This window comes from Sminthopsis crassicaudata, chromosome 6 (genome assembly GCF_048593235.1).
Source record: "Sminthopsis crassicaudata isolate SCR6 chromosome 6, ASM4859323v1, whole genome shotgun sequence".
Lineage (NCBI taxonomy): Eukaryota > Metazoa > Chordata > Mammalia > Dasyuromorphia > Dasyuridae > Sminthopsis > Sminthopsis crassicaudata.
The window spans coordinates 205,749,641-205,889,180 of NC_133622.1; the positions used below are offsets into that span (position 1 = coordinate 205,749,641).

The 139,540-nt window shown below is 38.0% G+C and overlaps 3 protein-coding genes and 1 non-coding gene across 15 annotated transcripts in view; 1 reads left to right on the forward strand and 3 right to left on the reverse strand.

Moving 5' to 3' along the window:
• IRAG1 (inositol 1,4,5-triphosphate receptor associated 1) overlaps window positions 1-353 on the reverse strand; it is a 138,867-nt gene extending 138,514 nt beyond the window's left edge. Inside the window, 1 exon segment of the mRNA XM_074273242.1 lies at window positions 226-353. The gene's annotated coding sequence lies outside the window, so the exon portion shown is untranslated.
• A 52,086-nt stretch (window positions 354-52,439) lies between these two features.
• CTR9 (CTR9 homolog, Paf1/RNA polymerase II complex component) lies at window positions 52,440-81,542 on the forward strand. Its single transcript, XM_074273241.1, has 24 exons — window positions 52,440-53,017; window positions 54,828-54,926; window positions 56,092-56,331; window positions 57,521-57,638; window positions 58,346-58,435; window positions 60,600-60,748; window positions 61,987-62,094; window positions 62,889-63,233; window positions 64,338-64,427; window positions 64,537-64,665; window positions 64,778-64,961; window positions 65,435-65,523; window positions 66,238-66,423; window positions 66,523-66,610; window positions 66,830-66,978; window positions 69,896-70,012; window positions 70,203-70,348; window positions 71,314-71,385; window positions 72,416-72,551; window positions 72,735-72,890; window positions 73,432-73,586; window positions 77,326-77,422; window positions 78,486-78,598; window positions 80,477-81,542. Exons 1-24 carry the CDS (start codon window positions 52,973-52,975, stop codon window positions 80,883-80,885), a joined length of 3,510 nt encoding a protein of 1,169 aa, XP_074129342.1. The 5' UTR covers window positions 52,440-52,972; the 3' UTR covers window positions 80,886-81,542.
• A 28,708-nt stretch (window positions 81,543-110,250) lies between these two features.
• EIF4G2 (eukaryotic translation initiation factor 4 gamma 2) lies at window positions 110,251-121,657 on the reverse strand. Of its 12 annotated transcripts, none has more exons than XR_012483170.1 (22): window positions 121,375-121,629; window positions 120,011-120,141; window positions 119,569-119,634; window positions 118,949-119,089; window positions 118,332-118,434; window positions 117,573-117,710; window positions 117,404-117,470; window positions 117,136-117,287; window positions 116,755-116,865; window positions 116,496-116,579; window positions 116,313-116,411; window positions 115,916-116,057; window positions 115,666-115,826; window positions 115,221-115,334; window positions 114,587-114,712; window positions 114,230-114,334; window positions 113,774-113,989; window positions 113,419-113,677; window positions 112,656-112,860; window positions 112,284-112,526; window positions 112,057-112,198; window positions 110,251-111,084 (listed from the first exon to the last, which is right to left on the reverse strand). XR_012483170.1 is itself a non-coding variant. In XM_074273245.1 (22 exons), the coding sequence occupies exons 8-22, from the start codon at window positions 117,217-117,219 to the stop codon at window positions 111,019-111,021; spliced, it is 2,106 nt and encodes a 701-aa protein (XP_074129346.1). In that variant the 5' UTR covers window positions 117,220-117,287; window positions 117,404-117,470; window positions 117,579-117,710; window positions 118,332-118,434; window positions 118,949-119,089; window positions 119,569-119,634; window positions 120,011-120,141; window positions 121,375-121,657; the 3' UTR covers window positions 110,251-111,018. The 12 variants fall into 12 exon arrangements, 11 of the variants coding, with proteins under 11 accessions (XP_074129346.1, XP_074129344.1, XP_074129347.1 ...); XM_074273245.1 differs by having other exon boundaries at window positions 112,057-112,178; window positions 112,315-112,526; window positions 117,579-117,710; window positions 121,375-121,657; XM_074273243.1 differs by having other exon boundaries at window positions 112,057-112,178; window positions 112,315-112,526; window positions 121,375-121,643.
• On the reverse strand, window positions 115,028-115,173 carry LOC141548113 (small nucleolar RNA SNORD97). The gene has a single exon (XR_012483813.1). It is a non-coding gene; the product is annotated as a small nucleolar RNA SNORD97 (small nucleolar RNA).
• Window positions 121,658-139,540: the final 17,883 nt, after the last annotated feature.

Here is a 139,540-nt window from a genome sequence, read left to right on the forward strand (position 1 = left end):
ACTGAGATTAAATGTCTCAAGATCATAGATTAGAAAGGACCAAAGGGACAGCATAGTCCAGCCCCCTCGTTTTACAGATAAGGAAACTGAGACACAGCTTAGGTGCCAAAGGCCACACAGTTGTGTGGAGAAGTGGGACTGGAATCCACGGCTCATCTGTTTCCATGTCCCTGGCTCTTCCCACCCTCTGTGTTACTGTGGAGTGCATTGCTAGCATATTGTTACCTGGTTTAAGATGCTATGTCAGGGTCAGGCAACCTGGTTCTGCTGATCCAGGAGGGCTGGTCTGGCTGGCTTTTTCACAGGAGCTATTTAGGCCACCGTGAGTGTCTTGCCTGCAGTCACTGTCTTCCCCTGGGCTTCTGTCCCATTCCCGGCCGGCCATGGGAGACGGGCAAGGTCACCTGCCCCCATGAGCCACCTTCAGCAGCCTCTCACAGAGCCAGAGCACACTGGACAGAGACTCCCTCACTGGGACAGAGGACAAGCAGAGGGGCCTGAGAGGGCCTGCGAGTCCCTGCCTCAGCCCAGGCAGAAGGGGAAGTCAGGCCTGGCCAGACCACACTATCAAGTCTGATCCAAACAGGGAACTCTACACCAAGCTGGCCCGAGAGATGGCCTCATCCTCCCCACAGAGGCACAGGCAATTCCTTTTTCTGTCCGCACCCCCTCCTCCTCTTCTCCCCCCCAGCCCCCCCCATCATCACTCCTACAAAGGAAATTAGTCAAGGAGCTGTGGTTTTAAGTTGCTTTAATAGACCAAAGGAACAAGGACAGAATTCAGAATCCATCCAGGGCCAAACCTTCACTTCTGATTACTTTCCCCTGCCCGGTGAGGGGGAATGTAGGCTTTACAAATGCTAATGTCATAACCAATCTACAATTGGGGGGCCCGAGCCCAGAACCCAGGCACAAACTTGGAGAGAGGAAGCAGAGACCTTATGGTCTCCCTCCCTCCAAGCAGAAGCACGCCATGCAGGAACTGCTGACATTTCTAAAGCACTTTATAACTTAATAATCATAGCAGGGCCTAGGAGGGTCACCTCACTTCAGGGGACAGAGAGAGACAGTTTCTGAGTCAGGAAGAACTGGGTGCAAGTCTCACTTATGACACATATTAGCTTTGTGACTCTAGTCATTTAACCTCTCAAAACTCACCGGAAACATTGCTGCAGAGACTTTACCTCCCTGAAATACCTCCAATAGGAGTCTGGTATAAAAAACAACCACCAAAAGACACTTGGAACTTGCTTCCCTTCTAATCTTGTCTGCATTAGTTTTGTTTGTACAATTTGTTTTAACTTAATACAATCAAAATTATCTATTTTGTGATCAATAATGATCTCCAGCTCTTCTTTGGGCACAAATTTCTTCCTTCTCCACAGATTTGAGAGGAAAACTATCCTTTGTTCTTCTAATTTGCTTATAACATCATCTTTATGTTTTATATTCCAAAGAGATCTTAAAGGAGGAAAAGGGATCCACCTGTGCAAAAATGTTTGCAGCAGCCCTTTTTGTAATGTCAAGGAACTGGAAACTGAGTGGATGCCCATCAGTTGAAGAATGGCTGAACAAGTTATGATATATGAATGTTATGGAATATTATTGCTCTGTAAGAAACAACCAGCAGGATGATTTTAGAGAAGCCTGGAGAGACTTACAGGAATCGATGCTGAGTGAAATGAGCAGAATCAGGAGATCACTGTATATAGCAACAACAAGATTATATGATGATCAATTCTGATGGACGTGGTTCTTTTCAATAATGAGGTGATTTAAGAAAGTTCTATTGGTCTTGTGATGAAGGGAGCCATCTACACCCAGAGAGAACTGTGGGAACTGAGTGTGGATCACAACATAGCATTCTCACCCTTTTTGTTGTTGTTTGCTTGCATTTTGTTTTCTTTCTCATTTTTTTCTCTTTTGATCTCATTTTTCTTGTGCAGCAAGATAATTGCATAAATATGTATGCATATATTGGATTAAACATATTTTTAACATGTTTAACATATATTGGACTGTTTGCCATCTTGGGGAAGGAGGAGGGAAATTTTGCAATGCAGGGTTTTGCAGGGGTCAATGTTGGGAAATTATCCATGCATATATTTTGAAAATAAAAAGCTTTAATAGAAAAAGAAAAAACAATATTCCCAATTTAAAGAGGAGGACATTGAGAATCATATAGACAGTAAATTTCTGAGGTAGGAGTAAAACCTGGGCCTATTTGAAGCCACATGAAGCTCACATCAGCTCTCAATCTGCAAAACGCTTTGATAGGCTATTGATCTAGAGCTGGAAGAGACCTTAGAGGCCCTTGAGCCCAATTCCCCCTCTTTTTATAGTTGAGGAAACTGAGGCACAGAGAACTCTGGTGATTTGTACCAGATAACTTGGTTAGTAAGTGCTTGAGGAAGGATTTCTCACCACAGCCTTGTAAGGCCAGGTAAGACAAGTTTTATTATATTGATTTTTCAGTTGCCAGAGGAAACATTTTTGTCCACAGCAATAAAAGTTATAATCTGGTCTTTTAATTCTGCATCATTACCCTTCCCATGACCATGGGCCTACCTATCCATTTAGTGATAAAGAATGATTGTTTATTTTGGATTATGGACCATAGTTTAAACCAGTGGTCCTCAAACTTTTTAAATAGGGGGCCAGTTTACTGTCCCTCAGACTGTGGGAGGGCCAGACTATTGTAAAAACAAGAGCTCACACTCTGTCTCCACCCTTCAGCCCATTTGCCATAACCCGGCTGCCTTGTAAACGTCCTCAGCGGAATGCAACTGGCCTGCGGGCCGTAGTTTGAGAAGCCCTGTTTTAAATCAAGGTTCAATCTGGGATTTGATTTTTTTTAAAAAGTTTGATCATTGTATTTCTATATGATGATTTCTTTTGCAATCTTAGATATCTGACGCATTTAAAAATACTATTCTTTAAAAAACAAAAACAAACAAACAAAAAAAAAACTAAAAACACTATTCTGAGAAGGGATCCACAGGTCTTACCAGATAGGAGCACAATGATTGCCTTGAGAAAAGCACAGAAGGAAGAATCTTCTCCTTAGAGTGGAGCCCAAGGAAGGGAAGTGCTTAATAGAATAAGAAACTGTTTCATTGTTGTCTGTACAGAAATCATTCCCAACTGAAATATAGACATTTATCAGGCACCAAAGTGAGGAAGAACAGCATCTCCTACTAGTGCAGAAAGAAAGGGGGATGCCCTCCTTGTTGCAGGTTCTGGGAGCTGGGCAACAGCAGGCTGAGACTGAGAGGGAAATGGGGAATAAGTCTATTAGAACCAGAAAGGGGTTTATGTTGGCTAATAGGCACTTCTAGGGAAGGAAGATGGTTTCCTTGTGGCATTGCTCCATCTCATTGAAAACCATTCCCAGTGAGTCTCTTCTGTTGTTGTACTGAGAGAGGTTCTAGGAAAAGGCCATAGGATTCAGAAGAGGAAGGGACTCAAAAGGTTTCAAAGTCTAACTATTCCATTCTACAGAGGAAAAAACTAAGGAAAACTTGAAAAGAGAAGGGATCAAGGCAGTTCTGACACATTCCCGCAACCTTTTATAGACTGAAAGTCCTACTTTATGGGAAATCCTCTCCCCAGACTCTGGCCAGTTTGAGAAACATTCTGAAAAATAAATGGATGGTAGAGTCAGAATTCATCTTAGTATTCCATAAGCACTTCTTCAAAGACAGCAAACACAGTAACCAACGAATCAGTGGTCCTACCTTTCCTATTGGAACCGCCTGCTGTTCTCTTCATCTACTTTGAGCCAAGAATGTGTTCAACAGCCTCCAAAAAGAGTCACACTATGAAGAATAAGCTCTCGGATCCCCAGCAGAGTCATTGTGGTTCCTGTGAAAATGTCAGAGGTATATTCTGGACAAAGAGGTTCAACCAGGAAGAAGAAAACTTTGAGGAAATCCTGTTATCTTTAAGCAGCTTATGCACTCATCTCCACATATTCCCCCAGCAAAGATACCTTGGTAACCACATCTCCACCCCATAAAAGCAGGAATCCACACATCAGCCTAATAACAGCTGTCTTCTCCTTTTCCCATACACAGAACCCAATGGAATCAGATTAGGGATTATGGGTGAATAGCCACCACAGAAAATGCCGGCTTCTGCACACCAAGCAAGCCCCTTTTCTCCTCCCCTTCACCATTAGCTTCTTCATTGGCACATAAAGAAATAAAGTTTACCATTATGAAGGCTTTACTATGTACCAGATGGGTGTTAAGTGATGGAGACAGACAAAAGGGGCCTAACTTCTGCCCTAAAGAAACTCACATTCTTCTTGGAGCTGGAGAAGAGGGGTGGATAGAAGGAGATAGAAGCAAAAGATAAATACAAATGGATGTATTCCAAAGTAGGGTGTGAGGAAGGGACAAGGGAGAAGCTGACAAAATGGTAAGGAAAATGTGAGGAAAGGCCACTTGTATCTAGGATGTAAGATTGTTGAAGGAGTGAGCACTGGAAGTGAAACTTGGAGGAAGAAAGGGTTTATGAGAAGAAGATATGAGGAAGAAATATGTTCTGGGAATGGAGGGATTTGCCTATTCAAATGACCGAGACGGATTCCATGTTGAGGTGAGAGAGCAATCCAATTTGTTTGGAGTATTGAGTATGTGAAGAGAAATAATGTGAAAGAAGGCTAGAAGGCTGGAAGATAGATGGTGGAGGGTCAGGGTAAGGAGACTGTATTAGGTCCTACGAAGTACTGAAAGTTTTTAGGCAGTTGAGTGACATCATTAGATAGCCAAGCGATATAGTGGACAGAAGGTTGGACTTAAGTAGACATGGATTCATATACTACCTTGAAGGCTTAATAGCCATCTTTTATCCAAAAGATTTTGGATAAATCATTTAACCGAAGTTTCCCTATCGTTAAATGAGGATAATACTTACACCATCCCGGGTTGTGAGATCAATTGAGGTCATCAAATAAAAGGTCATTTTGCAAATTTTAATGGGCTAGACACTTTATTAGAACTATTAGTAAGAAAGATCATTTTCATAGTTATATTTAGACTTAAAAGGACAGGGTTTAGAGGCAGAAAAAACTATAAAGAAGTTATTACAATAGTCCAGCAAGAGGTGAAAAGGGCCCAAAGTCAAGTGATGGCTATTGAAAAAAAGAGTGGATGTGAATAAAAAGAAACGGTGAGGATAGAATCAATAGGACTTAGTAGAAGATTGAAGAAGTGAAGAAAAAGGACATTCAAAGATTATCCTGAGGTTTCAGTCCAAGATAGAAGGTGAAAAAAACATGAAACTTTGGAAGAAGAGCAAGGTTTTTTGTTTTGTTTTGAAGCAGTGAAGAAATGACATGTTTAGTTTTGAACACACTACATTTGAAGTATTTCTGAGATATGTGGCTAAGACTACCCAGCAGACAATTAGAGGTGTAGGCCTGAAATCCAAAGAAGAGATTAAACTTAGGATTTAAGTTCAGACCAAAAGCAAGGTTATAATAAACAGTTCACAGAAGAAGGAGATGTTCAATTTTTATTTTGCTTGATTTCTCTGCCCATTGGATGGGAAATGGAAAGAACAAAAAAGCGAGCCATAAATTAAAACCTACAATAATGAGGATAAGGAGACAGTAAGAAAGTACCCTGCAGTCCTTGGCGACTTGTCAGCAAGCTCAGATGAATTGTATTCTGGGGTACAGGAAAAACCTGCAGAAGTGACTTCTATTCAAGCCATTATCAATGAAGTTTCAGAGACTATAGAAAAGAAAGAGATTGATGGATTGAAGAGGAGGAATGCTCCCAGTTTTAGGAAGAAAAAAGATAGAGTCTGTAAATAGGCCAGTGAGCTTGATATCAATTCCTGGTCAATTTAGAGAATGAATTATCAAAGAGATGGTCAATGAGCTTCTTGGAAAAATTAGTTGTTAACATAAAGAACTATTACAGTTTCATCAAAAACATGAACAAAATAGAAAAAGAGAAGATTAATGAATTGGGCCTGCAACTTAAAAAGCTAGAAAAAGACCAAATTAAAAACCCCCAACCAAAAATTAAACTTGAAATACTAAAATTAAAAGGAGAAATCAATAATATTGAAAGTAAAAAAACTACTGAATTAATAAATAAAATCAAGAGTTGGTTTTATGAAAAAGCCAATAAAATAGATAAACCTTTGGTAAATTTGATCAGAAAAAGGAAAGAGGAAAATCAAATTGTTAGTCTTACAAATGAAAAGGGGGATCTTTCCACCAATGAAGAGGAAATTAAAGAAATAATGAATTACTTTGCCCAACTTTATGCCAATAAATTTGATAACTTAAGTGAAATGGATGACTACCTCCAAAATATAGGCTTCCTAGATTAACAGAGGAGGAGATAAATTGCTTAAATAGTCCCATTTCAGAAAAAGAAATAGAACAAGTTATTAATCAACTCCCCAGGAAAAAATCCCCAGGACCAGATGGATTTACATGTGAATTCTACCAAACATTTAAAGAACAATTAGCCCCAATGTTACATAAACTATTTGAAAAAATAGGGGATGAAGGAGTCCTACCAAACTCCTTTTATGACACAGACATGGTAATGATATCTAAACCAGGTAGATCGAAAACTGAGAAAGAAAACTATAGATCAATTTCCTTAATGAATATTGATGCTAAAATCTTAAATAAGATATTAGCAAAAAGACTTCAGAAAATCATCCCCAGGATAATACACTATGATCAAGTAGGATTTATACCAGGAATGCAGGGCTGGTTTAATATTAGGAAAACTATTAGTATAACTGACCATATTAATAATCAAATTAATAAAAACCATATGATCATCTCAATAGATGCAGAAAAAAGCATTTGATAAAATCCAATATCCATTCCTATTAAAACACTTGAAAGTATACGAATAAATGGACTATTCCTTAGAATAGTCAGGAGCATATATTTAAGACCGTCAGTAAGCATATGTATTGGAGATAAACTAAAACCTTTCCCAGTAAGATCAGGAGTGAAACAAGGTTGCCCACTATCACCATTACTATTCAATATTGTATTAGAAATGCTAGCCTCAGCAATAAGAGTCGAGAAAGAGATTAAAGGAATAAGAGTAGGTAATGAGGAAATCAAACTGTCACTCTTTGCAGAAGATACGATGGTATACTTAGAAAACCCCAGAGATTCTAATAAAAAGTTATTAGAAATAGTTCACAACTTTAGCAAAGTTGCTGGGTACAAAATAAATCCATATAAATCCTCAGCATTTCTATACATCACCAACAAAATGCAACAGCAAGAGATACAAAGAGAAATTCCATTCCAAACAAATGTCAAGAGCATAAAATATTTGGGAATCCATACACGAAAGAAAAGTCAGGAATTATATGAGCAAAATTACAAAACACTTGCCACAAAAATAAAGTCATATTTAAATAATTGGAAAGACATCCAGTGCTTGTGGATAGGCCAAGCAGATATAATAAAGATGACAATACTCCCCAAACTAATCTATTTATTTAGTGCTATGCCAATCAGACTCCCAAAAAACTATTTTAGTGACCTAGAAAAAATAACAACAAAATTCATATGGAACAACAAAAAGTCGAGAATTTCAAGGGAAGTAATGAAAAAAAAATTAAATGAAGGTGATCTATCTGTACCTGATCTAGAACTATATTATATAGCAGCAGTCACCAAAACCATTTTGTATTGGCTAAGAAATAGACCAGTTGATCTGTGGAACAGATTAGGTACAAAGGACAAAAAAGGGTACAACTATAACAATCTAGTGTTTGATAAACCCAAAGCTACCAATATTTGGGATAAAAATTCATTATTTGGAAAAAACTGTTGGGAAAACTGGAAATTAGTATGGCAGAAATTAGATATGGATCCACACATAACACCATATACCAAGATAAGATCAAAATGGGTCCATGATTTAGGCATAAAGAATGAGATCATAAATAGATTAGAGGAACAGAGAATAGTCTACTTCTCAGACCTGTGGAGGAGGAAGGAATTTATGACCAGAGGAGAACTAGAGATCATTATTGATCACAAAATAGAAGATATTGATTACATCAAACTAAAAAGTTTCTGTACAAACAAAACTAATGCAAACAAGATTAGAAAGAAAGTAACAAATTGGGAAAATATTTTTACAGTTAAAGGTTCTGATAAAGGTCTCATTTCCAAAATATGTAGAGAACTGACCCTAATTTATAAGAAATCAAACCATTCTCCAATTGACAAATGGTCAAAGGATATGAACAGACAATTCTCAGGTGATGAAATTGAAATTATATCCACTCATATGAAAGAGTGTTCCAAATCACTACTGATCAGAGAAATGCAAATTAAGACAACTCTGAGACACCACTACACACCTTGGCTAAGATGACAGGAACAAATAATGATGAATGTTGGAGGGGATGTGGGAAAACTGGGACACTGATACATTGTTGGTGGAGGTGTGAAAGAATCCAGCCATTCCAGAGAGCAATTTGGAACTATGCCCAAAAAGTTATCAAACTGTGCATACCCTTTGACCCAGCATTGCTGCTATTGGGATTATATCCCAAAGAAATACTAAATCGGGGAAAGGGACCTGTATGTGCCAAAATGTTTGTGGCAGCCCTTTTCGTAGTGGCTAGAAACTGGAAAATGAATGGATGCCCATCAATTGGAGAATGGTTGGGTAAATTATGGTATATGAAGGTTATGGAATATTATTGTTCTGTAAGAAATGACCAGCAGGATGAATTCAGAAAGGCTTGGAGAGACTTACATCAACTTATGCTATGAAATGAGTAAAATGAGCAGAACCAGGAGATCACTATACACTTCAACAACAATACTGTATGAGGATGTATTCTGATGGAAGTGGAAATCTTCAACATAGAGAAGATCCAACTCACTTCCAGTTGATCAATGATGGACAGAAACAACTACACCCAGAGAAGGAACACTGGGAAGTGAATGTAAATTGTTAGCACTACTGTCTATCTACCCAGGTTACTTATATCTTTGGAATCTAATACTTAACATGCAACAAGAAAATTGGATTTACACACATATATTGTATCTAGGTTATATTGTAACACATGTAAAATGTATGGGATTGCCTGTCATCAAGGGGAGGGAGTAGGGGGAGGGAGGGAAAATTTGGAAAAATGAATACAAGGGATAATGTTATAAAAAAATTACTCATGCATATATACTGTCAAAAAAATTATAATTATAAAAATTAATAAATAAATAAAAAAACAATCTCGCTAAACCAACCCCATTTCTTTTTCTGAGAATTCCAGAGTAAGTCAAGAATGTTGTAGATATGGTTCCTTCAATATTAACCAAACATTTAACACAGTTTGTAAAAATATTTTTGTTGAACAAGATGGAAGAAATATGGGCTAGACAATAGTGAAGTGAAGTTGAAACTTTACAAATGGCTGGCCTAAAGAATTGTCATTAATAATTGTCTGATATCAACCAGGAAGGAATGCTCCAGGAATCTGTCTATGATCTTATACTATTTAATATTTCCATCAACAACTTGGATAAATTCATAGATTATAAGCTTCTTGAATTTGCAAATGACACAAAGCTAGAAGGAATAAATAGAATGTTGCATTGCTGACTTAGGGTCTCCCCAAAACAGTCAATAAGTAATAAAATGAAGTTTAAGTAGAGATAAATGTAAATTGTTATATGTTACAACTTGGAACAGGTTGAGTACAAACTAGGTAGATGTCCTAGTTGACCCTTGAAGTCCTATTTAGCAAAGCCATCCACCCCCAGATCATATTCTGCTATCATAGAAAAGCAAGTTGCCACCTTCCTATTATTAATTAAGTAATGAAGGATACCTTATGTACCAACACAGAAGATCTCTTTAAACCTTCAGCAACCTGAGTTTAGTATTCATCTCTAAGAGTATCATGATACAAAATATCAAGATTATTAAAAGATGAAAATATCTAGAGCTCACCATACCCCAACCCTATACTTGGGATATTTTCAACTCTGTCAATTATTCACTATTATCTAAGGAAGGGAAAAAAGGAAGGAAGGAAAGAAGGAAGGAAGAATAGAATGAAAAAAGAAAGGAAGGGAGGGAGGAAAGAAGAAAAGGAGGGAGGGAGGAAATAAGGAAGGAAGGAAGGAAGGAAGGAAGGAAGGAAGGAAGGAAGGAAGGAAGGAAGGAAGGAAGGAAGGAAGGAAGGAAGGAAGGAAGGAAGGAAGGAAGGAAGGAAGGAAAGAAGGAAGGAAGGAAGGAAGGAAGAGAAGAAAAAAATGTCTAACCACTGTTAACAAAGCTTCTAATGGTGAACTATTCTCTTCATTAAAAGGGCTGTCTGGCCAGAGGAATAGTTTCTGTTTAGGGACAATTTGATCTCAAAAAGCCCTGGTGAAGGTAATTTTCCTCGGTATAAGAACAGGGCACAGAAGGCTTCTGCGTAGTTTTATCTGGAGCATTGATCAAAAACTCCCCCTTGTTTCCTCTTCTTGCTCCTCTCCTTTGGTGTTCTGGTCACAGTGATCCCCATCCTCTCTTTCATAAGGACTGAGTGTAACTTATAACTCACTCCTCCATTTCAGGCTCATTGTTTCTCACCCAGTGATCTGTCTCGTGCAAGTGCTCGTGACTATCTAGGTCAAGTCCTCGAGCTTCAGATGGGGTCTGCTCACCACCAGCCTTTCCAGACCCTGTGGCGCTCACCCAGAGAGAAACAAATTAATACTCCTAATCAGTCGGTATTAACATCATTCTCCTCCTGTGATTCCTTTCCAGGCTGAAATTGTCCTGGCTGTGCTTAGTGAACCAAGGATATCCAAAGAAAGACTTTGAGAGGGGCCTGTTTCCCAGTCCCCCCTCCTCCTGGTATCAGGAGAATGAAGTAATTCAAAGACCATTTCCAGGGAGAATTTGGATCTCTGTTTCCTCCCCTCCCACTGAGCTGCCCATGCTGCAGGACTTTCTGATTGTGGCAATGTTAAATAACTCCTTCCATGCAGATTTTTTTTTGTAGCTCTCCCTACCTGTGCAAGGGATCAACACACACACACACACACACACACACACACACACACACACGCAACTATTACACCCACACTCTGTCCACAAATAGTGAAGGGGCAAAAAGTGGTTAATATTTTTTAAAAAGCATGGGGGGTGCAGACAAGAGGATGAAAAGAGACATTTGGAGACAGAAGAGTTATTTGGAAGGCAGCAACTTTCTCAATGTATTGGATAGAGAACCAGACAGAGTAGGAGGAGATAGATTCAAATCTAACTTGGGTGACTGGGGAAATTACTTAGCTTACTTAACTCAGGAAAAAAAAAAAAAGATTTAAATTGCAGAGAAGGTATTTATCTGTGTTAGAAGATAGAATTTCATCATAGTTCTCTATACAAATAAAACTATGAGAATGAAGGAAGGAAGAAAAGGAGGAAGAAAGGAAGGGGTTAAAAAAAAGAAAAAAGGATAGAAAGAAGGGAGGGAGGAAAGAAGGAAGGAAGAGAGGAAGGGTGGAAGGATAGAGAAGGGAAGGAAGGAAGGAAGGAAGGAAGGAAGGAAGGAAGGAAGGAAGGAAGGAAGGAAGGAAGGAAGGAAGGAAGGAAGGAAGGAAGGAAGGAAAGAAGGAAGGAGAGAAGGAAGGAAGGAAAGAAGGAAGGAAGGAAGGAAGGAAGGAAGGAAGGAAGGAAGGAAGGAAGGAAGGAAGGAAGGAAGGAAGGAAAGAAGGAAAGAGAGAAGGAAGGAAGGAAAGAAGGAAGGAAGGAAGGAAGGAAGGAAGGAAGGAAGGAAGGAAGGAAGGAAGGAAGGAAGGAAGGAAGGAAAGAAGGAAGGAGAGAAGGAAGGAAGGAAAGAAGGAAGGAAGGAAAGAAGGAAAGAAGGAAGGAAGGAAGGAAGGAAGGAAGGAAGGAAGGAAGGAAGGAAGGAAGGAAGGAAGGAAGGAAGGAAGGAAGGAAGGAAGGAAGAAAGGAAGGAAGGAAGGAAGGAAGGAAGGAAGGAAGGAAGGAAGGAAGGAAGGAAGGAAGGAAGGAAGGAAGGAAGGAAGGAAGGAAGGAAGGAAGGAAGGAAGGAAGGAAGGAAGGAAGGAAGGAAGGAAGGAAGGAAGGAAGGAAAAGAGCCAAAAGAAAAATAAGGAGGGGAGGGAGAGAAACACTTTTCCAGTGGAATATACATAGTTGTATTCTTGGGATCTCTTTTTCTCAGTCTGTTAAACGGTCAGCACTCAGCATGCAAACTTTTCACCATATGAGAACACTCCTCCCTCCTTGCTCTGCTATCAAATACACAGCCAACATCCATGGGTCCATAGCATTAAGAGACCCTCTGGAAACGACATTTAGGAGTCAGTCTTCAGCTGTGTAATCTCATTGGATGTGATGGGATCCTGGCCAAGGTCTTAGTTTAACAACTGACTTTGCCAATTAATGTGATTAGCATGCTAAAATGCCAGCTCCCAGTTTGATAGAAATTTAAGAGCCACTGACCACATTTCTTTATAATGGCCCTAGGCAGCATGTTATTATCCCCATTTTCTAGATGAGGAAATAAATACCCAAAGAAGGGGAAATGAAGTATTGGAGACTCCAGATTTAGGCAAGATTAGATTAAGGATTTTAACTAACCCTGAGTCCAGAACTCCTTTCTGCCACATAAAGCAGGAAAGCTTATTATATAGAAACTTTTCTGTCTATAAAAGAGGGGGTTAGACTTCCAGAACTAATTGTGGATTCAGTGGTTGTCTTTGAGCTCCAGTGCTTGAAATAATACCTGGCATGCAGTAGGTGTTTAATACATGTTCACTGAATTAAACTTAATTATTAGCAACATAACCTTGGGCAGCATATCTCTCTGAATCTTTGTTTCCTCATCTGTAAAATAGAGATGTAATGAGACTCTGCACCTATTTTCTTAACCTATTCATCCCCCTCATAGAAAATAGTCCTGAGGTACTGTCCCTGTTCTTCGAAACCCATTAGGGGTTCTCCAATGCAAAAGTCAATGCCAATTAATATTTATCCGGTGTTATTGATAACCACTTAAAATCAATTAACTTTTACAAAAGGATACTTCTGGAAAAGATATAGTTAGAACCATATTCTAATAGAGGAGGGAGTAGGGAACAATATGCAAATAATTTTGTAAATACTCTATATATACATAGTGTCCTATAAGTTTTAAGGTATTTAAGCTTAAATAGTGTCCTGTGTGAGGAATAGCAAGGAGGTCAGTGAATTTCAGTATGTGGAGGAGAGTAAGGGGTAAAAAGACTAGTAGGAAATATGCCAGAAGGAAGAAAGAAGATGTCAGGTAATGAAGGGATTTAAATGCTAAACAGAGAACTTTACATTTTATTCTGAATAGGGTTCATTGAGTTTATTATATATATATATATACATATATATATATATATATATATATATATCATATTACATCATATAATATATAACATAACATAATATATAATACAGAAAATTATATAAGTTTATAAGAGTTTATAGAGTAGATGGATAACAGGGTGAGACTTAAACTTCAGGAAGATAGCAACTCAATGGAGGATGCCTTGTAGCAGAAAGAGACTTGAAGCAGAAAGACCATCCAGCAGGCTATTGTGATAGCATAGGTAAGAGGTGATGAGAGCCTAAATTACAGTTGGGCTGTATAACTGGAGAAAATAGAATGTGTACAAAAGATAGCAGGAAGGCAGAAAGGACAAGATTGGCAACAAGCTGGATTTGTGTGGTAAGAGTGAGTTGAGAATGACACTGAGGTATCCTCAACAATAGTAAGGAATTTGGGAAGAAGGGAGGGTTTGGAGGAAAAGTAATGAGTTCAGTCTTATATATACTGAGTTTGAAATGCTCATGGGACACTCAGTGTGAGATTTCCAAAAAGCAGTTAGCATGTGGGTCTGTGTCTAAGGAAAGAGACTAAAGCTGGATGTATAGATTTGGAAATCATCTACATAGAAATGATCATTGAATCCATGGGCGTTGACAAAATCACCAAGTGATAGAAAGCATAGAGGAGAGAAGAGATATAGAAATAGTTTTAGGTTATGGAAACATTAAGAGAGTGACCTTCTGAAGTGGAATAGAAGAGTGGGCTATAGGTAGGGAATAGATTGGGGAAGTGAGAAATAAGTGTAACGTGCTCTCCTGGCAGTTATAATTACTAGTCTGTCCTAGACCCACCAGAGTACCTTTGACCACTGTCCTTTGCAGTGTGAACTCTACCCGGCTCGCCTCCTCTGAGGCCTTCAAAGGTCTCTGGCCACAATCTCTTGAATCTATAGCTTAATGACCGGTAGCGCACTCAAGAACAGCCACGTGTAATCTTAAAAGCCTTTATTATACCTACTCACATAATGCCTTAACTGATGCCCTGACTTGTTGGTTCCCGAGTGAACACCTGGTCAGAAGACCCACGTGTTCACTACCAAAACCCTTACCTCTTTTGGCTATCCATCTTGGCTTGGCCACCCAGGCTGGGAAGCCAGGGTGAAGAACGCCAGGTTAAAGAGGGCGATTGCTGCCTGCAGTGGGCTTACATAGGGCCTGTGAGGTCACACACACAGCCAATCAGCGAGAGAGTCACCCATTACGAAGCTATCTCAATATGGCCAGGATCCCACCCGAGGGCAGTCCTAATATCCACAGAAATTACTTCCGGACCACTCAATCTCCCGATGCGCTGTGGCGCCCATTTAAAGGCCCCTTACAAATAAGAACATTTAAAGAAACGTGTGTGTGTGTGTGTGTGTGTGTGTGTGTGTGTTGTCTTTTAATATGAAGGAAGTTGAAGATGGGAAAGTGAAGAAAAAGACTGAACAGCAGGTATTGAACTCATCGAGGAAGAAAGAAAGGAATTGATAGTTAACAGTTACTCTGATTTTGTGGGACATAAATTTGGATAGTATGAACCTCAAAGGAAAAGTGAATGCTGAATGATGCTTCCAGAATAGAGTATGGAAGTGATATGGAGAGCCAAGGAGCATTCTACAACATAGAAGGCATTATAATAGGATGGGAAAAACATTAAATTTGGATTAAGAGGACTTGGATTAAAATCTGGGTCCTATCACTTACTACATGGTTAGCTATGGTTAACTGCTACATGCCTCAATTTCCCCATCTATAAAACAAAGAGGTTGAACTATAGATTACCTCTCAGATGTCTTCCATCTATAAGTATATAAATAATGATAATAGCATCCTTATAAGGTATATGATTTAGGCAAAAAGTATGATATGATAAACAAATTAGGAAAGCAAGGAATAATTTACCTATCAGATATTTGGAGAAAGGAGGAATTTATAAAAGCTAGAGAACATTATAAAAGGTAAAATGGGCAGCTTTGATTACATTAAATTAAAAAGATTTTGCCCAAAGCCAACAGAAACAAGATTAAAAGGGAAGTACAAAGCTGGGAAAAATCTTTATAACCAGTGTTTCTGATAAAGGTCTCATTTCTAAAATATATGAAGAACTGTGTCAGATTTATAAGAATACAAGTCATTCCTCAATTGATAAATGGTCAAAGGATATGAACAGTTTTCATATGACAAAATTAAAGCCATCTGTAATCATATGAAAAAATGCTCTAAATCATTATTGATCAGAGAAATCCAAATTAAAAGTTCTGAGATACCACTTCCCATCTCTCAAATTTGACTAAAACGACAGGAAAAGACAATGATAAATGTTGGAGGGCATGTGGGAAAACTGTGACACTAATGCACCGTTGGTGGAATGGAGAAATATCCAGTCATTCTGAAGAGCAATTTGGAAATATGTCCAGAGGGCTATAAAACTGGGCATATAAAAACAGTGCCATTACTGGGTCTGTATCCCAAAGAAATCATAAAGGAGGGAAAAGGACTCATATGTGCAAAAACTGTTTGTAGCAGCTCTTTTTGCGGTAGTAAATTATTAGAAAATGAGTAGATACACATCAATTGGGAACGGCTGAACAAGTTGTGGTATATGAAGATAATGGAATATTACTGTTCTATTAAAAAAAATGATGAACAAGCTCATTTTAGAAAGGCCTGGAAAGAGTTACATGAACTGATACTGAGCTAAACAAGCAGAACCAGGAGAACATTGTACACAATAACAGCAAGAATGTACAACGATTAACTATAAAAGACTTGGTTCTTCTCAGTGGTTCGGTGATGCAAAGCAATCCCAATAGACTTTAGACAGAAAACTCCATCTGCATCTAGAAAAAGAACTATGGAGACTGAATGTAAATCAACTATGTTATATTCACTTTTTTTCTGTTTTTTTTTCTCTCTTTCTCATGTGTTTTTTTTTCCATTTGTTCTTATTTTTCTCTCCCAACATGATTCATAAAGCAATGTGTATTAAAAATAAATAACTTTTTTAAAACTCCCTTATATGATTCAATTTGTGTAAGTAAAGTGTTTCATAACCTAAAAGTCCTGGGTAAAAATCCTTTTGCTATTTTTGTCTGGATTTGCGCTTTTATCAATGTAATACACCAGTGAGAAAGCTCCCTCCACCAATGCAGATCCATCCCAGACCTCTCCCTGCTTGTTCTGCACATATAATCTTAGAATGAAGCCTGAGGATACTGAGAGATATAGTGGCCAGAGGCCACCCAAGCATCCAAGCAGTAAAAGAAACCCTATCTTCTTGGGTCTGACATCAACTTGATCCTTACAGAAACCCCCTGAAATTAGGTAGCATGAGCCTTATACCCATTTTACAGCTAAGTAAACTGAAACTCAGAGACAGAGTTTGCTTAAGGTCAGTCTCAGACTTGGGATTCAAATTCAGGTGTCTTAGCCTAAGTCCATTACTCTCTCTGCTATGCCAGGCTTCCTTTTACAGGCATCAAGTCTCCAGAATAACATATATGGTCCTTATTAGTCATACTGTTTTCTGTCTGTTTCCCAGAGCTCCTGGGTCAGGCTGCCCCACTGTCAAAATTTTGGTTTTGGTCATCCAGATAGGTCATTATCTGTCTTACTCGACTCCAATTTTCTATTAAAATTCAAACACTTATACTTCAATATGTAGAAGGAGGGCAGCTTGCTTTATTAGACTCCAGCAAAACAAAGATAATAGAAATAGCTCACATTTAAAAAGATCTCCAAAGTGATTTCCTCAAAGCAGCCTGGGTGGAAAGGGGTGGAAGAGGAGCAATTAATTTTCTCCATTTAGAAACAGTCTCAACAAAGGGGGATGATCTGCTTGGGTCCCATAGCCCAGAAGGGTAGGTGCTTTCTTCATAGAAGGGGGCCACCCCTTGCTTTCTCCTAATATCTAGAAGGTCCCACTGGGGAGTTCTGGCTGTATGCCTGTAAATTCTTGCCCTTTCCAGGTAAATTGCCCATTTTTCTCCCCCCCCCTAGTTTATTTTCTTGAAAATATCTTACATATCTGTTATTTTTCAAAATTCCTCATTGTTTATATATTGAAGCCTGTTCATACCCACCATAATAGCTAATAGCTGGTATTTATATAGTTCTTTACGATTTGCAAAGCACTTTACAAATAACTCATTTTGTCATCCCAACAACCCTGTGGAATAGTTGCTACTAGTATTCCTATTTTACAGATGAGGCAGACAGAGATTAAATGACTTACTCATAGTTATTCAATTAGAAAAGCATCTGAACCACTACATAGAATTCCCAATCCCTCTAATTTTGTCCGCCTGCATTTTGGATTTCCTTCAGAGGTTAATTGTACACTATTTCAAAATCTGATTCTTTTTGTACAGCAAAATAACTGTATGGACATGGATACATATATTTTATTTAACTTATACTTTAACATATTTAACATGTATTGGTCAACCTGCCATCTGGGGGAAAGGGTGGGGGGAAGGAGGGGAAAAGTTGGAACAGAAGATTTTGCAATTGTCAATGCTGAAAATTTACCTATGCATAAAATTTTTGTAAAAATTAACTAACTAAATAAATAAAGAAAAAAGAAAGATGTCTGAGGCTGAAGTCATCTTCCTAATTATAAGAATGTTCTAATCCAGCACACTCCCTATTTACTTCCTATTACTTGCCTATTCATCCACATAAGAAAAACCAAGTGGATGAAGAAATCTAGTGCCCAGATTATGGGTTGTCCATACATTTGGATACCCGATTTATCGAGTTTGTCTACCAGCAGAAAACTGGGCCCTAGAATTGAACTGCAGAAGAGATAGTAAACTGGATTGCTTTGGGAAATTGTGAAACTATCATGGACTCCAAGATTCCCATGAAAGCCAATGTCCATTTTTTCAGTACTGACATTCCAATTATGCTGCCAGATGGCAACAAGATATGGAATATGATTGTCTCTGAAGAAATCTAAAAATGGATATCACATTCTACTCTAGCTCGCTACAATAATTTAGGGCTTATAAAGCAATAAACCTGTGAGGTAAGTAGAACCTCTAATAATAAAAAAGTTATTTACACTGGGAGAATAATATATTTGAGTTTATTTGCTGAGTATTTAATTTAATTGATGGCATAACTATTAATAGCTTTGCTTTTCTTTCTACTTTATCTCATAAATTGAAAACAATTTTTTCAGCACTGGTGGCATCTGAGTAGCTCTCTGGACAGCTTTTAAATCTTTATATGAGGCAGATTGAATAATAAAAGGTTGTGTAAGAACCTCCCAGCACATGGTACATGGAAAGAATTTTACTAGGAAAGAATACTGACTCTAGAGTCAGAGGATGTGGATTCAAATCCAATGTGTGATGAATCTTGTGTGACAGAACAAATTATCTCTGGGTGTTTTAGCTTCCTCATTTATAAAATAAGAGCAGTAGATTTTTCAATCTGGCTGTCTGCTAAAGTCCTATGTACATAAATGTAGTAAGATAAAAAATAGGATTATAAAGGAAACTAAGGACAGTGTTCCAGGGAGCTAGGTACAACAGCACTATGGATAAAGGGGCTGAATCTGGAATCAGGAAGTACAAATTTTACTTCAGATATTTACTACCTATGTGACCTTAGGCAAATCAGTTAGCCTCAGCTTCCTTAATTGTAAAATGGAGATTATAATAGCACTTTCCATTCAGGGAGGTTGTGAAGATTAAATGAGATTATATTTATAAAAACTTTAGCACACAGTCTGGCCCTTAGCACATGCTATAAAAAATGTTAGCTATTACTGTTAACTATAATTATGAAAATATTGGGAAAATAACAAGTTTGTGAGCCCAGACTAAGAACCTCTTGTCTATGATGTGATAATGTAGACTGGTTATGGGAATTGTAGCAATAGGATGAAGTGGTAGGCTAGAAAGAGCAATAGCCTATTGCTGAAGTGGGTCAGATCTCTACAATTTCTTATATCTTATGCTTTAAGACTGAAAACACAGCTTCCTTCTTAATACTAAGGCTCTTTGGATTATCCACAAAGCAAAGATGGAAAACATCACTCAACAGCAGACTTCCTCTTTGTCCTGAGTCAAGTGCAAGAGCCAGAAAGTAGACAAAGGCTTTTTCTAGGTTACTCAAGAGCTTAAACCCCAAAGTCCCACCTGTTTCCCAAGCTGTACAAAAGCCAAAAGCAGCGTGAAGTTCATTCAAAGAAAATCCCATCTCTCTCTCATTTTAATGAAAGACACTTGGTTGGGGACAATTCAGAAGGGGATAGTCAATAACCACTGGTAGGCTCTCAGAGTTGAGAGTGCAGAGAGTACCTGTGATGTCACCTAGTCTAATCCCCTCATTTTACAGATTAGGAAACTGAGGTCTTGAGAGGTTCAGTAATTCCTTCAAAATCACACAGATGCAGAGCCAGGATTTCGGATTCCATGGCCAGAATTTTTTCTTCTAGTGGAAACTGACTTCCAACTACTTCTCTTTTATAGATGAAGGAACTAGGGATGTCCAAGGCCATTGATTAACAGTGAAGCAAGGTTCAGAACCAAGATGAAACCTGGAGCTCCTTCTAACTCCACCACAGACAAGCTGGTGTGTTGGGAAAAGAACTCGATTTGGAGTAAAAGAAGGATTTTCACATCCCAGCTCTTCCATTTAACTTTGAGATCTTTGTCCTTCAGAAAGTGTCTTAATTCATCTATAAAATGGTGAGAATTCCCATCCTATGTCTCCCATAGACTTAGGTCAAACTGAGATGGAGGCTGAAATCATCATCAATCAACATTTATTAAGTCCTAACAGGTTCCATGGATTGTCATAGGAACACAAAAAAAGGATAGTACTTACCTTAAGCAGCTTACAATCTAATGGTGAAAACTTTGAGAAACACTATTTTAAGGAGAAGGATTCTACTTCTGAAGTCAGAGAAAATGAGTTCAAAATCTTCTGTCAATCTTACCACCTTTGTGATTTGGGCACCAGTTACCTACTCTGTAAAATGAGGGATGAATGACCTCTAAAGACCCTTCCAGCTTGTTGTCATAAGGAGCCATATATAAATGTGAGAGCATGGAAACAATAATGAGAATTATAGCAAGCAAAGCTACAGCCAGGGCTCTAATCACAGTATGCCAACTATATATGTGTGTATGTGTGTGTGTTTACAGATATCGGTGTATATGTATATATGTACATAATACATACATGTATTTTTTCTAGCTTTCTTTGGGAGGGGGAAGAAGAAATAAAGTAAAAAGTCCACAAGAGAGAACAAAAGAAAACCTATAAGGAAGCAAAGAAAAGATGAACAATTTTGAAATATGTAGTATTTATTATATAGACTTTCTTAAAATGGAAATGTATTACTTTATATTGAATTTTCTCATATGTTCTGCTGTATACATGACATTTTTCTTTTCTTATTTCATATTTAAGTTTATTTTTTTTTCCCTGAGGCTGGGGTTAAGTGACTTGCCCAGGGTCACACAGCTAGGAAGTGTTAAGTGTCTGAGACCAGATTTGCACTCTGGTCCTCCTGAATTCAAGGCTGGTGCTCTATTCACTGCACCACCTAGCTGCTCCCATATTTAAGTTTAAAATAAATTTTAAAACTTTAAAAAAAGACAACAAGAACAGCACACAGTAGGAGCATTCTTACCTAAGAGATTTTAAAATAGTGTTTGATAAGCTCACTGCACTACTGATGATTATCATTAAAAGTAACTAGGAATTTTTTACTCTGAAGTATGTGTCAGAAATAGGAGCAAATACCATGAGCCAAATGGGGGCCATTGGCAGGGGGTGTCAAACCCTGAGGATGGAATAGAGAAGTAGAATAATGGAGCAATGGATGGAAGAGAGACAGAGGTTTCAGCATAACAACATACCTACTGATCCTTTTTTTAGACATACACATATATGCATGTATATACTCATACTCACATATGTAAGACCAAACTAGGCATTTCTACTTGTCATTTGTTTCCCTGAAGGTAAAGAGCATCTTCCTTCATAAATCCAAGTCTTCCCATGTTTTTATAGATCAACCAGCTCATTATTTCCTACACCACTGTAATCTTCCAACCTAATCACACTGATCTGAGAGATTGTCTATGAAAGCTCCCCCTGCAATTTTCTGCATTCTTTCTATTCTTAGCTGCATGGGTTTTATTTATACAAGAAAATTTTAATTTAAAATAATCAGAATTATCCATTTTATATTTCAACTTTGTTTTCACCTTATAATGTGGTTTAAGATCTGATGCTAATGAATCTACTTCCTTCACATCTTTTCCCCCTGGTTTCTTTAAAGTTTCTGAAATCTATTCTTCCAAATGAACTTTGTTATTTTTTTCTAATTCAGCAAAATAATTTTAGTAATTTAATTGCTATGGCATTACTTTAAAAGATTAGATAAAACTGTCATATTTAACATTATATTAGTTTTATCTCCCCATGAACAATAAATTATTTAGATCTAACTTTATTTGTATAAAGTATTTGGTGTTTGTATCTATATAGTCCCTGTGTCTATTTTGGCATGTGTATTCTCAAGTTTTTTATACTAATTATTTTATTTTTTAAACAAAAAGAAAAACAAAGGTGGAAAACAAAACAAAACAAAACAGAACATAGTCATATGCCCAGAGAGGTATTCAACCATCAGAAAGGATTCAAAATATACAGCAATAAATAACCAGTTCAAGAAAGGATATATAATTTAGAAGAAAGTATATTCATGAGTGTCCATCTTTTTTCTTTGTTTCCTTGTAGGTTGTTCTTTTGTTCTCTGCTGCTCGTTTTTTTAATTTTATTCTTTTTTCCCCTTTTCATATCCCCCCCCCCTAATCCCTAGCAGGCTGTAGTTAAGCAGATATGTATATGTGTATATATATACATTCACACATACACACTAACCCCCCCATATGTATATATATATACATTCACACCCACAGAACCACATACATATACATATATCTACATACACATAGAGCACCATACAAGCATATCTACATATACTAAGAAACACACACATATATACACACACATACACATTTACCTGCATGTAAACATGCATCTAAAACAATATTAGTGTGACTGACACATAATGTGGATTTCTCTCTTGATTGAATCTTTAAGTTTGACTTTGTCTAAGATCAGTGATTACTAGCCTTCCTTTTTTTTCCTAATAAATTCTACTCCTGATCCTTGTTGTAGTGTTTGTGTATATCTCTTCTTTCCTATCCCTGTTAATGCTTCTGCTTTAATTCTGCTCCTTAACTTGCCTGGCCATTACTTAACCTCCCCCCACACCCGTGGATCCCTTCTTTGTTTTCTTCCCCCATCCTTTGCTTCTTCTTCCACCCATCCCTCCTTCCTTATGTCTTCATACATTTTGGGGGGTGCTATACCCTCCATGGTATATATGTAGTGTTGCCTAATGAACTCATTCCCAATGTGAGCAGGTTTTCAGAACTATGAGCCCTTCTCTCCCTCTAATTCTTCTGTGTCTATTCTTCCCCGTGCCTCATTTGTATAATATAATTTACTATTTTGACTTTTTTCTAGGTGATAGGCCGTTTTGATTTTTAGGGTCAGATAATATTCAACTCTACCCCAGTCTTTCTTTTGAGCTACCCAGCTGCTGATGTCAGTTTTAAAGGTATGGTATACATTTCCATGTAAAAAACACAATTTGTCCATTATAAGTTCCTTGAAATTGATCTTTGATTCTTGGTTTTTATATATTAAATTTTCTATTAAGTTTGGGTTTAGTTGAAAGTCCTGAAAACCTTCAAGTTCACTGAATGCCCATTTTTTTTCATTCAATATTAAGGATAATTTTGCTGGATATGATATTTTTGGCAACAGGTCTAGTCCAGTTATGATTCTAGGACCTGCGTGCAGTCTCTTATTGTGACTACTGACAAGCCTTTAAACTCTAATTGTAGCTCCAGTATATTTATATTCTTTTCTTGTTTCTTGCAAAAATTTTTTCTTTGATCTGGGTATTTTGAAACTTGGCAATAATACTCCTATTTGTTTTCCACAAACGATTTCTTTATGGTGATGATTGGTAGTTTTTTTTTTTTTCTTTCTACTTTCTCCTCATGTTCTATCACTGTAGGACAATTTTCTTGGATTATTTCTTGCATTATTGTGATAAGGGGTTTTGTTAGATTTTTTTTTTTTTGGTCACAGCTTTCAGGCAGTCCAATTCTTAATATTTTCTCTTCTTGGTCTGTTCTCCAGTTCTGTTGTTTTTCTTATGTTTCACATTCTGTCCTATTTTTTTCATTCTTTATATTGTTTTGTTATTTCTCAGTTTCTCATAGCTTCACTGGTTTCCCCTTACCCAATTCTAATTTTCAAAGAGTTATTTTCTTCTGTCAGACTCTGGATCTCCTTTTCTAATTGGTTAACTTTTTCACAATCTTCTTTTTCTTGGATGGTTTCAATTTTAATTTTAATTTTTTTTGTTTTTCCTCAATATCTTTCATTTGACTTTCAAATTATTTTTTGAGTTCTATAAATTCTCTTCAGGCAGGAATCCATTTAATGTTACTCTTTGGGATAGAACAAGCTTTTTTTTAACTTCGGTGTCCTCCTCTGAAGATGAATTCCAGTTTTCCCTATTCTCACTGAAAGTTTCTATGATGGGATTCTTCTTTGCCATTTCATTTTGTTTTTTTAATGAGAAGTATTAATGTAAGCATCTCTAATTGTGGAGAGGGAGAGGGAGATGGTGCCTCTATCTTCACTTCAGCTCTTCTCTATGACCAGAACGCCAAACCAAAAGATCCTCCCTCCTACAAGTGCAGGTATTCTCCAGCATCCCTGCCCCATTGCCCCTGCACTCACTGGGTGCTGGTTCCCTCTTGCCCAGGGCCGCAGCAGAACTGGACCCAGCACGCCCAATCAGCAGAACATCCCTCACTCTTCTTAGGCTTAGACTCCCAATTCCACATGCTGTCTGAGAGGTAAATGTTTCAATGGTTCCTGCTAAAGCTTCAGACAAACCCAGCTAGCCCCAGGGGTCTACACTTGCTTGATATTTCTGTGGAACTAGTCTAGAGGTGCTTGTACTTCACACAGCTTAATCTCTGGCTTTGGGTCTTTGGGTCTTCTTGTGTTATACCAGGAGGACCCCTGTTCTGCCCTAAATCTTCTTTGTTTTCACCAATCTATGTTCAACCTGAGCACAAACTTTTCTGTTTGTGGGGGAAATCTGGAGAGCTTGAAATTTACTGACCTACTTTTCTATCTTCTCACAATAGATTATTTTAGTTATTTTAAATGGTTAAAATAAAGATCAATAAAATGATTGACACATGGTATAGTTTTCTGATTTTTCTTTTTTGATTAAATCTATTTTAGCTTTAACTTTGAGATCATGATTACTAACCCTAATTTTTTGCATAATAAATTCTACTCCTAAACTTTATTTTATATTTCTGTGTATCTCTCATTTTTATAGCATTACATGAAAGCTACACATTGTTGAATTCAAATTTTTTATCTGCTATCAATTCCATTTTATGGGTAAATTCATTCTATTGACATTCTAAACTATAATTATTTGTTGTATTTTTTCTTTCCTATTTTTCCTCCCTAATATTCTCACTCTATCCCTATTCTTCCTCACTCCTTTGCTTTTTTTACCCCATATCTTGCCCTACTATTCCTTAACCTACCTTGTCCTCCAAGAATCTCTTCCTTATCCTTTCCCCTTACTCTATCCCCTCTCCCTCTGAATTTAGAAGACTTTATGCATATCTGTATCTATCTATAGATATATCTAAATATCTTGTTCCTCTTTAACTTTTTCCTATTAATCCACACACTTTTCTATACTTCTCCTTATCCTGTTCCCTTACTTTCTTAATACTTTAAAAATTTAGAAGACTATATTTTTTTAATGTTCTCTCTTCTACCCATATGTGATATGAGCAGGGTTCCCAAACTACTAACTCTCCTCCCTCATCTGATTCTTCTATATTAGTTCTTCCTCTTGTACCTCATTTGAATGAGATAATTACTCTTTTTACTTTTTCCTATCCCATTTTATACCTCCCCCCAGTCTTTCTTTTGAACTACCCAATTACTAATGAGAATCTTAGCCATACAGTTTACATTTCCACAAATAAAAAATAAACAATTTGTCCTTATTGAGTCCCTTGTAATTGGTCTTTGATGCCTTATATTTCTCCCGATTATTTTCTCTTAAGTTCTGGTCTTTTTGCAACAAAATTCTGAAAGTCCGTCACTTTATTGAATATCCATTTTTTTCATTCAGGATTATACTTACCTTTGCTGGGCATGATATTTCTGGCTGCAACCTCTGTTCATTTTCTCTTCAATATATATAGTCCAAGACCTGTAGCCACTATTAGTCCTTATGTAATTCTGATTGTGATACTGCAGCATTTAATTTTTTCCCTTATCATATTATTTTCTCCTTAATCTGGGGGTTTCAGAATTTGACTGTAAAATTCCTGTAGATTTTTAATGTTAAAATCTCTTTTATATAGTGATCAGTAGATTTTTTTTCTATTTCTACTTTCCCTCTTGTTCTAACTACAGAATATTTTTTTTTCCTTGAGGCAATTGGAGTTTAAGTGGCTTGCCCTGGGTCAGTTAGGAAGTGTTAAATGTCTGAGACTAGATTTGAACTCAGGTCCCTCCTGACTTCAGGGCTTCTATTCATTGCACCTCCTAACTGCCCAAAAAGATAATTTTTTAAAACTATTTTTTGACATTTTAAGATTATTTTTTTGTCCTAGCTTTCAGATAGTCCAATTGTTCTTATGTTTTCTTCTCTTGATTTGTTCTCTAAATCTGTTGTTTTCTTTTTATGAGATGTTTCACCTTTTCTTTTATTTTTTCATTCTTTTTATTTTCTTTTATTATTTAATGGTCTTCTATAATGTCATTGCTTTTCCCTTGCCCAATTCTAGTTTTCAAGGAGTTATCGTCTTCCTTAAGATTCTGGATTTCCAGTTCCAGTTGGTTGACTTTCTTTTCATAATCTTGGTTTTCCTTATTTTCTTTTTCCTCAACATCTCTTATTTTTTGAGGTCTTTTTTGAATTCTCTCACTGTCTTTTAAAATGTTTATTCTAAAAGAAAATCACTAAGACATCTGGAGACAACAAACCCACTTCCACAAGTTCTCTGTCTGGAAAACACGGTTACACGCCTTCCATTTCTAACTCAACACTGTCCTCTATAGGCCGTGAGGATCTGTCTGATGGACAGTTAATTCAATCTGGTTCTCAGTCCATCAACAAGAATGCTGGTACATTTTGTGGGCCCTGTGCTTGGCACAAAGACACAGACAAAAATCTGGTTCTTCCAGGAGCTTAGATTCTATTTCTCAGTGTCAGAGAACAGGCCTCTGAGTGAAGTTATAGAGAGACAGATGCAGATCTTGTGGAAAGAAAACCTTCCCTGGACTTGGTTGAACAAATACAAAATGTCCACATGAAGTCAATATAAAGTCAACTGAGATGCAGGTAGTTCTGCTGGGGCACAGCTAGCTGTCTTGCTAATACCAATAGCCCAAAGTAGCTCATTTCTATTCCTTCACATTATTTGCAGTCACTTATAATCTATTTAAAAACAACCTTCTCAGGGATTCCAGTTTCCTTTCTCATCCAACTCTTCATGACTATGGGCAATCCTCTCTAGGCCTTCTGATTTCCCAAAAGTGTTTTCTCTCAGGATATCCCAGGATCTCCCAGTTACTTCCACAGTTCTGATCAGGGCAGGGCTGATCTCTCCAGTAAATGTTTCCATGGCCCATTTGTAAAAATCCCAAACAACTATAGCACACTGCAACTACTTTCCTTGCAAAATATCTCGTATTTAACTTCTCTACACTTTCTCTTTATGTTCATTCTGTATATGCTTATATATGTGTATATATGCATGCATATGCATGTATGTATATATGTACATAGATATACAATATAAACATATACATACATCTGTGTATATATGTGTGAGTATGTGTGTGTATATGTGTGTGTGTGAACATACACACACATATTGTGCAGTTAAGTAGAAAGGATAAGGTTTAAGCACTGAATCTGATGGGCACACACTGACTGAGCAATGACCATGGACAAATCACTTTGTGTTCATCTTCTGGCCTTCAACCTGTCATATGTGGCTTAAGCAAAATTCCCAAAAAATTACATTTAATTTTTTATGTTGATCCACAATATATGGAAACTGGGATAGGAAAAGTCACGATGTGAAAGGGATAACTATATAAATTGATGATCTACTTCCTACTTAGAGGGAGTTTCCTCACTTGGGAGTTCTTTCTATGGATGAAATAATAGAACCAACCTAACTCTCCTCTCTTGGAGCAATAACCTGGATTAGAATGAAAATTAATGTACTTTACTGGGAAGGGCTCTGAATTCGGGATCAGGAAATCTAGTTTTGAGCCCAAGCTCTGACAATGATTGTGGATAACTGGAAAAGTCATATCCCTTCTCTGGGCCAGTTTTTTTTTAATCTATAAAAATGGGGATAATACTTACACTACCCATCTAATCAGATTGTTGCAAAGAATAAATGATATAATATATGGAATATCCTTTTTGCAAAATGAAAAGTATGATTATTTGTATCTACTATACTATATTACTATACTCAGTCCCCACTTTCAAGAAACTTAAGATCTAGTAAAGGTGATTAGATATGTGTCCAAAGGAAGACATATTTTTATTGTATATTAAGGGGAAAATATAAAAAATAGTGTAGAGACCTTTTTACCTTCTTCATCAGCCTTAAACTTAAAGGGAAGAGCTGGAAGAGACCTGAAGGATCCATTATAAGAGTAACTCACAAGACTTCTTAGCAGTTCTATTAAAAGACTGCAGGTCTTAGAACACTATATGGAAGAGCAAAAGAACTGGCATTGCAGCTGAAAATATCATTCCTACCAAAGTTAAGCATAATCCTGAACAGCAAAAAAACAAAGACAAAGAAATAATTGATGTTCAATGAATTGCCGAATTACAAGATTTTGCTTCAAAAAGACCATCTTAATAGAAAAATTGACATAAGATCCAAGAGAAACATAAGGTAAGCACTAAGAACACTAACCCCTCACTCTATTCCTGAGAATGCTCAATTTTCTCTACCAATTATCTGAATACCTATATCCTGCCAACAGAAACTATTAGCAAAATGGCCACAAATTTGTTAAAGGTCAATATCCTTTCCTCCCTATACATCTGTGCTAATGGTGGCCCTCCAAATGTTTGGTGGGCTGGACCCCACTAAATGAATGTACACTCAAGATAGATTTAATGGGAACTATGCAGACTATGGATTATCAGGGGACATTAGAAGCCTAGCATAAACACATAAATTCATCAAAATTAAGTTCTTCATGAAGAAAACAGAATTCTTAGCAATGATCCTTTAAAAAAGAAACAATATTTGGGTTGTTCTTTTTTGTACATTGCTGTCACTTTCCATTGACTACCTTCACTCAATACTTCACCCAATAGAATCTTCCCTTCTAACAATGAAATACAGGTAAGTAAAACAAAGCAGCATGTTGGTCAGATATATCTAACAACAAATACATCCATCCACACCTATAATCCACCACATTTCTGCCAAAAGACACACACAAGTTTTACCATCCATCCTTTGATGCCATGACAGACCACAGTTCTTGATTAAAGTTCTCATGCCTTCCAATATTTTTCTCCTTATGTTATTGTGGTCATTATATAAATTGGTTTTCCTAGTGCTGCTTATTTTATCCTGAATCTAGTGATTCTATGAGTGTCAGATGAAGGATATATGAGGACTTTTGAAGGAGAATAGAGAAGAGAGGAGGCCCATTTGCCTTTGGGGGTGTCTGTTTTTCTGATTGCTTTGGCAAGTGGCTAGATAATTTGCAACTCATGGGAAAATGACCTAAGACTCTACCTATAATACAGAGAGGGTGGTACAAATTTAAGGGACACATTAGAAGGAGCTAGAGTTGATTCTCAATCTCTTGGAAGCAGAGCAAATGCCAATCTATTTATGCAGCTGCCTGTGCCATCTGGCAGAATCAACAGTGTATCACATTTCTGTATCCCATCAACAATCTGGACACTGATCTTCCATGGAGATTTGCCATGAGTGGAAAAAGCCCTAAGCAAATACTCCTAGCTGGCTCCCTACTGATAACAACTGGGTAGATTTGAACTTCTAGTCTTTATCTGTGTCTTGGAGCTAGATGTGGGGATTGAAGGAGGCCTAGAAGAGATATGGAAAGTGTAATCATCAGGTCCCATGATGTTAGCTTGCTGATTTACTTTTATTCTGATTAAGGATTGAGTACAAGGATATGATGGGTGTATATAAAAATCTTGACAGAATACAACAGGATTTGGGCAAAATTCAGGAGAGTTTCCCTAAATGGAATGGGGACTATGGGTATTGATTTGATATATAAATTAGAATAGTGATATCAACTCTTGAAATAGGTGAATCCAAGGGGTAGGAGACAATTTACTCTCAGAGAGCCAAAAAAAGGTTCCAAGAATTTGATAGTCATACCAGAGTGTGTATATGTTTGTATGAGACTGGTTGGGCTGAGCATTTTGAGCAAATATACTCTGGCCAGTACATCCAGAAGAATACTTAACACTAGTTAGAGTGAATAAATAATGCATTTATTAAGTACTTATTGGATACAAGCATCTTGATAAACACTGGGGATACAAATTAGGAAGTAAGCCAGTCTCTGCTCTTAAGTAGCTCACAACTCTAATGGAGTGATCTCCTCATCCTCAAATAAACTTCTGTAGAACTGGCTGATGATCATCTTAGACATCATTCAAACTCAAATACATTTAGTAAAAAGGGAAATTTGTGCATAACAAGAAATTATTCCAGAAACAAATATTTTAGGTGGTTGTCTGGTTTTCATATCTTTCAAGCAATTGTTATATATTGTTTCATGGAATAATTGAATAGTTTCAGTACCAAAGCTGCAAAGCAAGTATAATTGTTCTCTGGGAGGGGGGCAGATTCTACTTTCTCCATAATGACTGTGTCATTTATAGTTTTAGATTATGACAGATTGGGGGCCCTCTGAGGTTCAAGAGAAAACTACAAATCCCAGAATTCTCATAGGGAAAGTAGACAATCCCTAAAACTGGAGTTGTGCAGAATCATATGATTGACTTAAAATCCATTCCTTAAATGTAGCCTTTCTAAGTCATATCTCATAGTTCTCTCTCACTCTACCCTTCAACAGAAGTAACTTTTGTTTAAAAATTAGAGTTAGTCTAATGAAGGCTAATTTAGTTCTGAAAATTGTCCATATTTGTTATTCCCTATAGCTAGTGAATTCAATATCTAGTTTTTTTAATCCTTGACAGTCATTCTTATGTCCCAGTGAGACAATCCCTTCTACACCCTTGTACTCAGCCAGCTCAGCCCTCACCTCTGCTTCTCTTCCTTCTCTTTCTAGTGTGTCCTTTGGAGTCCCTGTTAATTGCCTCTTTAATAATAAACTCTACAACTCTTCCAGGAATCAAAGCCAAGCTCTTTGTCTTTTTTTGGAAAATCAAGACATTTGCCCTCCTCAAGTATTGCACCTTCACCTCCCATTGTCCATAAACTTTCAACAGTCAATGAGGGTTAGCCACCAGTTACATCTGCCATTTGTTTCTCTATCCCAGGATACAGTTTGTCTGGGCCTGTTGATGTGAATTAAGCCATTTTTGTTCTGTCCTTTCTAAGCCAACAATCCTTAGAAGAAAAACAAGAAGTAAAATGAATATGTAGCTATGATTTCTCACCATTACCATTATAACAATTTTATCCATCTTGAACTTCACCTAAAACAAATTAGAAAGAATAAGACAAACTCTCAGATTTTGTCATTGTTGTTGTTTTCGGGTTTGGGTACAGCAGAATGATCAAGGGGATCCTTGGTTGATTTGATAGTATCTTATCTATTCAATGAGATGAAAAGATGCAGGCCTTTGATGGACTAGAATACTTTCCATGGAGCTGGACATGTGCATTGGACACTCTGAGGAACCTATATCTTGTAGAGAAGATAAAGTGGGCTTCTCTGAGTGATTCCAGGTGGCTGTAGCTCACTTTTGATGAATAGCTGAGTGATTCTCAGGAGGACTAATTATTGCATGAACCTTTCCCTCTGCCATGTAGAAGAGGTCCAAGGAGAAATTACTTCATGGATTTTTTTTGAATGCCTCTCAAATTCTTTGTGTTCCTTGTACTTTCAGATAGAGTATACTAAGGAAATGGTGAGGGGATTATTCCTCCCCAAAATACTAGAAAATGATGAGCTGTACTGGATGTACAAGCACATCTCCTGAGGCCATCAAATCACACCAGGAGATATGCTTGTACATAACTTAAGCCCAAAGTTCTGAGGCTTCCCTATCACTGGCTTCTTCGTCTGCCTCTCTGGTCCCTTCTCTTAGTTTAGCTCAGCATCTTTAATACTTGAGAAATAGATGTTTCCAGTGTTGAGGGATACCTCATGAGTCATTTTGAGTTCCAAAGCTCCTGAGATCCAGAGTAAGATACCATCACCCAGGAGATTTCCTTACTAGCATACTCCTTGGGCAAGAGAGGAGGATCCTGCCACTGAAGGACCACAGAAAGCCACATATGGTGAGATGGCAGATCTGGACCTGATCAACCCTCAAGGATACTTGTTGTGACTCATATAGTACAGCTCCAAAGTAAATGCAAAAAAGAAAAAGAAAAGCTTTTTTTTTTTTTTTTTTTTTTTTGAGGCTGGGGTTAAGTGACTTGCCCAGGGTCACACAGCTAGGAAGTGTTAAGTATCTGAGACCAGATTTAAACCTGGGTCCTCCTGAATTCAGGGCTGGTGCTCTATCCACTGCGCCACCTAGCTGCCCCAAAAAGCTTATTTCTTTCCTTCTATAGTCTTTAGTTAGCTTGTTGCTGCTTTGTGACTGTTGATGACTTTCACAGAGTGTGTCTGTTGAGCCTTAGGTTCAACATCACAGTCTGGAGAGGGGAATCAGGTTCATGATACACACACACACACACACACACACACACACACACACACACATATATATATAGTCAGCTAAGAGGGGCAGTAGATAGAGTTCTGGACCTGAAGTCAGGAGAACTGACCTCAGATACTTACTAGCTATATAATTCCAGGGAAGTCACATCACCCTGTTTGCCTCAGTTTCCTCATCTATAAAATGAGCTGGTGAAGGAAATGGCAAACCAATCTAGTATCTTTTGCCAAGAAAACCATAATTGGGTCACAGGAAGCTTTTTATGGATCCACTTGACTTCATTCTCAAATGCAGAAAGCACATGGCTCTCTGCGGTGTCTGGAGCACACTTACATATTTGTCCTCTACAGAAATATTCTTCTTAGAATGACTTCTCTTGCAAGTCATCTTGTAAATATTGTTAAGTTTCCCCCAAAGCAAATTGGACTGTGAAGCACAGCGTGCCAATCTCATCCACATTGACTTTAATAGGCAACACTCCCATAAGTGGAAGTTGTGGAGCCTGCCTCATGTCAGCATAGTTTATAAATCTCCTGAGGAGGAGACAGAGCAGTCTGTGGGCACTCACTAGCTACTTATCTCCCTGATTGATTCATTGAGAGGCAGAAGTTTCTCACAGGACCTTGCACATACTAGGTGCCTAATAAATGTTGTTGACTTGCCAAAAAAAAAAAAAAAAAGCATGCTCCATCAATGCTATTAAATGATTTTTGCATTCCCTCCCTCTAACAATAATTATGAAGATGATAATAATGCTTTAAAGTTTACAAAGTATTTTATAAATATTATTTCATTTTATGCTCAAAACAATTCTTACAGGTAGATGCTATTGTCATTCCTATTTTGTCTTTATTATTCAGTTGTTTCTGACTCTTCGTGACCCCATTTAGTGTTTTCTTGGCAGAGATATTGGAGTGGTTTGTTCTTTATCTCTCCAGCTCATTTTTTACAGATGAGGAAACTGAGGCAAACATAACTAAGTGATTTGCCCAGGGTCACACAGTTAGTAAATGTCTGAGACCACATTTGAATTCAGGAAGATGAATCTTCCAGATTTCAAGCCCAGAGCTCTAATCACCATGGTATCATCTAACTGCCTCATCCTTATTTTACAAATGAGAAAACTGAAGTAGACAGATTAAGTGATTTGCTCAGCATTACACAGTTTGGAAGTATTTGAGGTTGAATTTGAACTCAGATCTTTTTGACTCTATCCACTGCCCTAGGAGGACAGAATCTAACAAACATTAAGCAAATATTGTTCAGAAAGCTCTGACTCACTAATTTTAATTATTCATTTGAACCATTCCTGCCTTTCTGCAGGAAATTGTTTGGAAGATGGGGAAGGATTGTTGGAGATTCTGTAGATCCTTCTTTAAGGCAGAGCAAAGCCTGAAACATGTACTTCCATGAGGTCATGTTTGTTCAAATCTTTGAATCTTATTCCTGGATCTTTCCACTCTATGCTTTAGCCCCCTTCTTCTATTGCTGATTTTGAGATTGAAATGCAAACAAAACTAGGCCCAAAAGATAAGGGTATACAAATATTTAATTAAGACAGAGTCAATCCCATAGAACCTCTTATTTCCCAAAATATGAGGCTACATTGTTTTAGGACTTCCAAACAGAGGTGGGCTGCTGATTTGAATGGTAACTGAAATGATATATCATTATGTATAAGCCAGGAAAGTTTAAGAAGCAGGATTCTCCTCCAATAAAAACAGGAAGGTCTGCTTTGGGAAGGAAGAGGAGGGACCTAGACCCATCGCCTTTAACCCAAAGGGTAACAGGCTCTCTGGAAAAAAAAATGTACTACAAAACTACCTGTAGTTCCATATTTGACCAACCACAGAGGATGCTTTCTGCACAAATGGGCAAGGAGTGTATTCAAAAGCACCACAAAAATGCTGTATTCAACAAATAGTTTGTGAACACTTAGAAAAGAATGTCTTGACCACTTGAAGTTTGCTTCTGGGCACACTGCAAAAAGTTAGAGTAAACTGATTTTTCTTCCTTTTCTGATAGCTTTATTAGATTGATCCTGTTAGCATACTGAATTCTGACTTCAATAAAGCATCTGACAGACCTTTATGATTTATGATTTCTAATTAATGTGGAGAAAGGCAAATTGGAGAATATCTGAAAGCCCAGATCTGACCCTGTCACTCCCAGGCTCAAAAAGTTTCAGTAGTTCCTTCTTGCCTCTAGAATCAAATCACTCTTCTGTTTGGCATTTAACCCATTCATGATATGGTTCCAGGTTGGTTATCCAGATGGACATCACTGGCCCTTTTCAAGAATCAAAGACAATTAACAAAGGTTTTGCATGAGGTCTCAACACAGAGAAAAGAATTTCCAGAGGAGGTAGTGTGAGTTAAATCTCTGTCACACATATTCCTACACATGTGTCTACTAACATGGTCTAAGTTTAAGTTTACCCAGCCCATGAATGCTGTATTTGTGGGAAGGAGTAAAGCAGGTTGTTAGGAGAACATTTTGAATTAACTGTCTACCATGTTATCTGAGTGTAGTGGTAATTATCCTCTGGGGACTCAACCTGCCAATTTTAGCAGAAGTTAGGGAATGCTTTTTTCTTCTTTTCTTCTTCTTCATTTTTTCTTCTTCCTCTTCTTCCTTCTTTTTTCTTATTCCTTCTCCTTCTCCTCTTCCTTCTCCTCTTTCTTCTCCCTCTCCTCTTCTTCCTTCTTGAACAAGATAAGAGTGAGATTTCTCAGACACTTGTGAGAATCAAGTAAGGCTTCACCAATCTCAAGGTTGGTGTAGATCTAAACCAAACCTATTAGTACATACCTACCTCCCCCTTCTGCTATTCTTTCATGATATCATTTGCTTCCTACCTCAACCTAAACCAAATACAGGCAGCTATGCTCTTATTGGCTGAATTTCCTGGGATAGTCCCCGCATTTGGAATGTAAGATCTTTAGCCAATGAGGATGAGGGTCAGTGGTGAGAGTGATTTTTGCTTTAAGGACTATTTAATCTGCTGTTCTGTAGAGACAGAACCTTAAAGAAGGTACCCCTTCCCTTTGACTGCATGTTCAACTGGAGTGACGCCCACTTCTCTAGGGAACATATAATAAACCTTCATTTTTCTCTTAGATATATCTCCAGCTATTTTGTAATATAGTGGTCACTCACTTCTTTATCTGAGCCACAGAGTTTTGGGGGCTTGTCCAGGATCATGTGGCCTGGTGAGTAGGTGAGCTCTCAGGTGCTATCAGGATGGCACCCTGCCTTGTTTTAGGCAGCCCACAAGCATCCAGCATTCTTGCTCTCCAAGGTAAAGTGGCCCAAAGTGGAGATACTTGGAGCAAAGCAAAAGTAAGAAACTCCACAGAAAAATTATAATCTGTGTGAGGAAAAAACAGTCAAGCAAAACCCAAAAGATAAGAGCTATGAGACCCTTGAATAGAGGATTACAGACTATGAAGAAGTGCTCTGGACAGAATAGGCTTTTTTGGTCTGAGGGGGAGGGGGGCTCTGAGTTGGGAATGTCAAAAAGGACATATATTACAAGACTTGCCCCCAATGGAGAAGGGAACAGCAGATGCGTTCCCTTGTTGAGCTTGATGAAGAGTAGGGAAATCAGGGGTTCTTGAAAGACATCTACCCAGAACCCTCGATAAATTTAAGGGTGGGGCTCTACTAGAAAGCTGTTGTGTCCTTAATAGACACTGAGGCTTCAAGATCCTCAATGACCTGTTTGCCTGAGGAGGTTAGATTGTCTGAGACCCTGTAATTTCTGGGGTTAAAGAAGAAAATTTTCTTGTTACCTATATGCCCTGTAAAATTTTTACAGGAAAAGGGAAACATTTGGACAGATTTTTGCTCATCTCAGAAGCAGGAATAAACTTGCTGGGGAGAGATTTAATAACTAAACTAGAAATTGTGTTGATTCTACATGGACCCAGTATATACCCCAGTAGAATGGCACTAATGAATGAGGAAAAGCAGACTAGGATAAACCCTGAGATTGAGCGGGGCCTAATAATCCGAGCAGAGCAGACATAGTTCCAACAAAGATCACCTTGAAAGATCCTAGGGAGGTAAAGAAGGTTAGGCAAAATTTGATTTCCCTAGAATGAAGGAGAGGTTTGCAACCTATGACACAAGGCTTATTGAGAAATGGATTAATAAAACCCTGTATTCCACCCTTCAAATTTCCTATCAAGAAAAAAGGATGGAAAATACAGGTTAGTTCAGGATTTGAGGGAGATCAACAAGATTTTGTTACCATCCCACCCCGTGGTTCTGGATCCATATACCATCTAGGGCCAGATTCGCAGTTCTGCCAAATGGTTCAGTGTATTGGACCTCAAAGACGCATTCTGGAGCTCTTCTTTAGAGGAGAATAATAGAAAGCTCTTTGCCTTTGAATGGGAAGACCCAGAGACTGAAAAAAAGTGGCATTTGAGGTGGTGTGTTTTACCTTGAGGGTATACCAAGTCTCCGAATTTGTTTGGCCTAATCCTTGAAAATTGCATGGGACCATCCGGTAATGGGAACTTAGGTGTTGCAGTATGTAAATGATCTATTAGAAGTGGAGGATACAAAGGAACACATCAGTAGTTGTACCATCGATCTATTAAACTTCTTGGGAGAATTAGAGTGTAGAGTATCAAAAGAGAAATTGCAATTTGTGGAAAGGGAGGAGAAATATTTAGGGCATTTGATCAGTGAAGGCAGCAAGAAATTGGATCCTGCCAGAACTGTAGGAATATTACACACACCAAATCTAAGACAAAGCAAGAGCTACACAGATTCCTAGGGTTAGTAGGATATTGCTGGACATGGATAGATTCTTATGCTGCTACAAGTAAACTCTTGTATAAACATCTACTGGAGGAGACTCCAAATTCTATCATGTGGGATCAAGAAACTGATCAGAAGTTTGAGGACTTAAGACATTTGTTAATTTCACCACCTGTATTGGCTCTTCCCACCTTGGAAACCTTTCCACCTCTTTGTCAATGTTGAGAGAGGGGTGGCTCTGGGAGTTCTTGCTCAAATAAGGGGGGCAGAGAAGACCAGTGGCTTTCCTTTCCATAGTATTAGATCCTGTAGCCAAGGGATGGCCAACCTGTGTACAAGCAATAGCTGCTACCACTCTATTGGTAGAAAAGAGTAGGAAGCTCACCTTTAGAGGCAGTCCTATAGTAAGTGTCCATATTAAGTAAAGACAATACCAAATCAGAAGGCTGGAAGGTAGCTCACAGATTTCAGAATTTTAAAATATTAGAAAAGGATGATCTAGTAATCACTCAAGATCATACCCTTAACCCTACCTCCTTTTTGTCCTCTGGACCAGAACCATCACTGTAGAGGGCTGCAGACAATGGGATAGCTCTGGGTAAAGTATAAGACCCTTCAGCCCAGAGGGAACCTGCTGACAATGTCTGGTTTAGCTCTCCATCTCCCCTAAGGACTCTCAGCCTTCCTGAGAAGTCAGGGAGGATGTGACCACCTGTATTCTACTTGAAGCAAGGGATATTTATAGTAAAGAGAGGTATTTACATATCAATAGCAGGTTGCTTATAGATAGCACTTTCCAAGTGTGATATGGTGATATAATGGTCCTACAGTTGGCCCCTGCTCAGTGTGCTGTAGTGATGTAATGGTACTATAGTTAGCACTTGTGCAGTGTGATGTGATGATGTAATGGTTCTGCAGCTGGCACATGCTCAATGTGTTGTAGTGATGTAATCATACTAAGGAAGAGCTGAGAGGATTTGAAATAAATGGACTCCATCTTTGATTATCCTCATGAGTCTCCTGCTTTCATCACTCCTCCATTAAGACCAAGGACTCAGACTGGTCCCAAGGTCCTCCAGAGAGTTAGTCCGGATGGTACATTTTGTTATCCCTACTTGGGGGCTCTAGAAAGCAGGATATTTTAATCACCCCAGTGTAGGGGCTTTGGAAAGCAACAGTACGTTTTGTTACCCCAACTTGGGGGCTTTATAAAGCACATTACACATCACCCGGAGAGGAAACATTGCTATCTAGTTAGAATTGATTATTACATATAAGAGTATTTACAAGCATCCCCAATATCTGGGGGAGTAAATTAGGAGTAAATAGATGGCTCTTCCAGGGTAGTAGATGGAAAAAGGAAAAATGGATTTGCTATTGTTGATGAAGGTAAAACTTCCACTGTACCAAGGCAGTCAATCAATGGTGAGTTGCCAATTGTAGTTGGAAGGAGCAAGGATTATGGAAATAGTAATATGTCACCTATATGAGAAGAGATTCCCTAAGGATGAGAGACCAACAATATTACCATTTTTTATAAGAAATAGCTCAAGCGGAACAACCTGCTCTAAAAGGCCACTATTGGCTTAACTGCCTATACCCACCTACCTCTTAATTGGACAGGGGTCTGTTATATTGAATGAATAAGGCCAAAATTTTTCTTTCTTCTTGAACAGGCAGATAAATATTTAGGAATTCAACTTTATGATTATCTAGAAAACAAGAAACAGAGTCTAGATACCACCATTAACCAGGCTGAAGATGCAAACCAGGCATGAATCTTGGCCGAAACTTAATTTCCTGGGGTAGTTCCAGTGTTTAGGATGTAAGATCCTCATCCAATAAGTATGAGAGTCAGTCGTTAGAGGGATTTTTGTGTTAGGAACTATTTAATCTGCTGATCTGTCTGTAGATGCTTCCTCCCTTTGATTGCTTGCTCAGCTAGAATGACTCCGGCTTCTCTTGAGAACGTATAATACCTTTATTTTGCTCCTAGAGGTATCTCCAGCTTTTTTTTATTATTATTATATGTTAGTCACTCACTTCTCCATCTGAGTCACATATCCTCTTCCTCCTTCCCTTCTTCTCCTTCCCTTGGCAAATGTGGTGCTTCTTCTACCGTTTGTGATGATATTTACATGAGGTACATGTTCATAAGAGTGTAATTTTTGGTCACATATTTTGAAAGACATTTTAAGGCCTAGATTTTTTTAAAAATTATTTATTTTTGTTTCTTTTTTCAAAAAGCTAGAGAAATTTATTTTTTATCCTGTGCAGTTTTTATTTATGACTTCTTGAAATATATGAAATTTCTAGAATTAGATGATATCTGGAAAAACAAGTTTTTTTAAAAACTTATTTTATTCCAAGTGAAGCTACTTTATTTATTAAGCCTTCATTGAACCTTTTAGTAATAGCCATCAATTCGAGCCTCTATAATTCACTTGTTTAGGTTCTGATGGCTTTGAAGAATAGTAATTAATATAGTAAATAGCAATTGTTTCAGTTCTGACCAGAAACATTAAGTCTTCTCCTGATGGTTTTATGACTGTAAATTGGGTCATCTTTTGTCTAAATTCTTACCTAAATCTTAGTCACTGAATAGGCAAAAGACCTAATTTAGAAAGACCAAGGTCACCACTGCATCCTGGGCTACTGCCATCATCTTGAATTTTACCTTTCCACTGGACTTTGATGATCCTAAAGACTGAGGCTGATGAATTTGTACAGCTCTGCCTCATTTTATTTTTTTTAATTATAACTTTTTATTGACAGAACATATGCATGGGTAATTTTTTATATTATCCCTTGCATTCACTTTTGTTCCAACTTTTCCCTTCCCTCCTTCCATCCCCTCCCCTAGATGGCAACCATACATGTTATACATGTTAAATATGTTATAGTATATCCTAGATACAATATATTGTGCAGAACCATACAGTTCTCTTGTTGAACAAGAATTGGATTCAGAAGGTAAAAATAACCTGGGAAGAAAAACAAAAATGCAAGTAGTTCACATTCATTTCCCAGTGTTCCTTCTCTGGGTGTAGCTGATTGATAAATTGGAACTGAGTTAGATCTTCTCTTTGTTGAAGATATCCACTTCCATCAGAATACATCCTCATACAGTATTGTTGTTGAAGTGTATAATGACCTCCTGGTTCTGCTCATTTCACTCAGCATCAGTTCATTTAAGTTTTTCCAAGCCCCTCTGTATTCATCTTGCTGGTTATTTCTTACAGAACAATAATATTCCATAACATTCATATACCATAATTCTCCAATTGATGGGCATCCATTCATTTTCGTTTCTAGCCACTACAAAGAGGGCTGCCACAAACATTTTTGCATATACAGGTCCCTTTCCCTTCTTTAGTATTTCTTTAGGATAAAATCCCAGTAGTAGCACTGTTGGATCAAAGGATATGCACAGTTTGATGACTTTTGGGGCATAATTCCAGATTGCTCTCCAAAATGGTTGGATTCATTCACAACGCCACCAACAATGCATCAGTGTCCCATTTTTCCCGCATCCCCTCCAACATTCATCATTTTTTCCAATCTGACAGGTATGTAGTGGTATTTCAGGGTTGTCTTAATTTGCATTTCTCTGATCAATAGTGATTTGGAACACTCATATGAGTGGAAATAGTTTCAATTTCATCATCTGAAAATTGTCTGTTCATATCCTTTGACCATTTAACAATTGAAGAATGGCTTGATTTCTTATAAATTAGAGTCAATTCTCTATATATTTTGGAAATCAGGCCTTTATCAGAACCTATATCTGTAAAAATGTTTTCCCAGTTTGTTACTCGTTTCAGGCTATTCTCCAAGCCTTCTTATCTCTGGCATCACTGGCAGCTAGATGGTACAGTGGAGAGAATATTAGGCCTGAAAATCAGCACTGACCTAAGCTCAAATACAACCTCAGATACTTACTAGCCATGTGATCCTGAGAAATTCATTTAATCTCTGTCTGCCTCAACTTTCTCAAGTGTAAAATGGAGATCATACCTCCTAAGGCCATTGTGAGGACCAAATGAGACAATAATTGTAATGTGCCCAGTTGATAGTAGACACCATATAAATATTAGCCATTATTATTATCTCTGCTTCTTAGAATCTCTAGTTTCTCCTTAGTTACTATATCCCCTACAAGGTTTTTCCTGATTTTCTAAGTTGTTAATATCTTTTTCCCCTCCAAAAAAATTATGTTTACTTTACATATATCATTTGTTTTCTGTTAATCATCTCCTATTTGTTCTGAATATAACTTGCTTTGTTTGTTTGCAGAATATCTTTTCCATTGGATTGGAGAGAAGGGATTGGTGTTTTTTTTTTTTTTTTTTTTTTTTGTATCTCCAGTGCTAAGCACAGCACCTGCAACATAATAAACATTTATCAAATGGCAGAATAGAAAGCAACTATCAAATGGCAGAATAGCAAGTATCTATCAAATGGCAGAATAGTAAGCATTTATTGAATGACAGATTGATTGTAAAAATTGTTCCTTTTCTCCCTAACTGCCATAGAATGTAGGCTCCTTAAGCTTAGAAATTGTTTCAATTTTGCCTTTAAATTGATACTCAGTGACTTGCATAGATGACTAATGTGAATTCAGATAATATAAAATTTGATATAGTACAAATTTTTTAATGATACTAGATAACATCTAATGTGAGTGAAAATTCAATGAATGATATTTTGTGAACTAGTCAAGGGTTTTTAACATGCTGCTACTGATATCAGCCCTAACTTGCATATTGTCCAGTGTGGCTATAATGTATTGCTACATATCATATTACCAACAGTTATATTACTTTTTTTTTTTAACAAGCTCTTAACAAAATGGACAAAAGGAAGAATACTCTAAATGGAAACACTGCCATCACAGAAAGACAGACAAGACAGACAGAGACACAGACAGAGAGATGGAAGGAGGATGAAAGAGACAGACACAAATGATGGGGAGAGGGAGAGAGGGAAAGTATTGTTATTACATTAGAACAAAAATGTGATATAATTGAATTGCACAAAACATGAATAAAGTAACTCTTAGACAGGATAAGATACTGGCATTCTTGAATCTATAGTACCGAATATTCAGTATTAATTACTACAGGATGATACCAAATATTACAAAACAAAGAGGCAAAATAAAAGAAAGAAAAAGCAAAAGTTGCATTAGCTTTTTGTGATTTGCAAACCGCTATAAAGACAAGAAGTATTATAATGAAAGAAAGAGGTATCTTTTAGTGGTATGTGATGAGAGTGGTGGAGGCACCCCAAATGATGAGGTTTAGTAACAATTCACATGTGAAGAATTTATCTTTTGTTTGCTAAAAAATATTTTTATTTACAAGAAATTTTGGACAAAATGAAGAGGCAAAATGGATACCAGGAGTGGCACATATGAAATAGATTTGGGAGAACATATAGTTAGCAAGGAAAGGGGTTTAATAATTAAAAGACAGTTCTTTTGTCTCACAATTACCCAGGAGAAAGGGAATATACCATGAAGTGGGGATATGTCATTGATTGGCAGGCTAAATCCTAAAAGGGATTTAGCACCCAAAAAGAGATAGATATAAGAAGGAAAAAGACACCTTGAGGCAGAACCCCTAGGAGAGCGAACCCAAAGGAGATTCAGCAAAGATAGTGTGGGCCAAGGGCAGATTTATAGAGGAAATGTAATCTCCATGGTTTGGCTTCCTGGTTGGATACAATAAGATGAGGGTTACCAAAGCTTCCACGTGGGGTGGGAGTGAAAGGTTGAATTGATCCCCATCAGTGTCCTTCCCTCAGGGAGAAATCTTATCAGTACTTTAGGCTTTTTCTGTCAATGCTATCTAGTTAGATAGGACCTCATCAGTATGGACTAACAATACTATGCATTCCTCTTAGCAGAGCAGCCATTCAGACTGCTTCAAGTTTATTACAGCAGAGAAAGAAAACGGAAATGAAATAGATAGTGAAGAAACTTCAACTGAAAGCATGGATTCAAAATGAAGTTCAATTCAATAATGTTAAAATTATAGAAGAGGGGGTGAGAGCAAGTGCCAATACCCTATTATTTAAAAGAAAATCAAAGAAGGAAGATACACTGATCAAAAAATTTTAATGAAACAGAGGTATTTTGAAAAAGGATACTTTCTAGAATTTAAACTTCTATGAAATGAAAAACTCAACCTGGATTTAAATTGTCCAAAAACCATCTGCCACTTTTGTTGAAAGGCAATGCTGAACAGAATTTTAAATGAAAACTAATCTTAATCTGAAAGACTTACAACCATGGATTTCTTCTAGTTCTTTCGTGGTCAAATAAGAAATCTGGGGTTACTAAAGCTGTTTTTGAAGACTAATATTCAAGTTATTTTAGCTCAGTTTGTTGGAAAATATTGCAATGTCAAAAAATATACTTTAAAATTTTACTCATTTACACACTTGATTCACTGTGTGAGTATATAAGCACACAAATTTGCTAATATATAAATAAAGATCTCTGCACTTACCAGGGTATGTATAAAGATTTAAAGAGAAGACAGATCAGTTTAATTTGTTCAAATATTTTAAATGACAATAATGACATTTTGTCATATTATCAGTATATATTTTTCTTTAGGCATGCTATTTAGTAATTTTTTAATTTTTAAAAATTTGCTTTTGATCATTATTGTAATAAATTTGACAGACTTTTCTTATACTTTACTGTTATTTTAATAAAAGATTAAAAAAATTTTTTCATTCCATATTTTTATTATATTGGAATCAACTACCATATTTTGAATATAGTTATAACTTCAGATAGTGCAAATTCAAACAATAGGACTACTTAACAGGATTCATTATTTGTACTCATTGGAATCTAGCCATGGTTGCTATTTAATAAATGCTTTTGAATGAATAAATGAATGATCCACTCATGTGACTGTATAGTCATTAAAACAACCATATGCTTACTGTTGATGGATTGATGTACATCTAGAAAAAGGTTTTCTGGTTTCATATTTCAGGTCTGTTTCCTTGACCCCCTGCTTAGTATTTTTAGCAATGACTTGCATGAAGTCAGGGAAGCATACCAAAAAACTCATGAATAACACAAAGCTAAAATTCATCAATAGATAGGAATCCAAAATGATCTGGCAGGCTATAATGTGGAGTTGAATATAATAAGATAAAATTGAATATTGATTAATATACTTACATATCTTGGTTCAAAAAAATCAATTTTAGGAGCAAAAAATGGGGGAGTCATGGTAATTCACAGAAGCTCAAAGTTGAAATGGACCTAAAAGGCCTATGTATGTACAAAAATTCTCTTCTACAACATTTCACAATATCCTGCCAAATGGTCATTTTGCTTTTACTTGAAGGCCTCCAATGAGAAATCCCTCTATCTCCATTATACTTCTAAATATTTCTGATTAGGAGTTTTCCTTTTCCATTAAATTTAAATTTAATTAAAATTTAATTTAATTTAATTTAATTTCCATTAATTTTTTTCCATTGAACCAAAACTTGCCTCTTTATAATTTCTAACATTACTTTCATCCCCCTTTTCAACATATCAAAAAATCAGTTACATAAGCATGAGATGAAGGTATCAGTCATAGCAGTAGATGATCTACAGAGGAGCATAAGTTCTGAAAGAACACCCAGAGCAGCTTCATAAAAGATACTTACTTGCTGTTAGTCTGATGAGAAAAAATTATGCCAGTCTCAATCTTGATGCAGGAAGAACAAGTCCTATAATATTCTCTCTAAAATGTAATGTTTTCTGTTGAGGTTTTCTTAGGGTCTCTGGGAGCAGCCTTCATTTCAGTTTAGTAATCACCACAAGAGTAGCCTGGGGTTAAAGTCCAAATCCTTTATTGTCTCCTTCAAAGTCTTATCTCCTTCACTTGGGGCTCAGCTAGTTTTCTGGAGGCCTTCTGGATCTTGGTTTCAGTGGAGAAGTGGAGGAGAAGAGCCTGCCACCACTTCTCTGTCTTCCCTAGATCTGATTCTGTCTGAGTTTGTCTGAGCTTATATGCTCTCTTATCATAGTTGAGAATCTTGTGGAACTATATTAAGTACTAAGTACCTGTACTGAACTGGAGAACTGTTAAGCACCATGCTAAATAACCACTGTCTCTATCAATTCCACTGAGTTAGCATCTTGTAAGAATCCTTGTTTCAAATTCAGAGTTCTGGCCCATAACAAAGTCCTAGCAAAGAAAAGATAGCTCAAGAAAAAAAAAAAAAAAAAACATCAAAATTCATCTCAAAGAATAAAATAACAAGAATATTAAAAGAATGAATGAAAAAAAAATGTAAAGGAAAGGGGCCTAACAGTACCAGATCTCAAACCATACTTGATAATCATCAAAACAGTTTAGTACTGGCTAAAGTAGAATGGTGGATCACTAGAATAGATTAGGAACACAATACACAGTAGTCAATGACCACAATAACCTAGTATTTGATGAACCCAAAGATCAAACTTTTCGTTTAAGTACTCATCGTTTGACTAAAATTGCTGGGAAAACTGGAAAGTGAAGTTGGCAGACACTAAGCATATATCAACATATCACATTATATACCAAAATAAGAAAAAAATGGATAAGTGATTTAGATATAAAGGGAATAATAAGCCATTACTTAGGGGAGCATGAAAAAATGTACTTGTCAGATCTATGGATAAGAGAAGAGTTTATGACCAAATAAAAGATAGAGAGGATAAGAGGAACTAAAATAGATAATTTTGATTACATGAAATTAAAAAGCTTTTACACAAATGTAGCCAAAATTAGAAGGAAAACAGGAAACTGGGGGAAACTGGGGGGGGGGAGGTTACTGTAATTTTCTCTGATAAAAGTTCATTTCTGAACTGTGCCAAATTAATAAAAATAAGAGCCACTGGGCAATTATATGGTGCAATGGATAGAGTATTAGCCCTGAAGTCAGGAGAATCTGAGTTCAAATTCAACTTCAATCAGTTGCTTGCTAGCTGAATGATCCTGGGCAAGTCACTTAACCCTGATTGGCTTCCCCCAATACTCCCCAAAATAAGAACCGTTCCCATAATTGATAAATGGTCAAAAGATGTGAACAGGCAGTTTTTAGGAGAAGAAATCACAGTTACCAATAGTCACATAAAAAATGCTTTAAAAAATCATTAGAGAAATGTTAATTAAAACAACTCTACATCATACCAATCAGATTGGCTAAGATGACACAAAAGGAAAATGACAAATACTGGAGGGTATATAGAAAAATTAGTACACTAATATAATAACTGTTGGTGGTCTTGTGAACTATTCTAGACATTCTGGGGGGAAAATGCAACTAAATCCAAAGGGTTATAAAAGTGTGCCTACTCTTTAACCCTAGATCTGTATCCCAAAGAGATTATTTTTAAAATTTTTGTGGTGGCAAAAAATTGGAAATTGAGAGGATGCCCCATCAATAGGGGAATGACTAAACAAGTTGTGGTATATGGATTCAATGGAATCCTATCATGAATAAGAAAAAATGAGCAGGCAGATTTCAGAAAAAACCTGGAAAGACTGACATGAACTGATGCTGAATGATGTGAGCAGAACCAGGAAAACACTGTGCACAGTATCAGCAACATTGTGTAATGATCAACTTTGATAGACTTAGCTTTCCCTAGCAATGCAATGATAAAAGACAATTCCAAAAGACCCATGATGGAAAATGTTATCCATATCCAAAGAAAGAATTCTGAAATCTGGATGCAGATTGAAGCATATCAATTTCACTTTTTTTTCTTTCTCATGGCTTTTTCCTTTTGTTCTGATTCTTCTTTCACAACATGACTAATGTGGAAATATGCTTAATATAATTGTATATGTATAACTGATATCAGATTACTTACTGTCTTGGGAAGGGGAGAGAGGAAAGAGGGAAAATATGGAATTCAAAATCTTATAAAAATGAATATTGGAAACTATATTTACATGTAACTGGGAAATATTCTTTTCTCTCAGCAATTCAATTGACTTTTTTTTAAAGGGCCAACTGTAATCAAACTGTGCATACCCTTTGATCCAGCAGTGTTACTACTGGGCTTATATCCTAAAGAGGTTTTAAAGAAGGGCAAGGGACTTGTATGTGCAAGAATGTTTGTGGCAGCCCTCTTTGTGGTGGCCAGAAGCTGGAAAATAAATGGATGTCCATCAATTGGAGAATGGCTGAATAAATTGTGGTATGTGAATGTTATGGAATATTATTGTTCTGTAAGAAATGACCAGCAGGATGATTTCAGAAAGGCTTGGAGAGACTTACATGAACTGATGCTGAGTGAAATGAGCAGGACCAGGAGATTATTATATACTTCAACAACAATACTATATGATGATCAATTCTGATGGATGTGGCCCTCTTCAACAATGAGATGAACCAAATCAGTTACAATAGAGCAGTAATGCACTGAACCAAGCTACACTCAAGAGAAAGAACTCTGGGAAATAACTATGAACCACTACATAGAATTCCCAATCCTTCTATTTTTGTCCGCCTGCATTTTTTATTTCCTTCACAGGCTAATTTTACACTGTTTCAAAGTCCGGTTCTTTTTGTATGGCAAAATAACTGGACATGTAGACATATATTGTATTTAACTTATACTTTAACATATTTAACATGTATTGGTCAACCTGCCATCTGGAGAAAGGGGTGGGGGGAAGGAGGAGAAAAGTTGGAACAAAAGGTTTTGCAATTGTCAATGCTAAAAACTTACCTATGCATATATCTTGTAAATAAAAAATAAAAAAAATTTAAAAGGCCAACTGTGAAAGACTTAATTACTTTGTTCAAGATAATGATCCAAGACAATTCTAAAAGATCCATGATTAAATCCACTTCCTTCTTGGTGCTAGGAAATGAAGGCAACCCTCCTGAAGACACCATTAGGGGCCTTAGAATTGCTAGTGATGTTTTAGATCAACCATCCTGGCTTGGGGGAAGCCAGAGAAACCTCTAAAGGAGTATATTATTTACCCAGCAATGTAAGATAGGGTGGTGAAGCTAAGGAAACTGCTGAAAACCTGTGGAGTTTGTCCACAGGGCTATAATGTTGGGGAAGGAAGTTGTCAACTGAATTCCAGGGAAGAAAAATGTTCTAATGGAACCCTGTTTAAATTGTTGGTCTGTGAGCAGTGGGAATAAGTCAGGGACTTCTAATGTGACAGATTTAACTTGGGCTAAATGACATAGTAGAATGAAATAGGTCCCAACTGTCAGGAAGGGTTTGAATTCTGTCTGATACATAATGTCTGTGAGTTTAGGCAAGCCACTTAAGTCAGTTCCTTCTCTCACTTAACTCTCAGTTCCCCACTCCTCATCCCTCAACTCTCAAGAAAAAAGTGCTTCTGACCTTCTGGATTTCAACCCTAAGTGTACCATCCCCTTTCAGCAACTTTTTGTGTATTGTCTTTCCCCTTTAAAATGTAAGCTCTTTGAAGGCAGGAACATTTCCTTTCATTCTTTATACTCAGTATCTAGCCCCAGACCTGATTGGCATATAGCAAACATTGAGTGCAAGCATTTTGAATTAGGTTGATCTAGCAGATATGGTTGTGAACAAAGGTGGCCATTTCTGACAGGATGAGAAATGATTGCAAGGAAAAGAATTGAGGGATTTAGTATCAGCTCAAATGGAGTCAAAAGAATAATATGCCAACCAAAAATCCTGGATCTTAGGCTGTATATAAAGAAGTATTATGTACAGATTGGAAAAGCAACAGGTTTACTATAATCTGTGCTGGCTAAACTCTATCTGAAAAATTGTACTGAGCTCTGGACAACACGTTTTAGGAGGAACACGGACAAGCTGAAAGTATGTATGTGTATGAGGGAAGGTGACCAGAAATGTGAGGAGGAAATCATATCATAGGAGGAAAACATATCAGTTGAAAGAAATGGGGGAGGGCAGGGGGGTATTTAGTCTGTTGTGAAGATTTAAGGAAGACAAATATTTGAAGAGTAGTCAGCTAGTCAATAATTATTTACTTAACTTTGGGTAGTCATGTTAAAAAGGGATAAAGACTTATTCTATATTGCTCCAGAGAGCAGAACTTGGATCAATGGGTACAAGGTTGCAGGTTTTAAATCAATATTAAAGAATCATTTTCTAAAAAGCTAGACAAATTAGAGCTTTTCAGCTGCCTCACAAAGTAGTGAAATCTGTCATTGAAAGTGTTCCAGTGGAGGTTGAAGACCTCTTCTTCAATATCCCTAGAAGAAAATACTAACGTGATGGGAGATGGCATCCAAGTTCCCTACCAACCAATGAACAAGCATTTATTAAGCATCGATTACATACCACACATTGTGCTACATTATGGATACAAAGACAAAGAATAAAACAATCCCTGATCTCAAAGGGTTAACATTAACTGCAAAATGCCATTCTCTAAGTTTCTCTAAGTGATTTGTCACCAAAACACAGAAAAGAGAAGGCTTTCTCCAAAACTTCAAAAGTTGTCCCTTAATTCCACTGCAAAACAAAGTGAATTCGTTATAAGTAGGTTATTTGTATATAGAGAAATACCCCCCCTTACTCACAAAAATGGATGACTTAAAAATCAACATTAGTGCCTTGAACCCAGTGTCTTTTATTTACTATTGACCTTTGTAAGTATCTAAAGCTGGCCGGATGACTGCTCTATGATATATCTAAGTCAGTATGATGGAAATTTAACACTATTCAGAGATGTTCAGAAACTGGCTTGTTAGTAAATCAGTGGGAAGTTCAGTGAATTTTATACAGAATAGGAACCACTACACTGTTCACAAAGAAATTAAGCAGCCAACTTAGTTACTTATGCTAATGAGAACAGTCAACTTGTTATCTATGCTAATAAGCTGACAGGTTCTTAGGATAATATGGAAATAATTTACATAGTAATTATCATGCAATTGTCAAAATATATAAAGCTCCCATAAAATGATTTATAAAAGTTCCATGTGTGTTCATGCAGTCTCTTCTGTCCCAGCAATTCTCTGACCACAATGATATGTATGTGATGTAGACGGAGATGGAATAAGAATTTAAAAGATTTTCAAAATATTTTAATATCAATTTCATAAACCAAAATCTCTTAGTATGCCTACCTGGGGAGGCTCAGTCAGAACAAACTTTTTTTAGCTACTCATTGACCATGCAGTTTTTGATTTTTTGTTGCTTTTTTTTTTCAACAGAAAAAATTCTTATCCTGCTTTTTTGGATGAATGTATCAAATAGTAACCCAATCTGAAATTTTCAAGGCCTAGCCTGTCATATCTTCTAAATATCTTCATAAACACTGAACTCCTTATCTGTATAAAACGTGTGAAATATATTTTTCAGTTTACCTCAGGAAGAAATATACTGTTGTTCAAACTTTGCTATCATTACTAAAAGAAATGTCTGTATATTGTGAGGCATTCTACACTTTACAGAATTGGAGAAACCTCATTGGTCATTTAGTTCAACTCATATTTGAAATCAAATTCCCTCTAATCCTTCTCATTCTCACACAGTGGGTCCTCAAACTTTTCAATAGGGGCCAGTTCCTGTCCCTCAGACTGTTGGAGGACCAGACTGTAGGAAAAACAAAAGTTCACTGTCTCCGCCCCTCAGCCCATTTGCCATAACCCAGGCAGGGTCCTCATAAACATCCTCAGAGGGCGGTTATGTGCCATAGTTTGAGAAGTGTGTAGACCCCTGTACTTTTACTCATCATCCTGTCACAAATGAGAGCTTGTCTATCATCCTCCCTCTCTTTAAATTTTTCTTTATCTTTTTTCCCCCTGCTATACACTTTTAAGTTATTTATCTTTCTTCCTCACTACTCACAAAATGATTAATAGCATTTCCCTCATACTGATGAGAGTTAGCGAAGGGGGAACCCCTTTTGGATTGGCACAAGGGCAGTCCCGTGACAGCACAGAATCCCCTATAAAAGGAATTTACAGGCCCGAAAATCTAGATTGATAAAAAGGGTTATTGTAGGGATTTGGAAGTAAAGTTAAAGGTAGAAAGACACCAGGGCCAAAGATGGTCGATGGGTGGGCAGGAACCCTTACATGGCCGGAAGGATACCATATATGGGGGGAAGGGCTCCTGCAAAGAGAGAGCTCCAGCTTGGCTCTTTTATACCTAAAGGGGCTGGGGTGGTGTCCCAAGTTGGCTCAGATCTGGTGGGGGCTGGGACAGGCCCAATGACCAGGATTTGTAAATCAAAGGTCAGCCATGAGGGGTGGTTCTTAAAGGGACCTCAACCCCCATCATTTTACCAAAAGACTCCACTGGACCCTGCTAGCCCCTCAAACTAATACTTTACAATCTGGTGCTTTGAGCTACTGTGGAACCTCTCCCCCTTCCAAGATCATCTCTCCTTAGTTGCTCTACCTTTCTTGGACTATCATCCAAGTCCCCCACAAGTCCCAAGTCGATGAACATTCCTTGGCTATTTGATCTTAGGGCTTCTTTTCTCTTTATACTTTTTCTCTCAACAATTCAATTGACTTTCACAGATTCAAGGATCATCTTTATGTTAATGGTTCCCAAGCCCGGCTCCAGTCTTCTCTCACTCCTTCCACTTAGCTGCCTCTGAACAGACTCTCCCCTAAGCCTGGAATTCACACCTTCCCTACTTTGACCTTTTAGAATCTCTAGCTTCATTCAAACCTCATTTATGAGTGTGATCCCCTACCAAAGCTTCTTCAGATGCCCTCCTCAGCTTTGTCCCCCTTTATTTATCTGATAAATTGTATCCACTCATTAGATATGGAAAAAAAGTAAAAGAAAAGGAGGAGGAGGAGGAGGAGGAGGAGGAGGAGGAGGAGGAGGAGGAGGAGGAGGAGGAGGAGGGGGAGGAGGGGGAAAGGAGGAGGGGGAGGGGGAGGAGGGGGGAAGGAGGAGGGGGAGGGGGAGGAGGGAGAGGGGGAGGAGGAGGGAGAGGGAGAGGAGGAGAGGGAGGAGGAGGAGGAAGAAGAGCTATAACTGGTCACAGTCAACTCTCTAAGATTATGAATAAAGGGCAATTCTCTTTCCACACTGGCAGAGGGAGACCCGACACCCAATCCCCGCAGTCTGACGGACAGCCGGCCCCGAGACTTCCGAGTCTCTCCCTTTCCCTCAGGGCCGTTTCTCCGGATGCCCGGCCCCGCACCGATTGTGACGCGCGTTCCCCGGCGCACTTTCGGAGGAGCCGTTTACAAAGGTTCCCCTCGAACACGGGCCCGAACCCGTGCCCAGCCCCCGACTCCGCAGCCCTTCCCCCACATTCTTCTCCTCAGAGACGAGCCCGAAAGTCCCGTCAGAGTTTGGATTCTGACTTTAAAGACTCGAGAAAACAAGTTACTCTGTCCCATTAATGCAGCCGGACTGAGGCGGCGAACTCGAACTCCGAGCCCGCCAGGAGCAGGTATTCTTTGGCTCCGGTGCCTCCCCCATCCCCCCCGCCTCAGGGTCCAGGTGGGTAAGAGGGGGAGGGGACTGAAACACTCGCAGGTCAGTCCACAGACTCCTTTCGGGTCAGCTCCCCGCCCCGCCCCCAGTGAAGCCTCGCCCCTTCGCGCGTGCGAGTTCTTTCCGGTTCAAAAAGAGTCGGGAGCCGGAAGTACCTGGGCCCCCTTCGGCTGTGGCGGCGTCTGCTCGTTGTGTTCCGCGGCCGGAGGGGAGTTGAGGAGGAGCGTTTGACGCCGCCGGAGCTGAGCGCCGAGAAGGGACGGAAGCCGGCCCCGCCAGCGTCGGGCTCCCGGCCTCGCCATGTCGCGAGGCTCCATTGAGATTCCCCTCCGGGACACTGACGAGGTGAGCGAAGCCGGGGGCCAGGAGGTGCCTCCGCCCAGCAGGGGGTGGGGCGGGGCGGGGCGGTGGGACCCCTTCCTCCTTCTTCCTTTTTTCCCTTCCCCCGCCCCTATGTGCTGAGAACTGCCCTGACCCCTGACCTCTGACCCCCTTCCCCCCCACCGAAGTCTGAGCCGCCTCCCTCCCTTCTCTCTCCCCCCCCTCTCCCGGCCTCGGGTCCGAACTGACCTGGGGTCTGTGGTGCAGACCGGGGTCCGAGGAGACGGAGCTGGACGCCCCGCCTCCTTCCCTCGGAGGAGCCCTCTTGGAGAACTTCGCTCAGCACCCCGTAGCTGTCACCCCCCCCCCATCCCATCCAGCTGCACGAGCCCCTCACCTGTTTCTCTAGAACTGGAGGCGTTACCTTCAGAGGGGAAACTGAGGCGGGCGGCCGGAGGGACCGGGCTGACTGACAGCAGGGCCCCGACTGCCACGGTGGTCCCGTGGCTCCGTGTCCCCCCATTGCCCCATGTGACTCCCTGAAGTTAAGTCATCCCGGGAGGAGCACTTTCCACTCCTGGGGATGCACACGTTCCAGTGTCTCACCTAAAGTTGTGCCGCTCCGAGCTGTGGCCAGGCTGGCTACCGGGCAGAAAGCGTGGTCCGCTCCCTCCTTACTCCCGAGCCGTGCTCCTCGGGCTCCTCCTCCGAGGGCGCGCTGTGGGCCCGTCGGGGCACTGGCCCGCCCGGACTTGGCGCCAGCTAGATGATGTTTCCTGAGGACGCGCCTCGAAAAAGTCTGTCCGTTAACAGCTTGGATATTTGCTGACGCGGTGGTACTTTTGGCCACAAAAACTCTTTTTTCCCCTATTTTTCTTTTCTTTTTTTTATTATTATTATTTTTTTATTTTTAATACACATTGTTTTAATGAATCCTATTGGAAGAGAAAAAATCAGAACCAAGGGAAAAACCCGGGGAGACAGAAAACAAAACACAAAAGAAGTGACCGCGGCATGTGCGGGTCTACGTTCAGTCTCGGTATCCGCGGGCAGAGGCGTTTTCTGAGCCAAGGCTGTGGAGGCTGCTGCGGATCACTGAGCCGCGAGGAGGACTGACTCCTAACCCATCGGCGCCCATTCTCGTGCTTGCTGTGTACACTGCCTGGTTCTGCTTGTTTTGTGCAGTATCAGTCTGGGGAAATCTTTCCAGGCCTTTCTAAAACCAGACTGTTCAAGAGTAATATTCCGTTATCTTCCGGTGTCAGTTTATTCAGTCTTTCCCCAGTTGATGGGCGGATATTTTCCATTCTTTGTTACCACAAAAAGAGCTGATACTAACATTTTGTGCACGCGGGTCCTTTTCCCTCCTTTATGATTTCTTTGGGATACAGACCCAGGGCCAGGAAACGCTCGCAGACCTCCTGAGTCACGGAGGAGACTTGCGATCTGCATCCTACCCTAACGAAGGCAAAGATTGCTGAAGTGTTAAAATAGCCGGACTTTAAGGCCGCTCCCTTAGAGAAGCACCCCCGGGCTGTGAGTGCAGATGCAAAGCAGTGCTTGTGGTGTCGTCAGTGGCGTTTTATAACTAAAGTGATGCTACCCTGGCCAGCAGCGCCAACTTCTTTGTACTTGTATATTTCTTGGGCTTGCCCAAAGCATTTCTCTCCCATTGAATGATATCAGCATTTTTGAGTTGAAAATGAGCATGTTATTTTTTCTCTTTTGTTACATAAACGTGCATGTATGTGCTGATAAATAAAACGTGTACTTTGGGAAGAATAACCATGAACAAGGATGTAGATGATGAAAAACGAGTGTTTTTGTATTTTAGGTCATTGAACTTGACTTCGATCAGTTACCGGAGGGGGATGAAGTTATCAGTATTCTGAAACAGGAACATACTCAGTTACACATATGGATTGCCTTAGCGGTTAGTATTTCTAAATGTTTTTCATTTGCTGACTAGGAAAATAAATTCATAATATGTATCTTTTAAGGTGCTACATGTGTTTGATTTCCACTCAGGCAAGTTTTAGGTCTGTTGCAGTTATATTGTGTCCAAAGAAGTTTTCTGTCTTACATTTTGTTGAACAATTCTGACATATTAAATAGACAATATTCATCATTTTCAAAGAAAAGTTATTTAAAATCATCCGCATAGTTTTTAAATTTTTCTTACAGTAAAAACATATCAGCCAAAGTTTCTAGGAAGTAAATTCAACAAAAACAATTGCTTCTACAAATACAGCAGATATTTCTTAAATACTTATGTGCCTTATACATTAGTCTTTGTGCTAGGAGCTTAGGATATAAAGGGCAAACTTACAATCATTTCTCCTTACTGTGCTTATATTCTTTTGAATGATGTCATATGGAAGAAGAATTATTTGGGGGAGGAAGAATTTCAGCTTTCATTTCCATGCACAGGATTCCCATTTTATACATACAGCTTTAATCTCCAGAACTCCAGTCCCACGGCACTGTCTACCTAAAGAACATTTCCACTTAGATCTCCTGTTAGTATCTCAAGCACATGCTCAAGAACTTATCTTCCCCAATAAAGTGTCCCTTCTCCAAATATTCCCATTTTTCTTTCTTAGGAATTATCACCTTGGGAATAATCCTTGACTCTTCCCTCAGCCCCATGACTGTCAGTTGCTCGATCTCTTAGGTTCTATCTCCACAAAATTTCTTACATTTGCCCTCTTTTTCCTTTCTTATATAACTGCTACTTTTAATTAAGATTTTATCATCTCTTCTCTAGGCAATTGTAATAGATTCTTAATTGATCTCTTTTCTTCTAATTTCTTCCTTCTCCAATTCATCTTCGACATACCTGCCAAATTAATATTCATGAAGCAGATCAACCCACCTCACTGCCATATTCAAAATCTGGCTTCATCCTGCTTGTCCAAATATATTTCATGCTATACTACCCTCCACAAACTCTTGAACTGTCCTGAATTTGACATTGTATTTCCTTGGCACATTTTCACAGACTGTTCTCCATGATTGAAATGTCTGTGCCTATGAATCCCTAGTTTTCTTAAGAATTCAACTCAGTTGCTATCTCCTGTCTAATTTTTCTTTTTTAGCTGGAATATTACAAGCAAGGCAAAACAGAAGATTTTGTGAAGTTGTTGGAAGCAGCACGAATAGATGGCAACCTGGATTATAGAGACCATGAAAAAGACCAGATGACTTGCTTAGATACATTGGCGGCCTACTATGTCCAGCAGGCTAGGAAAGAAAAAAACAAGGACAATAAGAAAGAGCTCATCACCCAGGCAACGTTGTTGTATACAATGGCTGACAAAATTATCATGTATGATCAGGTAAAACAGAAAAGAAAGCTTTCCCTAGTCACAGTTTCAACTGAGAGCTTCTGGGTGTGATTTACATCCACAGGGCAGGTTATTGTTTAATGAAATAGACTTATTTTTCTTAAAGAAATGAAAGATGATTTGACCAAAGAGAGATTTCTGATGAAAAGCAAACCATCTTTGTTGTTTTTTAAATCCTTGGGAAAATGTGGGCTCTGTTTGATATGGTTGGTGTCCCCTTCTTTCCCCCCTGTACAGATCACACAGCACCCCTCCTTCTCCCCCTGTGCACTTTTCATTCCTGTTCTTCCCAGAGGCCACCAGAGGAGCTGCCCAGCACACTTCGTACCTCCCACAGGCCTCTTAATATTCTGAAGGCAGCGTTTCAGGCCTTTGACTGCCTGTTTGTCCTCAGTGTCATTTTACAGATTCCACTCACCATTGGTAATACGGATCATAGGGTCATAGATGGAGAACCAGAAGAAACCTCAAATGTTAATCTAGTCTAGCTCCTTTAATTAGAAAATAAGGAAACAGCCTCTAAGAAATGAAGTGATTTAGCCAAAGTCAGTAATTTGCAGAATTGGATTGTACTTGAGTACTTTTCACCCTGTACCATGCTCTCATCCAATATGAAATTTTTCATTGCTTTTGGGGGCCAACTTCAGGGTTGATTTTCCAGGATTGTAGTGATAAGTGATTTGTAGTCATATATCTAGCGTCCAACATGCAGAGAATATTGGTGTTTGAAAGATGGCATTTAGGGAATAGCTCAAGTGAACTGAAAATACCATTTATACCTTCTCTAAATACAATTCAATCTATTGTCATCCTGCTATTCACTTCTGTTTAATTTTTATAAAGAACTTACTTGCATGAAAGTAACAATTAAAATTCTCCTGTATAACCACACACTTCGAATGGACAGTTCAAACATCTTATTTTCTTCAATGGGGGATCATAGGTTCCAGACAGAATTTGTAAACTTGTAGTGTTTTTTGTCATCAGAATTACTAGTGAAAAAATGTAGTTTTTTTTAGATCATTGTTAAGAATTGTCCACCACTTATTTATATATTACAATTAAAAGCATTTATCTCCATTTATCTTAACCAGTCTTTTTCATTGTCACAAGTTCTTTGGGAATAAATATCGGTCTTCTATCATAAGGGAAATCTAATTTGGTGTATCTTTTTATCCAGAACCATTTATTGGGAAGAGCCTGTTTCTGTCTGTTGGAAGGTGACAAAATGGACCAGGCTGATGCACAGTTTCATTTTGTACTCAACCAGTCTCCAAATAACATACCAGCCCTTCTTGGTAAGCCTTTTTTGATAGCTATTTTAGGAATCTCCATTTATTCTCCTTTGTCAGGAATATAGTTCTCAATAATCGTAAGTTAGACCCTGGTCCTTTAGCAAAGGGGAGAGAGTTTTATTACTAAAAATGAAGCTTATTCTCTGAAGAGTGCCTTAAAAAGTTCAATGGAGAAAATCTGTGATGAAGAGAAAGCAAGCTTTTTTATGGTTGAAATTAATGAAAATTAATCACTCTATGAATTAAGAATAAAATACATTCCTGAGCATTGAATGTTTAATAAACAGTGATCCCTCTTTATTTGCACAATATACCAAACTGGTTTAGAGAATCATTTTAAAGGTAAAGCTAGAGCTATAATGTTTAAGGACACAAATTGTTACTGCTATATGGAGGCTAATTGCTAATCCTAAAAGTGTATTGGTTTTTATATTGTGTATTTATACTGAAGTCTTACATTCTTTAAATCAAAGCTTCTTAAATTGTAGGTAATGATCCCATATGGGATCATGTAACTGAATGTGGTGGTGGCAAAATTAGGATTTTAACAGTAAATGTTTCATTTGAATAACTATATATCTGGAGTTGTATCAAAATTTCTTAAGTAAAAAAGTAGAGAATGGGAAAAGTTTAAGAAGCCCTAGTTTAAACTAGCACTATGTACTGACTGCTTTTTTTTTTTTTTTTTTTTTTTTGGTTAATCATGATAGGTAAAGCTTGTATTTCATTCAACAAGAAAGATTATAGAGGAGCCCTTGCATACTATAAAAAAGCACTGCGGACCAACCCAGGATGTCCAGGTAAGGGAAGAGCAAAACTCAGTAGTTTTGAAGCTATGACCCAGCTTAAAATATTGGTAGTTTAGTGGTATACTTTTTAACTCTGAGGTTATATGAGAAAATGTACTTCAGATAGAATTGGAGATGATGGTGAGAATTTTTAAAATCTTCATTTTGTTTTTCAAACAAGATAATAGGTGATATGTCCCTTCAAGTCACAGAATCGAGTCCCTTCAAGTCATTAGAATCAAAAGCATGAGTTTTTCCACAACATTCCCAACAGTTTTGTAGTTTAAGAATTCTATTAACAAGGAATTCACTACTTTACAAGGTAGAAGAGACCTTCACTTTCAGATAGCTCTTAATTACTGGGAAATGTTGCCTCATATTGAAAGTTCTTCCTTCCCAAGCCAAGCAGAACAAATCTAATAACCCCTTCTTGGTATGAATCCTTGAGATATCTGAAGGTAGTCATTATGCCCTTCCTAATCTAATGTTCTCTTTCATAGCAACATTCCAAGATTCTTCTGATCCCATGTGCCATGGTTTCAGTTCCCTTCACAACTCTGGTGGCTTCCTTGGAGCATGTTCTTTCTTGGTAGTGTCCTTCCTTAAAATGTTATTCGTTGTAATGTTCTTGGTTGGGTTTTCTGGAGGTCTTGGGAGCAGCCTTCATTTCAGTTGAGTAATCACCACAAGAATAGCCAGGTGTTAAAGTCCAAATCCTTTATTATGTCCTTTACAATCTATTTTCCTTCCCTGGGGCCTGGGCTAGCTTTCTTAAAAGCCTTCCAGAGTCTTGGTTTCAGTGGAGAAGCTGAGGAGGAGAGCCTGCCACCACAGGGTGTGAGATGAAGTGATTGAATCTGGCTCTTCATCCCAGGGCTTGAGCTTCCACAAATACCTTTGTTTTGGAGTTCTGGCCCATAACAATTCACGTGATCCAAGTGTGGTCTGACCAGGGCAGAGGATAATGGGACTTTCTTGATTTCTACCCCCAAAAAATTCTTCAACGAGATTGTTTATTTTATATTTACCTAATGCATTCGTGTTCCCCTGATAAAATGTCAGCTTGAGCAGAAGAACTATTTGGTTTCTGTCTTTATGTCCCCAGAGTTTAGCAGAATGCTTGACACATACATGTTTAATAATTGCTCATTGATTGATTTGGTTAGATACTTTGCTGAAATCTAGGTATACTCATTCTCACTATCTCTTTTTTCCTGTTCTCCGAATCTCATAAGCCTCTCAAAAAAGGAAATAGGACTATTAATCACAATTTCTTTTTGCCTTTAAAGTCTTAGTGTTAAATACAACATTCAGAAAGTAAATATCAGTGGCTAGATCAAAAATGTTTACTATGTACCAGGTACTGTATTTCTTATAGCCAGAGGATAGATTTCAATGCTTCAGAATTTCATTACACTGCCTTTTGGCTACTTTCTTACATATAAACAAGAAAACTGTCAGAAGCATTATGTCTAAAAAGTACTTGTCAGTCTTATTCCCTCTTTAAGATAGTAGTTTTGGCCATAGGTGTCTGGTGCTCTATTTTAATGACTCCACTATATCACAGAAATCTCTTTCTTCTATAATCACTGTAGGAATTTCCTAGCAAACCCAGCTGTGGTTTGCTGCTTGTAGCTCTGATTCTTTATTGCCTGCTCAGAACCTTTTTTTTGAAATGCTCTTTCATTCTCTCAGACAAGCAAATTATGGTCAGTGTGTGTGTGACAGCAAACCTTCTCTGGCTGTTGTGTTATATAAATGTTACAAAATGTTATGTTACATAAAGTGTAGATCTGTGAAATGGACAATACATAAAAATGTATTGTTGATCACAGAGTTTTTCACTTTCAAGGGAACTGTTCTTTCTTTCTGAAAATTGTCATTTGGAAGCACAGTCTAACAATGGTATTAGGATATGTGTTGCACATTACACCAGTGTGAGGTATTTTTGCATTCTCTTGGGGAAGGTTTACATCATTAAATACTTGGGGAAGGACTCATTGGGGAGGAGTTGACTTATTGAAAAAAATCAGTAATGTGATAATAATGGACTTTGTAAAAGTCCATTAGTTAATTAAAATATAGACGGGTTGGACTGATACTCATTTGAGAGAAATAATGGGAAAAAAATGCCTTAGTTTAACAGGTTGAATGACTTGATTTTATATTTTTTTAGCTGAAGTCCGCCTGGGAATGGGGCATTGCTTTGTGAAACTGAACAAACTGGAGAAAGCTCGCTTGGCATTCAGTAGGGCCCTGGAGCTCAACTCCAAGTGTGTGGGAGCATTAGTTGGATTGGCTGTCCTAGAACTCAATAATAAAGAGGTATGTAAGTAAGAAAATAATCCAAGTACTGGTTGATTTGGTTATCAATAGAGAAATTCTCAAAGAATCCATTTAGCTAAAAAGATGAGCCCAAACTATAGGTTGGAAAAAAACATAATTTCCTATATAGTTTTTTTTTTTTCCTTTGCATAATATAAAGATGTATTCTTACAAATCATCTAGAAAATGGTTTGTGAGGTGTAACGTGCTCTCCTGGCAGTTACAATTACTAGTCTGTCCTAGACCCACCAGAGTACCTTTGACCACTGTCCTTTGCAGTGTGAGCTCTACCCGGCTCGCCTCCTCTGAGGCCTTCTAAGGTCTCTGGCCATAATCTCTTGAATCTATAGCTTAATAACCGGTAGCGCACTCAAGAACAGCCACGTGTAATCTTAAAAGCCTTTATTATACCTACTCACATAATGCCCTAACTGATGCCCTGACTTGTTGGTTCCCGAGTGAACACCTGGTCAGAAGACCCATGTGTTCACTACCAAAACCCTTACCTCTTTTGGCTACCCATCTTGGCTTGGCCACCCAGGCTGGGAAGCCAGGGTGAACAGCAGGAGGTTAAAGAGGGCGGTTGCTGCCTGCAGTGGGCTTACATAGGGCCTGTGAGGTCACACACACAGCCAATCAGCGAGAGAGTCACCCATTACGAAACTATCTCAATATGGCCAGGATCCCGCCCAAGGGCAGTCCTAATATCCACAGAAATTACTTCTGGGCCTCAATCTCCCGATGCACTGTGTCCGCCCATTTAAAGGGCCCTTACAGTGAGGTGGCCTGGCTTAAGGAAGAGGGCCATTTCAGCCATAGCAGCATTATCACAGACACTTAAATAACAGATATGACACTGTTGTGAAAAGTTTCTTTACAGCTTAAAATGTAATTCATAGCAATATATTGGGATACTTTCTATTGCTTACCATATTAAGCTAGTGTTAATTTTAAATCATTTGTCTCAAATAATGTTCATATACCCAAAATTAGAATATGAGGGAATATTTCCAAAATTAAAACTATTATAAAATTGTGCTTGCAATTGAATATTGAATTATTGGACAACATAAGTATCTTAAGTTAAATATTCAGACAAGTAAAGAACTAAATTATTATCTGGTTTTGGCTTTGTGTAATATTCATATCTTTAAAAGTTTGAAAAGAAGACTTTAGAAAAATTGCTCTCAGCTTATTATTCACTCACACTCTTAACCCAATCCCTGTATTTTGTTTAGGCGGACTCTATCAAAAATGGTGTCCAGCTTCTTTCCCGAGCATATACAATTGATCCTAGCAATCCTATGGTACTGAACCACTTGGCAAATCACTTCTTCTTCAAAAAGGTTTGAGAAATCTTTTTTCTTTATTTCTTGATCTTGCTTCAAAGCATATGATGTTTCACCTTTTACACTAATGGAAAATTGGTCTGAGGCCCATAGGGATAGGTTGGGACCCAAGTTTTTATATTGACCCCTCACTTAATTGATATGCCATGATCTGGGTATCAGTTTATGTGATGAGCTCTCTCAGTGGAAAAGGAAGAGGAGTAGAATTGGAATTAGCAAAAAAAGGTGGCTTCAAATCCAGACTCTTCATATTCTAGCTGGATGCCTCAGGACAAGTCCCTTAGGCATTCTGACTCTCAGTTTCTCATCTGTAAATTGAGAGATGAATTTTGTGCTCTCCACCTTTGAGGGATATTGTGAAAAGAAAACCTTGTGGAACTTAAAGCTATATATAAATTGAGTCATTATTACAGGAAGTGTGATTTGTACACACACTACAGTGGTCCCTGTAGAGTAAAATTTGAACCTTTTAATTTTAGGAAGTGTTTTCTTTCTTCTCTCAGTATAGAATTCTTACTGATAGCTTTTAAGAGATAAAACCAGGAATTAGGAATGCAGTTTTTTTTTCCTAACATGCCTCATTAAAGTAAAGGATTATTGAGTGCATAATGTCCTTTTCATGGCATAGTTTTGTTAAACAAAGATAGTGGCGAAAACTTAACTGAAAGTTTCAAGTGGTTTAGTACCAATGATATAATTATTTTGGTCACCTATTCTGGATAAGTTTTGTATAAAATCATCTTTTATGACTGCAGTTTGTGGTGTTTTATCTTGTGTTCTTCATTTTTTAGGATTATAGCAAAGTCCAACACTTGGCTCTCCATGCTTTTCATAACACAGAGGTGGAAGCTATGCAGGCAGAAAGCTGTTATCAGCTGGCTAGGTCTTTCCATGTTCAGGAAGACTATGACCAAGCTTTCCAGTACTACTATCAAGCCACCCAGTTTGCCTCATCCTCTTTCGTACTACCCTTTTTTGGTTTGGGCCAAATGTATATTTACCGAGGTGACAAGGAGAATGCATCTCAATGCTTTGAGAAAGTTTTGAAAGCCTATCCCAACAATTATGAAACAATGAAAATTCTTGGCTCTCTCTATGCTGCCTCAGAAGATCAAGACAAACGAGATATTGCCAAGGTACATCTAAAAATCTTGGTTATTCTGAAATGATCTCCAAATGGATGTTAGTCAGTCAGTAAATATGCATTAAAGACCTGCTATATCCCAGGCACTGTGCTAAATGCTGACAATACAAGAGGCAAGCAAGAGTTCCTGCCTTCAATAGCTTACAAGATAATGGAGGAGACAGCAAGTAATCAAATGTGTACAAACAAGCTATGTGTAGGATAAATAGGAAATAATTCAAAGAGGGAAGGCATTAGAATTGGAGAGATTAGGAAAATCTTGTAGTAAGTGGTATTTTAGTTGAATTATTAATAATAGAATGTACTACTTCATAAAAGTGGTTATTTTATCTCCATGCCATTCTTTATGCCAACAAAGATCACACAGAGCCTCTTAGTCTTAGAAAATAATGTTCATTGGGACAGCTAAGTGGCGCGGAGGAGAGAGTACTGGCCCTGGAATCAAGGACCTAAGTTCAAATCCAGCCTCAAAAACTTAACACCTATTAGCTGGGCAATTCACTTAACCAATTGCTTCACAAAATAAATACATAAATAAATGGCATTCATGATTTGCTATAACCAAAATAATTCCCTTTTGGGTAACCACTTCATTCCTCTTATGTACTGTGAACCTGGGAATTAATTTGACTTGGCTTATGATTGCCAAGGCTTGGACTATATTAACCTTAAGACCTTTTACAAACTCAGGCTTTCTTTCATGCCTCAAGCGTAAGATTTCAGGGGAAAATCATCTTAATAATAGTGGTGGTGGTGGTGGTGGTGGTGGTGGTGGTGGTGGTGGTGGTGATGATGATGATACGCTGCTTTGTAGTTTACCAAAGATTTTATGGGTCAGATAACTCCAGTTTTCACTTTAGCTCAGGCTCATAAAGGTAGAATGACATGCCCAGGGCCACACAGTGAAGTCATAGCAAAGCTGGTATCCAGCCCATTTCCTGACTGAGTCAGATCTGACTTCTCCTTGGTGCTACCTAAATTTTGATTATTTAATTTTTTATCACCTTGACAAGCACTGCTTTGGATACTTTAATGGTGCATTGGTGGTGACTTGTGGATGGAACCCTGATCCTGACATCTCCTCTCTCTGTCTCAGGGCCACTTGAAGAAGGTCACAGAGCAGTATCCAGATGATGTTGAGGCCTGGATTGAATTGGCACAAATCCTAGAGCAGACTGACATACAGGTAAGTGGCAGAGAATTCCCTTTTAGCTGGGCCCTGCACAGTGTCCAACTTGTGAATGCATTGGTCATCATCATGACTTAGGCCTTCTTCTGTCTTTATGGGCTTACAGGGTGCACTGTCAGCTTATGGAACAGCAACCCGTATCCTGCAGGAAAAGGTACAGGCTGACGTCCCCCCAGAAATTCTGAATAATGTGGGCGCCCTCCATTTTAGACTCGGAAATTTAGGAGAGGCAAAGGTGAGAAAAAGGGATGTCTGTATCCTTCAGGAGCATGTAGGGGTTTTTTTGTTTTTCAAGTTAGCCCTGACCTACCATTTTTTTTTTAAAGTTGTTTTTCTATTTTTAACAGAAATATTTTTTGGCATCTTTGGATCGTGCAAAGGCAGAAGCTGAGCATGATGAACATTACTATAATGCCATCTCAGTTACAACATCATACAATCTGGCCAGGCTTTATGAGGCAATGTGTGAATTCCACGAAGCAGAAAAGCTGTATAAAAATATATTGCGAGAACATCCTAATTATGTTGACTGTAAGAATTTCAAGTTACTTTTAAAAACCCTGCAAGTCATTCAGTTATTCATCTAACATACATTTATTTAACAAAGAAAGCAAAAATTAGGAACGTGGAAACTTGTTAAATCAAAAATAACATTAGCTATAGAATATATAAAAGATACAATTTCTGGCTTCATAGAATTTAACTCTTTACTGGCCAAATTTGAGCATGGCCTTAAAGAATAAATAGAATTGGGGAAATTGGGGATACTCTAGATAAGGGGAAATGGCCAGAAATATGAATGGAGAGGAACGGGGGTTGGGCTCGGTGTTTGTGATTCATAGGAAAGAGGCAGAACTTTCTTGAATTGTACAATTTTTGTTGCTGAATATTGGGAGAAATTTGGATGGCATGCAAGATTTGAACTTTGAAGAGGACTGAAGAGGTAGAATTTAAGCTAAAGTTCGATTTTATATAGTTGATTTTTTAACAAACATTTCTTTCAGGCTATTTGCGCTTAGGAGCAATGGCTAGAGATAAAGGAAACTTTTATGAGGCTTCAGATTGGTTTAAAGAAGCTCTTCAGATCAATCAGGTTGGTAATATTAAAACCTTTTTGAGAAATGAAAATTTTCAGTTTATCATATAGTGAATGTATTTCTTTAAAGACTATGACCTGTTGATCTCAGGTCTCTTGTTTTCCAATTTTTATTTCTTTTAAAGAGCCAACATTATTAAAGAAATGTAGGTTGTGTGATTGTATATTAGTTACATGGACTTTGGGGAAACTCATAAAATGTTATGAGTTGGAGGGGACCTAAAAGGTCCTATTTTTTAAAAAAATATATTTATTTATTTATTGGCTCCTCTATTGCATCCTCAGCAAATGGTAATCTATTAATCAGCACTTGATATCTAGTATTATATTCATATAGCTAATCTATTTGTTCTTATCTTCAACCTTCCGCCCTCAACTATTTCTCCATAAAACTAAGGTAACCTGCAATCACCTTTTCACATGACTTGGGATAAAATTTGTCCTTGTTTGTGTGAAATAATTTACATACTTAGTTTTTGTGATGTCTCATTCTTCAAATCCTTGAAGTTTTGTTTGCAGTCCATTGAGCTTTCTATTGTACCATAATTGAAAAGTTAGCATAGGGCACTGGACTACAATATTTTCAAAGTTCTGAATCTCATACTAGCTCTTCCACTGATTACCTTATAATTATGAGGAAGCCCCTTCCCTTCTGGGGCTCAGAATAAACTTTCTGGGACCTAGAATAAAATCTTTTAACATGTCTTTCAGGATCATCCAGATGCTTGGTCTCTGATTGGCAATCTTCATTTGGCCAAGCAAGAATGGGGTCCAGGTCAAAAGAAATTTGAAAGAATATTAAAACAACCATCCACTCAAAATGACACATATTCTATGCTAGCCCTTGGCAATGTTTGGCTACAAACTTTGCATCAACCCACTAGAGACCGAGAGAAGGTAATATTTTTATTTACTGAAGGTAGGATTCGTTTTTGTCTTTGTTTTGACTAAACTGCCTAGGATCTCTTAACTAGCCATGTTATTTCTCTTCTTTAGGAAAAGCGACATCAGGATCGTGCACTAGCCATCTACAAGCAAGTCCTCAGAAATGATCCTAAGAACCTCTATGCTGCCAATGGCATAGGTAGTGTAAGGCTTGTATATTTGCACTATTTTGAAATTTATGATTCGGAGACGAGTGATGGTGAATCTTAGTTCAACACTGAGGTTATTACCCTGAATTTCTCTATAAATAAAATTATTCTGAAATATGATTTGCCATTTTTATCTGTCCTAATTTCCTACTGGGCATTGCCAGCTTAAATTTATTAAAAAAAAATTTGTATATTTCCCTTCTCTTTAGGTGCTGTGTTGGCCCACAAGGGATATTTCCGTGAGGCTCGTGATGTATTTGCCCAAGTAAGAGAGGCAACTGCAGATATTAGTGATGTGTGGCTAAACTTAGCACATATCTACGTGGAGCAGAAGCAATATATCAGTGCTGTTCAAATGGTAATGTATATATCTCTCTGCATTATCTAAAAATAATAGAAAATTTGGGCTAAAAATACAGGTTTTTAAATACCAGTTTTATTGAGGGACTTGTACACTTAATCACTTCTGCCCTCTAGTGGAATTAAATACCAGTATTTTGTCATTCTTCCTAATGTTCATTCAGAAATATGTCAGAGCCTGTTATGAGCAAACATAATGGGAATATCCAGTATTAATTATAGTTCACTACTGTTAATAATTATGTTTTTAGCATGCACTAATTTGAAGCATGAAGTAACTGAACTCTAGTAAGTTAGGGAATGCTCTAAATTTGTTAAAGTATGCGCACCTTAAATTTGTAAAATTTCTAAGATGAATGACTAGAGATTATTTATCCAATGTAACTAGCAAATGGTCATTCACACCTTTTCTTGAATATATCTAGTGAAGGGGAACTCATTGGACCAGCTTATTCACACTTTTGGATATTACTTTTTTAAAGTTTTTAAAATAATTTTTTTTATTATTGATTCTATATCACCTACATTTCAAGAGGGTAAAGAATAGTTTGGCATAACTTAAAACATTGAAAAAAAATCTGACGTTCTGTGCAATGTTGCAAATAGTCTTCTCATGTGTGCTAAGTGTAAAAAGGCAATACCCTCTTGTAGCTCTTCTTTAGGTCAATTAAATTGGCAGCATCCTGTTCTGATTAGTTTGTTATTCTTTAACATTGTTCTAGTTACTATTTTTAGTTTTTTCCTGGCTCTGCTTCCTTTACTTAGCATTAGTTCATCTAAATCTTCCCATACTTCTCTGTATTCATCACATTTGTTGTTTCTTACAGGGTACCACAGTTGGTGTAGGTAGCCATTCCCTAATCAATGAGTTTTTAATTCTTTGCTAATACAAAAAATGATAGTTGATGTACATGGGCCTTTTTTCCTGTCATCATTCTCTTTTGAACATATACATAAGCAATTGAATTTCTAGGTATTTAGTTTAGGCTCTTTCACAGATTCAAAGATAGAATGGACATATCCCTTTGTACACAGTAGAAGCTTAGTTAGTATTTGAATTGAACTAAAGTTCATACTTTCTGCTTGATAGACAGTTCTTTGTGGGTAAGAATCGGGAACAGAATATTTATTCCCCTTTTTTCACTCTTCCATCTTTTAAAGATAAAATTAGCATTAAATCAAGTTCTGAAATTGATTTGCTCTTCTCAAAGAGAGAATGTGCTGACATAATCCAGATATTTGAAATTCCTCTTGCTACTAGGGCATGTTCCTTTGTAAGACTTAGGATCTTTTTAGTAAATTCTACATTTTTTTCTTCCTCTTTTAGTTTAGCTAGTCTATAAAATACTTCAAATACAGTATTGTCGATTTTTACTTATGTGAGCTTCCTGCCTTAGTTCCCAGAGTTTCTCGTGAATATATCACTATCTTTGCATAAGAGGGAGCCTAATCATAGGTCTCATCCCACCAAGCTTTAGTGATCTTTATGGGGTCAAATTTGACTCCTTCAGTTAATATCTCTTTCTTTTCTTGCTTATTTCTCATAGTTGGTACATTTGTGTAGAAACATCTCAAGCCAGGGGCTTTAAGTAACTGGTCCCTTCCTTGGATTTTGTTTCCTATAAATTTTAGAATATCTCTTTATTTCTAGTCTTCTTACATTGTAGCCCTTCTTTATAGTATCCAATTTCATGGATATTTGTTGTAGTTTTTTACCATTCTTCTTTTCATTTGAGCTCTTTTGCTTTCATTTGCAAGTTTTCAGGCAAATACATTTTAATTGGTCCCTATCAAACATATTCCCTCTCTGGCCAGGGTCATATTGATCAAAAAGCATTTATTAAATGCCTACTATATGCTTGGCATTGTCAGTACAATTTTAACTTGTCCAGAAATCCAAATGCTGTTCTGAGAGCTCATCTTTTTAATCACCTAGCCACTTTTCTTTGTGTCTGGTTTACTTGTTTATCAGATGGAGGGTAATAACATTTCTATTACTACATGTATCTCTCATTGAGCATCAAATGAGATAATGAAAATAAAGCATTTTATGATCAATTAAATGCTATATAAATGTTAGCTGCTGTCATTTTATGCAGTGAGACTTAGATAAACAAGGACCATAGAAGGCATTTGTTGTATATTCATTATAGAGATTGAGATTAATTCAGCCAGTCACCATCTGCTAGGCCATGAAAATAGCCTTATTGTACAGAACCTTATTGTAATATAGTTGTGTGTGTGTGTGTGTATGTGTGTGTGTGTGTGTGTGTGTATGCATTCTACCTGTTTAAAAAAAACCACGAAATTTTTGTTCAAGATACTATAGTTGGCTTGATTTATCTTAGTCATCTTCAATAGACAGTGGGATCTTTCTAGCTATTTGGACAGGACCCCTGCTATCCCCAGTAGGACTGAGCCAGAAGGGGGTTGAGTAGAAAGACTGAATGATTGGAGCTAGGAAAAAAATTTGGGAGGGCAAGTTATTATTTAAAATTTTATTTTGTTTCATTTTTTGTTGTATGCTTGTTTTTTTCTTATTTTTTTCCTCTTTGATCTCATTTTTCTTATGCAGCATGATAAATGTGGAAATATGTTTAGAAGACTTGCATATTGGAGGGGGAAAAGGGGAAGGAAGGAGAAAATTTGGAACACAGAATTTTGCAGGACAAATATTGAATGCTAACTTTGCATGTATTTTGAAAAATAAAAAGCTATTCTTATAAAAAATAAAATTATATTTTGTTGCCAGCTTATCCTCCAAATTTGTATACTCTTCTGCCTGCTGTTGGTACAGTTAATTCAGAATTGATTGTGTCCCACAAATAAATATTAATTACACAAGATCATGCTCACAAACTGAAATGGTCTTGACAACTCCATTGTGTTTCAAACACTTTCTTTTTTCTTTATAGTATGAAAACTGCCTCCGAAAGTTCTACAAACATCAGAATACAGAGGTTGTCCTGTATTTGGCCCGTGCTCTCTTCAAGTGTGGCAAGCTGCAGGAATGCAAACAAACTTTGCTAAAGGTAAAAAGTTTGTTTAATCAAAACTTTGGATTTGATGTGAGGGATGGTGGCCTGAGATTTCTCCATCAAACCTTTTTGTTTGTGTTTGTGCATCTCTGAAAATTACCTGAATAAAAATTATACACCAAGATCCTTTTCTCAGGTGGCTTAGCTCATGGAAACTATTTCCTTTTGCTTTCTTTGAACACAGGCTAGACATGTGGCACCCAGTGATACAGTTCTCATGTTCAATGTGGCTCTGGTACTTCAGAGGCTAGCTACTTCTGTTCTTAAGGATGAGAAGAGTAATCTCAAGGAGGTACTTAATGCAGTTAAAGAATTGGAACTTGCTCACAGGTAAAGAAAGAGCTATTAGAAATGTCATTTGGAATACTATATTTCCTTATTCAGCAAACATTTCTTCAATGTACATGGTATCGAAAAGAGACAAAAAGTGAGACAGAAAAAGATAAGTTTCCTACTCTCAAGCTACTTAAAAATATAGTTGTAGTGCTCCACAAACTTGGAGTTCACAAAGATTGCTTAAGTTAATTTCTTGACTATAAAATGAGGAAAAAATATTGCTGAGAATACAGTATGTGAGGGACTTGATCTGGGCAAACTCTTTTTACATGTTATTTTATTTTATTAGAGCCCTTCTCTAACTTGTCAAAGTATTTTTTATTCTTTAGTATTTAAAAAAAAAATGCAGAATTCCATTTCTGTGGTTATCCCCTTCACAGAGTATTTCGAGGATTTTAAAGCCACTAGAGAAATCTTTTGCCTTCAACATATCTTGTGCTTATATTTTGATTTTTAAAAAAACTTCATGAGAGAAGAAAACTTTTTTTAAAATGATTTCATTGTCTATAAGTGCCAAGAATGCAGTAAGTACTCATTGAGTGAATTTTAGGACACCTTGGCTTAATCATAAGTTAATTTTTGGTTTAACTGAGAACAGCATTTAAATATGGATTTATTTTGATGAACTTTGCTATATTACAATAATCTTGATTCTTGCTAATAATCCCATTTATTGTTGATTTTAATTATAACTATATCTTGTCTGCTCTTTAAAATGTTATTGATCTTTTACTTTTGAGATAATAGCATTTTTTGGTAGAAGTATAGTTATGGGTGAGAGTCTTGTACAAAAGCCAATATATGGGCCATTTAAAACTTAAAAGTTTTTTAAAATTATAAAGCAAATTTAAAAGTAATTTGTTTCTATAGACATTGCATAATTTTAAAAATAATTTATAGAATGTTCTTTCAACTTAATATTAAGTACTCTTTCCTCTTCCCTTTTCCATTCATACTAGGTATTTTAGTTATTTGAGTAAAGTAGGAGACAAAATGAGATTTGACTTGGCCCTTGCTGCTACAGAAGCCAGGTAAGAGTCTTTATGTTACTAAAACACGGCATTATTTGGTACAGATGAACTTTGCCAGAAATGGCCATTACTTTATGCCTTTAGTGATTGCCTAGAAACTGTAATGAAAAAAAAATTAAAGGTTAATTCCTAAGGTCTAAAGAGATGGTTGTAGTATTGTGGAAAGAGTCTTCGACAGATTGGGTCTTGGGACAGGGGGTTCTGTTCATAGCTTTGCACCTCACTGCCTATCTCTGTGATAGTGGGGAAGCCCTTTAATCTGCCTCTCTGAGTTTTACTTTCTTCATCTGTAAAAAATTGTTTGTACTGTTTTTACTGTGTGTGTGATGTTTGCCAAGTAGAAGCTCCTTGAGGGCAGAAGCTGTGTTTGTTCTTAAATTATTATTATTATTTTTTGGTCTGTTATCACCAGTACCCTCTCAGGTTCATAATAGATGCTCAATAAATGTTTGTGAATTGATTTATTCTCCCACCCTTTTCAGATATGGCATTTTATATTTCTGTGATGTTATAAACTTGTAAGGCTTATTTCTTCTGTGACCCGTCCCTATCCAGAGCAAGGTTACTTTGGTTGAGACCTAGTTTCCTTTTAGGGAACTTACTCGTTTGTGGAAAAACACTGTTTAAAGAAAGATAACTTTAGGGCAGTCACAGAGCAGCCTTTCTAGGTGTCCATGGAATGCAGAGGTGGAGGGAGAGAGGCAGGTAGATGATCTTAAAGGTTCCTTCCAGCTCCAAACTCCGAACACTGAAGTTCAGTAAAGGTTTTAGGTGGTATTTGCTGCGTCCCCAGAATCAAATGCACTTCCCAAGTCCAAGTCATAATGTATGAGTCTGAGTTTGGCACCTTTTCCTCTTCTCAGATGAAAAAGTTCTTACCATTGATTTGATTTTGAATATATGTTTTTGATTAAATAAATTGATGTTTTTGTGAATTAAAGCTTGACATAGATATCACATTGTGCTCCTTTGAGTGTTATTTGCATTAGAAGGACCAGCCCTACTACCTGAGTTTCTGTGAATGTTTCAGGCAGTGCTCTGATTTACTGAGCCAGGCGCAGTACCATGTGGCCCGTGCACGCAAGCAGGATGAGGAAGAGAGGGAGCTGCGGGCCAAGCAAGAGCAAGAGAAAGAGCTATTGCGGCAAAAACTGCTGAAGGAGCAGGTTCTGTTGGCTTGTTCCCTCTGGGGGGGAGGGGAGAGCAGGGGTCTGGAGACACTGAGAGCAACCCTTCTGAGAGTGGGGGGGGGGGGAACCCTCAAGAGGCAGCATCTTGTGGCTGGGGCCCTCAGGTGTGTGGCCCTGAGCATGCTGACTGACCCTCTCCTTGGTTTTTGTGCTGCACAGGAAGAGAAGCGTCTCCGAGAAAAGGAAGAGCAGAAGAAGCTCCTGGAGCAGCGTGCCCAGTACGTAGAGAAGACCAAGAATATCCTCATGTTCACTGGAGAAGCCGAAGGGACAAAGGAAAAAAAGAGAGGTGGTGGCGGCGGAGGCGGGGGCAGGGTGCGTATTCCTCTGGGAGATGGTGGAAATGGTTCAGTAAGCTGACTCACAGCTACAGAGAGTAGCTTTCATTGTAGAATTTTTAAACATTTGATCCTGGCTCAGCCATCATTCCCTGGTTACTTACTAAATGGGATTTAATGGATAAATGGAATGGAAGTTTTATTAAGGGCCTACTGTATACCAGGCATTAAATTTAAGAGCTTTACAAATATGGTCTCATTTAATCTTTACAACGGCCCTGAAAAGTAGGTGTGATTATTAATCCAGTTTTATAGTTGAGGACATTAAGGCAAGCAATTTAAGTAACTTGCCTGGGATCACGCAGTTAGTGTCTGAGGTTAGATTTTAATTCAGATCTTCCTGTCTTAGGTCTGGAGCGCTTTTCTTTGCTCCATGGTGCTATCCCAATGGACCTGTAAAGTCTAAATAGCTCTGATAGGGTAAATAGGTATAGTTCCCTTTTTACTGTTTTTTATTAGTACTCAAATGTGCTCTACTTATCCAAAAGTCATTGATTTTGGTTTCCTTTGGGTTTTAGCGTTCTAAGAAGGGAGGTGAGTTTGATGAATTTGTCAATGATGACACTGATGAAGACATGCCTGTATCCAAGAAGAAGAAGAAAAGGAAAGGCAGTGGGAGTGAACAAGAAGGGGAAGAAGAGGAGGGCGAGAGGAAGAAGAAAAAGCGGAGGCGGTGAGTTAGTAGTCAGGGAGCCCTTAGCTGTTTTTTACCTTCCTAAAAGCAAAGTGTTTTTCACATATTTGTACTAAAGTCTAGACATAGCTTAAATTTCTTTTGGCTTCTGCTGCAGAGTTTAGGCTCAGAGGACTGGCAGCTTGTGCTGACGGCACTAAGTACTTTGTCCTTCCCCTGTGCATATTTGCCTTCCCATCTTCCAACTGAGGTCTCCTTTGGGCCTCATGATATTAAAATTATGTGCCATTCTTACACCCATTTTCCAGATGAGGAAGCTGATGTTGAGAGAATTTAGGTGCTTTGCCCAGAGTTACAGAGCTCCTGAGTGTCTGAATTAGGATTCCAGCTCAGAGCTTCCTTACTGCTAAGTCCTGCACTCTGGATGCAGGACACCTGGCTGCACTAAATTGTCATAGGTCCCAAAATTCAACCTCTTATATCCCTGTTTCTGGTAGTCTCACCTCCCACTTAGCTAGTCTTTAAAAAATGAATGATTTAATAGGTGTATAAAAAAGTAGCTGTTAATCTCTGACACTGCTCCAAGAACTGTGGGCGGGTTTACAGCAGAAAAATCAAGATAGTACAGTTGGAGAAGGGACCACATACAAGACAATTTATTTGCAGGGGAATTGGAAGGAAGTAATCCAGGTGTAGCAGAGGGGTTAGAAGGCAATGTCCATTGTCCTTGTATGGTTAGACCTGGTGCTCCTCCAGCTTCCTAGAAGGATTAGGCAAGGTAAATTTTGTCTTCTAAGGAATCAAGCCTCTGGATGGATTTTGAAGAGAGAAAGATTTCCTTCTTTCCTTGCCTTCCCCCTGCTCCTAACCATATACCACCTTATACCACTTTGTGTTCTGCATAACAAAGATAAGGAATTTTGACATATAGCTGGTTCTGATAGATGTCATAACATCTGCTTTTCTCTGATTATTAGTGAACATAAACGATTTCTATAGTTTTTGATTTCTAGGCTTTTCTGAAAAGCAAAGAAAGTACATGAAGAAAATGAGAGCAGAAAATAGATCAAAATAGCCATGAAATATAACACCAAGTCAAGGAAAAAACCTGTAGTGGAGAATATGGGTTAGGGGATTATGGGATAGAGCTAACAGTTTTAATTCCACATCTACAAACATCTCACAGAAATCTATGAGCTTCTCTGGTGTCTTGGGCCTTTCCTTCAGAGCCCAGAAACACCTGCCCCAGCTTGTGTTCTGTTGGCATGACAGCTTTTGGGGACCTGTGATGCTCAATGCCACAGGGAAGGCTGAGAGCAGGATTTCTATTAAGTTCATAGTGCTGATATTTAGAACATTTTTCACCATTTGATATTCTTAGACATTTTAGTTCGTTCTTTTTTTTTTTTTTTTTTTTTTTTTTTTTAAAGACAAAGATTGTTAACTGGGGGCTGTGAACTTGAAATATGAATTTTGAATAGCTGTGTTTCAGTATAATTGGGTTCCTTTGTAATCCTATGTATTTAAAAACGCTTTTGTGAGAAAGGAATTTGTAGCTTCACAGGAGACCATGACAAAAACAGTTAAGAATCCCTGCTCAGATGCTTTGTTTGCAACAGAATACAGTGATATTTAAAGACCTTGAACAGATCTACAATATCTCCAAGTTTTATCTGTAAATTGAATTTTTTTTTTTGTGTGTGTGTGTGTGTGTGTGTGTGTGTGTGTGTGTGTGTGTGTGTGTGTGTGTGTGTGTGCTTAAAATTGCAGCATGGATCTTTTGTTTCTAATCATTTACAAAATGAATAACAACATTCTATCCTCTCTAGCTTTGAGATATTATTGGGTGCAGAAGAGCCTTGGTACAGCCCTTCAGATTACTCACCTACCCCTTTCAGTAGTTGCTTATCACAGATCTGTGTAAAGCTCATCCTGCATTAGATTAACAGGAGGAAATTGATGTTTCCTAAGTTTGTCAGCACATCTTTCCTTTTTTTAATATTTTACTTTAACATTCTTTCCTTTCTTCCCTTCCCTCTCCCATCATTGATAATTCAGCAGTTCAGTATTGTACGTGTGTAGTCATGCAAAACGCCAGATGTTCTTTCTTTGTGTAGATAGTGTTTTTCATTGTAACTTTTTCAGAGTTGTCTTGGAATACTGTTTTACTGAAAATAGTTATGTCAATCACAGTTAATCATCTTAAAATATTCACTTTGCATCAGCTCATGAAAGTCTTTCCGAGTTTTTCTGAGCGTTATCTTGCTCATCATTTCTCAGAACACATTAATACCCCATATATTTTTGTTCTATAAGAAATGATAAGCAGGCCAATTTTAGAAAAACTTGGAAAGACTTAACAGGAACTGATATTGAGTGAAGTGAGCAGAACCAGAAGAACATTGTACATAGCAACAGCAAGATTGTATAATGATCAGCTATGATAGACTTAGCTCTTCTCATTAATACAGTGAACCAAGACAGTTCAATAGACTTGGGATAGAAAATGCCTTCTATATCCAGAGAAAGGCCTATGGAGACTGAATGCAGATCAAGGGATATTATTTTCTTTTTTTGTTTGTTTGCTTTTTTCCCTTGATTTTGTTCTTTTTTTTTTTCCATAACAAGACTAACATAGAAATATGGTTAAAAGGATTGTATGTGTATTGCTTTCTTGGAGAGAGAGAAGGAAGGAAGAAAAAAATTTGGAACTCAAAAATGAATACTAAAAATTACCTTTACATATAATTGAAAAGTAAAATATTGTTGAAATTTTAAAAAAGGAAAGGAAAAGAGAAAAAAACAATAATATTCTATCATAATTACAAACCACAAATTATTCAGCCATTCCCCAATTAAAAGGCATCCCCTTAATTTCCAATTCTTTGCCTGCAGAAAAGATCTGCTATAAATATTTTTTGTACATATAGGTCCTTTTCCTTTTTTTGTTTTATCTCTTTTGGAATACAGATTTTGTAGTGGTATTCCTTGGTCAAAAGATATGATGGAAGGATTTATAGCTCTTTGGACGTAGTTCCAAATTGCCCTGCAGAATGGCTTCTGTCAATTCACAACTACCAACAGTGAATTAATAATCTCATTTTTGTCATATCCCCTCCAACCTCTTAACCAACCTAACAGGTATATATGGTAGTATTTCAGAATTGTTTTAATTTGCATTTCTTCAATCAATAGTGAGTTAGAGCATTTTTTCATATAGCAGTAGGTTGCTATGATTAATTCACCTGAAAACTGTTCTTTATCTTTTGATCATTTATTAGTTGGGGAATGGCTCTTATTTTTATAAATTTAATGCAATTCTTTATTTGAGAATTTAAGAAATGAGGCCTTTATCAGAGAAACCAGCTTCAAATTTTTTTCCCACAATTTTTCTTGCTAACTGTATTTCACCCCATTTTATTCTCTTCTTTCTCCCCCTTCACCCTGTCCCTCCTCAAAAATGTTTTGCTTCTGTCTATCCCCTCCCCCTACCTCTTATTCCCTTTATCTCCTATTATCCTTTAGGGTAAGATGAATTTTTGTACCCAGTTGAGTGTAGCAGATTTTCTTGAATGCATAATTTTTACAGTATTGTGCCATGTGTGCATAGAGGAAGACTCTAGAAATAGAAAACCTGGTCTTTATCCAGGAGATCATTGCAGTGTAGTTATGGACACAAAATATAATATGTCATGTAAAAGTATAACAGTATCCATGCTCGAGATACTTTTTTAATAGACATAAATGTTACTTATGTTCTTTGTCTCTTTATATTAAGACCACCAAAGGGAGATGATGGATCTGATGAGGAAGAAACTGAAAATGGCCCCAAGCCGAAAAAACGTCGTCCCCCTAGAGCCGAAAAGAAAAAGGCTGTAAGTCCCCTCTGTGGGGTTTTCGTCACAGTTCATCTGTATGTTTCAATTTGGGGAAAGAATCAAGGATGAATTTCAGTAGGCATGTGGCACTCCTCCCAAATGAGGAAACTTTCCAGCAATGCAGATCCCCACCTTCTTTGCAATTTCTCAGCATATATAGCTGCCTAGAGAACTTGCTTTAAGGCTTTTGGATTCTGAAATCAGCTCTTTTTCCATTATATCATGTTGCTTCTCCTTTGTTGGGTAAATAAGATAAATAAGACAGGTGCCCTCAAGAATCTTACAATTTTGTGGGAGGTAATATGTTTACTAATGAAGTAAAAGGACTAGGTTGCAAGCCAAACATTTGTGTTGCTCTATGCAGAGGGTATTTAGCATGGTAGTGCATTCTAGTGGTAGAACTAATAATAATAATAGATAGATAGCATTTACATAGCTCTTCCTGTGTGCCAGTCCCAATGCTGAGTGCTGGGTGATGATGGTCTCCTATATCCTTATCATATCCCTGGAGTTAGATGCCATTATTATCCCATTTTATAGATGAGGAAATTTAGGTGAACAGAGTTTAAATGATTTACTCAAAGTCACACGGCTAGTAATTGTATGAGGCAGGATTTGAATTCTAGTCTTCTTGACTCCTGGCCTGGTACTATCTACAACATCCCCTGGTTGTTTAGAAAATGGGAGCAAAGGTATGGTGTTGGGTAAAGTAGCAAATTATGAAAGGTTCTCAGTGAGGTTGAGATAGTACCTTGTTTGATTGGTTCAAGGAGAGGAGTACTGGGAAATAAGATTGACCGAATAGCATGAAAGCCCTAAATGCCATGGGTTGGGTTGTATTCATTATACAGTGTAGGCTTCAGGAATTAGAGAAAGTAAGAGGGTATCATTTTGTATACCCTAAAAGTAACTACCTCACATAATGAGACTGGGGTACAAAAGTGTTTTGTTTAAAATTATTCAAATTACTTACTTTTTGATTCTGCTTTATATAATCAGTTTAGCAAAATTGCCTAAAATTACAATTTTTTTTTTACTGATTGTATGATCTTTTTTTTAGCCTAAGCCAGAACGGTTGCCTCCTTCAATGAAGGGAAAAATAAAATCAAAAGCCATAATCTCATCAAGTGATGACTCTTCAGATGAAGATAAACTTAAAATTGCCGATGAGGGGTAGGTATTTTTTTCTCTTGGCAAGTTGTTTTGCTCTGGTAATGTGTGTGGTTGAAAATAATTGGTAACTAAGTCTGTTTGCTTGAAAAAGCTTTGTGTTCTTGTACCAGGGAAGAAATGGAGTTTGGAGGGCATAGGATGAAATCTGAGTGCTTTCACTAGTACTGAGTGCATTGCTAATACAGAGTGTCCTCTGTGTTTTTCCTTCTTCTTCCCTGCCTCTATTTTCCAGCCCCAGGAGGAGAATAGTGGGCTCTGGGTGTTATTAGGATGGAGAATGATGAATAGGGAAAGAGAGTTTTGTACTAGGGGGTTTCTCCCTTTATAATACTAGCCTAAGACAAACAGAAGGGTCAGAAGACTTGAGCCTCAGGCTGCCAAATTATAACAGCATAAAAATTGTCCTCCTTATTCAGTCCAATGAGCTATTCAGCCCACGATTCTCTTTCTGCAGACACCAAAGGATGTGTTGCCGAAGGAGATAGTTCTCTTCTTTGATATCAGCCTTAACAATTTGGGGAATGTGCCCAGAAACATCCCAGTTCTCTTCATACCCCATAGCTGAATTTCTCTTTGCTTTTTTTGCATCCCTCCATATTTTCAGAATATATACTTCTTCAGCTAATGAGTGCTCTGTTTGTAATGATTCACATATGAAATACTGCTTTCTTTTCTTGAGCTTAGATTGTTTCACAAAGGCTTCCTCATCCAGGCATGTGGCAAACAAGTCTCTACTATTCACTTTTTCTGTCATTTGTGTGACTTCAACAATAGTCCCCAAGCCTGCTTCTTTCCCAGCTGAAATCTTTTCCATCTTTTAGAGGTCACCAACTGTCCACCTGATAATTGAGCATCCATTACAACATTCCCTCCAAATAATTATCAGGCCTCTGCTTGGACATTTCTTATGATAAGAAACACAAGACTGCACAAGGCAGCTCATTTTGTTTTGAGACAGGGTTAGTTGTTAGGAAGTTCTTCTTGATATTAAACTGACACAGCCCAAGTTCTCACTTTCAAAAAACAATTCTATTTTTTTCTCCTATTTTTTTATGTAGTTGATTTTTTGAATCAAAACTCAAGATATTATATCTGTTACATTTCAGTTTCATTTTGTTAGATTCTGCCCATGAGTCTAACTAATCAGTTTTGAGCCTCAGAGGAGTTGAAGCAGAGATTGTGGCTAAATGATACAGCCCTGGGCAAGGACCGAGCTTTATTTCCTGGGAATTCTTGGAAATCTACAACTTTTCTTGGCAGCAGTGATAGTAGTCCTTAGAACACCCAAGAGGACTATGGAGTTAAGAAGGATCCTGTCCATTGTGCTGACCCTTACTCTCCTCCCAGAGTTCACTAACTAGCAAGTGTCCTTTGCATTCCTTCCTATTCTGTGGGTTGGTTGGGTCGCCCTCATTTTGTGCTTCTTGGTACATTTCATCCTTGAGTGGGATAGGCTTCTCCCTGATCTGTTGTTCACATAAAGAAGTCCTGATTCCCAGGATAGGAGAGAGTCTTAAGTCATATAGAAAACTTTCTTCTTAGAAGAATTTTACAAATCTTCAAAAACCAGTAACAAATACATTGCTATAATTTAGGTGTTTAACATTCTCCACACCTTTGAGAGGCTTTTATCTAAGTAAGTTATGGGGTTTTGCCTTAACTTTTGTAAACTTTCCCAAGAATACAGTTTTATCCCTTTTTTCTTCACTTTGTAATTTTATGTTTGGAATAGTTCTACACTTTGAAGAAGCCCAGGCACTGTAGGGAAAGAGAGCATGCCCTTGGGTTTGTTTTTCATTTATGCAGCTCCTCCCTGTTCCATGCTTGCTAAATCCCCAAAGATGAGCCCTCAGTGTAACGGGTGCTTTTGTTTGTCAGACATGCCAGGAACAGCAACAGTGATTCAGATGATGGTGATCTACGCAAGAAACGAGTGATGTCTGAGAGCGATTCGGACGAGAACCCCAATCAGTCTGGGAGTGAAGCAGGCAGTCCCCGGAGATCCAGTATACAACAATCAGAAGATGATTCTGACAGTGACCAGTCAGCTCCAAAGAGGAGGCGGTCAGCATCAGAACAGTCTGACAATGAATCTGTCCAATCAGGAAGGAGCCACTCTGCAGGTTCTGACAATGAGTCCCGACCAGCTTCACCAAGTGCTGATTCAGACCGGGAGTCAGAGAGAGCCTCGGATAATGAGGCTTCTGCTAGGGGATCTGGGAATGACTCGGAACCAGAGGCCTCCAACAATGAGGCCTCTGAGCGGGGTTCTGATGATAGCGATTAGATTTTCATTTGTAAATAAGCTACATTTCTGGAAGGAAACCTTTTTTTTAATATATGAAAGCTGTGAAATGCTTGAAATGTTTAGTAAAACTTGTGAAATTTTTCTGAAGGCAATTTTTTTCTATCAGATTATATATTACTAAGCCCTGAGAGACATTTTCTTTTGCCAGAGACCAATATTTGAGTTTCTTGTGCAAATGAAGTCTACTCTCCTATGTGGAACAGAGCCACCTGTCATATGTGAAAATTACACTTAAAAATAAAACCAAAATTTCAGTCCTTCCTGGAGTAGTTTGGCTGCACTGTTGGCCTACATCCCAGGTCCTCTATGTGTTTAGCTGCATTAGATAGATAACTGATTTTTTAATAAAAGGTGCAAGGAAATATCTATTTCCTTTATCACCTTTTCATTACTATCTTTGTCTTTCTTGGGAAGTAAATCAAGTCTTTTACTTTCCAATTAGACACATAATTTGCAATTGCATCAAAATGCAAGCAAAAGAGCAGGTTTTTTTTCCCCAAAATCAATCCTGCAGAGAAGTCAATTACAGGCATGGCATATAATTCCTTGGGAGAAAAAAAAGTTTGAAAAGACCCCTTATTAGTCAAATATAAAGCTCTGCCTAAGAAAACCATTTAATAAAATCTCTTGTTACAAGCTTTTGTGGATAACCTCTTTTGCTTTGTTACTAAAGTGGGAAGCAGAATGCCCTGCCCGCAGTATTGATTGGTCAACTGAGCAAGGAAAGCGTGGCTAGGCAATAGTTTATGTGAAAACTATCTGAGACTTTAAGGAGGCTGCAAGTTCAATGTGAGCCAGAAGTTATGATTGCCAAAAAGCTAACACCATAATTTGTTGTGTTAAGAGTGAGATGTGAGGTGGCCATCCTTTCCTGCACTGTGCCATCTATACACACATCTATGGTTTTGTGTTTGGTTCTGAAGTCATTAACTAGAGGTCAGCAAGAATTGGTGAAAGATTCGGAGGTCATGCTTAGCCTGAAGAAGAAAAGAATTGCAGAGGATATAAAAACTCTTCCAAGTATTTGTCATATGGAAGGTGGACAGAAATTGTGTTGTTCAGAGACAGAGCTAAAAGCAACTTGCAAAAGTTGGAAAGGGGCAAATTTGGGCTCATTAGGAAAAGCTTCAGAACAGGTAGATCTATCTGTAAAATGAAACATTTATAGGAAGTAGTAACACCCTTTTTCCCTTCCCCCCACCTTTTTCAAGTTTTCAATAAAAAGGCTGAATAGGATGATCACTCCTTAGGATCACTCTTAAGAGGACATTCTTAGTCAGTATAAGTTAGATGTGATAGTTTCAGAGCTTTTTCCTGCTCTTGAGCTTTATCTTCTGTAAAATGAAGAAATGATTGAGTTTAACCTCCAGTTCTAAATCTTTGTATAGTTATAGTCAATAGAGGACCAGTCTTGGGAATCAAGAACACCTCCATTCAGGTTCTGCCTTTAACAATCTGTGTGGCCATGGGCTAGGTTTGCCCTTTTAACTCAACATGAATCCAAATGGCTAAATTCATCATTTCCCCCTCCAAACCCTTCTCATGTCCAGAAAACTTCACTGTTTCACTTGATGTCACTATACACTCCCAGGTAGTAGGCTAAAAACCCAATGATTTCTGTAATTCCCCACCTTCTCCATATGTCTCAATACCAAACACCCTTCATATCCACTTGTCTTCTGGAATCTTAGAATTGATTAGAGTTCTAAAAACTTCACCATTTTTCTGGATAATGTTGCACTGAATAATATTGTTCTAGTTGTGCTCATTTCACTCGGCTTTAATTCATAGTTGTTTTTTTTTTCAGTTTCTTCTGAAATTGTCTATTTTGTCATTCCTTATGTTGAGATAATCTAATATATTCGTATATCCTGATTTGTTGAACCATTTCTCAATAGGTGAGCACCCCTTTAATTTTCAGTTTTTTGCTAAAGAGTTGCTTTAAATATTTTTACATATATAGGTCTTTTTTCATCTCTTTGATAACAGAGCCAAATGCTATGCACACTTTAATAACTTTGGGGGCTTAATTCAAAATAGCATTTCAGAAAAATATACCAATTCACAATTCCACTAATAGTGCATTAAGTGTGCCTACTCCCTTCAGTTCTTCCATTTATTATTTTCTCTTTTGTCTTCTTTGCCAATATGATTACTACGAAGATAAGTATTTCTCTAATAGTAATTTAGGACGTTTTTTATGTGATTGTTGATAGATTGGATTTCTGCCTTTGAAAATTTCCTGTTCGTCTCCTTTGATAATTTATTGGGGCATAATTCTCAATCTGAAATTTGAATAAATTTCTTACATATTTTGGAAATGATTTCCCCCAGTTATGTTTTCCTTGTAGCCATAGGATTTCATCAAATTCAAAGAGAATGAGGATAGGAAAAAGCTTTGAGAATCATAAGAATATTTTTTAGAGTTGGAAGGGAAGAAGCCATCTTCTTACTTTTACTGAACTTAAGCGAGTTAGTAGGGTTACACGGGTTGTAAGAAGTATCAGAAGTCCTTTGCTTTTCTCTGTGGAGGTTTATTATTTCTACCTTGGAGAGAAGCTATTAGGGGTATACTTAGGTTGGCATTGACATAGCCCATTGCTTCCCTCTTAGTGATCTATTTCTTGCTTTATGTAGGAGTGGTGATGATTATGGTAGTTGTGGGGGCAGTTGTGTGTGTATGTGTGTGTGTGTGTGTGTGTGTGTGTGTGCACGTGTGTGTGCAATCATTTCCCTGATATTGGTCAAAGGGCAGTCCTCTACCCTCTACCACTAAACCTAGTAATAGGATGAGATAAGGATTGTCCCTGAGATTTCTGGAGCCAAGATGATGGAGTAGAGAAGTACTTAGCCAATCTCTTTCAAAAATCCCCTCCAAACAACTTTAAAATAATTCCTCAGATCAAATTCTGGAGTGGCAGAGCCAATAAAAAAAATCAGACTTGAAACATTCCTCCAGCCCAAAATAACAAAGAAGTTTGGAAAGACATGGGGTCTTAGGTAGTCATGGATTAAATACCAGTGGTGAGGTTAGGTGGTGGAGACAAGCATCAGCAACAGCTTTGGCAGTTTTTAAGGCAGAGATGATAAGGGACCTAATCAGAAAGAAATCATAGGGTTACTCGTGGGCTAGCACTAGACTAAGGACCAGAAACTGGGAACTCCATTGCCTATACCTACTTCTGGGTTACAGTTCAAGGGCAAAGAGGAAGACTTTTGGTCAAAAGGGACAGAATGATTTTCACCCTCAAGAGATCAGGAACTCTTGAGGAACTGTATCATTTCTGGTTCCAAGACAGGAAAGACGCTAAGGAGTAGTATCAATTGCAAACCCAAGGGATTGGGGGCCTTTCCTGGATATGAAGCAAAGTGAAGAACAAGAGAGTAGAGACAACTCCTCTTCCCAACTCACATTACATTGGAAATATCCACTCCCCAAACTATCACTAAAAACAGTAGTGTAAAAAAGCCTAAAGCTCGAGACAGATCCCACTCCATCCCCCCAACTTCCAAACCTAACTGTTCCATGCTCCAAAGCCCAGTTTTAACAAAAATAGTTCCAGATGAATAAATAGGGTGGAAAAATGAGTAAACAAAGAACCTAACTGAGATAAAAAATTGACTATGATGACAGGAAAGATCAAGACATAAACTAAGGAAAAGCTAATGAAATCAAAACAGCAACAAGGAACGCCTCAAAGAAAAGATGTAAACACGAACCCCACAAGAATTCCTGAAAGAGCTCAAAAAAATTTTCAAAATCAAGTAAGTAATAGAGGGAAAATTAGTCAAAGAAACGAAAACAAAGGAAGCAAATTATGAAAAAGACAACAGCTTGGTTAAAAGGCAAAAAAAAATACTGAAGAAACACCTTAAAAACAGTTGTCAAAGGATATGAATAATTTTCAAATTATGAAATTAAAGCTATCTATGGTCATATAAAAATGCTTTAAATCACTATTGATTAGAAAAAGGTTCATTAAAACAACTCTGAGCTATCACTTCATACCTCTCAGATTGGCTAAGATGACAAGAAAAGATAATGAGAAATGTTGGAAGGGATGTGGGAAACTGGGAACTAATTCATTGTTAGTGAAGTTGTGAAATGATCCAACCGTTCTGGAGAGCAATTTGGAACTATGTCCAAAGGGCTATCAAACTGTGTATATCCTTTGTCCCAGCAGTGCCATTACTGGGTCTGTATCCCAAGGAAATCATAAAGAAGGGGAAAAGATGCACATGTGCAAAACTAACTATAGCAGCTCTTTCTGTGGTGGCAAAGAAGTGGAAAATGAGTAGATGCTCATCAGTTGGGGAATGGCTAAATGTAGCAGCTCTTTCTGTGGTGACAAAGAAGTGGAAAATGAGTAGATGCTCATCAGTTGGGGAGCCCTGGGTGAGAAGGAACCAGGATCTAGTGTATGCAGAAGCAGTGGGGCAGTGGTGCTACTGGCTGCAGGCACTTGCTGGAGTGGGGAGCTCTTGGTTTGGTCTTTCTTGTTAGAGGGGAGAGCTGAAGGGAACCTTAAGGTACCATTCCTCCCATCCCATGATTAAAGGTGCTTTTACACTAATATCTCTTATTAAAGCAAAATGAGCCGGCAAAAAAGAAAGAATCCCACCATTGAAGCATATTATGGTTTCATCATCAAAGGAGGACATTTTAGTAAAAAAAAAAAAAAAAAAAAGTTTCTACCCCAAAAAGTGATGTGAAATGGCTCCCTGCCCAGAGAGAATTTATAGAACTCAAAAAAGAATTTAAAAATCAAATGAGAAACACTGAGGAAAAACTAAAAATAAAAACCAAGAAAAACAAGAAGCTTATGAAAAAAAATTAACCAATTAGAAAAGGAGGTACAGAGTCTTAAAGATGAAAATAATTCTTTGAAAATTAGAATTGGACAAGGGGAAGCCAGTAAAGCACAAATTTATCAATAGCCACAATAAAAGACCATAGGTCCTGGAATCATATCTACCAACAATCAAAAGAGCTATGTCTGCAGCCAAAAATATCATATCCAGCAAAATTATAATTTTGAATGAGAAAAAATGAACATTCAATGAATTTGAAGATTTTCAGGACTTTCTGTCAACCAAACCAGAACTTAACAGAAAATTTATCATATAAAAGATCAATTTTTAAGGAATTTAACATGGACAAACTGTTTAAACATGGGCAAATTATTTATGTTTTTATATACATATATATGTAAAAAGCAATAACAAGATAGTTCAAAATAAAGATTGCCAGAGTTAAGGTAAAAATAGTAAAAAAAAAAAAAAAAAATTTACAGATGAGGTGCAGAGAAAGAATAGACACAGTGGCATTAAAGGGAAAGAAGAGGGGTCATAGTTCTGAAAACCTACTCACATCATGAATAGGTTCAATAGACAACACTACATATATACCATGAAGAGTATAGCACCCTCCAAAATCTATAAAGAAATAAGAGAGGAGGAATGAGTGGAGGGGGAAGCAAAGGATGAAGAAAGTAGACAAGTGAGGCATCCTTGAGTAGAGGGAGATTATAAGGCAAGTTATAGAGCAGAATTTAATTAAAGAATCAGAAGGGATAGGAAAGATGTGTGTGGATGTGGAATGTGTGGATGTGTGTAAGTGTGTGGATGTATGTGTAAATAAACCTATATAAATGCATATATCTTTTCTTAACTGTAGCCTTTACTTGGGAGTGGGGGGGGGGAATAAAAGAGGGGAGAAAGGATAAAGTAAATAAGATGCACAACAGAGAACCAAAGAACAATTTACAAGGAAGTAAAGAAAAGAATATTCATGAATATAATTTCTTCTACTAATTTGTTGTTATATATTTTGAATCCTCCCTGATGTTCTGCTAGCATATGACAATGTTCTCTTTTGTTTTACTTTATTTTGTTTGTATTTCTTTTTTTCTTACTGTTTTTTTTCAAATAAAGTAAATTTAAAAAACAGTTATATGCATTAGTGTTAATAAATTGATCTTGCTCAGAAAAAAAAATTAGAAGTACACAAGGAAGCGTTTTTTACAGTGTAGGGGAAAATGTTAGGGGAATGGGCAATGCTTGAACCTTATTCACATCTAAATTAGTTTCAAAAAGGAGACACACGCACACACACACATTTAATTAGTAATAGAAATCTACCTTGCTCAATAGGAAAATAGGAAAAGAAGAGAATAAAAGCAAGAGGAGATAAGTAATAAAGGGGAGAACAAATTAAGGGAGGCAGTGATCTAAAGTAAAACAGACTTTAGAAGAGGAACAGTATAAAAAGAAAAGAATATGCACACTGAAAAATGCACACTGAGTAATCATATTGACTATGAATGGGATGAACTTACCCATAAGAGGGAAGTGAATAGTAGAATGGAGTAGAAACCAGAATTCAATAATATATTGTTTAAAGAAACACACTTGGAATAGAAAGACATACACCGTTAAAATAAGGGATTATTTTTATTATGCCTTACCTGAAGTAAAAAAGGCAGGTGTAGCAATCATAATCTCAGACAAATCAAAAGCATAAACAGACCTAATTAAAAGGGATAAACAGGAAAGAACATTTTACTAAAAAGGTATCTTAGACAATGAAATAATATTATACTAAATATACATACATACATACATATTGAACCAAATGGTAGAGGATCCAAAATCCTAAAGAAAAAAGTAAAATAAATTATAGAAGGAAACAAACAGTAAAACTATACTTGTGGGGGGATCTAAATCTTCCTCTCTCAGAGCTAAATAAATCTAATCCAAAAATAAACAATACAGAAATTAGATATGATATACCTCTGGGAGGTAAAAAATGAATGACAATATAAAAGAATATACTATTTCTCAACTATACATCACAAAAACTGCCCATATCACAAAAACTCACAACCAACAGAAAAGCAGTATTAAATATACCCCTTTCAAATCTATAATTCAATAAAAATTAAATTAATAAAGAGCCATAGAAATATAGAGAAAAAGCTAACTGGAAAATAATCTAAAGAATGAGTGGGTCAAAGAACAAATCACAGAAATACTTACATTAAAAAGATTAACAACAATGAAACAACATTCCAAAATCTGTGGGATGCAGCCAAAGTAGTACTTGGGGGGAAATGTATATCTTTAAACACATATATCAGTAAGGGAAAGAAAGAGTAGATCAATGAAGACATGCATCTTAAAACACTAGAAAAAAGAACAAATTTTAAATCCCCAATTAAACACCAAAATGGAAATCTTGAAAATCAAAGGAGGTTAATAAAAGTGAAAAATTAAAAACAAACAAAAGAACAAAAAAACCAAGCAAACAAACAACATCACAAATAGCACTGAAATAATTTAAGGGGAAAAAAAATGCTGAGGAGCTGGTTTTATGAAGAAATCAACAAAATAGATAAACTTTTGGTTAATTTAAATTTAAAAGGGTGTGTGTGGGGAGAGGGAGAAAACCAAATTACTAATATCAAAAGGGGAAAAAATAAATGTACCACCAATGAAGTTAAAATTAAAGTAATTATTAGGAGTTATTTTGTTCAGTCATATGCCAGCAATATACGTATATGGATAAATATTTACAAAAATGTAAACTGTCAAGATTAACAGAAGAGGAAATAGTTATCTTAAATAATCCTTTCTTAGGAAATGAAATTGAACAAGCCATTAATGAAATTCCTAAGATAAAAATCTCCAGAACCAGATGGACAATTAATCCCAATACCATATAAATTATTTGAACAAAGAGTTAAGAAGTCATATGAAATTCTTTTTATGACATAAATATGATTTTGATACATCAATTAGAGAGCAAAAATAGAGAAGAAAACTATAGACTAATTTCCTTAATGAATTTTGATGCAAAATTTTAAAATAAAATGCTAGCAAGGAAATTATAGCAATATATATTATGGCCAGATGGGAGTTATACTAAGAATAGAAGGTCGGTTCAATAGAAAAATTATCAACATGATTAACCATATCAATAACAAAACCAAAAATATTCTGTGGTTATATATATATGTATATATTTTAGGTGCAGAAAAAGTCTTTGAAAACTTGACACCCATTTCTATTGAAAACACCAAGAAGCATAGGATTCATGGAATCTTTCTTAAAATGCTAAAAGTATTTATCTAAAACCAAAAGTATGCACTATCTCTGGCTAAAAAAAATAGAGTAATGATCATGGCAATTTAATGTTTGATAGACTTTTCAGGTAAGAACAAAAATTGCTGGGAAAAACTGGAAAATGGTTTTGAGAAACTAGGTATAGATATATCATATACCAAGATAAGGACAAAATGGATAAATGATTTAGGTATAAAGTATGATATCATAAAGAAATTAGGGGGGGTTTATCTGTTAGATCTAAGAATAAGGGAAGTGTTTATGACCAAACAAGAGACAAAGGAGATTATAGGAAGCAAAATAATCTTTTGGATTATATGAAATTAAAAAGCTTTTTAAAAAACAAAACTAATGCAGCCAAAATTAGAAGGAAAAAAGAAAACTGGGGAAAATTTTTGTAAAGTTTCTCTGATAAAGGTCTCATTTTTTCAAATATAGGGAACTGAGCCAAATTTATAAAAACAAGAGCTAATTTTCAGTTGACAAATGGTCAAACAAGCAGTTTGCAGAAGAAGAAATCAAAGCTATCAAAAGTCACATAAAATATTCTAAATCACTGATGATTAGAAAAATTCAAGTTAAAACAATTCTGAGGTATCATCTCACACCTATCATACTGTCTAATATGACACAAAAGGAAAATGACAAAAACTGGAGGAAATGTGGGAAAATTGGATCTCTAATGTATGATTGGTAGAATTTTGAACCAATCATTCTAAAGAACCATTTGGAGTTACACTCAAAGGGCTATAAAACTATTCTTACCCTTTGACTCAGCAGTACCATTATTAGGTCTCTATTCCAAAGTGATTATTTAAAAAGATAAAATTACTTAATTGAAGAAAAATATTTATAGCATCTCTTTTTGTAGTGGAAAAGAATTGAAAATTAAGGGGATGCCCATCAATTATAGAATAGCTGAACAAATTATGGTATTTGATTGTAATGGAATACTACTAGTGCTATAAGAAATAATAAGAAGGATGGCTTCAGAAAAACCTGGAGAGACTTGTATGAACTGATGCTAAGTCCAGTGAATTGAACCAGAAGAACACTGTACAAAATAATAACACTATTATAAAGGTAATCACCTGTGAAAAACTTAGATACTTTGATTAAGACGATGATCTAAGACAATTTCAAGATGCTATCCAACTCCAGAAAGAGAACTGATGAACCCCTACTACAGAGTAAAACACACTTTTTAAAAATTCAAAAAAACCTTTTTTTAAAAAAAAAATATTTTTTGTTTGTGTTTTCTTTTGTAACATGACTAATATGTAGATGTTTTGCATGGCTTCACATGTATAATCAAAATCACAGTCATTACCTCTTCAAAGTGGGGGAGGAGAATTTGGAATTCAAAATTTTAAAAATTGTAATTTTTTTACATGTAATGAAGAAAATAATTAAATAAAATTGATTTTTAAAAAAGATTGCCCCCAAACAATAATTTAGCTATGGCTATATTCCTGGACAATTAGTAATTCTGTAGACAAAAATATTTTGCATGGCTCGATAGACTTGAATTCAATCCAATTCAATGAGGAAATCAGTAAATGCAAGATCTGTACAAAATAAATATAGAGTGGGAAATTAGAACAATCAGGAAAGATTCTTGTAGGAAATAAGACTTGAAAAAAAATTAGAAGTTCTAAGAGACAGAAGTAAAGAGGGCAAACATTTTAGGCATGAGAGGCCCATCTATGCAAATGCACAAGAGTAGAAGATGGAATGTGGCATACCAAGAACACTAGTAGGTTGGTTTGACTAGAACATCGAGATTCCAAGGGAAAATAATTATGTAATCAAGAGCACAAATCTAGGGTACAAAAGGGCAACAAGATTAGACACTATAACTGGCAAGGAGAAGGGCTTACATTTTATTTTAGAGGCAATAGGGAATTACAACAAGCTTCTTAAGTAGGGAAACTTCATGATCATGTCTGGCCATTAGCAATGTCAATCTTCATAGAAGTATTGGAGATGCATGAGACTAGTTGCAAGGAGACTAATTAAGAAATAAATGCAATAGAAGATTGCAGAGGTGATGGGTGCTCAAACTTAGGAGCCTGTGGTATGAGTGGAAAAAACAAATATGAAAGATATTGAGGCAGTAGTGGTGATAGTCTTAAGAGTAACAGAAAGATAAGAAAAGGGTTGGGCTTAGGAATAGAAATGGGTTCTGTTTTGGACATGTTGAAGGGGAGGGGCCTATGAATACATCCAAATGAAGGTGTCCAGTAGACATTTGGATGTGGCATTAGAAAGAAAATAATTAATATATAAATAATTGTGTAATGTCCGGGCTAGCTTTCTGGAGGTCCTCTGGAGGTCCTCTGGAAGGGCCTTGGTTTCAGCAGGATAGTCACCATGAGGATGGACAAGAATAGAACCAAAGTCTTTATTGTCTCCTGCACAGTCTGTGTCTGTCATAGTCTGACCCGATCTCAGTCTGACCTAGTCTCCTCCAGCAGTCTGCCAGTCTGCCAGTCTCAACCAGTCTCAGTCTGAGTCTGACTTTGTCCCCAGTTCTCTCAGCCCTTAAATACCCTATTACAATTACATCTTTACAGTATACTATGTATAAGCCAATCTAGAATGATTATACCATTATATCATACTAGATATATATGAATTAGAGAACCATTATCTCATCAATTCCACCGAGTTAGCACCTTGTTTCAAGTATATGTCTCCAGAGTTCCAGCCCTCTACAGTTATGTGTGTAGAAATGAAAGAAGAATTCATACAGAGTATAGACTGATAATTTACATAGCATTATACATGTGTTAACTCATTCAATCCTCACAAGTACCCTGTGAAGTAAATTCTATTATTAGTTCCATTTTATAGATGAAATGATTTGCTAGGGGTTCACACAGGCAGTCAGTGTCTGAGGGAGGAATTGTAGTCATCTTCTTGAGCCCAAATCCAACACTCTATCCAATTTTTGCCAATCTAGCTACAACACTTCCACATACACAGAGAAGTTAAGAAGGATAAGTTAAAAAAAAAAAAACAAAACACTGGAGTTTTCAGTAAAGACACCATTAATGTTCTTGGTCAAAGCAGTTTCAGTAAAATACTGGGGGCAGGAGTCAAACTTTAGAAGTGACTGAAAATTGGAAGCAATGAATGTAGATGGACTCTTGGGATTTTGCTTCTGAAAGGGAAAAGGGGATATGATGCCATAGTTTAAGAGAATGATAGAGTCAAATGAAGCACAAGAGAGATCTGGGCACGTTTATAGGCAGCAAAGTAGAAATCAGTGGGAAAGGAGAATTTTAAAATTACCAAAAAAGAGGAGGTGATCAAAATGAGAGGTTCCTAGAGGGGACAGAAGGAAACAGAATCAAAAACAAAAGTAAAAGTCCTCCTTCAAATACTTCTGGCATGAAGTTAGTTTATCTTGTCAGCTGGTACTAGGGCATAGTGGAAAAAACATCTATTTTATATCAGAAGACCCGAATTTGAATCTGCCATTACTAATTTTGTAACATTTGGGAAGCTGAGTTTTTCTTACCTGGAAAATAGCTCTTTAAGGTTTTCCACTCATTTCATATATGTCAACAACCCTGGAAAACAGGTGCTGGGTTTTTTGTTTTTTGTTTTTTTTCCCCTGAGGCTGGGGTTAAGTGACTTGCCCAGGGTCACACAGCTAGGAAGTGTTAAGGTTTTTTTTTGTTTGTTTGTTTGTTTTTTTTAATATTCCTATTTTATAGAAGAAAAAACTGAAATGGAGTAAACTCAAGTGACACACAGGGTCCCACAATTAGTAAATCTCTGAGGCAGGATTTGAATTCAGGTCTTTCTGGCTCCAGACCAAGTTCTTTTTTTACTTTAAAAACCTCAAAGTTAAAAAGTGAAAGTACAAGAGTTCTCAGTTCCTTTCCCACTCTAGATATCTTCTGAACTAAAGTCCTCCTCTGATCTCTTACTATGATCTTTTGCAGTGTGACCCTAGCTTCTCAAAGGTTATGCCAAATGGAGCATAAGTACAGGTAGGCTCAACCAAGGTGGAAAGATTTCTGCCATAGACCTGATGAGTAGACTGTGTGTCTGTTGTGTGTAGACCAGTCTAGACAAGTGTGAAAAGGCTTGTTACCAGAGAGCTAGATGCCAACGGATAGATTTTCATACCAATTCAAATTACTGTGCCACTTACTAAGGAAAAGAAGGGTTGTAAGGTCATTAGACATGATGTGACTGATTGGATAAAATGCTGGACTTGGAATTAAAAAGAAATGGGTTTAAACCCCACTTTGAACATTTAGTTTCTATGAAAATCTGGGTCAGCCATCTAAGCACTATCTGAGTTTCCTCTTCTATAAAATGAGGACAATAATAGCACCTACTTCCCAGAGATGTTGTAAGGACCAAAGGAAATGACATTTTTTATTATAGCTTTTTATTTACAAGTTATATGCATGGGTAATTTTTCAGCATTGACAACTGCAAAACCTTTTGTTCCAACTTTTCCCCTCCTTCCTCCCATCCCCTCCCCCAGATGGCAGATTGACCAATACACATTAAATATGTTAAAGTATAAGTTAAATACAATATAAGTTTATATGTCCATACAGTTATTTTGCTGTACAAAAAGAATCGGACTTTGAAATAGTGTGTAATTAGCCAGTGAAGGAAATCCAAAATGCAGGCGGACAAAAATAGAGGGATTAGAAATTCTATGTAGTGGTTCATAGTTGTCTCCCAGAGTTCTTTCGAGGTTCAATTCATTACTGCTCTATTGGGGCTGATTTGGTTCATCTCATTGTTGGAGAGGGCCACATCCATCAGAATTGTTGTTGAAGTATATAATGATCTCCTGGTCCTTCTCATTTCACTCAACATCAGTTCATATAAGTCATCCCAGGCCTGAAATAACATTTTAAAAGTACTTTGTAAACCTTAAACAAATATGTAAGGGCTGGTGGAAGAGCCCTTTGGTTCATTTTTGTTTTTTGTAGTCCCAGTTTTTGGCAGTGTCTGACATTTAGTAGGTGATTAATAAATGTTTTACTGAATGATTAAAGGAGTACTTAAACCAATGAAATCATGGACTTTTTGAAATATAGAAAGAGAAGCAGAGGAGGCACCCACAATCCACCAACAGGAATCTCTCAAGCATTTAGTATATGTCAGGCATTGTTCTAAACACTAGGGATACACAGAAAGGCAAAAACATAGTTGCTGGCCAAAGGAGCTTACATTCAACATGAAAATAACTGAGTATAAATCAGAAATAATCTCAAAGGAAAGGGAGAAATCAAGTCAAAAACATTTATTTAGCACTTACTGTGTGCAAGACACAATGCTAAACACTGGAGATGCAATTATAAGGAAGGGGGAGGGAAGAAGGGAAAGAGGGAGGGGAAAGGGAAGAAGGGAGAGAGGGAGGGAGAGAAAAAGAGACAGAGAAACAGAGATAGAAATAGAGACAGAGAGACAGATGGACAGAGAGACAAAGAGAGACAGAGAAACAGAGACAGAGAGAGACAGAAAGAGACTAAGAGAGACAGTGGGGAGGGAGGGAGGGGGACAGAGACAGAGAATCAGAGAGAGAGAGAGAAGAATGAGGGAGGGAGGGAGAAGGAAGGAGACGGAGAGAGAGAGAAAAAGAGAGACAGAGATAGACAGAAAGATTAAGAGATACATGAAGGAAAGGCTGGAAAGAAAATGAGGATGGCATCGAGTAGGAAAGAATGAAAGGGAAATCTAAGAAGTACAAAAGAAGAATGTCTTCTTTGTGCAAATGTGGGGACCTAGGCAGTCTGTCCTGTCCCCTTCTTCAATGGAGGTTGATGACTTCATGGTTCCACCCTCCAATCAGAAGACAAAGAGTACCAGTGAAGTGTGAATTACCAATCCTGATTGATGACATTTCCCAGTGAGGACGTTCCCAGGGACCTGCTAGAGAAGTTGATATCCAAGTGAGTGTAGCTGGAGGGACTAGTAATGGGGGGAAGTGGGGAAGGTCTTTTCCAGAAGGCAATATTTAGACTGAGACCTGAGGGAGGTAAGAAGGACAGAAGGCCTGGAGCAAAGAGATGGAGTGTCCTATGTAGGTCATAAACAGCAACAAGGTGGATTATAGAAAGTGTAGAAAGCAATACAAGATTAGAGAGACAGGAAGGGGACAGATTGTAAACAGGCTTTAAATGTTAGATAGAGCGTTTTATATTTGATTCTGGAAGTGATGGGGAGGGGGTTGTTGAAGGCAGGGATAATAGATACATAGATTCATAGATGATAGATAGAAAGATAGGTAATCATGGCATTTCGTGGCACTTAACACAATGCCTGTATATAGTAGACACCACATAAATGCTTAATCTCTCCTCTTTCCTTACTCAACAATCACCCTCAGATTTATATACATTATATACATTACATAGTGGGCTTCTAGCATCTGCCATCTATTTGATGTGCAAATCATTTAACCTTTCTGGATCTCAGTTTCCTCAGCTGTAAAATAAGAGGATTGGTCTCCATGATGTCTGTGGCAACATCCCACTCTAAATAGAGATGCCCAAATTGTGACTTTGTTTCTTTTGCAAAGTGGAAAAGGTTCCTTCTTCCTCTTAGATACCTAATGGTACCCAGTTGTCATGGTTACTATAATCTAGAGACTAAAAACATGCTTGCTTAGAATCCAGGATTCTTGATATTTGTTACCCAAAAGATCCTTGTTCATTTTCATTCATCTCAACCATGGGAGTGCTGGGACAGAGTCTAGGAGCCCTGAGATGGGATCCAGCTTGGCTTTCCTTTCTTCCAAAGCCGCTGCTCCTTCTTTACTCATGTAGGGGAAGAATGGGGACAAGCCAGGGGAAGAGCATCCCTACCAAGAAAACCTATGAGGTCATTTCTGCGGCTTGATGTCTGATTACTCACCATCTCCAGAGGCGGTGATTCATTGGGCCACTGTGTTTCTAGCCCCAGGCATGTGTGGAAGCTATGTGCTCGCTGAGCTCAGATTCCCCTCGCCTCATTTCACATGGGAGGAGGAAATGAGGGGAAATTCCTCCCCACCCCTGCCCCGTCCCACCCTCATCCAAGCCCCAGCCACCAGTTGCCATTTTCAGTGTTCCTCAGCCTTGGAAACCAAGCCAAGGAGATGGAGATGAGTAGCAGTAGAGTCATAGGGATCCAACTGCACTCAAGTGGAAGCCATTCCAATGCCCCTGGCTTCCAAGCCCAGACCCGGAACCCACGGAGCCAGCAGGGTTCAGGTTCAAAGATGGCTTCTCCAGTAGTGGATGTCTTACAGCACTTACAACTTGAAGTAAACCTTCATCATAGCAGATGTGCATGATCTTTAAAAAAATTTTGATATTTGCATTTCAACATAATTTATTTCCTTTGAAATCTTAAACATTTTATTTTATGCATTTTAAAACAGGTTTCTGAGAAAGGGTCCATAGGTGACCTTAAGAGGCCATCTAGTGAAATCTCTTCAGTAATAATGTAGATAACATTCACAGAATATTTTACCTGTGAAGTCAATAATACTGTAATCTTCACTTTACAGATGAGGAAACCGAGGCTGAAGGACTTGAAATTTCTTTCCCAGAGTCACCCTCTGTTCTGCATTCTTCATATTATTATGACATAACAATATTCATCACATTCATGAACTACAATCTGTTTAGCCATTCCTTAGTTCATGGCGCCCACTTTGTTTCCATTTTTGTTTTGTTTTGTATTTTTGCTACAACAGAGAGTGTTGCTATGAATATTCTGATGTACATGAGAGCCTTCTTTCTGTCTTCAAGCTCCTTCGAGCAGTGTGATTGCCTGTCACAGCAGACATTGACATAAGTATCTGTTGAATTAATTGGAATCTATAAATCATGGCTAATCATCCTTGTACTCATAGCCCATCTTCCAGTGCTGTTGTGAGGAAATACTGTGGAAATCATAAATCATTAGAGAAATGGCGGCTCTAGTTCCTGATGCTAGGAAACCTCCAGTGCTCTCCAGAGTTGGGATCTCAGTTTGATCTTGAAGTTTGGGGGCTCCTAGATACACACAGAACAAGATGGACTTTTTCCCTTCCTGTGTCGGCAGCCCCTGGGCCATGGCCCAGAATTGAAGAGAACTAAGTACAAACTCATCTTCAAATTGTCCAGGGCTCTCGTTGCCAACATAAACAGAAGCTAAATATAGCAGCCTAGAGAGAGCTTTGTTTCCCTTACAAGGTGGAAAATACTCCTGGTCCATTTGAGCTACCCAGTAGTACTTAGTTGTCATGGTTACTCCTGACGAAATCAGAAGCACTTTTCTCGGAACCCAAGGATCCTGCTGTTTGCAACTGAATCGTAGCGTTTATTAAGCACCTGCTGTGTGCTAGGAATGGAGCCTAGAAACAACGTAGAAATGGAAGCATTCTTCCTTGTACTAGGGCCTAGAAGGGGACTTTATCTCCCTCCATAAATTCTTTTCTCTCTCTAAAACCGCATTCAAGATTTTTCACATCTCCTTCCCAAATTTATGGTTCTCCTTTGACCAGCACAGCAGCACTGTCAGGGAGGTGGAACAAGGGTTGGGATAGTAAATTCCAAGGGGGAAGAGTCTTCAGGAGCCATTTAGTCCTTTGACAGATGGAGAAACCAAAGCCCACAGATGAAATGACTCCCCCCTGAATCACACAGGTAGCAAGTAGCAGGGCTGAGGTTTCCAAACATCCTGATTCCAAATCTGTTGCTTTTTCTATTGGTCCACATTATTTCCTATCCTCTCTTTTTTTGAGAGACAATTAGGGGTAAGTGCCCAGGTTACACAGGTAGTAAATATTAAGGATCTGATGTTGAATTTGAATTCAGATCCTCCCAACTCCAGGACTAGTGCTCTGTCCATAGCACCATCTAGCTGCTTTGTCCTCTTTTCTTTCTTTCTTTTATTTTTTTTAATTAAAGCATTTTTACTTTCAAAACATATACATGGACAATTTTCAACATTTACCCCTACAAAATCCTATATTTCAAATTTTTCCCTCCCTTCTCCCCACCCTCTTTCCTAGACTGCAAGTAATACATTGTTAGACATTACATATAAATATTTCCACAATTATCGTGTTGCACAAGAAAAATCATATCAAAAAGGGAAAAAAAATGAGAAGGAAAACAAAATGTAAGCCAACAACAGAAAGAGTGAAAATGCTATGTTGTGGTCCACACTCAGTTCCCACTTTCCTTTCTTTGGTCTCATCATCATAAGACTATTGGAACTGATCTGAATCATCTCATTGTTGAAGAATCAGAATTGATGTCTTATTGTTGCCATGTACAATGATCTCCTGGTCCTGCTCATTTCACTCAGCATCAGTTCCTTTAAGTCTCTCTAGGCATCTCTGAAATCATCCTGTTGGTCGTTTCTTACAGAACAATAATATTCTATAACATTCATACACTATAACTTATTCAGCCATTCTCCAACTCCCTCCTTTCTTTAAACAAATAAGTAAATCAGAGAAATTGAATTCATTTATCCCCAGTCACATAGGTAGTAAATCCAAGAGCTGGGATTCAAACCCAGGTCTTGTGATTCCCCCATCTCTTTCTACTACAACCCCAGCCTCTCCTATTACCACGAGTTAAGAGGAAAAATTAGTCAACTTCTGGGAATTCTTCATCCCCTCCATCCATCAAAGCTCTTGCTCTGCCAACCCACAACCCTGGGCAGCCCATGGTGTCCAATTTCTCCAAGCCTGAGCCTCGGCTGCTGAGCAGAGCTGGAAAATGTCACAAATGCAGCTGCCTCCATTCACTGTAATTGCAAGGTGTTGTAAACTCAGTGGGGACTCACACTGATTCTTAGCAATCCTTCTAGCCCTCTCTGAGTTGTTGTAGTTCAGTCATTTCAGTCATATCCAACTTTCCAAGACCCCATTTGGGGTTTTCTTGGCAAAAGATACTGGAGTGATTTGCTATTTCCCTCTCCAGCTCATTTTACAGATGAGCCAACTAAGGCAAAAAGAGTGAGATGACTTGTCCAGGATCACACAATTAAAGCTTTTGGAGGCTATATTTGAATTCAGGTTCTGGTTCCTGGCCCAGTGATTATCCATGGTACCACCTAGTTGCCCCCCAAAAAATATACAAATGTGTTCAGTCATGTCCAATCCCATGTGATCTCATGGACTTTTAACCATGGGGTTTTCTTGGCAAAGGTATTCAAAGTTTTCCATTTTCTTCTCCAATGTGACCCCATTTTACAGATGAGGAACTGAGGCAAATATGGACCACCTAGCTGCCCCCTACTTTCAGTTGATTTCCAGCCTATTGCTTATAATATCCACTTAAAGTTTTCTCCTCTCTCTTCCAATCTATATAATATAATTCTGATTTTGGCCAGTGCTTTATCCATTGCACTATCTGACTGCCAGTCTCTTTTCTTCCAAGATTGAGGTAATTTAATATAAATTAACATGGCAGCACCCCCCCCATAACCTTCAGAGCCCTTTCAGTTTATTCATCTATTTGTTCCATTTTTCTCACTAAGTAATCCTATTCCCTCAATCTCTATCCTTCATCCTGTCACTTCCAGCCCTAGCCTTCTTACCTGCCAACAAACATTGTGAACAGAGGAACTCTCTAAGGCAGAGTGTAGTGGAAAACGAAAAGAGACATTGTGGGAAAGCCATAGTGGAGGATTATGAAATGAATTATATTCCTTTATTTTAAAAAATATTTTATTTTCTCTTCCAAGTTCTCTCTCTCCTTTGCTCATTGAGAAGGCAAGAAAAATGAAATCCATTACAAATATGAAGTCATACAAGACAAATTTTCACATTAGCAGCATTTCAAGAAGGAAGGAGAGAGGGAGGGAGGGAGGGAAGGAAGGAAGGAAGGAAGGAAGGAAAGAAGGAAGGAAGGAAAGAAGGAAGGAAGGAAGGAAGGAAGGGAGGGAGGAAAGAAGGAATGTAAGAAGGAAAAAAAAAAAGAAAGGAAAAAGAAGAAAATAAGCTTCAATCTGCACCAGCTCTTTATCTGGAAGTGAGAAACATTTTTCTTCATAGGTCAGTTAGAACTGGTGTATTGTTGTTGATAAAAGTTACAAAGTCTTTTAGTTTATTATTCTTTCAAGATTGCTATTACTGTGTCAAATGTTGTCTTGATTCTGCTTATTTCAATTTATATCTTTTTGTATCGGTCTTCATGGTTTTCTGAAATGATTTCCATCATTTCTTATAGCACAATAGCATTCTATCACATCTCCATACCATACCTTCTTCAGTCATTCTGATAGTCAATTGATAGTTATGCCCTTGGCAAAGAACTGATATATACATACATACATATATATATATATATATATATATATATATATATATATATATATATATATATATATATATATATATATATATATATATATATATATATATATATATCAGACCTGTTTTCATTTGCATTTCTCTAATTATTACCTAAGTTAGGGTATTTTTTCCCTAGGGCCATTGATAACTTTGATTTCTTCTTCTGAAAGCTACCTATTCATATCCTTTGACTATTTATCAATTGGAGAATGGCTCTTGTAAATTTGATTCATTTCCCTATATACTTTAGAAAAGAGAACTTTGGCAGGGAAACTTGCTATAAAGGTATTTTCCCAGCTTTTTTTTTTTTTTTTCTAATTTTAGTTGCATTGATTTTGTTTATGCAAAACCTTTTTTAATTTTATGTAAGCACAATTATCCATTTTACCTTGTGTGAACCTCTTTATCCCTTGTTTGATCATGAACTCTTCTATCCATGATCTGACTGGCAATTTCTTCTATGCTCCATTAAGTTATAGTACCTTTATGTCTAAATCATGTACCCATTTTGTATATACCTTATTTTATAAAATGTTAGTCTATGTCTTAATTTTTTTTTATTTTAATAGTTTTTATTTACCAGATATAGGCATGGGCAAATTTTACAACATTGCCAAACCTTTTGTTCTAATCTTTCCTCTCCTTCCCCTCCCCACCCCCCCACAGATGGCAGGTTGACCAATACATGTTAAATATAATAAAGTATAAATTAAATACAATATATGTATACATGACCAAACAGTTGTTTTGCTGTACAAAAAGAATCGGACTTTGAAATAGTGTCTATGTCTTAATTTTTAATAGCATTTTATTTTTCCAAATACATGCAAAGATAGCTCTTGACATTCACCTTCATAAAATTTTGTGTTCCAAATTTTTCTTCCTCTCTTTCCTGCTCCCCAAGATTATAAGCAATCCAACATAGGTTAAACATGTCTATGTCTCATTTTTGCCATTAGATTATATGCTATTTGATGGCAAGGATTATCTTTTACTTTTATTTTCTATCCCTAGTACTTAGTACAGTACATGGAACAGAGTAGGAACCTAATAAATATTGATTGGTTGATTGCCAGACTAATTTCCAGTTCTCCCATCTGTTTTTTTGTCAAATTTTGAGTTCTTTCCCCAGCAGCTGGAATCTTTGGGTTTATCAAACACTACTATGCTTATTTGCTTCTATATAATGGATACCTAATCTGTTCCACTGATCAATCTCTCTACTTCTTGTTTTGATGATTACAACTTTGTGGCAAAGTTTGAGAAGGAATAATCAGACATAGGAAGAAAACTAGGAAAAATGTCATAAATCATAGTGACTAAGGGGAGGGGTGTATACTCTTGGAGAACCTGAAAAAAAAAAGTCAAAGATGAAGACTGAGAAAAGACCATGGAATTTAGCAATTAAGATATCATTGATAAAGTGGAGAATGCAGTTTTAGTGAAATAGTACAGGCTGGAGCCAGATTCTCAAGGATTAAAAGTGAGCATCTAGTAAAGCAATGGAGACTGCCATGTTCAGCAGCCAGGAAGCAAGAATTAGGAAGACAGATGGTGGGAGGGGGGTGTCCCAGGGTGGGGAATTGGCAGAGAAGAAACAGAACAAATGGGTCAGAGATTCAAGGGTGGAGCCAGAGCATAGTTGACCTGTCTAATTATAGGATCAAAGCTGATGATCTTTGGCTGGGAACTGAGGTCAGCACCATGACAGTGGCCTGTAATAGGAAGGGTTGGAGGGATTAGAATTCATGGTGATATGAACACTTGATAAGTAAATGCAAATACCGATAAATAAGTGGGAGAAGAGGAATAAAGCACAAGATATTATGTGCAAATTAGAGGAAGGTGAGAGCAGTATAATTAGGGAAAACTGGGTAGAGGAGTTACCTCAATTAAGCCTTGAAGGAGATTAAATATACTGACAGACAACTTTCCAGTTTTTCCAACAGTTTGTCAAATAATGAGGTTTTTTTTTTTTTTTTTTTTTTTTCTCTCAATGGCTAGGATCTTTAGGTTTATCAAATCTAGATTATTATGCTCGTTTGCTATTGTATGTTGTTTAGTCATTTCAGTGAAGTTCTTTTGGCAAAGATTTTGGAGTGATTTACCATTTCCTTCCCCAGCTCATTTTACAGATGAGGAAACTGAGGCAAACAGAATTAAGTGACTTGCTTGAAGTCATACAAATAGTGTCTAAGGATGATTTGAATTCAAGAATTTTCCTGATTTTTGTCCACTGAGACATCTAGCTGTCCCTCTTCTGTATTTTGAATACCTCATCTGTTTCACTGATCACGGCTCTTATTTCTTACCCAGTACCAAATTGTTCTGATGATTATAGTTTTGTAGCATAGTTTGAGATCTTGTACTAAAGATATGGATTCTGAACCCAAAAGAGACTGAGAAGGAATGAGGAGTGGGTCTGTGTTGATGCATGGGGGATAAAGAGTAGATTTAGAAGAAGATTCTCTTGATTGGTAAATCCATCGCTAGGACCACCAATTTTAGAAGTATCCATTTCACCTCACAAAAGTTTAGCTTGCCTGCTAAAACTACTTTCTGAGGCTCTCCTCTCCTAATTGGGTGACTCCTTGGACCACTGTTTTTTTGTTTTGTTTTGTTTTTTTTCTTCTCTCTGAGGCTGGGGTTAAGTGACTTGCCCAGGGTCACAGAGCTAGGAAGTGTTAAGTGTCTGAGACTAGATTTGAACTCGGGTCCTCCTGAATTCAGGGCTGGTGCTCTATCCACTGCGCCACCTAGCTGCCCCTGGACCACTGTTTTTGAAAGAATCAATGCTGAGCACAGAACTTGACACATATTAAGAGCTAAATAAAAACTATCTGAGAGGAATGAGGCAGAGGAAAAGACAGAAGGACAGAACTATAGACCAGAGGAGATTTCAGAATTCAATAGATTCATGGAATTAGAATAATTTGAAGGGATGGTTGAGGTTTAAGGTAGAACCACTTCTGTGGGTGGAGGAGTTACAGGGCAAAAATAGGTTATAGGACTTGAGGAGGATGACTAACTTGGAAGCCAAGAGGTATCAATATGAATATTAAAATCCTTAAGAATGAGGGCAACTATCATCCAGGTACTGAACTCAAGGAGCAAGCACTCCTGAGGGTAGAGAAATGGCACTGGCAAAAATCCGGATGGATCACTGTTCCTTGGGTATTTTGGGATATCCCAAATGAGGTTATCTTCTATTTTCCTGTCTCTTGGTTTTGTTCACTCTATTCTGCTTTCTGTTTCTATCTCCATCTTTTGGCATCCACTTAACCATCAAGGCTACCTCTTTTCCTTGGAATAGTTTTGAGCAGTGGAAAGCTCCAAATCTATGACTCTCATGATTGGTCAAAAGCTTAGCACTGTGATTAAATCTTTCCCAATACATTTGTTTTTCTAGATTATCTTCTTTGCCCTACTAGAGTTCCAAATTTGTTTTATTCCATCTCTTCTAGGAGTTAAAAGCAGTAGTTGGGGCTTTAAAAAAAAAGCTATTTAATTGAACTACTGCCAGCTTTGTTGGGTATAATCCCTTCATTACTAATAGGAGCAAAGGCTGCAAGTTGACTGTAAACATTGGTATTTCAGGGACACATTAGATCCAAATTCCCTTCTAAAATTCCCTTTAACTCTTTAATTCTGCTAGCACAGAGGGAAACCATTGGTATATAAGTGCATTCCCTGTCCTAGAAACCAAGAGTATTGACTCCAAAGAGACTTTGTTACATCAAAATTAAATCAGCATATACTGTAATAATCCATGACTTCATTGCAAAAATAGTCTTAGAAAAAAAGTAAGAATAAGGAATGGGACCAAAAATTTGTAAATTACACTGAAACCTCATATCTATGTCTGGTAACTACTTTGAGAAAAGAATCTGAAGGAGAAAGACATTATGAATACACATAAAATAACTTTTATTTTCAATGACCTTGACAGGAAATAAATTGTTATCTTGTGGGTATTCCTGAATCATCTGTTTACAATCAGATCACCAACTTGTTAAAGAGCAATATACAATGCTAGGAAGCATAAGAAACATAATGTCAGAATTAGACAACTCCAACTTGACCAGTGAATAAATTAATGCTAAAAAAACAGGATATGGGTAGAATAAAAGGCAGCAACAATAATTATCATTAGATTGTGAGGAGGACAAGGTCTTTTACTTCTTTTTGTATCCCCAGCATTTAGCAGTGCCTGACACATAGTAGGTGCCTAATTGTAAAAACTTTGGTGGTGGGTAAAGTTAACTTTAATAAGCTTGACTAGACCTATAATTAATCAAGGTCATATTAGAAGTATGCTTTGTTTCTTTACACAGATAGCTGTCTGAGGACTAGACACTTGATGGAAATGAGATTAGAAAAGTAAAGGAGTATTTCTCTGATCTTTAGGCAGTAGTTAGCTATATGATATTTAGTCCCAAGTATGAATCCAGATAACTTTTCTTTAAAAATTTTAATTAACCTGTTCTTACTAGTGTTATTATGCTGCTCCCTTCCTTAAATTTGGTCACCTACCAAAAAAAAAATCTATATGCATATTGTGTGTATAATATATAATACATAATATGTATGCATATTGTGGGGGTGGGTGGTTGGGTATGTAGAGAGATAGAAAACAGACAAGAGATGGAGACAAGAGAAAGTTGGGTGAAATAAATCTCCATATTAGTTTTCTCCAAAAATGTTATATTTCCTTCTGCTTTTTAAGCTCATTACTTCATTAGGAGATGAGTGTTATGCTTTATCGTCATTCTTTAATGACTTCAAAGTAGTTTTTCTCTTATGTTATTGTATACAGTGTTATAATTCTACTCTTTTTGGGCTATGTCAATTCATTGAGTTCTGCCTAGTTTCTACTAAAATCGTCCATTTATTTTCTTTTTTTTTTCTTTTTGAGTTCCAAATTCTCTTTTCTCCAAACTCTTCCACACTCACTGAGAAGGCAAGAAATATGATACCCACTATACATGTGAAGTAATATTTTCATTAACCATGCTGCAGAAAAAAGCAAGGAAAAGCTTCAATCTGTGTTAAACTGAGTTTTACAATTCTTTCTCTGTAGATAGGTTTTTTTGATGAATCCTTTGGGACTGTTGTGGAGCATTGTATTGATCAGAATAGTTAAGTCTTTCACAACTGATTTGTATTTCAATATTGCTGTTACCTGGTTCTGCTCTTTGCATCATGAGCCTAGGTTTTCTGAAACTATCCTATCATTTCTTATAGCACAATTGTATTTCATCACTCTCATAGGTCATAACTTGTTCAGCCATTCTCCAACTGATAAGCACACCCTCATTTTCCAATTCTTTGCTACCATTACAAAAAAAAAAGCATAAACAAAAAACTACTATGAATTTTTGTACAAGTCTTTTTTCTTTGATTTCTTTAGAATACAGACTTAGTAGTGGTATTTCTGGGTCAAACAGTAGGCGTAGTTTTGTAGCCCATTGGGTGTAGTTCCAAATTGTTCTCTAGAATGGTTGAACTCTTTCTACATCTCCTGCAGCATTTGTCATTTTCCTTTTATGCCATATTAGCCAATCCGGTAGGTGTAAGGTGGTACCTCAGAATTTTTTTAATTTATATTTTTCAAATAATGATTAGGAGCATTTTTATATGGTTATTGATATCTTTGACTTCTGGAAATTGTCACTTCATATGTATAATTTTACCTCATCTATTGGGGAATGACTTTTAAAAAAGTTTTGAGAAATCTTATTTGAGAAATGAGATTTTTATTATAAAAACTTACTGTAAACATTTCTTTCCCCTGCCTACTGACTTTCCTATTTTACTTCTAATTCTGGCTGCATTTTGTTTATAAAAAACTTTTCAAGTTTAGTATATTAAAAATTATTTTATCTCCTATGATTCTTCTTATCTCTTTAGTCATAAAACACTTTCCTTGTCCATATACCTGACACGTAATTTTTTCCCCCATGCTCCTCTAATTTCCTTATATCACCTTTTGTTAAATCATGTACGCATTTTGATTTTATCATGTTTTATGCCTAATTTCTGCCTGTTGTTATAGCTTGGTTCTTTAGGTGTATATCAAGCAAGATCATTTATCTCTATTAAGTATTTGATTCCATTGATTAGCCACTCTATTTTAGTACTAGATTGTTTAGATGTTTATTGCTTTGTAGTTGTTTGTGATCTGATATTGTTGAACTATCATCCTTTACTTTCCCGTCACTGATTCCCTTGATGATTATTGAATTACTTTTTTCTAGTTTTATAAAATAGATAGTTTAATTGACAGTGTTGAATAAATTTTGGAAGTACTGATGTTTATTATATAAGCTTGATCTACTCATGAACAATTACTCCTCCAATTTTTTAGATTTGTCTATGCAAAGTATTTTTAAGGGTGTTTAAATAGTTCTAGGGTTTGTCTTGGCAAGTAAACTACCAAGTATTTTATATTTCCTGCAGTTATTTCGAATAGAATTTTTTCTAATGTATTTTGTTGATACATTTAACATAAATTTGTTGATTTGTTCTAATGTATTTTGTTGATAATATAAATACTATTGATTTATGTAGATTTTATATACTGTAACTTTGCTAAAGTTGTTTTTAATTTAGTGGATTCTATTTGGTTCTCTAAACATACCATCATATTTTCTGCAAAGAATTTAAGTAAATTTAGCCTTTAACCATTTATCTAATAGGGAACATCTCTTATTCTTACAAATCACTTCACTACATAGTTTGTAAAAGAGCTGTCAGAAAAACCTATTACAAAAGGTTCCCCCCCCAACCATGTTTCCCTTTCTAAATACATCAGATGTATTTGCAAAACCTTCATATTGTATTAAAAATGTTTTTACCTTCCATGATCTTCTCTATTGCTTGTTTAATCATGAATTCCTGTCTCTCTGGAGTCCCTTCTTGCCTGCTCTGGGGCTGTTTCAGTGATCGGTAACTCATACAGCTTTCAGGGACTAATTATAGAATTTTGCCCAGGTTCTTTCTCCTACAGTTGGACTTGAGCGCTGGTCCTGGGGAATCCTGACTAGAAATCTCAGGTTTCTTCTTGAGCTGGGCTCTTACAGCCATAGGCTTTGTGGCTTCTTTAGGCACTGCTGGGTTCAAGTCATTGGATCTACAAGGTCTCCTGGGCTACCTGTGACCTCATTGACCCCAACTTGTCTCTGAATCTCTGGACTTGGGGTCCCTCTGATTCCTGAGCTACATGAGGTTTAGAGGTTATAGTAATGCATCTCTAAACTTTGTTGGTGTTTCTTGGAGGCCTAGTTTCCCCCATAATTTAGCCTTCAATCTATCTCACTGCTAGATTCATTTAGTGTTATTCAAAAGAAATAGCATTATTGGGTGGGTGGAAAGGGAGACAATCTTTCAGTCATGGATCTCATTCCATCAAGTCTTCATGGTGCAATTCTAGACAACCAAAGTCATGGATTTTATGATTACTGGTTCCTTCCTTTGATTTTGCCTTATCAACATTAACACCAGTGTTCTTCGTACTTAGTCTGATAGCTATCATGGTGTGCAAATTACACGGACCAAACAGTAATTTTGATGACTTCCATTTTGTTTCTACTGACTTCAGGCTGACATAGAATGGACAAATAAGTCTGAGACTAGATGAAATCAGAGTGAACAAATTTTCCCACTTTTTAGTGTTTCAGTTGAGTGGTAGATTTCATGCTATACATATTTCATTTTTAAAGAGCAGATATACTCTATACTATATCGTAGTTTCTAATGTAAAATACTGCAATAATTACTGATAGCTTCTTAAACTTCCCCCCCCATTTATGACATCTTTTTGCTGACTGGGTATATAGTTAATATATAAAGCAAACATTTACTGATCATTTCATGCAACCCACATCATTACATGATCCCATGAGAGATATAAGTTTAAGAGAAACTTTGTAGTAATACTACACTACAATGAAAATGACTTCAGTTGCAAATATGGTGAAAACAAACACTAAGTGACAAACTTACTGTTGCAAAACATCTTAAGATGTCTTAAGGATCTTCAAGGGAACTGGCCAGGAGAACAGGCATTATTCTCTAAGTGTGATTTAGGTTTCTTTGAGTTAGAACAGTGAGACATATCCATCCCAAAAGTATTAGCTTTTGTTATGCCATTTTGTGTTGTCTTCAGTTCTTATGGATACATCAAAACTGTGCAAGACTGATGAAAAGATTTTAAAATACCTTATCTAGTGGACCTATAAGTCTTTGTCTCCATTTAGGGGATGAACTCTTGATGTCACATTGATAAGTTTGAGAAGCAGGATTGTCCTAGAATTATAGAAATTCTTAAATAAGAGATGAATCACTAAAAGACAATCTTGCATCATGTAGACTTGAGATGGAAATAAATAAGCTTTGGTGGCCCAGAAAGTCCATTTAAACCCCAATGAAAATCTGCAGGCTATTTTAGTTCAAGTATGCCTTATACTTACCTAATGTACTGATAAATGTAGTTTAATGAATTGAACAATTTGTAAAAAAATCTAGGAATTCCTGTTCTACATCTTTTCCTGGGAGGGGGAAAGAGGGGGGAAAATGGCTTAGTTAAAACCTATAGATTACATATTCCTTCTCTTGCCCCGACTCCCTCCCTTAAAAAACCCTCACATTATTCATCTATCCCCATCTCTCTAGCTGCCCAAGTTTCTTTCCAATCATTTGAATACCGAGCACGGAGCAGCAGTCATCCAGTTTGCCTTATTTCTTGATCTGGCTTGTCAATTCAACCAGCTCAGCATTATTCAGCAGTTTACTTTCATTGCATCTCTTCTGACAGCACCTTGAGATCCACATCATTAAGAGGTTAAGTAGCTTTTTTTCCCCCAGCACCCATTCCTTTCCTTCTCATTTGACACTGATCAAATCAGGCATTTTTTACCATTTTGGAAAAGTGCTGGGGTAGGAAAGCCAAGAAAAAAGGAATGAAAAGGGTTGTTCATTTTCTCAGAGCATCCAGCCTGCATCCTGAATACAGGATGTATAGTTTACACAGTGGCCAAGTAACATTACTCTTCCTTTGCAAAATCTCTACAAACTTGCTGAGGGCTGTCATTCCTTGGGCCTCCAGTTTCCCTTGTGACCAACATCCAACACTTTCCCCCCAGTATAATTCATTAAGATAACTTTCTGGAAGTTGAAATAATAGACTTTTCATTGCTACAAAAGTTATTTGGGATTGTTTTATGTCTATGTCTTACAAATTTCTTTGAATCCAAAACCAAGTCACATTTCTTCACCTGAAATCCTTTTTCTTCTCCATTATATCTAGACCAAACAAAGCTGCACAAAAACAAATCCAACTCCTAATCCAAAGCTGCCAGAATTAAACAGGTGATCACTTGGCCAAAATCTATGTGCAATTGATTTGTTCTTTGAAAGCAGTGCCTGTGACCTGTGACAGTCTGAATCTCCTTCAAGAACTGATTTAGTTCACAAGCCCAACATCTCTTCATCTGCCCCTGAAAACATCTGGGAAACAAGTCAAACATCACAATACTGACCAAAACCCTGTTCCTTGATACATTCCATTACTCCACTCTCTGCCTGAATTGCTTTAAGAGAAAATTAATTCAGTCTTTAAAGTACCAAACAATGTGTTATGCTGGAGAAACCCAAAAAAAGAGGCTTGAGGTTATTAATCTACAAACACCTTAAAGTCTTCAAAAATGACAAGGTTTCCTAGGATTTTTCCCGTATACCTGTAATTCAACAAAACTATTGAGGCAGGAGTCAAGTGGAAAGGACACTTAGTAGGACCCAGGAAATGAAGATGCAGGAGCTCTAAATTCATTCTCTAAAATCGCCGAAGATCCTCCTCAGATTGAGGCATTAATTCAAAGTATACACATACACATCCCCTCAAGTATCACAATGTTTATTGATAGATACAAGTATATAAAATCAGGGCATGAACATGACTTGATAAATTAAGTAGACTTAATTTCAATACTATAATAAGAGGGACCAATTCAAATTCTCACCATTTTTTGTTTCACACCCACAAAAACCACTTCTCTTCAAGGGCATTAACGATCTCTCAAAACTGATCAGTTTTGTGCAAGTAAACCATGTTTCTTTTAAAAAAGACTTATGCACTTGCCCAGGCTCAAGGATATTAAAATCTAGCACATAAAGCCCATTACTAGAGGTAGAAATACAGGCAATATACTATTACGGCAACAACCATCGATTACAGTTAAGAATCCTCTGTAACAACCAAATGGATAATCAAATATTGCAACGACTCAAGTATTACACTGAGCAAAGTGCATCTCTACAGTATTCAGTGTTGCTATTCAGTTTTCTAACTTAAAACAGCCTATGATAACTGGCAGCCAAGAAGGTCCTTGCAACAGACTGCCTCTGCTTGAGAACTCAGGATGTAATTATTGCATGCTGCTAATACACTATCTAAACATTAAGGATACTCTAAGATATTTGATGGTAGACTATGATTAAGACGTTACACTACAAAAAACCTTAGGCAGAAGAACATCCTATTGACACGCTTCTGCTTTAGATATTGTGAAAACATGACAGCGGAATGAATTTTCGCAGTGGTTAGGTCAAACGCAGTTACATCCTAGCAACAGTATGTTTGCACAATTTTAAGGCTTTGGCTGGTCTTTAGTCAGCTTCTTCCTCTGATTCTTCTTCTTCAGCAGTTTCCAGCCAGGTGAGCCATTGGTTGACCTGTAAATTACACAAAAAGCTTTTAATATTCTACGCCATAGAATCCTGCTTTTCTGGAGATTTCTAACAATCCCAAAGTCCTGTCTTACTTCTGCTGTTGAGTGGGGTGAGCTTCGTAAAATTTTTGCCCAGAGCCTTATCTTTTGAGTACCAGATTCCACCTTAGAAAGGGAACCTTGGGTGATACACGCCACAGTGCCACAACTAGGCCCAGATGAACACTCTTAGGCAAGGAACACCTGGGACTGGAAACTAGGCTTTCCCAAACCAAAAGCCATTTTATAAATTAAGTCACCCCAAATGTAAACATTATTAAAAAGACCTGTTGCTCAGCTGCTAAGAACTGTGATGTTCCTCTAATCAGTCTGAGGAACAAAAGACATTTTCTTTGGACCTGCTCACGACTATATTAATCTAAGGCAGTATCTGTTGAGTATGGGAAAGAATATTAAACTAGGCCTTTTAAAAACAGACTGAATCCCTAAAGTTCAATTTGCTATGGGACTTTAAAATAATTTACTTACATTTCAGCTTTAATTTGTTCCCATTATATAACTTACTGGTACATCAATGAACAGGCACATCCCATGCACTAAATCATAAGTTTAATCTTTAGTAAGAATTCCTATACCTTTCCCAACCTGTAGGTGGCTTCACTTGAAAGCTTATTTTTAATTGCCTATTAGTGATAGCTAGGTGGACAAATATGCCAAATAATCCTTTTCATACTGTGGTTGGCCAATTTCCAAACCCTTTCTTTTTCTTCTAGTGCTATCTGTAAGACACTTTTAATTTTAATGGTGCCAAGGTCTTATTCTCATCGGGTTTACTCTGTTGTATTACATCTAATCCCTAATTATCTTTAAAGACTTTGATTTATCTAGCACCAGTGATATTCAATAGCTGTAGATAAAAAGAATAACAAAATTTAACAAGTCCATCAACATTATCAACTAATGTAGGAGAATTTACCTGGAATAAAGCCTTGCCCTTCCCTGGAAACTCTTGGGTTATATCCTCTTTCCATGCCAGGAAAGCTTCCTCTTCAATTATTTCCATATCATAGAAATGAACAAAGAAGCGCAGTAACATGCCTACAAAAGAAAATCAAAACCTACCATCAAGTACTGTTCAAGAACTAAACAACCAATATTTATGGTATTAAAAACCCTAACTTTCTTAGAACCTAAAAGGCTCACAAGCCTCTATTAAATGAAAATACTGCCTCACCTTTTGGAAAGTTGTTATTGTAGCAGTGCACCTGAAGAGCATACAGGGCACTAACTTGTAGGTCGACGTGATCATGAAGGAACTTCTGCATTACTGGCTTGAAAGAGAGAAGCAGCTGTTTTTCCTGCTCCAACTGCTCTTTGGAAGGAGCAGAGGAAGAATCTGTTTCCTCATTGGGTGGGCTTACTTCACTAGAGATATACTGCAAGAAGCTGGACAAAAGAAAAAGTTGGACTTCAACTATGGGCTAAATTTTAGCTTTTAGAGAGATTAAAAACATTTCTATGATCAAATGTCTCCATTGTTTTCTCAATTTAAGTTTAAAGTTTAGAATATCTTACCTAGTCATTAAAATGTTCACAAATCCCTTGTCTACATGAAGTTTGGGAGAAATGTTGTCTTTAATCCATTTATATATGGTTTGAGGGGATGGATCCAACTTTATTTGCTTCAACAGTTCCTTCTCCAATTTGAGAAGTGGGAACAAGAAACTAAGTCCCTTTCCCTCCAAAATCTCCAACATTCGATCCTTATTCTGATCAATTTCTGCAAGTAAAAATATTAAATCCTACTAAGGAAAAAGAACTAATTTTGAAAATCAAGTAAGGTTTAACTAAATGAACATAAATATTGCACTCCAGAGCAGTGACTTCACAGCACAGTACTAAATATTGAATTCTTGATTTTTAATTGCATTTTAGACAAAAAAAAAAATAAAGAGTAAGAAAAGTAAATAATCACTAGAAGTCCTACTACCTTCCTAGAAAATATGGTTGAGAATAACTGACAATGAACTTGGGTCCCTTCTATTTACAAATAAATACTCAAGAGCTTGTATTAACTGTATGTGATGAGACATGTGATTTTACTGTGAAGAGGCAATGCCCATTTTAGGAAGCTTCAACTACCAGTATTGTCCGGATTCCTTCTGTGCAATTCTTAGAAAACTCACTAGAGCATTAAGAGGGCAAATAAATCCTCTGCCTCAACAGCTTGGTATGAAAGGCAGAATCCTAACATAGGTCTTTTCAGCTCTCATCTATTGACCCACAACTGCCTCATAATAGAATTGACTGTTTGCAAACAAAATCAGCACCTTCTTACCTGGAAGCATTTTCTGCATATTGACTTTGCTTTGTTGGAAGAGTTCTGTTAACCATTCACGATCTTGCAACTTAGCTAATTGTTGAAGGCAAAGTAAGAAGAGAGGGAAGTGGGTGCCGCTTTCCAGTGGTTGAGCTAGCTCTGAAATGCTCACCAACTCTGAAATGATGGCCCGGGCTGCAAACTGAGCTAAATAGGATTTCACCAAAGGGATGTCTACCTCAAGTTTTGGGCACTGATCCAATACATTCAGGAAAGCCTGGGGAGGGGGAAAAAAAAAATCCATGAATTTCAGTTCAACAGCTTTCAAGATCAGTGACAGGTTATTTCAACAGAATATGCAATGCTCCCATACCTGCATAAAGTTGTCACTAGTGGCTATTCCTTCCTGTTTGAGTAAACTGATCAAAGCACTTGCTTTCTCTTTGTCTTCATCAGTCCTGTCTAGTGATTGGATGATTACTTTGCTTAACATCTCTGGGAGAAAGTGTTTGGGGGCTCTCATTTCCCGTACTCCATTGACAGCATCATTTGCATTCCCACTATTCAGATACTCTGTCACCACAGCTTCCTGCAAGAAACACAACCAATAAATATTTGAATGTCTTTCCTAGATGTGTGCCATAAAATAAAAGAATTCCAGGGGCAAGTAGGTGGCGCAGTGGATAGAGCAACAGCCTTGAATTCAGGAGTTCAAATCTGATCTCACACTTAACACTTCCTAGCTGTGTGACCCTGGGCAAGTCACTTAACCCCAGCCTCAGGGGGGAAAAAAAAGAATTCCAGAACTCTTTTAAAAAAGCTAACTTACAGTTAATTTGAGTAGTTCTTCTTTTGATGGTGGAGGCTTTTTACTGATCTTGGCAGGTTTTTCTTGAATAAGTGGTGGATTAGTTTTGAGGCCAAGCTGAGGAGTCTAAAAATAGCAATGGAAAACATTTAAAAACAATCTTTACAACACGTATACAATACAATGAGCTTTTATTTTAGTCCTATGGTTCTGTTGAAAAGTCAGTCCTCCTGACTTTACCACTAAAAGAAATTGCATTTGTTCTCCATAGAGAGAAGTGAAATAACACAATAGGAAGTATGGAAGAAGAACAGAGAAGGGGGGGGGAGGGAGAGTCAGACACGCCCAGTGTTCTAATGTTATCATAGAACTCTTTACCTGTCCCAGAGGTGGTGTTTGAGTGCGTGGTGGCTGTGCACTGGGAGGAATCATAGTTATCTGGGGCTGAAGCTTTGGCACTTGATTTTTATTCATTAGGAAAGATTGAGCAGGCCTCAGACTAATCTGTAAATGAAAATATCAATCAGATTTTCTTGTATCATAAAATTTCTAAGAATCACCTAGATAGCAATCTTTACAAGTTCCACCTTTCCCAAATCAGGCACGGCAAAATCTGTGTAAAGACCTTTAACACAAGTGTTTAAAAGGTGGGATTGACATTTATAATAAACCTATTATATTTTCCTAGGGTCACACCTGAATACATATCCCACCAACTCAACTAGGCCTAAATTAAAAGATAGCTTACTTACAGGGAATATATACCATGTCTAATATTTTCCTTCCTCTAGCATTTGAGGAAAAAAAATAAAGTTTGAGTTGCCCTCATATCTCATAATCTTGTTCACAGGACGCTGGACATCCAAAGAAAGAAAAAGAGAAAAGAAAAGTATAGGAAAAAAAGAGGCAAAGAATTCCAGCATTAAGTCCTCATAATAACGCGTCTTGCTATAATCATTGGGCAATATTTTGAATCCACAAACTATGGTTATGAGCAACACAGGCAAAGTACCTCATCTGCATTAAGCTGTCCTTTCTTAGAAAACCGAGGTGGCATATCCTTCGACTGTCCTTGCAGCTGGGATAAGAGTCCCTGACTCTGGTTATGGTAGAGCTGGCTTAGCCCCTATTTCAGAAGGAAAGAAATAAAGTCTAGATAAAGGAGTCCACAAATTATGGTATTAAAAGAATTAGAGAACAGTCAAGTCACGAAAAAAGCTTAGCTGGATATGCCCAAAGAATGAATGACAAAGAATAAAAAAAATGCACCATCTAACCTAACTGGGACTAAGAATTTAGCCAGTTGTTTCTACTAAACTGACACAATCTGAGTGGAGAGAAGTTTATGGTTTTATAAGGTTTGGGCATTTCCCCAATTTTTATTAGAAATTTGAGTTTTTAGAAGTCTGTTCTTAAGAGCAGATACAAAGTGAAACACTTTAAAAATGCGTTCTTACCTGGCTTTTCATAAACTTGCCTCCCATCTCTCCAAACTGGGATTGTGTAGGAGGCATGATATGACCCCCATGGCCATTAAAGAGTTGATTTGATCGATGACGTCCCATGGTGGGTGAAAATCTATCCTGGATAACTCCTGGACCAGTACCAATTCCGCTACCTTAAAAAGAAAAATTATTAACTAATAAGGATTCTACATCTCTAAAAACTTTCCCACAGTGAAACTTACTTTTCATGCATTTCAGTTACCTGGCATTTGTCCAAACATATCAGCAAGTCCTCCAAGTGGGTCCCTGTCGAGTTTCATCCTGGGTGGCATAAACGGTCCCTCCAGGAAAAAGTCACTTCTCATCCCTTGAGCCATAGGAGCAGGAATAAAAACTCCTAGATCCTTCAAATCATCAAAAAAGAATCTATTATTATTTGTAGCTACATAGAACCCCAAAGTACAGTTAGAAAAGTCAATAATGTAACCATAAATTTATGTGGAGTTACTATCTTAATTATTCCCTGATCTACTTGTCCCTAGTATAAGAAAATGCAAAATGGGGTTCAGTGCACTAAAGGCAAATATAAACCACGAAATCAAGATGTTAATTAGCAAAATTCCCACTATGTCTCAAATATCACAAAAAGCATCCCTTACTTTTACTGCATCTTGACGGATTTGATTGATCGTCTTTGGTCCATTGTCAAGAAAAGCTTTGCGAGGAACCCAATTGTGTTCTCGCAACTCCACAGTATCCTTTAATTTAAAAAGAAAAAAGTTGTTTTATTTGGTGAGAATGACAATCAGAGCAATGGAGTCATTTATGAACAAAAGGCTTACCTGCAGCAGGAAACGAATCCTTGCTGGCAATTCCTTACTTAGCATTAAGGAACACATTCGGGCAAAATACTGATCCATTAAGGACTAAACAAAAAACAAAAAATATAGTACAATTTAAATAAAGTTCTAGTCACTAATTCACACTAAAAATAACAAAGTCATTGTCTAAATATACATTGGAATGGCCTAGGTCATCATAACCAACTATATGTTTGATAAAGGGGATAAAAGAAGATTGATAAAGACTGAATGGCAATACCTTGGCTCTTTCATGGTCTAACCTAGGCCCCACTGTCCTCATTATCTGACAGAGGCACTCCAAATCCTCTCCCATATCTTTGAGTTGTACTCTCTTCTTCTTTTCCAAAAGCTGTAAATATGCCAAAAAAGAATTAAATTCTTTGTAGCAGCGACCATAACACAATGCAAATTTCAGACACCATGAAAACTTATCAGCTAAGGCATTTCTGACTTTCAAAAATGGCCACACTGGGCAGATGGCTTTTTTGGTAATCATTAAGCTTATTGGTTAGCTGAAAACTACTTATCTCTCAAGGTGGATAAAATAGCTCCCCCCCCTATTTGTTACTACATCATTAATTTAAGCTTTTAAAGGAAAACTAAATACCAGAACACTTACTGTTTTGATGCACTTATGAAGGATAGATTCATGAATAAGATCAAGCTTGCCAAGTTCTCCAATGAATTTGATGTTCCCCAACATCTTGATCTTAGCAATGGCTCTCTGTTCCTCCTCCTCAGGAAGGAGGGGGTTGTCACGTTTGTCATAGACTAGAAAGTACCAAAACCAAGTTTCAGTGTTCAAGTTCATTAACAAAAAGAGTACTGAGGGGTTGGGTAGTGTATGGGATAGGGATCAGGGAAGAGAAAAAAAGACAAAATCTTACTATCAACATTTCTGGTTCGGTTTTCAAATTCATCTTGTAGTTTGGAAATTAGGAGGCGTCTGAATGTCTATTGAAAAGAAATAATGATGAAATATTCTAAAAGCAAATGAATAGCAAATATAAATATGCAAACTATTTGGCAAGCAGAAAAGAAAAAAAATGAACAAACCCTTACTGTGCTTTGCTTCTGTCCTGGTTGACCCTCAGCTGCTGGGCCATCAAAGTTTGGTGCATCTTCTGCCAGTCGCAGACATAGTTGAGCATACAGTGAGCTATACTTTGGCTCTTCAAGGGCTTTGTCCACAATCTATCAACAAAAGTTTACTCCTTTAATAAATATTGTTTGATGTCTGCCTTAATTATATAATTAAGAAAATGGAGGTTTAAAAAAACAACAACAAAAAAAACACACTCCCTAAGTAAATCTGATCACTGCACTGTGCCTGCCATTTGTATTACACCCACAAGTATTTTTGAAAGTAATTACTTTCTATTTGACTGGAAAAGAAACCAGCTGCTTTTGCTAGATTTGTCTCTTCACACACATAGTCGAGAGCAAGGGAATAATGCTGATTCAGGTGTTACCTCTCCAAGTCTTTCTTCCTGCATCCCCATCCAAGTACTTTCTCCTTCAAATATTCCAGAACACTGCTTTCTTTACTCCATTTTGTCTTTACTCTGTATTCGCTTGCATTAATATGCCCTGCCCTCTTCTCCAAGAATTTAAGTTACTTGAGAGTTTGGAGCATTTGCAAATCACAAAATCTCAAAAGTACATGTATCTTCAAGAGTAGTTTTAGCATTAAAAACTTGGGCATATGAACTGACTTCCCAATGTGTTTTAAGTATTAAAAAAAAAAAATTAAAATTTAAGCTAATGATAATTAAAGGGGAAGAGAAAAGTTCTTATATTCTTAGTTTAACTTACCAGCAGTATGACTCCTTTTAAGATGAGTTTAGACTCTACACCCACATTGAGGAGCTCAAGGCATAGCTTGTCAAACTTTTCAGGAGTAAGCTTATTTAGTATGCTGGGGAAAAACAAAAACATTTAAGTGTTTCTCCTTGGCAGTAGTCCAAATATTAGAATATTTTCTATAAATTTATGAGCTTTTAAGAAATTAACAATATTCTAAGTTTTCTTACAGTTCAATTCAAAATTGTCGTTTAAGTTACACAAGGTTTTATAATTAACCTCTGTGCATGTACAGAAACACAAGGGGGTCCTTGCTGCCTGAAAATCCCTAGAGGCTGGGAGTGAGGAGACTTAAGAACGAAAGACAAATCCATTCAGAAAAGGGCAACAAAGGGTACATATTTTTAAACCTAGTGAGTTTAATCATTCAAGTAGTATATTTCACCACATTCCAAGTTACCAAGTATTTATATACTTGCTCCTCAGTATAAAGCACTGAACTTTAAATGTCCTGATTCTTACTTTTTCTTCTTTTGCTGCAAACACTAATTGTCACTCCAGGCAATATCGGTTATATAAAATAGTCTGAAAGCTACTTTTTGTTAAAGGTCAGAAAGCCTTTTCCTTACCCTCTTACTTTCCTGAAGATTGCGTCATGTCGTTCTTTTTCGTTTGCGGAGTTGTTTGCTGCGGAGTTGTCATCTCGTCTAGTGCTTCGTGCAGGGATCCATTTCTGAGCGTTTTGCCCTGGGGTTTTCCCCAGGAACTCGCTGTTTAAAAAAAGTGGAAGAGAAAAGTAAAGGCCAAGATTCTGATTAGTTCAGAGATATCTAAACACACTACATTTACCAGCTGAACAATCCCTTGAGGGGGAAGACAAAAACAACTCAGTTCAGTGCCCTTCTCCCAATATACACACATGAGTGTATGTACATAAATAAGAGTATTCAGACTATGACTAAGAAAGAATACCAAATGAATAGAGAAAAACACTCCAGCTCTGAGGACTAATCTCTTCCACCCCAGAAATATAAAAGGCAAGTGAAATTAGTGAAGGACTTGAGCCTTTAAGCAAAAATTTGCACTACAGCATTCATGTGGCATTATTTGCTTTCTAAGACTCTTCTTTATGTGTGACAATTGTGGAGAAGGATGGGGAGGATGACCGCTGTGCTGCACCAGAAAACACAAAAATCCTTCAAGATGGAATGTTACCCTCATTGCTTCAGAGAGAGGTAAATCAAAATACCTGTTGCCGGCAGTCTTGGGATAGTGCTGAGGTGCACCCCTACTTCCTCCTCCGCCCGAAGAAGCACTATTTAAAAAACAAAGCCTCACTTAGCCAATCTCACTTTTTACTACACCCCCCCCCCCTTTTTAACATAGGAAAGGGTTTTAAGGGCCAAAAGTAACGCTGTCTAATTTCGGAAATTTCTATTTAGAAGGTACACAAGTTCTTTCATTGCCCTGCATCCCTGTTTAGGGTAAAAGATGACCACTGCCTGCTTTTAAATCTTGTTCAGCATTAATTTCTCCACCCAATTATACAGCAGCTCGTTAAAAGGAAGGGCAGAGAAAAGGAGCGAGCCATGCTGTACAGGAAGGAGTAGTCGGGAGCTCAACAAAAGCCTCTGGAAGCCCTTTTGGGTGGGGAGGGTTCGGCCTGGTTTCACCTCTCCCTCCTTCCTCACCTGAAACGAGAAGCACCCCCTTCTGCAATCGCACTCTCCACTTTGGCGGCTTGACAACGAAGAGTCTTCAAAAGAATAATATTAATGGATGGGGGTGGGGAGGGGTGGGGGGAGGGGGGAGAAGTGAAAACCTAAGGAGAAACGCACAAGGAGACGAGAGGTCAGGAGCAGAGCCCCCCCGCGGGCGGCCCGCAGATCCCCCTCCCCCTACAACGGTCCCCGGGCCCGCTCGGGTTCGGCCCGGCCCGGGCGGTGGCGGCCCCGGCTCTGCTGCAATGCAGATCTCCGACTCCCACAAAGGGGTTCCCGACCGCGGGGGGAGGAGCGGAGTCCACATTGTTTCTCCCCCGCCCCAGCCCGCCCCCTCCCGCCGGGGGATCGTGGCGGCCGCCGAGGTACCTTGGCTTCTCAAAGAGGCTGGAGCTCGACCAGCTGAGCCGCGTCCTTAAACCAGAGTAACCACCACCACCCACGGGGATCGCGGCCGCCCCACTCGGGCGGGAGCCCTCTCCAAGGGAGAACAGACCGGGACGGTGGCTCGCTGCTGGCCCCCCCTCCCCCCGCGAGTCTAATTAATCACGGGAGGGGGGAGGGGGGTGACCGAGCGGCCTCAAGCCCGGCCCCGGCGAACAAAAGACGAGGGGTCCCAGGGGCCCGGCTTTTGTTTGGTTCCCTCCGTCCGGCCCAGGCCCGAGGCAGCGCCCACGGCCCAGCTGCTCTTTGTTCTCCGGACAGGAAGGTCTCGCCCCTCCCCACCCCCTCCCCAATTCCCCCGGCGGCGGGCTCGGGGCGCTCCGAAGCCCGCACCTCCTCCCCGCCGGGGCCGGCACCAAGGGCTCCTGTGCTGCTCCGCCGCCTCGAGCTCGGCCTCTGCCCGCGCGCACGCGCCTTTCGAACGGCCGAGCCGGTAACCGGCCCCGGACCCAGGCTCCGCCGCGCAGCCGGCGCCGCCGCCCGCTCGCCCGCAAGCCGGCCCCGCCCCGGGCCGCAGCGGCCGCCGCAATGCGAAACCGCGACGCGAGGCCTCGGCCGCCGCTGCAGTCACTGCCGCCCGGGCGGCCCGGCCACCGGGCTCGCTCCCCTGCTCCTTCCTCCTCCCCGCCCTGGCCGGCGCCTCCGGCCAGCGGCCGCCCGGCAGCCTGCCGCAGCCCCACCGTCCCGGGCCTCTGTGCTCAGGGCCTTCCCGAGAGCGCTCGGCGGCGCAGGGGGGCCCGCCGCGGGAGACCGGCCCGGCCCGGCCGCCGCCATGGCCGCCTCCGCCTGCCGCCGCCATTTTGTGCCGCTCGAGAAGGAGCCGGAGGACGGCGGCCATCTTAGAGCGCGCCGCTCCACGGCGGCCGCCGCGGCTCCGCTCATCTCCTCACCTTCACCGAGGCCTCAGCAGCCGCCGCCGCAGCTGCCTCCTCAGGATCCGGTCGTCGGGGACGGGGGGAAGGGGGAGGGGAACGGAAAACAAAAAAGGGGGAGGGAAGGGGGAAGGAGCCGGGGACTGGGTGAAGGTCTCAGCTCAGGGGAGTCGCTGCTGCAGCCACCACCCGGTACCCGCCGCCACCTCCATAGAGCTCCAACTCGCTGCTGGCGCGGCGGCTAGTCTGCAGCCGAACTTATCACTCCGGGGCAGCCGAACCCGCCGGAGCCGCCCCGAACGGCCCGCCCGCTGCCCAATCAGCGACCGATCTGCTCCGCACCGCCAATCCGCGGCGGGCCCCGGGGCGGGGCCAAGGCACCAAGCTGGGTTGAGGCGCAGCACAGCCGCAGTGCGCCAAGCCTTATTCACTAAATCTTTTAGGTCAAGTAAGTGGCGTAAGGGAGCCGACGAGCTGGGTGCGGGCGGAGGCGGCGGGGAGGGGGCTGGGAGCTGTGCGTAAATCGGGAGAAGCCGAAGGAGGCGGCCTTCCCCTTCTCCTCCATCGCCTCATTGTTCCCGCGGCCCACCCGCATTACACAAGCGCTCACTTGTCCGTGGGTCGGGAGGGGGGACCACGGCGATCACGACGGCGGCGAAGGCTCCTTCCTCCGCCTGCCCCTCCCCAGTCCTCCTGGGCCGCTCCCCTTGCTCCTGGTCTGGAGGCGCAGCCGATCTCCAAGAGTCCCAGGCCCCGGGAGCGCCGACTGCGGGTGGGGCGCCGGGGCTTGTGCAGCCCGGGGCCGTGCACGCCGCGTGCTCGGGAACCCCGGCGGGGAAGAGACCCGGGGAGCTATTGTCCGAGGGTCGCGGCCGCGCGGCGGACTCCCGGGAGGGGTGCTGTCCCCACCCCCACCCTATCGGAGGCCGCGCTATCCGGCGGCTCCAGCCAACCCCCCCCACACACCCCTCCCGCGATGGAGAGGCCAGTGGCCTCGCGAGCGCCCCGTGGCCTGCGCCCCGGCCCTTACACAGGACCCGCTGCCCCCGGGACGCTGGGGTTAGAAGCAAGCAGGACTCCCCTTCCCCAAAGAAGAAAGAACCCCCTTTCCCCCGCCCCTAACGTCCGCGGTGACCTGTCCCGAAATGGAAGGAGTGAAGGGCCGGGGATTGTCGGAGGCCCGGGCAGGTCACCGCAGCCCGCGGTGGGGAGAGCGGCCCGAGCCCTCCCTGCAGCCCGCCTTCGCAAAGGCTGCCCATCCTTAGTCCTTTGTCCCGACTGGGCACGGAGCGGAGCGCTCCCGTCCCATTTAAATCGTACCCGCTGAAACCAAAGCAGTCCTGAAATCGCAATTTCTGAGGGGGAAAATGCCACTCTTTCTAGTAAAGAGGAAATTTTTGATTAAAATACAAAGCATTTCTCCTGTAAATGGTTTATTTTCCCCACTTTTGGTCTGTAGATACAATTGTAAACCATGAATTGGGAAAATCTAGTGAGTCAACTTCAGATACACGGATTCAAGGCAACGTCTCTAGATCGGGATCCTTGACCGGGGACACTGGCTTAGCCTAGGCCCCAAAGTCTGGAATCCCGGAGTTAAAAAATGAAAGGACTCAAACCTCAGGAAATGTCTAATGTGGTTACGAAAACAATTCTGTGCATTTCCTTTGTGTGATAAAAAGTCCACAGCGCGCCCGGGGATGGAGGGATTCTCCAAGCGTTTTATCCAGTACCTGCTCCGGTTGGACCTAATCTATTTGGATAAGAGAACAAAAGAAATGCTTCCTACTCTCGGGAAGTTTCCATTCTGTGGGGGAAAACATTGACTTCGATATATGTAATCATGGGGAAGGGGAGAACACTAACATCCAGGGAATTAGGCAGAAGTTGGGTGTCTGGTGCTGTGCTGGGGATGGAGCTACAACGGAAAGCATGAAATGACTTGTTCAAGGAGCCTGTGTTCTGACGGGGACGGAGGGAGGAGATGCACAAGTACTAGCAGATGCTGCCTCCCTCAGAGGCACTGAAGCAACCAAGGTCAGGCAGCTGGTTTCTGAGGCTATGAGGATTTGAATTCAGGTCTTCCCAGCTGCCTCAGGATAAGTGTGCAGAATAAATGTGAGAACAAAGGCAAAGTAGTTAAACACCACAGCATTAGCAGTCTTGGAAGATCAGAAAAACTTGTTTAGAACAAGAATGCTTGAGTTTTGAAGAGCAGGAACCAACAAAGTAGAGGGAATGAATGCATTCCGGGAAGCCCAATACAAAGATATGACAGGAAAAGGAGTATCATATGGGTAAAAGAGCCCAAAGGTCCATTTAGCTGGGATGAAAAAGGAAGAAGGGAATAAAGGGAACCCAGTAGTCTGAGAGGCAGATGTGAAGAGAAAGTGCCTTCCTTGGCATGGGGAATAGCTTGAGCAAAAAAAAAAAAAAAAAAAAAAAAATTTACCATTGTTATACTGAGTTTCAGAACAAATAAACCAATCTTGGGAACTTTGCAATTAGCTTTTACTATCAAATTTAAATTTTTACCCCAAACTGTAAAGTATTGGAATCTTCATTCTATGAGAAATATCTTTCTGAACTTAAATACATTTGGGCAACTGAACTTACTAAACTAATAAACGTGGCCTAAACTTTGTTTTAATTTCATCTGTAAAGATGGAGATGGTGTTACCTCAATACTGTTGCAATGTTAGTATTAAATTGCATTTAATATTGGAGAGGTCTTGTTTTCTGAAGGCTTAAAATATCAGTGGACTTATGACACCTAAATTTACATTTCCATCCCTGAATCTACTCTGATACAGAGTTGTGGCGCCAGGCAGGCTGAAAGGAGACCAGTCTGATTTGGGGAAGGACAAGAGCTGGAGGAGATTCAGAGCTCCCAAGAAACCTGCGCACAGAGGAAAAGATTTTGCAGATCTCCTCCCAGAGAAGGATTATAATTGAGCAGATGACCAGACCCTCACAATTCGAGATCAATGTGTAGCTGAGCTCTTATTTTTTCATGAGCTACTGTTTAACCATATCTCTCTTCATTCCCTTTACATCCCTCCATATTTTACCAGTTTAATTTTTTTGAAACTGTGTAATATATTCATGAACTATATCTCAAGATCCTGAAGAGAGAGAGGTGATTATTCAGCCATTGGCAATGATCTCCGAAAGAATGGAAAGGCATGAGAAATCTTGTCTCTATTAAAAACAACACAAAACAGAATGGAGTCTGCAAATTACTGAGCTCACTGCAGGATAGCTTAATGTAGGTTCTTGGCAAAAATCTAAAACTTGCTAAAAGAATGGTTACTAAATAGGTGTGGTGGTGCATACTGGGAGTCCCTACTGTGATGAAGGTAGAGTTCAGGAGCTCTGAGCTATAGTACGGCTCTGCCTCTGGGTATCCAAACTGGCCTGGTCCCAATATAGTGAGTCCTTTGAGATTGGAAGGCTGCCAGGTTGCCTAAGAAGGGGTGAACTAGGCCAGGTCAAAAAGATGGATATGAAAGCTGTGTCAGATATAGGATCAGGCTTCGGAATGGCTGCTAGACCTTCACTTGGAGTGAAATAGGGATACTTAATCTTGAAGACAAAGCAGTACTAAAAAATTAAAATGGGTCAGCATGAATGACTTCATCAAAAAGGGGGTCTTGCCAGGCTAATTCCATTTTCAATTTTTTGTAGTAGACATTGGTACATCAAGGAGAATTCCAAAGATAGTTTACCTAGATTTTACAAAGGATCTGATAGAAGTGTTTCATGCTGTCCTTGTGAGAAAGATGAGATATGGGCTAGGCAATAATATAGTTAGATGCATTTGGGACTATTTAAATGACTAGACTAAACATGTAACTATAAATGGTTTGATGTCATCTTGCAAGATTATTCTTCTAGTGTTTCAGGGATAAGTGCTTGGCTTGGTGCCAAAACTCCCTAGCATTTCAAGTTATCCTAGAGTCGGATGGGCTGCCATAGGAGGGGATGGGTCTCCCTTTCATTTGCAGTCTTTGTACTAAATAGCTGACTAATTGGATCTGCTGTCTTGTTGGATTTGGGCCATTATTTGAGCCTGTCAATAATTTCTTGGGAGCCCTGTCATCTAACCTATTAGCTGTCAGCTAATTTGTTAGCTTCACTCCCAGATTTTCATTTCATCCTTCATGAATGTCATCTACATCATCATCCCAGGCACTGATAAAAATATGGAATAATTTGGGGTGAAGGATAGAGCCCCGCCAGCAAATCACTGGTGATGCCCCTCTAGAGTGGCCTTGCTCTGTAAAGTAATAATCTTTGAATTATCTGCTTGCCAATTGCCCAGTTGTGAATACTGATTATATTTTGGCTCACATTTCCAATTTGTCCACAAAGATATTGTCAAAAATTTCATTGAAATTTAAATTTAAATATCCTAATGTTCCCTTGCTCTACCTGCAGAGTAACTCTCAAAGAATGAAATGGGATTAGCCTGCTGTGACTTTAATTTTGTTAAAGCAAGTATTTCATATCTTTCAAGTGCCAAATCTGTCATTGTTCTCCATTTCTTGTAAATTCAGGAGTTTGTGTCTGGAAATGAATTTGTAGTCAGAGGTATTGGATTTAGTTTCTAGTCTCTATAATCTGGGAGCAAGCCAATTTACCTCTTTGGGCCACATTTTCCTTAGTTGTAAAGCAAGTTTGCATGAGAGCTCTGAGGTTTCTTACAACTCTAAATCTAGGGCCCCCGAGACCAAACTCTTTTGCTTAATCTTTAAGGCCCTACATAATCAGTCTATACTTTAACTATTCATTTGATAGTGTACTATTCTCTAGCATAAATCTCCTGCTCAAAGGAGGTCAACATCAACACATGTGAGGTGCTCATCCTTTCCCTCTTTTGCTCTTGTTGCAAGTAACCAAATCCTTCCTTTTTTTTAAAAACCCAGCTGAAGAACTTCTCTTTGAAGGATCTTAGCCAACAATTATTTCTTTACATTTCTATAGCACCTGAAATGTTAGGGTAGGATTAATTTTTGGTTAGTTAATAAACATTAAAGAGGCAATGTGCTAAGTACAGGGGATGCATGAGGTCCCTGTTCTCAGGGAGCCCATAATCTAATGGGGGAAGACAATAAACTATAAGGACTAGGTACACACAAGTTATATAATATGAGGGATGGGTAGAACAGGTTTAGAAGCACTGAACCTGAAGGAAACTAAGGTGCAACCTATACTCAGACAAGTTCTTGATTGCTACACAGTCACTGGGGATGGCTTGCTCCAGTGTGGGTGTGGAAGATGGCAGACTGAGTTCAGGGGATAAACTAGTAGTTCACTTTATTTGGAATACAATTTGGTGAAGATTAATGTGAAACAATGCTGTAAAGATAAGCTGGAGACGAATTCTGCAGTGCCATAAATACCAGGCTGGGGATTTTGCATGTTATCCTAGATCAGTTTATTAAATTATTAAACATTTGTGAAGCACAATGTGCCAGACATTGGGGAAACAGACAAAAAAGCGAATAGCCCCTATTCTCAAAGAGATTATCCAGGGAAATTGCATGTACATGTATAAGCAAATGCATGATGCCTACAAAATAAATACAAGGTCATTTTAGAGGTAGGGGAGGCACTCCTGGGGGGTAAGTGGGAATCGGGGAGTCATTGGAACTTTCCAAGCTAGGGAATGACATGCTCACACCTATGCTTTGTGATAATTATTTTGGCAACTATGCTGAGGGTTTATTCAAGAGCAGGGAGACCAATTAGGGGAGACAATAGTCCTAGAGAATGGTGATTAGAGTGTGAGCTAGGGTTGGAGCATCTACAGAGAACAGAGCAGACCAAAAAATGTCACAGAGGTAGATCAAATAGAATTGGCAAATAATTTGAAGTTGGATGGGTAGAGGAAAGAGTCCATTTAGCATGATTGTGAAATTATGAGCCTGAGTGATAGGGAGGATGCAGTATTCTCGGAAGAAATGAAAAAAATGAGCAGGGAAAGTCTGATGGTAAAGACAAATTACATTTTAGATTTGTTGATTTTGAGATGCTATTGGAACATCTAAGTGGAGGTGTTTAGCAGCCAAATGGAAATGCAAGGCTGAAGTGGAGAAAAATTGGGCCTGTATAGATGAAGAGTCCTCTGTGTAGAAATGATAATTGGCCCCTTGGGAAGCAGATGAAATCACCAAGGAGAGAGTATAGAGAGAGAGGAGGACTTGGGACAAAGTCTTGTGGGACACCCAGTAGGAGTATAATATGAATTATAAGACTGGTTGGACATTTAGAAGAACAGGGAGAGGAGTGTCTAGGAGATGGGAAAGTTAAAAGTCGAAAAAGGATGAGGTCTCAAAAGAGACTGTGGGATTAAGCAGTTCCAGTCAAACAGGTTGGACGTTAGGATTGTGTTGGTAAATGTTTAGCAAACAACCCCTGATAAATTTGTTTAATTTTCATGTTGGGTATTTTCTCCATCACTTAAGTATAATCAACAGAATTAATAAAGCCCTAATTTGTAGCATTTGATGAATTCTGAAGTGTAAATCTCACACTGAAAATTAACAATGGCTTTTCAAACCTGAAGGAGCTGGGTCCAGCACTCTCCAATAAATGCAAACCATAATGAAGGGATGGTGAGCCAGTGGAGGCAGAATGTAGCTAATTCTTTGGAGGAGTTTGATAGGGAAAAGGAGAAAAGATGGAGGATACCTTGGTGGAATAATAGGGCCGAGTGAAAGTGGCTTATTTTTTCCAAAATGTTGGGGGAACTGACCATGTTTATAAGGCAGCACAATAGATAGGGAGAGATTGGTTGGGACAAGCTCCTTGAAAGAATAGGAAGGGAAGCACCAAGGATATGGTTAGAAGGGTTAGGCTTAGTAAGGAGAAGGGACCAAGAAAAAAATGCAGTAAGAGGAATGATGACATATGAGAGTTTTGTGTGAAGTAGGGGAAAGGAGGCCCTCATCCTCTCAGCAAAAGAGGAAGGGGAGAAGGTCTGGGACCCCTGCTTTAGAGCTGTTAGGTGCCTATCAACAGTGAAGATCCAATTATTTCTTGGATACCATGGATTCTAACAGGCTCTGGAGGAGATGGTTTTGTGAGTGCCTCCAGGTGATCTGGAGTTGATGTGATCCAGAGATGAAGACTGAGAAGATGTGAATGATGGCAGAACACAGAGCCAAGAGATTCGAGGGTAAAGGACTAGTTACTGGGGTAAGGAAAGTGAGATAAGAGCAAGAGGGATGGACCAGGAGATCAGGCTGGGAGGGGGACATGGAAGTCCATTGATCTTAAAGTACCTGCTATGTGTAAAAGCCCTAGGGATACAAGGAGAGAGAGGAGACAGTCCCTCCTCCAAGAAGCTTGGGCTGGGCGAGAGAGGGGAGATCAGACTATGAGCAGTCAGAATTTCAGAGTGGTGCTAGAGCTCTGGGTGATGAGGTCCCGGGGTAACTGGCCTTGTAGGCAACTGAAGTTGAGTGGAAATGTTGGCCTTGGGAGGCTGAAGCTTTGAAATGAGATCAAAGGATCAGGTATCATAAATTCAAAGGATCAACTGAGATAAGATAGGTAAAATTCTTTGTAATAAAAGTGCTATATAAACATGAAGTATTATTAAAAGGGTTGGCAATAGCAAGAGTCCAAAGAGGGATGATGGGGAGGACTCTGGGAATTACAGAGAGGCTGCCCTCTCCTCCTCTCCTGCCCTCTGATGCAGAAGCAGCAAAAATTAAGCTAATTCCTCCTGACCCTGTGTGTCACAGGTGGCTGAGGATGAGATGTCTTCTGGAGTAATTCAGGTTTCCAGAAGGGCCAGAAAATGGACACGAAGGGGAATTTGTTAATTATCATATAGAACAATTGGAGGTGGCCATGTGGGGTGGCATTCAGAACTCCCAACCACAGGACCACCATCAAGAAGAGCCCCAGTAGGCACAAAAGGAGAATTTGGCAGGTGAACACCCATGTGAATATTGTAGGACGGTCTTCCCTAGTGTGAGGGGAATCACATATCAGTTGAAATCTCAAAGCCAGTAAAGCTCAGGTGCAAGTATTCCTTCTGACACTTGCCATGTGACTTCTGGGCTGGTCAGTTAAATTTTTCAGTGTCCTTGGCCACCCTCAAGATTGTTACCAAGAAGGTATCTATATGCATTGGTAGAGGCAGTTTTTTTCATCTCTACCAGTGAAATCACTGATTCAACCCCTATATTCTTATCACTTACTAAAAGGAATTTTAGAGGGCACAGTGGCGAGTGGAAGAGAACAGGACCTGGCTATGGTAACAGTTATATTGGATGGACTTAAGAATATAGTGACAAAACTCTGACTGGCAAAGATGACAGGAAAAGATGATAATGAGTTGGAGGAGATATGAGAAAACGGGGACACTGATGCATTTTTGGTGGAATTGTGACTATATCCAGCCATTCTGGAGAGCAATTTGGAACTATGCTCAAAATGTTATCAAATTGTGCATACCCTTTGATCCAGCAGTGCTACTACTGGGCTTATATCCCAAGGAAATACTAAAGAAGGGAAAGGGACTTGTATGGGCCAAAATGTTTGTGGCAGCTCTTTCTGTAGTGACAAACTGAGTGGATGCCCATCAGTGGGAGAATGATTGAATAAATTGTGGTATATGAATGTTATGGAATATTATTGTATAAGAAACGATCAACAGGATGATGTCAGAGAGGTCAGGAGAGACTTCCATGAACTGAGTGAAATGAGCAGAACCAGGAGATCATTGTACACGGCAACAAGACTATATGACAATCAATTCTGATGGATGTGGCCATGTTCAACATTGAGATGATTCAGACCAGTTCCATTTGTTCAGTGATGAAGAGAGCCATCTACACCCAGAAGGAGGACAGTGGGAGCTGAGCGTGGTTCACAACATAGCATTCTCACTCTTTGTTGCTGCTTGCATTTTGTTTTGCACCTCCTTTTTTTCCTCTGCAGCATGATAATTGTATAAATATGTATACATGGATTTAACATTTTTTTTTTACTATGTTTAACATATATTGGACTACTTGCCATCTAGGGGAGGGTGTGGGGGAAGGAAGGGAAAATTGGAACACAGGGTTTTGTAAATGCTAAGGTTGAAGAATTGTCCATGTATATGTTTTGAAAAATAAAAAGCTTTAATAAAAAAGAATATGGTGAGAGGGAACCAAACAAAGGAGATTTTGCTTTGGCACAGACAGCTCTGTATCTAGGGAACAGGGAGTTTGCTATCCATAGCATAGGGGACGCACCAGCTGATGGTGTATTCCATCGATCAGAGCCAGGGGACAGACAAATTGTTGGAAGATTGTTGGATAACAGAGATCCATGGGACTTTCTGGATTAAAGGTGCCTCTATTCTCAGGAGTGACTACCAGTGAAATAAAAATCACTACACGAGATATTCGTCCTTTTAGAATATTAGCTTTTCAAGCTATAGCTGAGTATCTAAAGCCCCTTGCATAAAATGGAGAAACCATAAATGCCTATTACTATAATGAGATACACCTTTATTATTTTTAGGCTGGGAGTACGATTGTCCTCTGTTGGTAAGCCAAAACTAAATTATGGAACTTTGACTCTCAAGTTCCAATTTCCCTTCAGATGATAATTACAATCTTTAAATAATAGATGGTATTTTTAGCATCGCAACCAAGAAGCATGGATCTTAGGTGCTAAAAACGATAACTAATGAGAATTGTGCTCTGAAGTATTTTGAGGTGGTATGGTATTATGGATCGTGCACTAAACTCAGGAAACAAGTTACTTAACCCTTTGTGCCTCAGGCAACTCCTTAAGATTTACCTACTAAGTTATTGATGGATCACCTATGCTTTTAGCAGCTATTGTTCCTATTCTGGAAATCACATGTCCTTCACATATACGGGTATAGGATAGGGATTGATGGTTACAAAGTGCTTGACAAAGATTGTTTCATTTGCTCCTCACATTAGCCATCTAAGCAGGGCAGACCATTCATGAATAGCTTCATTTTCCAGATGAAGCAGGTCTCAGATGAGATAATTTGCTGAAGGTCACACAGCTAGTAACTGAACATAGCTCTTCTTACTCTTAACGATAAATGTTATGACAAAGAGACCTATCCCTCCCCTTTAATATCTGTTTTAAAAATACTTACCCCAAAGCAATAAAAAAACCAAAATAGCAAAAAAAAAAAAAAACCCAAGCTGCTATCTTATTTCATATCTGTTTTCAAAATAATCTGTAAAGTACATTGCATTTTTGGGATGCACATTGTAAAGAAATATTCCTAAATTCTACACTGGATAATGCTGATTTTTGTCAGAATAACATGCTTGAATTGTGCATGAGCCTCTAATGGCCTCCTATGGGAATGGTAGACAGTAAGATTTTAATAGAGAGCGCTTGGGGACAAGGCGGCTTGTTATCTCCTAGGTTTTCTGCTTTTTTTTTGTTTTGTTTGTTGTAAAACTTGTTGCAGTTAACTCAATTTGTACTCAACAGGGAAAAATATGTCTGCCCTTCTACATAATGTTTATGTTGAGTACTGAGTATGTCCCTCCCTTTTTTTTTTTTTTTTTTTTTTTTTTTTACTGTCATTTACATTTGCCAATGTAGACCCATTATTTTAAAGAATGTTTTTCTTTTTCCATCCTTGTCTTTATGTGCTCAGTGAATGAGCCTTTACCATGACAGATTTCTGTTGATAACCAATAAAAATCCTTTGTGTATAAAATGGGGCCAGTGGGGCATTAGGTATTTTCCAAGAAGATATACTGGAAGTAGTGATGGGGTAATGACAAAAGCTCAGTTCTTCTTATCAGCAACTCACGAGAGACAATATTCCCCATGTAAAAACGTTTGGGGTATTAGTAGACTACAGGTTTGAGTACACAGTGTAACCTGGGAACCAAAAAGGCTACCATGATCAGAAGCTGCATTAATAAAGATTCAGAATGCAAGAAGAAGGAATTGATCATCCTTGTGTTCACTATTACCATTTCTTAAGTAGTATATTCAGCTCTTGGTACCCTCTTTTAGCAAGTGGATTGGGTCTGAGGAGGATGTTAGATGCTAAAGGAAATAGAGACTGAGCTGAATAGCTTAAGGATTGGATGAAAAACTGGGAATGTTCAACCTGGAGAAAAGCAGAACAAGGGGGCAGAGGCTAGATATTGTAATCACCAAGTAATGGAGAATTGTTGCTTGGATGAATGACTTTTTTTTTTTTTTTTTTTTTTTTGCTTGCTCCACAGAAGATTAAAGTACAGACAGATTAGGCTCAAAATAAGGAAAATGTTCTAATAAGTCCCCAAATGTAATAGGCTGCTATGGGAGGTAGTAATTCTCTTGTCATTGGAAGTCCATAAGATAAAAGATTGGGTAACTCCTTGTGGGGGAGGCTATAGAAGTGATTCTGGTTCAGACATAATATGGGACTAAATGACTTCACAAATCCCTTTCAACTTAGAGAGTTTTTTATCTTTTTTGGGGGAGGAGGGTTTCCTATTCTGTCTCCTGATTCTGTTTCTTGCATAAGTTACTACTTGGAATCTAAGATTTTTTTTTTTTTTGAGACTCAGTTTAAGTGCTATTTCCCTTTTACATGAAGCTTTTTCTAATTCCTCCACTTCCTGATGTTTTTCATGCCCATCCCAAATTCTATAGTATATAGTTTGAACTTATTTATATACATATTATTTCTCCTTAGTAGAATGGAAGTTCCTTGAGGACAGATTCTTTTTTTTTCTTTTTGTTTCTAATTCCATAGAGAATTTTATCACTTATCCATATCATTTTAATAGATGACTGTTGAATTAAATTCTGTAATAGTCCTTTGTTATTGTTGCTTAGATGAATGACATTTTTTTTTTTTTTTTTTTTGCTTGCTCCACAGGGATTAAAGTACAGACAGATTGAGGCCCAAAATAAATTTCTCTAACAAGTCAAACTAGCTTTGTTTCATGTTAGCCTTAGTTTAAGAAGACTTTTGATGCTTTTGGATTTGATACTTTTAGTTTGATTCCATTTTAAAAGATGTGGAGTAAAATGGAGGTATTTAGTATGCTTATCATTTTTAACATTTTCCTCCATTTTCACACCCAGCAATCCACTGAGCTAAAGAAGGGAAGTATTTTGCCATTTTAAATAAGGTGTTAATCAGCTTTGGAGGCAAAGAGGGAGATAACTAGAACATGGATTATTTTATTAAAACTTTTAATATGTGATATTTGAACATTACAGATCTGCTCATTTTACCTGCTCATTAAGCCTGCAGGAAGGCAGTGAGTCACTATATTCATTACTCAGCAAGGTAATGCAATTTCTGAACCATGTACTGGTTAATTATCTACTCAAGCCACCGGCTCAGTGGCTTTTGTCATTCTCTTTCTGGCTTCATGGGTGGGCTAACTTTCCTATAAGGCTTGTAATATCCCCCGCAGGCCACCAGAGGGTACTCAACCTGTAAACACTTAGCTGCCTCCCCCTTCACCCCCCTCTGAAGCCAAGTCTTTTACCTTCAGCTCTGGTGCTAAGCAATTTGGTTCTGAGTCTGAAAGAAATCTACAGGAGGATATAGACTACTTCCCAAATATCAAAATGTCATTATATATGGTTTGTACATAGATCAAGAATCCCCACCCTTTCTGGACACCTCTGTATCATTTCCCCACTTCCCATAGTCATGAATTCAAGGAAATAACAGTGGGATCACATTTATTGTGTAATATGCGAAATGAAAGGAAATGGATCAAGAACTCCCATAGAGACATTCACCTCTAGTCATCTCCTAAACCTCCTGCCTGTTCTCTCTTCAGGTGTAAAAGAAGGATGCTTGAAACACACACCCTATCAGTTTATGGAATGGGACAATAGAAGGGCATGTCAGTATCCTGTCTCAGGATCCAAGACAACAGAGGAAGTGGGAAAGAAGTGATACACTGTCCGTTTTCCCAGATTATAATAAAAGAAAAGTGGGGGAGCTGATGATGGAAATTGGTCTCTTCCTACCTGATTTCCAGGATTCTCCATAGCTGGTAGCCTTTGTGATCCAGGATCTTCCTCAGTTACTCTCTGTAGACCTGCTCCAGTATTAAATTCCCTATGTCAATATTGATCTCTGATTATCTCCTTTATCTGATACTTAAGCCCCTGGACATAGCCTCTGGACAATCTTGGGGGGAAAAAAGCAAATTGGTCTTTGAATTCAAGGAACCTGCATTTCATATATAAAAAAAGAATTTTTAAGGAAAAAGAGAAAAATATGAGCAAGAAAAAGAAATCAAGTCTGATCAAGATATGAAAAAACATCCTGAAAAAATAGCAATCAAAGGAGTAAGAGTGGACTCTTTGCATCTTTTTGGGGGCTCAAGCTTGTTCTTTGTAATTTCTTAACATTTTTTTTAATGTTTTTGTGATTGCTATAGTCATTGTGCATATTTTTTCTTGGTCCCACTTATTTCAATTTTCTTCAGTTTATGTAAATCTTGTCTCATAGAGACAATATAATAATAATAATATAATAATACTTGCAAAATTATTATTGAATTACTATGTGGTGAGAATGAAAGATAAGCTATGGAAAATTATACCTGGCAAATAGTAGGTTCTTAATATATGCAGGTTGATTTATTTACAGCTTACCATTCCATATTTTCACAGAGTCAAGAGGTAACAAAAAATACCTCTGACACATTTGAATAAGGGAATTGGAGAAACAGAATCAGTCAGCAGTTAGTCCTATAACTAAATAACTTCCTCTCACTCAGCTATTTTCTTATCTCTGTCTCTTCCTTGAAGAGCTTTTGGATTCCCATTGCAATTCCATGAGGGGAAACTGTAGCAGTGAATTGTGGATACAACTTTCTTTTGAATTCCCTGAAATCTGAAACTCAAGAAAAGGAAATCCCAAGTGTAAATATCATTTTCCAATCCCTTGTGAATCGTCTCCTGATCATATCCCTGTTTTACTAAATACAGATACAGCTCCAAGAATTATTGATTCCCTTATCTTTGTCCTCTTGTACTTTTTGATGGAATTAGAAGAGTTGATAGATAAAGAGGGCCATGTTAGTATAAGCATATTCCAATTACTTTTGCTGTTGGCTGTTGAATGACACTGGGTGAATTCTTTTTTCATCAAATAAGCAGAGTGCAAAGCAAAACAGTAACAATGGATAAAACTAGAACCAGGACAGAAAGATACTCTCAAGTTCTCCTTTCTTTCCTTCCCCATATTAAAGCAAAAACATCAGGAGAAAAGGAGGTGACTGGATTATGAGGTTTAGTAGCCATTGGCTATTTTTACATTTCACACAGGACTCTGCCAGCTGAGATTTACACAAGCTTTTCTAATTCTCTCTCAGCTACAGGCATTGACATATAGCATCTTAGGAGTCAAAGTTAGAAGGTATCATATAGTTCAGTGGTTCCCAATGCTTTTTGTCTTGTGAACACCTTTTAACAACAAAACAAATTTTATGGACACATTTTTTGAAAAAGAAATTGAATATGCTATTCTAATATTCTTTTAGATTTAAGTGCTTACAATAATTAGTTTTGTCCCCTCAAGCTCCAAATTAAAGTTCACGTATTTATGAATATAAAATATATAATTATGTATTATATAAATAATAAATATAAATATATTTATAATATGAACTTGCATTCTACAATGTAATTTAAAATATATAATCATATAATTATAAGTTAAAATAACAAAGTATGAGATATTTGTAAAGTGCTTAGCACGGTGCCTAGCACATAGTATTTAATAAATACTTGTTCTCTTCCCTTTTCCTTCCTCTTTAATTATAAATTATTTTATTTATAATTTTTAAATTTTTATAATTAATTTTTAAATTTAATTATAAAACCATCATAAACATTTTACATGGAACATTCTATAAGAATTAAAAAAGTAATCCAGCAAGACTTCATATAGTCACTATTATCTGCAAGACTACATATTATATCAATTTATTTTTACAACTTTTTTCAGAATACAAATATTTTTAATGAATAAGTTATAAATATTTGAACAAATATTTGCAATATTTGGCTAAAATTAGTCTCAAATCTGGTTCTGCTTTAAGTTTAGTTTTGTATTGATTTAAAACAATAACATAAAAATGCTCATATATAAATATTTAATGAAAATGGTAGGAGAATCTTAAAAAAATTATTTTTTCATATTTTGTATACATCTAAATATTTGACAAAAACAAATAGTTACTTAATGTTTTGAAATACTTTTCCACTAACAACTAAGATGTTGACAACTATTAAGTGATAAATGTACTTAAAGTTCAGTAACATAATATTATTTCATTTTAAAGCAATGCTTATAGGTAAAGTAACTCTTGTAAGCAAAGAATCATTTCAGATATGATTTTCTTTAACCACTAGCACAAAGAAACTCTACTCAATGACTGACCAGTGTTGTTAGACAGTTCATTTTACAATCTGCCACACAGAAGAATAACATAAACAGAAGATAAGTTTAATTTGGAAAAAGAACTTGAATACTGCAGTGAGAAGCAACATAAAAGACTCTTTCCTGCAGAATGTTTGTGATGATCCATGATGTTTTGAAGATGGCTTTTCATGAGAAATCTCAGGGATCATGGATTTTAAATGGCCCGGCATTTGTGCCGTAAGAACATTTAAACCGCATGATTACACAGCTGATGAGGTATGATTACAGGGTAACAGAGGAGAAAGAGGGAGCTGCTTTTGTAAAGCAGAGTACAGAATGCAAGTGAGGAGACATGCTTGGGCAACCCATTTTGGGGGAATCTATATAGGCCAAAACGTCAGACCTTTGTGGTGGTTTGGAAACATGTTGATCATTTGTTGAGAAACTCAAATACTTAGAAACAGCCATACATCGAAGGAGTCGTTACATAGACACGTTATTGTTCATGTGATCATAATGAATTTCAAATCTTGAGAAACAAATATGATGCTTCAAACTTCACATGTTGTCACAGGGGAAAAATTCATTTTAATATAATTGGGCAATTGTTTAAGGGAGTAAAGAATTTTTAGCACCATCTTGGGTCTTTGTCTTGAATCCTCTGTAAATCACTAAATTGGGAACCGAGGGTCAGTTAGGTGATGCAGTGGATAGAGTTCCAGGTCTGCAGTCAGACACATATTAGCTGTGAGACCCTGGCCAAGTCACTTCACCCTTTTGCCTCATTTTCCTATTCTGTAAAATGAACTGGAAAAGGAAATGTCAAACCACTGGTATTTTTGCCAAAGAAATCTCAAATGCGGTCATGAAGAGTTGAACATGATTGAAATGACTGAATAACAATTTAAAAAAATGGAAACATCTGATCTAATTAAATTCATTCATTTTATAGAACAAATTAGAATTCAGAGGTTAAGAGTTTTCCCCCTAAGGTTAGTAGTTAATCAGGAGTTAGTAGCAAAGTTAGGGCTCAAAGACAGATTTTCTTACTCTAGTGATCTTTCCACTATGCCATGCTTTCTAAAACACTAAGATGAGGCCCAAAATTTTCACTGGATTGACCTGCTTAATAGAAAAGATGAGGAATAAAATATATATAATGGAGGAGGGATGTGATTTTTTTCTTCTTTTACCTCCAATTAAGCAGTCATAGAAATCTAATCACAATCTAATCACAATATGTTAATGAAGTGTCAAGGGACCTATGATTTCATTAATATAGGGTAGAAATTCTTAAACTTTTTACCCTTTACACTCTTAAAATTATTGAGGATTCCAAAGAGTTTTTGTTTATATGGATGATAATCCTATTAATAAATAAAAGTCAAAAGTTTTAAAAGTGTTTATTTAAAATAAATCTGATATTATAAGCAAATTAAATGAACAAAGGATAGTTTATCTCACTTCTGTGGAGAAAGAAGGAATTAGTGGACAAAGAAGAACTGGAGTACATTATTGAATACAAGATGGATAATATATTACGTTAAAAAGTTTTTGTACAAACAAAAACAATGCAGACAAGATTAGAAGGGAAGCAATAAATTGGGAAAAATTTTTACATTGAAGGATTCTGATAAAGGTCTCATTTCTAAAATATATATAGAGAGAATTGACTTAAATTTATAAGAATTCAAGCCATTTTCCAATTGATAAATGGTCAAAGGATATGAACAATTTTCAGATGAAATTGAAATCATTTCTAATCATATGAAAAGGTGTTCTAAAATCACTATTGATCAGAAAATGCAAATTAAGACAACTCTGAGGTGCCATTACCTCTCAGATTAGCTAAGATGACAAGAAAAGATGACAAATGTTGGAGAGAATGTGGGAAAGGTGGAAAACTAATATATTATTGGTGGAGTTATGAACTGATTTAATCATTCTGAAGAGCAATTTGGAACTGTTCCCAAAAAGCTATAAAAATGTGCATACTCTTTGATCCAGTAGTGTTTCTACTAGGCTTGTATCCTAAAGAAATCTTAAAGGGGGGAAAGGGACTCACAGTGCAAAAATATTTGTAGCAGCCCTTTTTGTAGTGGAGAGAAACTGGAAACTGAGTGTATTCCCATCAGTTGGAGAATGACTGAATAAGTTATGGAATGTGAATATTATGGAATATTATTGTTCTTTTTTATTAAAGCTTTTTATTTACAAAACATAGGCACGGTTAATTTTTCCAACATTGACCTTGCAAAACCTTTTGTTCCAAAATTTCCCCTCTTCCCTCCACCTCTCTCCCCTAGCTGGCATGCAATCCAATACATGTTAAATATATTAAAATACATATGAAATCCAATGTATATATACATATTTATATAGTTATCTTGCTGCACAAGAAAAATCAGACCAAGAATGAAGAAAAATAAAAACTGAGAAAGAAAACAAAATGTAAGCAAATAACAGAGTGAGAAAGCTATGGTGTGTTCCATACTCTGATTTCAAGAGAGGCCTGGAGAAACTTACATGAACTGATGCTAAGTGAAGTGAGCAGAAGCAGGTGATCATTATACACGGCAACAATGAAGATCAATTCTGATGGACGTGGCTCTTTCCAACAATGAGATGATTCAGGCCAATTCCAATGATCTTGTGATGATGAAACATCTATACTCAGAGAAAGGAATGTGGGAACTGAGTATAGACACAACATAGTATTTTCACTCTTTTTGTTTGCTTGCATTTTTTTTCTCATTTTTTTCCTTTTTGATCTGATTT

What these genes read in the sequence shown, in the direction of transcription:
- EIF4G2 (XM_074273245.1), bottom strand. Translation starts at nt 117,219, where the DNA reads ATGTTGGGGAACATCAAATTCATTGGAGAACTTGGCAAGCTTGATCTT. An exon ending in AAGAACTACTCAAATTAACT is followed by an intron (nt 113,990 to 114,229) that starts GTAAGTTAGCTT and finishes TGTTTCTTGCAG; the next exon opens with GAAGCTGTGGTGACAGAGTA. An exon ending in CAATAACAACTTTCCAAAAG is followed by an intron (nt 112,179 to 112,314) that starts GTGAGGCAGTAT and finishes TTTCTTTTGTAG; the next exon opens with GCATGTTACTGCGCTTCTTT.
- CTR9 (XM_074273241.1), top strand. Translation starts at nt 52,973, where the DNA reads ATGTCGCGAGGCTCCATTGAGATTCCCCTCCGGGACACTGACGAG. An exon ending in CTATGCTGCCAATGGCATAG is followed by an intron (nt 66,611 to 66,829) that starts GTAGTGTAAGGC and finishes CCTTCTCTTTAG; the next exon opens with GTGCTGTGTTGGCCCACAAG. An exon ending in AAAAACTGCTGAAGGAGCAG is followed by an intron (nt 72,552 to 72,734) that starts GTTCTGTTGGCT and finishes TGTGCTGCACAG; the next exon opens with GAAGAGAAGCGTCTCCGAGA.